Below are 144,179 nucleotides of genomic sequence, written 5' to 3'. Positions count from 1 at the left end.
AAGTTCATCAGGGGGTAAGAGGCATACTTCACTTACCATATCAGACTTAAAGCCTGAATCTCCCCCTGCTTCGCTACTTCCATCTGAGGTCGCTCCCCCTTCATCGATGCTGGGTTCTGATGTACTTTGTCCTTCGTAGCTTGCCATTAATGCAATCCCCGCATATTCTTGAATCTCGGACTCAGATGAGGAAGTGTCGTCCCAAGTGGCTTTTAGGTTCTTGTGTTTCTTGGGTGTCTTCATTTTGTCCTTCTTTAGTTCTGGGCAATCCTCTCTTAAGTGTCCTTCCTTTTGACACTGGTAGCAGCGCACTTTTCTTCTATTTCTTGGATTCTTTTTATTCTACATTTCTTTAAATTTATTAGCTCTAAAAAACCTTTTAAAGTTTCTTACCATGTACGCTTCCTGATCATCCTCTGAGTCTGACTCGGGTTCATCCCTTTTGGTTGCGTTTAGTGCAATCATCTGGCTTGATTCCTTTGTACCTGCACACATGGTTTCATGCAATTCAAGAGTGGAGAACAGTTCTTCTAAAGTACTTACCTCCAGATCTTTCGAAATGTAGTAGGCATCGACGATTGATGTCCAATCTGATGTTCTGGGAAACGCGTTGAGTGCGTAGCGTATTGTTTCCCGATTTGTTATCATTTCTCCGAGATTCTCGAGACCAGTAATCAGTTCTTTTACCTTTGCGTGTAGACTAGCTACCTTCTCACCTTTCTCCAGTCGGATGTTCATTAGCTTGTTCCGGAGGATGTCTCTTTTAGCGAGCTTCGCTTCGGAGGTGCCTTCGTGGAGTTCCAAGAACTTCTTCCAGAGTTCTTTGGCAGATGAATAGCTTCCGATGCAGTTGACCTCTTGAGGTGGCAACACGCTCAGCAGGTGATATTCCGCACGGCTGTTTGCTACAGACTCATTCTGCTCCTTCTTTGTCCAGTGGCTCTCTTCTTTTTCTTCTCCATCTTGATTCATCGGAGCTACAAAACCATATTTCATAATAAACCGAATTTCAAAATCAGTTCTTAGGAATACCTCCATACGTCGCTTCCAGTCTGCGAAGTCCCCCTCGAATTTTGGTGGAACGATGCTTGGTCCAACCATCTTGTTGCTTCGATCGACGGTAAGCCCTCCTGAAGCGCCTTGCTCTGATACCACTTGTTGGTCCCTTTGGAGGCCGGCAAGAGGGGAGGGGTGAATTGCCCTACAAAATAAAACTCGAACCTTTCTCGGATTTCAACTATATCATAAATACTTGTAATAAAAAGTAGAGACTAAGTAAAGAAGTCATACACCAGAGATTTACTTGGTTTGCAATCAGAGGATTGCTAATCCAAGGAAAGTAAGCGCACTATAATCTCCTCTGGGCGGAGAAGTCTCTTTACAACGTTGACAGCACAAATGAAAAGAACACAACTGAAAGCACAGAAAGAATTGATTACAAGTGAGTTGTTCTGAATGTGCAGACCAGTACTCTATTTATAGTACTGGTCCGGGCGCCTGAAAGGAGTTCCGAGCACCCTGGGGGGGATAAAATTCTATCCCCAAAGATCAGATCGCGTTTGACGCGATCCTAGTCAAAATCCAGGTCCGGGCGCCCCGGAGGGCTCCGGGCGCCCCGGACTGCTCCGGGCGCCCCGGGCCCGAAGTCAACAACGTTGACTTTTTCACCTCCGGTTCAGCTCGTCTCGGTCCGGGTCTTGTTCGCTCTGGCTCCGCTAGCTTGGGTGATCTCGGCATCTGGAATAGGGCTCACCCGAACCCAAGTTCCGGCCTTCTCCTCGAGCAGCCTTCCTTCCCGGTTTCTCGTCCCTCGAACGTCGCGCACGTTCTTCTCGTCCACCGGTGTACTCTTCCGCGGTCACCTCGTCCCTCGGACGCACCGAGCCCATCGGCTCTCTTTCCGTGCCGTCCTTCTCGCTAGCCGCGTCTTCCGCTCAACTTCCTGTATTCCTAAGCTCATGCACACTTAGACACAAGGGTTAAACAAACGCAGGACCTAACTTAGCTTGTTTGATCACATCAAAACACCTTGGGGTTCCAACAGTATCCACACAAACAAGTAGGTGGAGAAAAACCACACAAAAGGTGTGCTAGCACCTTTGGATGGTTCGGCCAAGAGATGAGAGGGAGAGCAAAATTGGAGCAAGGAAGAAGATGAAGGAATGAATGAGATTAATTCACAAAATGAAACTCATCTACCCATTCATGTGGTCGGCCACATTAAGAGGGTGTGTAACTCCCATGGAATGCCAAGAGTCACAACTTTTGGTAACTCCCATGAGGTGGCATCCCACTTAAGCAACCATGATGATGTGGAGCATCATCATTGGCCCACTCAATGCCAACTCACCAATGAGGTGGCATAAAGTCAAGTCAAACTTAACTCTTCATCTTCCTCTCAAGTCAAGTCAAACTTGACTTAATCTCTCTCATGGTTGATCTAATCCAATCATTTAATTCAAGCCAATTTAATATAATGAATCTAATTCATTTAATTAAATTGATTCAATGAGTCATAATCCAAATTAGACTAATTAAACACATGAATCAACTTGAGTCTAACTCAATTATCCTAATTAGGATTACTCTTAATCCAATTTGATTCATCAAATGAATCTAATCCTCTTGGTTCATCATATGAACCTAATCTCCATCTAATTGTCCTTAGTGTGTGACCCTATAGGTTCTTGTAACGTTGGCAATGCCCCTAAACCCATTTAGGAGCATAAGTAATGAGCGGTATCTAGCAACACATCATTACTACCCAATGTTACAAGAATGTTGAGATCCAACATCACCTTGTGACTACTAATTGTGACTCCTCACAATATATGACAAGTGTCCTTCTATCCTAGACATCTAGATTGATCAATGTGAGGCATAGACCGTGTTATCCTCTGATCAATCTAAATTCTGAACTCCAAGTAGACTCACTAAATCAAATGAGCTCAATCTCTCATATTGACTCATTTGGGCATGGCCATGCACTTCGTGGTCTCACTCTATCAAGAATACCAATGTCTCTCCCGTCATATAGGAGGGATAGATCTCATCTACATCACTCACATCCCTCCGCATAATTTGTTACATACCCAGTAATCGCCTTTATAGTCCACCCAGTTACGGGTGACGTTTGACGAAACTAAAGTACATAACTCCTTATGTAGGGATGCGTGGTGACTTCAGGTCTAAGGACTAGTAGTCATACTAATAGCCACATGAGAAAGAATATGACACTCATATAATGATCCATGATACTTTCTCATGGCGGGTCATTCCGTATACATTATCCAATGCATACCCATGTGTCAACTTGATATCTCTATATCCATGACTTGTGAGATCAAGTCATCGAGTTGACCTACATGCTAGTATTATTGCATTAACATTGTCCCTGAATGTTAATACTCGACTAGGAATGATTAAGAGTAGTGTTCCCTATATCATCTGACTGTCGATTCAACCAATCGATTGATATAGGTAAGAACCTTCTACTCAAGGACGTTATTATACTTAGTTTATTTGGCACCAATACAAGTAAGTATAATAACCAAAAACCAAATGCCTTTATTTATATAGAATATGATACAACAAGTCCAAAAAATACAATCATCAAATGATTGGCTCTAGGGCTCTAGCTAACAGTTAGACAGTGGTGAAGTCTTAGCTGGAGATTAGGCAATGGTGAAGTCCTAACTGGAGGTTAGGTAGTGGAAAAGTTCTAACTGGAGGTTAGGCATTGAGAAAATCCTAACTGGAGTTTAGGCATCTGGGAAAGTCCTAACTGGAGGTTAGACAAGAGTGAAAATCCAAGTAGGTCAGTGTTGACCAGACTTGGTGGTGAAAGTCCTGATAAGTGAGATAAGGTAATTGGAAAGTCCTAGTATAGCTAGGCAAAAGGAAAGTCCTGGTAAGGAGCCAGGCAATTGGAAAGTCCAAGTTTGATCTTGGCAAAAGGAAAGTCCTGGTGAGGAGCCAAGCAATTAGAAAGTCCAAGTGTGATCTTGGCAAAGGTTGTAAGTCCAAGCATGTAGTCTTTGTAAGGTAAGTCCTAGTGTGACTTGGCGAGGAGAACCCAACAACTAGGATGAGGCCGATGGAAGCGCTAGAAGGCAAGGCGTGAAGGATGGGGAGATATCCGAGGGACACAAGGCTGATGGAGGAGGCTAGAAGGCTAGTTCGAGGTTGGTCGGGAGTAGCCAAATGCTAGGCGTGAAAACCCAATAGGTCACGATTGACCGAGAGTTGGGTTTGGGAAGCTGGACTTGAGTTTGAGTCAAGTCCAGGGTGTTCAATCGATCGGGCGATCGATTGAACAGGCTCCAATCGATCAGTCGATCGATTGGAGTGTGCTACTAGTGTCGGATGACTCTAATCGATCGACCGATCGATTGAGAGCATTACTCGCAAGCACAGAAGCTTTCCCAATCGATCGAGCAATCGATTGGGATCTACCAATCGATCGGTCGATCGATTGGGGAGGAGAAGCTCTCACGCGGACGCAAGAGCACAGAATGGGTTTGAATCGATCGATTCATGTGGTCCCAATCGATCGGTCGATAGATTGGGAAGTGACCGTTAAGTAGGAAATGCGCAATGGACGGCTGGGATTGTGCAGATGTGATGTGGCAATCGATTGGGACTAATTTGGATCGATTGGGAGCACTGTATAAAGCCTGGGCGGAGCGTTTTCTTCGCCAGAGCTTTGCGTTCTTCCTGCGACTTTTCGTGCGATCTTCACCGAGCTTCTTCCGATCTTCACCGCCAGTTCTTGAAGGCTCTTGGGGTGCATCTCCAAGGTTCAAGAGGCAACCTACATCAGCAAGATCAAGTAAGGAGAGGTTTTAATTTATACCCTTGTGTATTTTCTTCTTGTTTGAGTGATTCTTGTTATGAGGTGTTTGTGTAAGGCTTCTCCGCCTTCGGCTGCGACCGAGGAGTGTTTCATAGTGGAGGTGTGTTCTCGGTGTGTGGATCCTTGGATTAGTCACCTCTTCTTGAGGTGGATACCAAGTAAATCCTTGAGTTAGCGTTGGTTGTGTTTGTATTTGTATTCCGCTGCATATTATCAAGACGAAGCAACCGACGAAGCGACGAAACGCTATTCACCCCCCCCCTCTAGCGGGCACAACGGTCCCAACAATTGGTATCAGAGCGAGGTCGCTCTTCTACAGACTAACCGTCAAGAGAGCTAGAAGCTAGAGGAAGAAGATGGACTTGGGAGGTCCACTTGGATGGGACATCTGGATTCCTCCACCATACGACAAGGAAGACTTCGCCTTTTGGAGGAATCGACTGGAGACATGGTTCCAAATGGATTGGAACCAATGGGTTGTCTTGAGTGACCCATTTGAAGCTCCTATGGACAAGAAGGGTAAATGCCTCCGACCTCGGCATTGGACCGAAGAGCAACGAGAGCAATCGGAGGCGGACAAGGAGGTAACGAGAATTTTGCATAATTTACTACCTTCTAATATTTTGTTGAGTGTAGGTGAAACCACAAATGCAAGTGATCTTTGGAAAAGAATCATTGCCTATCATGAAGACCCTACACAAGTCTAAGGAGTGGAAGTGCTCAAGGAGAAGGACTCATTGGTCTAAGTAGAGAAGGACCAATCCAATATTAACACGAGGTCAACATCCAAAGAAGAGGAGGAAGAAAAGATGCAATCCGATGTTGACGAGAGGTCAACATTCGAGGAGGAAAAGGAAGAGGAGGAAGAAAAAGAGAAGGAAGAGGTGGAAGAGGAGAGATCTTCCACATCCTCAAGAGATGAAGAAGTGGAATAGTCCACATCCTCAAGTGAAGTGGAAGAAATAGAAGATGATGTCATCTCTATATTGCAAGAAAAATCAAATGGAGGATCAAACATCAACCCTACAAGCAAAGGTATAAAGATTTCAATTATTAAAGATAAAAATCATATCATTTGCTTTGAGTGTAGGGAGCATACAAGAGCAAATGCCCTAAATTAGCTAAGAAGAAGGGCCAAATAGCAACAAAAGGCAAAGAAAAGCTCAAGGAGACAATCCCCACAACAAAGAGAAGCAAGGAACACATTGTGTGTTTCTTGTGCAACCAAAATGGGCATTATCAAAGTCAATGTCCAAAGAGAAAGAAGTCGGTTAAAGTCAAAGGAGGAAGCACAAATCAAGAGGGAGCTTCTAAGAGCAAGCCCAATGTAACTTTTAATAGTGCAATTCCTTTGAGTCATGATAAAATGCATGTTAGAAATAATTCTTATCATTTTAATGCAAATTATCATGAAAATAAAAAGCATGATAGCTTTAAGGGAAAATACATACCTCCTCAGGCTAGATCTACCATACCTAAGGTTAGGAAGGTAGATAACTACTTAGGCAACAATTCTAAGGATTTTAGATATAAGCCTAAGGCTAGCAATGCTCATAGAAGTCAAGAAAAATCCAAATCTATGGATTTAATGGCGGAGAACAAAATCTTGAGGTCAAGACTTGATAACTTAGAAAGGACCCTAGCAAGAATGGAAAATATTCTTAAGGGTCAAAATGAGCAAACTCTAGGGAGAACTAGGCAAGAGTCATCTAATGGCTATAAAGGTTTGGGATACAAACCTAAAGCCAAGAAGGATGTGACTTCCTTTCATAGGGTTCCATATAGTTATGGGACCAACCCTAGGATTAGAGGTTAAGTCAAGGATACTAAGGAAGGAATCCCTAAAGGTCTTTTGGCAAGACCAATGTGACTAAGACTTCTAAGAAGTCTAACAAAGTCACAAAGAATATCATAAGGGAGACCATCCCTAGAGTTGACCTAGAAAGGTGACTAAGGCTCCAAAAAGGCCAAACAAAGTCACAAATAAGGTTACAAGGGGAGTTAGCCCTAGGAGTGACCTAGTAGAAGTGACCAAGGCTTCTAAGAAGCCTAGGAAGATCCTTAGGAAGGTATCTAGGGAAGTTATCCCTAGTGAGTACCTAGAGCATCCAAGGAGCACCAATAAGTTTTGGGTTCCTAGAAGCATATTCTCTACACCCTAGATGAGTTTAGAAAGTGTCAACTCCAATAGGAAGGGTAGTTAACCCAACATTGTTAAAGTTGACACTTGAGAGCATTTTCAAGGTTATTGTTAACCTTTGAAAATAAAAAGGATTGTAGGGTTACTCTTTGAAAGAGTAATATATGTGCCAAAATTTGAAAAGTTGAACTTAATCTAACTTGGCACACTTAAGAAAAGTATAAGAAAAATTAAGTTAGAATTTTGATACTTTCTTAAGGAATTAAGAGAAAATCCATGCTTTAATCAAATGTGATTAAAGCCTTGAAGAACAAAAATGTGTCAAAATTTGAGAAGTTAAATCTAATTTAAATTGACACATTTATAAAAGGATAAGAAATGTCAAGTTGGGGTTTTGGTATTTTCTTAGAAGGCTAAAGGCGAATCTAAGCCTTAATTTGATTTCATTTACTCTTTGAAAAAGATAAAATGTGTCATACTTTGAGGAATTTGTTTAATTTAAAATGACACAAATTTAGAAAGGGAAAAATAAATGTCAAAATTGTGTTCGACACACTCTTGATGAAATTGGGCAATCAAGGATTTAATTTTAAGGTTTAGCTAAGAATTAATGATACTTCAATAGATTATCTAGGTATATTTTGTCTATGCTAAAATGCCATGATTGTTTGTCCATCATATGTCATAACATCATATTTATTTTTGCATTCATGATTATTATGAAAAATACAAAAATATCATGTCATGTCATACATACATCATATAGCTATAGCATGCTTTTCTTTTGAAAATTGCTTATTTTGATGTATGTCATTGATAATCATGCATTATGTTAATTTCCTTGTAATTAAGGACAAAATGCATTTATTAAGAATGGTAAATATCCCAACAAGTGGGATTATACCAAATGACATCCTAGGTGGATGATCATAAGTCTCTTAATGCCTAGATAGATATGCATGATCCCTTAGTTTAGGGCAAAACCAAATATACATTTCACAAAGAATCATAAGGTGACTTGTATGTGTTTTAGTACACATTAGATACAAGTGAGATGTTAGGATGGTGAACAAAACTCAAGATGTTGATTTAGTACATCTTGTTGAGTTTTAGGATCATCAAAACACATAATTATGTGTTTTCCAATCATTGGGAAAGCTAATGTACAAGTCATGTGCATTGGGTCCAAAGAACATGGTTGGATATTGGTTTTGAAAATCTTTTAAAATACTTTTGGAAAACCTTGGTGAAGACTATCTTTTGATAGTGATCATCATTGAATAGTTAGACACAAATTTGAAGAAAACACTAAAGTTTTTACAAGTTTTTAAATTTGTGTCAATCTTGGAAAATAAGAAGTATTTTCATAGAAAACTATTTTTCCTTGATAAAGTATACCATAAATAATGTCTACATGAATTTTCATTATTTTTAGAATTTTATAGAATTTTTTGGGAGTTTTTGAATTTCGCTGAAATTGAATTTTAGGATATCAAAAACCCAATCGATCAGCCGATCGATTGGGATGGATTCGATCGATCAGCTGATCGATTGGGAAGTCATTTCCCGTGAACATAAGGGTATTGAATCGATCAGTCAATCGATTAACCCAAGCTAGATCGATCAGTGGATCGATTCAGAGGGTATTTCTGCGAGCAGTAGTTTGCGGAATCGATCAATGGATCGATTGAAGTGATTTCAATCGATTGAGTCCCAACTTCAATCGATTAGGAAGTCTGATTTTGGCTTGAAAAGTCTGATCCAACACTTCAAGTCACTTTGAGTCCCAATAATCATTCCAACCCCCTTGGAATATATTTGTAGATATTTAGGGGGAGTTTTCATGATGAAAACAAGTATGGATTGGTTAAGAGAAACTAAAGTGAAGTTTAGGATAAGGTTTAGTTTCAATTCTGAATTTTGGAACCTTAAAACTTCAAGTTTTGATTTTCAAGGGTTATTAACCATTCCTAACCCTTTGGCATACACTTGTATCCATTTAGGAGGAGTTTTCATGTTGAAAGCAAGTATGAATTGGTTAAGATAGACTTAGGTGGAGTTTAGGTTGAGGTTTAGCTTCTTTATTGAATTTTGAACCTCAAAACTTTGAGTTTTAGTTTTCCTAATTATTTAGGAACCCCAAGTCATTGTTGGTGCAATGATAGAAATTTGACCGTGTTTTTAGGGGGAGTTACTCTTTGAAAACATAAAAATCTTATCAAAGACCTTAGAAGGGGGTTAAACCTTCGTGATGAATTAATACTCAGGGTCGAGTATTGGGGAGCAATGGAAGATTGGTTATCTTCATTGTTAGGATGATAAATGCTCTCAGCTGAGCATTGTGAAGAAGATTATTGCTCAAGGGAGGAGCATTGGGTTAATGAAGGGGATCTGACCTTCATTGGTAAAGTGAAAATTACTCTCGGATGAGCATTGTGAAGACGATTATTGCTCAAGGGGGAGCATTGAATACAATGAATGGGAGCTTCATTGGGAAGTAGATGCATGCTCTAGGATGAGCATTGTGAAGTGAAGTAGAGCTCAAGGGGGAGCTTTGGAGACAATGAAGAATATGAGATCTTCATTGTGGGGTTGTTAACAACATGTGAGGTTGTAAACAATGAAGAGTTAACTCTTATGGAGAAGAGTTTATTCTCTGATTTGATGTGTGGCAAAGGAGGAGAATGAAAGGTTAAGTTAGGCCTTCATCCCAAGCAGAGGGAGTTTGCCCTCTAGGAATGGGAGAGAATGAAGGAAACTTTCATTCATGCCTTGTCATGAAAGGGTTAAGGCTATGAGATTTTGCCTTGTGATAAAAAAAGGGTTAAGGCTATGGGATTTAGTCTTGTGATAAAGAAGAGGTTAAGGCTATGGGATTTAGCCTTGGTGTAAAGAAGAGGTAAGGCTATGGGATCTAGCCTTAGTGTAAAGAAGAAGTTAAGGCTATGAGATTTAGCCTAACTTAGTGGTATTGTCAAACATCAAAAAGGGGGAGATTGTTGGGGCAATTTTCCTAGGTCATGTTTGACCAGTTTGACTAAGCTTGAGTTGAGTCAAGCTTGAGTCGAGAATTGAGTTTTGATGTTTGACAATGTATGGAGATTGCTGGAGCAATCGTCCGATTGTGGAGATGGTCAAGGGATATATTGACCAGGTTGATGAAAAGACAAGTCAAGTGGGTCAGTGTTGACCGGAGACTTGACCGGGTAAATCCTAACTGGAGTTTAGGCATCTGGGAAAGTCCTAACTGGAGGTTAGGCAAGAGAGAAGTCAAGTAGGTCAAGGTTGACAGGAGACTTGACTGGGTAAGTCCTAACTGGAGGTTAGACAGTGGTGAAGTCCTAGCTGGAGATTAGGCAATGGTGAAGTCCTAACTGGAGGTTAGGCAGTGGAGAAGTTCTAACTGGAGGTTAGGCATTGAGAAAATCCTAACTGGAGTTTAGGCATCTGGGAAAGTCCTAACTGGAGGTTAGGCAAGAGTGAAAATCCAAGTAGGTCAGTGTTGACCAGACTTGGTGGTGAAAGTCCTGATAAGTGAGATAAGGCAATTGGAAAGTCCTAGTATAGCTAGGCAAAAGGAAAGTCCTGGTAAGGAGCCAGGAAATTTGAAAGTCCAAGTGTGATCTTGGCAAAAAGAAAGTCCTGGTGAGAAGTCAGGCAATTAGAAAGTCCAAGTGTGATCTTGGCAAAGGTTGTAAGTCCAAGCATGTAGTCTTGGCAAGGTAAGTCCTAGTGTGACTTGGCGAGGAGAACCCGACAACTAGGATGAGACCGATGGAAGCTCCATAAGGCAAGGCTGAAGGATGGGGAGATATCCGAGGGACGCAAGGCTAATGGAGGAGGCTAGAAGGCTAGTTCGAGGTTGGTCAGGAGTAGCCAAATTCTAGGTGTGCAAACCCAATAGGTCACGGTTGACTGAGAGTTGGGTTTGGGAAGATGGACTTGAGTTTGAGTCAAGTCCAGGGTGTTCAATCGATCGGGCGATCGATTGAACAGGCTCCAATCGATCAGCCGATCGATTGGAGTGTGCTGTGAGTGTCGGATGACTCCAATCAATCGGTCGATCGATTGGAAGCATTACTCACAAGCACAGAAGCTTTTCCAATAGATCGGGTGATCGATTGGGATCTACTAATCGATCGGTCGATCGATTAGGGAGGAGAAGCTCTCGCGCGGACGCGAGAGCACAGAATGAGTTTGAATCGATCGACCGATCGATTCAGATGGCCCCAATCGATCAGTCGATCGATTGGGAAGTGACCGTTGAGAAGGAAACGAGCAATGGACGGCTGGGATTGTGCAGATGTGATGTGGCAATAGATTGAGACTAATTTGGATCAATTGGGAGCACTATATAAAGCCTGGGCGGAGCGTTTTCTTCACCAGAGCTTTGCGTTCTTCCTGCGACTTTTCGTGCGATCTTCACCGAGCTTCTTCCGATCTTCACCGTCAGTTCTTGAAGGCTCTTGGGGTGCATCTCCAAGGTTCAAGAGGCAACCTACATCAGCAAGATCAAGCAAGGAGAGGTTTTATTTTATACCCTTGTGTATTTTCTTCTTGTTTGAGTGATTCTTGTTTGTGAGGTGTTTGTGTAAGGCTTCTCCGCCTTCGGCTGCGATCGAGAAGGAGTGTTTCATAGTGGAGGTGTGTGCTCGGTGTGTGGATCCTTGGATTAGTCACCTCTTCTTGAGGTAGATACCAAGTAAATCCTTGAGTTAGTATTGGTTGTGTTTGTATTAGTATTTGGCTGCATATTATCAAGACGAAGCAACCGACGAAGCGACGAAATATTATTCACCCCCCCTCTAGCGGCCACAATGGTCCTAACATCAAACATATACAGAATTAAACTTAACTCAGTTGACCATATCAAAATTAACTCAGATACTTACAAATTCACCATCCAAATTCAACGGATATTTGAGGAACATAAGATTTTGGCTGAGTATAATTGTTGCATTTTGGACAGAGAGAATAAGAGTTTGGATTTTCAAGTGGATGAGCGTACTCAATAACAACTAGATCAAACAAATGCCCCTTTTTAATACTTCACAATGCTCAAGTTAACATGAACCATTTAACCTTTTAATCCCATTAAAGTTATCTTCATGGCTTAAAAATAATTTTAGTTTATTTTTAAAAATAGATTTTAGTCTTATATATTTAATAATACTTGTTTTTGAAAAACTTTTGACCCTTATCAAATTTTAAAGAAAAATGCTCTTCAAACCTAAGGATTTTCAATAAACTTATTATTAATATGTAATATTTATTTAAAATTAAGATTAAAAATTGACATTTTACCAAAAGACGTAGGTAGAATTACGTATTTACCAAAAGATATATTATGGTTTTATAATTATCAAAAGGCACATTAGTAAATATGAAAGTCCTTTTATACCCCTCCCGCTAACATTAATTTTTGCTACCCCATTTTCCAAGGCATCTGAAGTACATTTAAATTGTTTAGATTTAAAAATTTCATTGATGGTTCGGATGCTGATGTCGTCAACATCTTTCTCCCTCCCTCTCTCAATGTGTGCAAGCCTTGCACTTTTCTAACTCTCTGATTGCGAAAAATTCACACATTTTTAGTTGCGAGACCGTCCCCCCAACGAAAGAGTACGTAAGTATTTTCGTGTGTCCGTCAAGTGATATCAAGTGTTTTCGGTGAAAATCCACATTGGTCCCGTCTCTGCATGAACTTTAGGATTTCTACCAATACTCTCCTTTCATAATGGCGGAAGGAAGTGGGATGGGTATTTCATCCTCTGCTGTTAAACTATCCGCAAAGGTATCACCTTTGAAACCATCGGATTTGCAAAGCCTGAACTAGTTTAGACAGAAACTATATTGGAACGGTGTGTTAGGTGACTTTAACAGTTTTTCCTGAAAAATCCACAAAGAAAGGAAGGCATCATGAATATGTTATTTTACATGATCAGCACGTAGCCATGATCAAACAGTCCCCCTTTGGTATTTTCTTGGACATACAAGATATGCAGCATATCCGTGGTATATTGATCAATATATTTTAAAATTGGGATTCATCTTCTCAAACATTTAGATTCTCTGGTACAACTTATAGTTGTGAATTTTAAGCACGAAGTAGTAGTTTATTAAAATAAAATAGTTTGAAAATCTTAATATTTATTTATGTTGGTTCGCTGATAGCCCCGGTTATTGATAAATAATGGCAACTGAGAGAAGCAAAAGAAATGTCAAATTGGGAATTTGGCATTTTCCTATGGAATTAAGGGAAATTTAAACCTTAATCCAAATTGTTACTCTTAGAAAGAGTAAAATGTGCCAAATAAAATTTGAGCATTTAATTTTTAATTTCAATTGGCACAAATAGGAAAGGGTAAAAGACATGCCAAGTTGGGTTGTGGCATTTCTTCAATAGGCAATCTAGGATTAGAATTTAAAGACTTAGTTAAGGGATTAAGGATACTTAGATAGTTTGTCTAGGTATATTTTATATATGCTAAAATGTCATGATTGATTTCTTATCACATATCATGACATCATGTGTTGCATTCATTTTTAGTATGAAAAACACAAAAATATCATGTCATGCATACATACATCATGTAGCTATAGCATTTTTTTCTTTTGAAAATTGCTTATTTTGATGTATGCCATGTAACATCATGCATTATGTTAATTTCCTTGTAATTAAGGACAAAAGGCATTTATCATGAATGGTAAATATCTCAACAAGTGGGATGACACCAAGTGACATCCTAGGTGGATGATCACAAGTTTCATAATGCCTAGATAGTTATGCATGATCCCTTAGTTTAGGGCAAAACCAAATATACATCTCACAAAGAACCATAAGATGACTTGTATGTGTTTTAGTATACATTAGATACAAGTGAGATGTTAGGATGGTGAACAAAACTCAAGATGTTGATTTAGTGCATCTTGTTGAGTTTTAGGTTCATCAAAATACATAGTTATGTGTTTTCCAATCATTGGGAAAGCTAATGTACAAGTCATGTGCATTGGGCCCAAAGAACATGGTTGGATATTAGTTTTTAAAATGTTTTTGAAAACCTTGGTGAAGACTATCTTTTGATAGTATTTATCATTAAAAATTTAGACACAAACTAGGAGAAAACATTAAAGTTTTCAAGAGTTTTCAAATTTATGTCACTCTTTGAAAATAGGAAGTATTTTCATAAAAAACTATTTTTCCTTGATAGAGCATACCCTAAAGAGTATCTACATGAATTTTCACGATTTTTGTAATTTTGTATAATTTTTGGGGAGTTTCTGAATTTCGCTGAAACTAAATTTCAGAAAATCAGAAACCCAATCGATCAGCCGATCGATTAGGATGGTTTTAATCGATCAGTCTATCGATTCGGAAGCCAATTCCCATGAACAGAGGGTCAGTGGATCGATCAACCGATCGATTGACCCAGGCTGGATCGATCAACCGATCGATTCAGAGGGAATTTCTGCAAGCAGAAACTTGCGGAATCGATCAATGGATCGATTGAAGTAGCTTCAATCGATTGAGTCCCAACTTTGATCGATTGGGAAGTCTGATTATGGTTGAAAAAGCCTAATTTCAGCACATTAAGCCACTTCAAGTTCCAATAACCATTCCAAATCCCTTGGAATACACTTGTATACATTTAGGGGGAGTTTTCATGATGAAAGCAAGTATGGATTGGTTACGGTAGACTTAGGTGAAGTTTAGGTTGGGGTTTAGTTTCATTATTGAATTTTGAATCTCAAAACTTCAAGTTTTGTTTTTCCTAACTGTTTAGGAACTCCAAGTTATTGTTGGTGCAATGACAGAAGTTTGACCATGTCTTTAAGGGGAGCTACTCCTTGAATGCATGAAAATTTACTTTCAAGGACCTTGAAAGGGGGTTAAACCTTCATGATGGATAATACTCAGGGTCGAGTATTGGAGAACAATGGAAGATTGGTTATCTTCATTGCTAGGATGATAAATGCTCTCGGATGAGTATTGTGGAGTAGGTTACTACTCAAGGGGGATCATTGGATTAATGAAGGGGATCAAACCTTCATTGGTAAAGTGGAAAATGCTCTCGGATAAGCATTGTGAAGAAGATTACTGCTCAAGGGGGAGCATTGAATACAATGAATGGGAGTTTCATTGGAAAGTTGATGCATGCTCTAGGATGAGCATTGCGAAGTGAAGTAGAGCTCAAGGGGGAGTTTAGGCGGCAGTGAAGAATATGAGATCTTCATTGTGGGGTTGTTAACAATATTTGAGATTGTAAACAATGTAGAGTTAACTCTTATGGAGAAGAGTTTGTTTTTAATTTTTGATGTGTGATAAAGGGGGAGAATGGAAGGTTGAGTTAGGCCTTCATCCCAGACAGGGGGAGTTTGCCCTCTAGAAAAGGGAGAGAATGAAGGAAACCTTCATTCATGCCTTGTCATGAAAGGATTAAGGCTATGGGATTTAGCCTTGTGATAAAGAAGATGTTAAGGCTATGAGATTTAGCCTTGGTATAAAGAAGAGGTTAAGGCTATGAGATTTAGCCTTGTGGTAAAGAAGAGGTTAAGGGTATGAGATTTAGCCTTGGTATAAAGAAGAGGTTAAGGCTATGAGATTTAGCCTAACTTAGAGGTATTGTCAAACATCAGAAAGGGGGAGATTGTTGGGGTAATTTCCCTAGGTCAAGTTTGACCAGTTTGACTAAGCTTGAGTTGAGTCAAGTTTGAGTCAGAATTTGAGTTTTGATGTTTGACCATATAAGGAGATTGCTGGAGCAACCGTCCGGTTATGGAGGTGGTCAAAGGGTTGACCAGGTTGATGAGAATACAAGTCAAGTAGGTCAAGGTTGACAGGAGACTTGACTGGGAAAGTCCTAACTGGATGTTAGGCATTTGGAAAGTCCTAGTGAGGAGCTAGGTAGGAGAAAGTCCTGGTGAGAAGCCAAGCAACGGGAAACTCCTAGTGAGGAGCCAGGCAATGGGAAAGTCCTAGTGAGGAGCTAGGCAAGAGAAAGTCCTGGCGAGGAGCCAGGCAATTGGAAAGGTCTGGGGAGGAGCCAAGCAGTTGGAAAGTCCAAGTGTGATCTTGGTAAAGGAGAAAGTCCTGGTGAGGAGCCAGGCAATTGGAAAGTCCAAGTGTGATCTTGACAAAGGGTGTAAGTCCAAGCATGTGGTCTTGGCAAGGTAAGTCCTGGTATGACTTGGCAAGGAAGACCCAACAACTAGGATGAGGCTGAAGGAAGCTCCTGAAGGCAAGGCGTGAAGGATGGAGAGATATCCGAGGGACGCGAGGCTGATAGAGGAGGCTAGAAGGCTAGTTCGAGGTTGGTCGGGTGTGGCCAAATGCTAGACATGGAGACCCAACAAGTCACGGTTGACCGGGAGTGGGTTGGAGACTTTGGACTAGAGATTGAGTCAAGTCCAAGATGGTCAATCGATTGGGAAATCGATTGAACCAGTGTCCAATCGATTGGAGTGTGCTGCGAATGAAGAAATGGCCCAATCGATTGGTCGATCGATTGGGAGCATGAGTCGCGAGCACAGAGGCCTTCCCAATCGATCGGGTAATCGATTGGGAATATCCAATCGATTGGTCGATTGATTGGAGATTGGAGTTCTCACGCGATCGCGAGAACATAGAAAGCATCTGAATCGATTGGTGGATCAATTCAAAATGTCCCAATCGATTGGCCGATCGATTGGGATTCGACCGCTGCGCATGATGCAGGTGATGGACAGCTGGGATTGTGCGAAGCTGACGTGGTAATCGATTGAGGTTGATTTCAATCGATTGGGAGCACAGGATATAGCCGTTGCGGAGCGGTTTTCTCCGTAGAACTTTGCGTTCTTCTCCTGCGATCTTCAGCGATTTTCACGCGAGCTTCTTCCGATCTTCACCGCCAGTTCTTGAAGGCGCTTGGGTGCATTCCCAAGGTTCAAGAGGCAATAACAAGCAACAAATAAGCAAGAAGAAGGGTGTATTTCATTTATATCTTATATTTTCTTCTTGTGTGGGTTGTGTTGTTGTGTGTGAGTTTGTACGAGGCTTCTCTGCCTCCGAATGCGACCGAAAAGGAGGTTTTCATTAGTGGAGATAGCGTGTCGTGTGTGGATCCTTGGATTAGTCACCTCTTCTTAAGGTGGATACCAAGTAAATCCTAGGTGTTAGCATTGTGAGTGTTTGTCTTCGAGTATTCTGCTGCACAACAACAAGACGAAGCAAACCAACGCAAGCGCGACGAAACGCTATTCACCCCCCCCTCTAGCGGGCACATCGGTCCCAGCAATTTGTTTATGTATGACTTTGTATATTTGTAGTCATCAATAAAATCCTCAAGCAAGTTTGGCTTGCAACAAGTGATAAAGACAGATAAAGAAGATGAAGAGTTTAGGTATATTTGTATACCTTTGTGCAGTAATAATGTACATTTCCACTTATTGATGGTGGATAACAAATCAATGATGTTCAATCATTACAATTCTCTAGCAAGTGGAAGTAAATCCAAATATGATTTTGAAGCAACGGTGAGCTTCCAATATTCATGTGTATGCTAGAAATGTAGTATAATTGCTAGTTGATGTAAAATTTTAATGTCCTGTTCAATCTTATAGGTATCAGATTTAAAACAATATAGTTGTGAGTACCTTTCTCCTATTGATCCAAAGTTTGAAAGGCATCATCCCTTCGGCCAATGGATGTCTCTCATAATAGAATGTCCACAACAAGAAGTTAGTTAAGTCGAGATCAAACAGTGTGAATAGAAAATATTGATATAAAATATCGAACATTAAATTGCTGATGTTATTTACAGCATTGACTATGGCTTCTTTATGATGCAATACATTCGATGTCTTTTATACGATTTGAAGATGAACTTCAAAAAAAGAGACATGAAAAAATTAGAATTGATGTAATTGTATTAATCTTGAGGGACAGGTTCTGTAAAACATCGGATTAATTATCCATAGTGTTGTAAGTAAAAAGTTGGGTAGGGAATGTAAATGTATAATTATGTACTGTTGTTAGTTTTATATCTTTATATGTAGTATTTGTTGTTGAATACAATGGTATGTATGATATAAGATGTTTAAACTAAATTGTCACAGGAATAACAATACTATTACTTAGTGAATTAAAAATCACAATATCCAAATTGTCATGATGGTGTAGATCAGTGAAAAGAGACATAACTTCACACCATATCTCTCTTATGAAAACTAAAAACTTGGGAACCGTTGGGATTTTTCAGAAATCCAAATAGGCTAGGTCCAACACTGGTTTCATGTCTACAAGTTCGGCTTGGAACTATCCTCGTAAATTAAAATTCAACAAGGTATGTAGTGTTCATTGAATGGAAATCCATAAGATTCACATGTTCCGTGCCAATTAGCACAGAGCAAGAACTTCATTTGTGGTGGTTAGAACTAAGATTTAGCATCATATCTAGCTTCTCCCCTCTCAAACCTTCCTAGGGAATGTGAAATTAAAGAAATCCAAGTGATGTAGGTCCATCAGTGGGTTTCGGTCAAAACCTACTGATGAACCTAAACTTCTCAGATTGAACTCATTTCAAGTGTTCTAAGTTTCTAGTCTTGCAAGGACTTCAATGGTGCTATGCATTACTTATTTAAAGCTCTCTATAGGTGATCGAGCGTTACGAAAATTTTCAACCTGATTGTAGGCCTGCTATTATCTTATATCAGGCCCACGTTGGGCCTGATATGGTATTATATCAAGCCCAATGTGGGCCTGATTCGATGGCACCTCGCCCGCTTTATTCACTCGATCACAATCTAATTTTTTGATCCCGATATCTAAAATCTGAGACACTATCTCCGTTCTATAAACTAAAAACTTGCTACGGATTGTGATTTGTGAATTAGTTTAGAATTTAAAATAGTCTAGGTTGAACACTTGATTTGAAGTCTACAACAAGTTATTGGAAATTTCTAATTGTATTGTAATTTAGCTTAAATATCTAAGTAATTTTTGACTTAAAAATAAATTGGTGGTACGTGTTATTGCCGGATATTAAAATTCGACAGGGTTTGTGTTGTTCATTGAATGAAAATTCATAAGATTCACATGTTCTGTGCCAACTGGCATTGAGCAAGAACTTCATTTATGGTGGTTAGAACCAATATTTGACACCATATCTAGCTTCTCTCCTCTCAAACCTTCTTAGGGAACGTGAAATTAAAGAAATCCAAGTGTCGTAGGCTTATCAGTGGGTTTCGGTCACAACCCACTGATGGACCTAGAATTCTCCGATTGAACTCATTTCAAGCGTTTTGAGTTCCTAGTTTTGCAAGGACTCCAACGGTGTTATGCATTACTTATTTAAAGCTCTCTATAGGTGATCAAACATTACAAAAATTTTCAATCTGATTGTGGGCCTGATGTGAGAAATATCAGGCCCAATATGAGCTTGATATTATCTTATATCAAGCCCACGTTGGGCCTGATATGTTATCATATTAGGCCCAACGTGGTCCCGATTGGTTGGTGTTGGAGTGTATACTGAAAGCCTAAGCTTTGTAAACATTCATTATGAATAAAGAATCACATTTGGTCAAATTGTCTACATTTAGTTGTAATTGTTCAATTAATTTATACTGTAGATAACATAGTATGTGGTGCCACATGCAGAAGATGATGTTATCAGTACCTTATAAATTATAAACAGTAGCTCACGACCAAAATGGAAAGGAACAAACCATTAGAAGGTCGTAGTGTAATTAGGTATCAGTTTATCTTGACTGTATAATTACACTAGTACACTTAGAGTGTATTGAGTAGGACCATTTGAGGTCGTTTCTTTTATACTGATTTTATAAAGAAACAAAGACCTCGGTTATTATGGAAGTGTGTGCTCTTAATCCTGATATAATAACAAGCACATATATTTGATATTTATTTCTTTAAGTTATCAATGGGTGAGATTTAGTTCGATGAATCAATAAGCCCGATAAGTTGGGAAATTGTATCACTTATAGTGTGTGTTGTTGATTATAGAAGGAAACTGTGTCCTAGAGATACTAGGTTGATAATGTCCTCAAGAGGAGCTCATAAGGATTGTCATGTTAAACCCTGCAGGTGGACTTAGTCCGACATGACGATAAGGTTGAGTGGTACTACTCTTGGACTAAGATATTAATTAAATGAGTTGTCAGTAACTCACTTAATTAGTGGACATTCGATATCTTAAACACAGGGAGACTAACACACTCATAATAAGAAGGAACCCAAAAATGTAATTTGGGATTGGTGCGGTAGTTCAATAATAGTTCTCTAGTGGAATGAATTATTATTGATAAAATTAAGTTGTGTGTTCGGGGCGAACACGGGATGCTTAATTTTATCGGGAGACCAAAACCAATTCCTCCTCTCGGTCCCTATCGTAGCCTCTTATTTATAGAGTACTATACCCACCTATACCCACCTTCTATACCCACCAATAGGGGGCCGGCCAAGCTAGCTTGGGAACCAAGCTAGGGCCGGCCTAGGTATAAATTGGGGTGGCCAGCCCTAGCTTGAACCCAAGCTAGAGGGGCCGGCCAAATTAAATTAAAAAGGAATTTTAATTTTAATTTTTATTATATGGAAGATATAATTTATTAAAGAGAATTAAAATTAAAATATCTCTCTTGTAAAAGATCTACAAAAGATTAAAGAAAGAGATTAAATCTCTTTCCTTATTTGTAGATTGGTGAGATATTTTATTTTCTCTTTAAAAAATTATTCACATGTTGTTAAATTAAAATTATAGAAATTTCCTTTTATCAACCATGAAGAGATTTTTGAAGAGAAATTTTAATTTTAAAATTTCCGGAAATAAATTAGGAAGTTTTAATTGTTGATTGAAACTTGTCCAATTTGTTCTTCATGATGTGGCCGGCCACTTGAATTTAATTGGGGAAATTTTATTTTATTTTTCTCAATTAAATCATGTCAAGGAAATTAAGGAAATTTTATTGTAATTAAATTTCCTAATTTGCCTAGGCCAAGGAATATAAAAGAAGGGGTGAGGGTGCATTCATGAGATACAACCTCTATTGTTTCTCTCCCTCTTTTGTTCCTTGGTGTGGTCGGCCATCCTTTCCCTCTCTTCCTCTTGTGGTGGCCGAACCCCTCTCTTTCCTTGGAGCTGTTGTGGTGGCCGGATACCACTTGGAGAAGAAGAAGAAGAAGGAGAGGAAGCGAACATCTCTTGGAGCTTGGTTAGTGTTTTGATTTTCTTCCTTGGTGAAGCTTCTTTCTTTGTGGCCGAACCTAGCTAGGAGGAGAAGAAGGTGGTTGGTGGTTTCTCATCTCGGAAGATCGTTGCCCACACAACGTCCGAGGTTAGAAGTGGAATACGATAGAAGATCAAGAGGTCTTTCTAGAAGGTATAACTAGTAGTTTTTCCTTTTCCGCATCATACTAGTTATTTATGGAAATAATACCAAATACAAGAGGCTTACGTTCTAGTATTTCGAATATGTTTTTCGATGTTGTGTTCTTTTGTTTTATTTATCCTTGTGATTTTATTGTTCTTTTCGGTTAACCTAAAGTTATTTTAGGAAATTAAATATTAGCTTTCTATAAAAGGTTTTGTCAAGTCGGTGGTGGTTGCTCCCATATCCAAGAAGGTCATGTGCCTCGCCATGTCAGTACTGGGAACCAATTATGGAAATTAATATTTAATGGAATTAATAACTTAAGGCGATTTGGGTCGAACGTGTTAAGTTCCGCAGGAGACCCAAGTCAAAACCTAAAAGAACGAATAGATTAAGTTTTGGATCAAACGTGTTAAGTTCCGCAGGCGATCCAAAATTTAATTTAAAAGAACACATGGTAGCTAGGAAAAGGTTCAGACCTTTGTACAAAATTTTTGTACAGTGGAATCTCTAGGTTTTCCGAGTAGCAACCAACAATTGGTATCAGAGCTAGGGTTTTGCCTCTGTGTATTTGGTATTAGTTTAATTATGCACATGTCATACATAATTTAGGCAGGATAATAGTAGGATGTGCTAACTTTGTGGATGCAGGATCCAACTATTATGGCTTTTAGTTATTATGTGTGTGATTGGACCCTTGGACATGTCAAGGGCATTTATATGTGTGTGCATGATTGTATTATAAAATACTGAGCTGTATTTAGTTTTATTAGGATTTTATTTTGATCTAGATACATGTACATTCCTTTTATGGAATATAGGATCAAAAATGTAAAATTCTATTTATGTCGCGGATCGAATCTTGCAAAGCGTGGAACCTTCTAAGGACCAGAGGCGCAGCGGAACTAGGAGCAAGATGGATGCAACAGCTAGACCCGGTAGCGGTGGCCAAATATGGCAGCAGCTTGGGATGACAACACACGGAAGACAACTAGAGATAAAAGCCATAATAGTTGAAAATTAGATTTTCTATTTATTGCTTTTATATTGTCGTGCATGTTGGTTTACATATTTAGTAGGCTAGCATAGTTAAAATTCCTCATTTATAAATAACTAAGTGGGAGAGGGATTTTTAAGTAAATCCCATGGTCTCCATTACTGGTTTGTAAGTGATGCAAACAAGCTTGCGCATTGGCTCTGAGTGCCTTCCTCCATAACGGATGAGCTTGTTTGTGGATCACTAGAATAGACTTCCATTTTTGGATGACTATAGGAAGTTAATTAAGAGCGTGTGATCTTCCCCAACGGAAGAGGCATAATCTTATTAATGGACTTAGTGTCAAGTAATGGTATACACTTAGACACATTTAATAGTATCCTCCCCAACGGAGTCACTACTATCACTTGTGTGACCAAAGGGAAACCAACTATTGATTTGTCATAAAACTAGATTGGCAATATAATAAAGTTAATAAACCCCTCTTACAAATGTTTGAATTTGTATACGTCCACACTAACGTGGCATACAAGATTCATGGTGTTTGAGGTAATTTTATTTGTCAAAAAGTTATATTGACAAGATAGTCAATGGGTAAAACCCTCCTCTTACAAATGATGAATTTGTATACGTCCACACTAACGTGGCATGCAAAATTCACGGTGTTTGAGGTGTTGGTGAATTTAAATAATATTGTTTGAGGAATCAATGTTATTTTAAATTCAAAGAGTTTTGACCAAATATTTGATCAAAGATAGATCAACTATTCGTCATAAAGTAAAGTTGACGAGATAATAAAATTAATGAATAAAATCTCCTCTTCGATTTTGTATACACAAAATTCATGGAGATTTTAAGGAGTTGATCTTGACCAAATATTTTTGTGATTCTTAGGATGTTTGTCAATCCCTAGTAGTCATACTATAGAAAAAGACTTAGTAGTCCCAATTGTAAATAGGACTTGGACATTAAGGTAGACTGTCTTCTTAGAACTAAGAACAATTTAGGTGTATTTAATTCATTAGTTGAAACATGTCTAGTGGTGTTATCTACCAGAACCTGGAGTGTAGATACAAGATGCCATTAATCATGTCTGCAATTCATTGCAGGGTTCCAGGAAACCCGACAACTAAATGAAAGGTAAATCACCGTCCACATGGGCACTACTGTAAAAGTGGTAGCTGTTGCAGTGGGAGATGTTTATCTTTTGATAAGAATAAAATATGGATTTTAAGTAATTGTCTTTACGTACCAAGTTTAGAAAGAACCTGATTTCAGTTTCTAAACTATTATAGATATTGTGTCTATTTTGATAACAAAGTTGTTATCAAGAAAAATAGGGAAGTTATCTATTCTGGTATGATGGTTGACAATTTATAATCCAATAACTCCCACGATGCAACAAATGGAAATTAGTAACACATCTTCTAATTTTAAGAGAAAGCAACCTTTAGAAATGAACCAATTATATCTTTGGCATCTAAAGCTAGGTTACACTTGAGTAGGATTCATTGGTAGCTGATGAACTTTTGGGTTCATTAGTAGTGGAAATCTTTCCAACCTGCGAGTCTTACTTGGAAGGAAAATAACCAAGAAGCTTTTAAGTCCAAGGGGTATGGAGTCAAAGATATGTTGAAAACGGTTCATTCTGATTTGTGTGATCCTATGACTATCCAGACAAGAGGTAGTATTGAATATTTTGTCTATTTTATAGACAACTATTCAAGATACAAATAAATTTACTTAATGTACCGCAAGACTAAGTACTTTGATTAGTTCAAAGAGTACAAGGTTGATGCGGAGAAATGTTAAAGTAAAAAGTCACTATGGAATATCGTAGTGGCAAGTACCTCTTGAGAGATTTTAGGAGTCACTTATCAGTAGTTGGATTTCAATCCCAACTAACTGCATCTGGTACACCCCAATAGAATGGTGTAGTAGAAAGAAGGTAAAGGACTCTTATGGAATAATTAGATAGATGATGAGTTATTCAGAAAATTACCAAATTTGTTTTAAGGATAAACTCTGAAAACGAAAGTGAACATAGTACCTTCCAAGTCAGAACTCTCTACTCATATAGAATTGCTGAATAGGTGAAAACCTATTTTGAAGCATATTCGGATTCGGGAAATCCAGCACATATGTTATAGAGAGACAATGATAAGTTGGATAGGAGTTCACTTGTTTGTAAGTTATCCTATATAAACAAAAGTAGGTTTATAGTCTTAAAAATTAGAAGGTCATTGTTAGCATCAATGACTGATTTTTAGAAAAGGACTATATAATGAACCACGTGCTCATAAGTAAATTTGTTCTTAAGGAAATAATAAAGGACATGTCTAACCTAGTACCAACTGTACAAGATGAGATACCACAAGAAAACTGCAACACGTATCACAAATGATACACAATTGTAGAAAGTGTCTTGTCGTAGTGGGAGGGTTGTTAGGCAACCTAAATAGGTTCATGTTTTGGGAGAGGTTTTGGATTCGATCCCTGGAGGACATGAACCTGATCTCCGGTCATATGATAAAGTACTACAAGATAAAGATACAAGCATCTTGGCAAAGAGTAATGAATAACAGAATTAGAATATATGTATTCTAATAAAATCTGGAAGCTTGTAGAACCACCAAATGGTGTAAAAGCCTTTGGGTGTAAAAAGGTCAATAATAGGAAAAGAGGGATAGAAAGGAAGGTAGTAATTTTCAAAGCAAGGCTTGATGAAAAAGGAAACTTTTTCACTGGTAGCCATGCTTAAGTCTATCCGGATTCTTTTATCTATTTGGCAAGTGGATGTCAAGACATCATTCCTTAATGGAAGTCTTGATGAAAGCATCCATATAAAGCAACCAGAAGGGTTCATTGCAAAGGGCTAAGAGCATCTTGTGTGCAGGCTCAATCAGTCTATGGACTGAGGCAAAGCTTCAAGGTCTTGGAACATCCGGTTTATCAAAGTAATCCAAACCTATGGATTTATTGAGTAAACGGATAAGTTTTGTGTATACAAAAGGTGTGATGGAAACGTGGTGGTATTTCTTGTACCATACGTAGATAACATTTTTGGTAGTTGGAAACAATATCAAAATGTTGTCAGAAGTTAGGGTATGGTTGTCCAAATAATTCGATATAAAGGACTTGGGAGAATGTATATATTTTTGAGATCAAAGTAATAAGGGATCAAAAGAAAAAAAAATATATTTTACTTATCCCAAGCTTGATACGTCGGAAAATCCTTGCTCGTTTTAAGCATGCAAAAACTCCTCGACAGGTTTCTTACCTTTTAAGCATGGAGTGTCTTTATCTAAAGAGATGTCTCCGATGACATCAAAGGAGATTGAGGACATGTAGGCAGTTCTTTATGCTTCGGCAGTTAGACAACCTAATGTATGCTATGCACGAGATCAGAAATCTGTTTTGCCAAGGGCATAGTTAGCAGATATCAAAGTAACCCTAGACAAGGACATTGGACTGCAGTAAAGCATATATTAAAGTACCTTAGAGGCGCTAGAGATTATATGCTAGCTTACAAGGCGGTTAATTTGGTCACACGGATTTTGACTTCCAATCGGATAAGGATAATAATAAGTCAACCTCGGGGTTTTGTGTTTACTTTAGGAGGTAAAGTCATAACTATGGAAAAGTGATAAGCATAGGTGTTTTTCTGGACTCCACCATAGAAGCTTAGTATATGGCAAGCCTCTGAGGTAGCCATAAAAGCTGAATGACTCAATAACCTCAAGATAGACTTAGATATGATTTCTGGTTTGTCCAAAGATTATTACAATTTATTGTAATAATGTTGGTGCAGTAGCAAACTCAAAGAAACCATAAGTCTATAAGGCAAGTAAACACAATAGAGCGCAAGTACCACCCAATACGAGAAATCGTATAAACGAGGAGAAGTTGTTGCCGCCTAGATTGCATCAGGTAATGACCTATAGATCCTTTCACTAAGGCCCTTAAGGCAAGAGCTTTTGATGGGCATGTTGAAGGGTTGAGAATCAGATGTATGGCAGCAGATATGGCAGCTTAGTCTTTTAGTATAAGTGGGAGATTGTTGGAGTGTATACTGAAAGCCTAAGCTTTGTAAACATTCATTATGAATAAAGAATCACATTTGGTCAAATTGTCTACATTTAGTTGTAATTGTTCAATTAATTTATACTGTAGATAACATAGTATGTGGTGCCACATGCAGAAGATGATGTTATCAGTACCTTATAAATTATAAACAGTAACTCACGACCAAAATGGAAAGGAACAAACCATTAGAAAGTCGTAGTATAATTAGGTATCAGTTTATCTTGACTGTATAATTACACTAGTACACTTAGAGTGTATTGAGTAGGACCATTTGAGGTCGTTTCTTTTATACTGATTTTATAAAGAAACAAAGACCTCGGTTATTATGGAAGTGTGTGCTCTTAATCCTGATATAATAACAAGCACATATATTTGATATTTATTTCTTTAAGTTATCAATGGGTGAGATTTAGTTCGATGAATCAATAAGCCCGATAAGTTGGGAAATTGTATCACTTATAGTGTGTGTTGTTGATTATAGAAGGAAACTGTGTCCTAGAGATACTAGGTTGATAATGTCCCCAAGAGGAGCTCATAAGGATTGTCATGTTAAACCCTGCAGGTGGACTTAGTCCTACATGACGATAAGGTTGAGTGGTACTACTCTTGGACTAAGATATTAATTAAATGAGTTGTCAGTAACTCACTTAATTAGTGGACATTCGATATCTTAAACACAGGGAGACTAACACACTCATAATAAGAAGGAGCCCAAAAATATAATTTGGGATTGGTGCGGTAGTTCAATAATAGTTCTATAGTGGAATGAATTATTATTGATAAAATTAAGTTGTGTGTTCGGAGCGAACACGGGATGCTTAATTTTATCGGGAGACCAAAACCAATTCCTCCTCTCGGTCCCTATCGTAGCCTCTTATTTATAGAGTACTATACTCATCTATACCCACCTTCTATACCCACCAATAGAGGGCCGACCAAGCTAGCTTGGGAACCAAGCTAGGGTCGGCCTAGGTATAAATTGGGGTGGCCAGCCCTAGCTTGAACCCAAGCTAGAGGGGCCGGCCAAATTAAATTAAAAAGGAATTTTAATTTTAATTTTTATTATGTGGAAGATATAATTTATTAAAGAGAATTAAAATTAAAATATCTCTCTTGTAAAAGATCTACAAAAAATTAAAGAAAGAGGTTAAATCTCTTTCCTTATTTGTAGATTGGTGAGATATTTTATTTTCTCTTTAAAAAATTATTCACATGTTGTTAAATTAAAATTATAGAAATTTCCTTTTATCAACCATGAAGAGATTTTTGAAGAGAAATTTTAATTTTAAAATTTCCGGAAACAAATTGGAAGTTTTAATTGTTGATTGAAACTTGTCCAATTTGTTCTTCATGATGTGGCTGGCCACTTGAATTTAATTGGGGAAATTTTATTTTATTTTTCTCAATTAAATCATGTCAAGGAAATTAAGGAAATTTTATTGTAATTAAATTTCCTAATTTGCCTAGGCCAAGGAATATAAAAGAAGGGGTGAGGGTGCCTTCATGAGATACAACCTCTATTGTTTCTCTCCCTCTTTTGTTCCTTGGTGTGGCCGGCCATCCTTTCCCTCTCTTCCTCTTGTGGTGGCCGAACCCCTCTCTTTCCTTGGAGCTCTTGTGGTGGCCGGATACTACTTGGAGAAGAAGAAGAAGAAGAAGGAGAGGAAGCGAGCATCTCTTGGAGCTTTGTTAGTGTTTTGATTTTCTTCCTTGGTGAAGCTTCTTTCTTTGTGGCCGAACCTAGCTAGGAGGAGAAGAAGGTTGTTGGTGGTTTCTCATCTCGGAAGATCGTTGCCCACACAACGTCCGAGGTTAGAAGAGGAATACGATAGAAGATCAAGAGGTCTTTCTAGAAGGTATAACTAGTAGTTTTTCCTTTCCCGCATCATACTAGTTATTTATGGAAATAATACCAAATACAAGAGGCTTACGTTCTAGTATTTCGAATATGTTTTTCGATGTTGTGTTCTTTTGTTTTATTTATCCTTGTGATTTGATTGTTCTTTTCGGTTAACCTAAAGTTATTTTAGGAAATTAAATATTAGCTTTCTATAAAAGGTTTTGTCTAGTCGGTGGTGGTTGCTCCCATATCCAAGAAGGTCATGTGCCTCGCCACGTCAGTACTGGGAACCAATTATGGAAATTAATATTTAATGGAATTAATAACTTAAGGCGATTTGGGTCGAACGTGTTAAGTTCCGCAGGAGACCCAAGTCAAAACCTAAAAGAACGAATAGATTAAGTTTTGGATCAAACGTGTTAAGTTCCGCAGGCGATCCAAAATTTAATTTAAAAGAACACATGGTAGCTAGGAAAAGGTTCAGACCTTTGTACAAAATTTTTGTACAGTGAAATCTCTAGGTTTTCCGAGTAGCAACCAACAGTTGGCACCTCGTCCGCTTTGTTCAACCAATCACAATCCAATTTTTTGATCTCGATATCTAAAACCTAAGACTATGTCTCCGTTCTATAAATTAAAATCTTGCTACGGATTGTGATTTGTGAATTAGTTTAGAATTTCAAATGGGCTAGGTTGAACACTTGATTTGAAGTCTACAACAAGTTATTGGAAATTTCTAATTGTATTGTAATTTAGCTTAAATATCTAAGTAATTTTTGACTTAAAAATCAATTGGTTATAGGTGTTATCCCCGGATATTAAAATTCGACAGGGTTTGTGTTGTTCATTGAATGAAAATTCATAAGATTCACATGTTTCGTGTCAACAAGCACAGAGCAAGAACTTCATTTGTAGTGGTTAGAACCAATATTTGACACCATATCTAATTTCTCTCCTCTCAAACCTTCTTAAGGAACGTGAAATTAAAGAAATCCAATTGTCGTAGGCTTATAAGTAGGTTTCGGTCAAACCCCACTAATGGACATAGAATTCTCCGATTGAACCCATTTCAAGTGTTCTGAGTTTCTAGTCTTGCAAGGACTTTAACGGTGCTATGAATTACTTATTTAAAGTTCTCTATAGATGATCGAGCGTTACAAAAAATTTTAGCCTGATTGTCGGCCTGATATGGGACAATATCAGGCCTAACGTGGGTCTGATTGGTTAGCACCTCGCCCGCTTAGTTCAACCTATCACAATCCAATTTTTGATCCTGATATCTAAAACCTGAGACTATATCTCCATTCTATAAACTAAAAACTTGCTATAGACTCTAATTTATGATTTAGTTTAGAATTTCAAATAGGCTAAGTCGAACAATATATATGGGATAATTTAAATTGGTGATTGTTATTTTTATAAATTAAAATGCGACAAGGTGTTAGTCATTACAAGAATAGAATATTACACTTATTTGAAATTATAAATATACAATTTATAATTTAAAGTTTTTGTCAGTCATTATTGTATGGCCAAGCCTAAATCTATAAGCTCTCATTTCAACTTGTATAAAGTTCGTTGATCACTGAAACATCAAACTCTCTATATAGTGCATCATAAAAAAAGCACAATCTAACCTATAAGAAAACAATATTAAACTTGTAAGAGTCTATTTTGAGGTAAAGATGATGGAACATAAACAAATTCTTAAGATTTATTTTGTGTCAGGCCATTTACTTGAATCAATTTAAACTCTCTCCCAGAGATAGGTGCTAAATCACGATGCCATATGTGTGTGTGTATATATATATATATACTTACAGATTTATCAAAAATAGCAGTGTAATTTTCTGTGACGTCGAAAGAGTTATAATGAATTATATGACCTTCCTCCAGGTTTATGACCATTAGATGCCAATGATCTACTTCATTATTTAGTGGACGGAAAATATATCTAATTGGCTTGTCGTCATCAGTTTTAGCACTCTATTTTAATGTGTCCACGTGCATCATTCCAAACATTCCCTATGTAAACAAGATAATTTTTTAGTTTACTACATCTGTTATATATAAAAATAAGATTAGGTGCTCAAATACTTACTTGAAATGCAACCCCACAAAATATGGATGGGTAGTATGGTGAGTTAGAGGTTTTGCTTCATTAGCTAGAATAGTCCAATAAGCATTTATGCAATCCCCATTGGTGTATTGAGTCCAATCAAATATTGTCATAAAAGATTGCATATCTAAAGAGAAAGTATCATTAGACCATATTGGAAGCACCGTAACCCTACATAATCAGTCAAAAAAATAAAATAAATAAGTTAGCACTATTAATTATTATTCAACTCCAATCATCATCACTGGTTTACATGATTATATAATTACACTACCAACTACCTTACTTTAACTGACTCAGCTTCAATATTGTATCTACTATCACACCATCTTTATTCTTCTTAAAAAATATCTTCGCTTACTGAAAAATTCAAATTCTAATATGTCAATAAGGATTACAGAGTAACGAATTGCCTAAAATCGACCCTACCTTTAATATTTTGGTCTTGAACTTTTTAAGTTCACCATATTTTATTTCTATATTTGATGAACATGTGTCTTCAGTCTTTGATGGGGCAGGAGCTTCTGGTTCTACATCCTTAACAATCTGTTTGTCTTTTTCTTACACTCAACTATTTATTTTCTCTGAGTTCTCTTTCTTTTGGGGCCTAGTCCAAAATTAGTTAGTAGTCTTAGCGGATTAGGTCCTATGCCCTCTTTATCTATGGTAGGGGATGTTCGTGGCTCTTTTGAGACCTTGCTTTGTAGGATTTTTTTGGAGATCTTTGATTCTATTTTTAGCATCGGCTATGATTTTATCTTTTACAATCAAAATTCTATTGTCCACAAGAACATTGCTAGTGTCAGCAATTTTGCAACTCCTATCCTGCAAGTCACAAAGGTGACTTATTTGAAGATCTTTTTCTTTAAGCATACTCTCCATTTCAGCAATTAAAATATCATTTTTTGTTAAGAGACTATTCTTTTCATCTATAACTATTGCTATTAGCATCCTCTAAACTTTTAATAGCACTCTATAATTGTTGCTTTAAATTTATAATTTGTTCTCCCTTTTCCTTGCACTGACTATAGTCTACCATCTCTGGCCAATGTAGTATACCTTCTTGCCCTTGTTGTGAAGATCCTTGGCCAACCAACTCAAGGGCTTGAGTTGGAGGAGCCCAATTTGGTAGTAAATCCAACTCTGACTCTTCCGGAATTAATTCTACAATAATTTTATCTACAATCACATGGTCTATCAACTTTTTGATTGTGTCAACATGATAGTTAGGTCAACTCCACTATAAGATTCTAGGAAATTGTTCAGGATGGCCTGGATCAATGATGTTGATGTGCTCGCACACCCATACCTACAATATGATTATAAAATTAAATAATATTCATAACAAATATCATGAGATAATTATAATCTAACGTACCACCAAAATATTTGAAAATCCCTTGAGCAAGAGGTCCTTGGGCATTGAATCAACAACAAGTGGTTTTGGTCTCAATGTAAGCTCCAAGTCAATGGCTTCTAATTGAAGAGCCATGAAACTGTATACCGCATTGCACCAGTTAAACCTAGCTAAGTTGTCAAAATTATCTACACAATCAATTAGGAATAGCACAGGTATTCTAAGAATGCTGCTACTACCATAAAACAAAACAATTGCAAAAAAAATACAGGATATACAGCTGACAGTACATCTTGTCATTTGATTTTAACTTCCATATAAATTTCTCCAAATGTTTGAAAGAACAATCAAACTCTTGGAAAAACTCCATGTACAGTTGGCTAGAGGCCGCATTTAAATCAAGAAGAACTATCTCTCCATTGTTGGGTAGGCCTAGAATCAGTGCAACATCTATCTTGGTAAAATTCAATTTTTTCCATGGAAGATGAAATTGTGTTCCTCCTGATCCCAATTATCAAACATATTCTGTACCTGAGCTTTTACAAAGGAACTAATAGGGAGGTCAAGGATCCATGAAAAGAGTGTCCCTCGAATCATCTGTTCTTGTTCTATAGACGATTGAACAGAAGAAATAAATTTTCTGAAATGGCAAATGGTACTTTTCTAGTTTATTCTTTTAGTTCTTCCTCTGTTGACATAACTTGGATAACTGAGTCGAGCAGCACTTCCACTTATCGACGCTCCTTTTGTAGCCATTCTGAACTTGGCAACCATAAATCAACAATCACACACAGAAAAAAAAAAAACTTTTAGATTCCGTAATAACTACTGTGCTCTTATTCTAACAATACCCTTAACAATAATACAAACCCTAGGTGAAACCATTGTAGATATTACTATTGAATACGCAACGGATCTAAGTACAAAACCAATGGTCGGATGTCGGTGATGCTAGAGGCACATCTCGAATGGAGCTACGTGCGTTGCCTTCGAGAAGACGACTGCGGTCGAGGCAAGAGAGTGGGAGATTGCGTTATGATTCAAACGTTAGCCTAATATCCCCTAATAACAAGCCCAACGTTGGAAATTCATTTATTTTAATTGGTTAACTTTTTAGTTATTTATTTTCTATTTAATCTCTATCATTTATTATATATATTAATTTTTTTATAGTATTTTATATTTTATTTATTTATACTATATATTGCTTTATATATATATATATATATATTAAAATGTATTTTATATTTTATAGATATATTTAATTTCATTATATGATTTATTTTAATCTATATACTATATTTTATGTTCTTTAAATTTATTTTTAATATTAATATATATATTAGGAATTTATTTTACCTATCAGGCCAACGTTGGCCTGATATTCTGATATATCAGGCCCAACGTGGGCCTGAGATGTTTCAGTATGTTCGATTACCTCTAGGGATAATTAAATCGGTAATGTATAGCACCGTTGGAGTCCTTGGAATACTAGAAACTCACAAGACTTGAAATGACTGCAATCAGATATGTGTAGGTCCATTAGTGAATTTTGGTCAAAATCCACTGATGGTCCTATGATACTTGGATTTCTCTAAAATCACCTTCCTTATAAAGGTTTGATCTTGTAGAAGCTATATATGGTGTCAAAACTTAGTTTTAACCAATATAAATGAAGCTCTTGCTTCGTGCAGTTGGCACGGAACATGTGCACCTATTGGATTTCTTTAATTGAACATCATTAAATTTACAACAACACCAAGCACCACCTTTTTATTTTTGAGTGACAACTTAGTTTGAGGTTAAAGCTATATTACACTACTATTAGCAATTTTCAATCACATGTTGTAGCCTTAAACCCCACTGTTGGACCTAGTCTACTAGAATTTTTATACTTTTTCGCATTCCGTAGTGAGTTTATAGTTTATAGAAGGAAGAGATGGTGTCAAGTTTTAAATTTACGGAGCAAAAATTTAGAAATGATCGGCTGAACAAAGCGACCAAGGTCCCAACCTATCAACCCAATGTTGGGCCTAATATTCTAGCATATCAGGCCCAACGTGGGCTTGAGATGTTTTGGTGCATTCAATCACCTCTAGAGATCTTTAAATCAGTAATATATAGCACCGTTAGTCCTTAGAATACTAGAAATTCACAAGATTTGAAATGGCCGCAATCAGAGATGTGTAGGTCCATCAGTGGGTTTTGGTCAAAACCCACTGATGGCCCTATGATATTTGGATTTCTCTAAAATCACCTTTTGTATGAAGGTTTGATCTTGTAAAAGCTATATATAGTGTCAAAACTTAATTTTAACCAATACAAATAAATCTCTTGCTTTGTGCCAGTTGGCACGGAACATGTGCACCTATTGGATTTTTTTAAATAAACATCATTAAATTTACAACAACACCAAGCACCATCGTTTTATTTTTTAGTGACAACTTAGTTAGAGGTTAAATCTATATTACACTACTATTAGCAATTTCCAATTGCACATCATAGCCTTAAAACTCACTGCTGAACCTAGTCTACTAGAATTTCTATGCTTTTTCATAATCTGTAGTGAGTTTATAATTTATAGAAGGGAGAGATGGTGTTAAGTTTTAGATTTACGGAGCAAAAACTTAGAAGTGATCAGCTGAACAAAGCGGTCAAGGTCCCAACCTATCAGCCCAATGTTGGGCTTGATATTCTAGCATATCAGGCCCAACGTTGGCCTGATATATTAGCATATGGGCCCACAATGGCTGAGAAGTTTCGTAATGTTTGATCACCTCTAGGTATCTTTAAATCAGTAATGGATAGCACCATTGGAATACTTGGAATACTAGAAATTCACAAGACTTGAAATGACCACAATTAGAGATGTGTAGGTCCATCAGTTGGTTTTGGTCAAAACCCACTGATAGCCCTATAGTACTTGGATTTCTCTAAAATCACCTTCCCTATGAAGGTTTGAGCTTGTAAAAGCTATATATGGTGTCAAAACTTAGTTTTAACCAATATAAATGAAGCTCTTGCTCTGTGCCAATTGGCACGAAACATGTGCACCTGAATTGTATTCTATGAATAGCAACTGCTGTCATATTATAATTTTCAAGTACAACAACACTCATTTTGTATAAGTCATAACTTAATTAGAGTTGAAAACAAATTTATAAGTCTTTAAAATTACCAACTCAACCTATTGAGTTTAAATGCATAGTTAGACTGAACCTATTATTTTTCTAAATATTCATAACTGCTAGCAAGTTTTTATTTTACAAAATGGAGATATGGTGTGAAGTATTAATTCTGCCTTCCTAGGATTGGTTTACACTTCTAATATCATAGATATCACTATATTAAAAAATGAATACTACAAACAATGATGTAACAGTAACATTTTTTGCGTAACTATTTTTCTTACAGTACTATAGATGCACTACATACAAAATATAAGGATCACTCTTCCTACTTACAAAATATTTAAATAAAGCATAATATTCCTGTATACATATATAGGTAAGTCAAGAACCAGGGGATGACGACATTCTACAAGTCCTTCGATTATGGCCCAGTTGTTTGCATTGACTACATTTGATTTTTACCTTCCCATTATATTTTGAATCGATCCGTGCCTTCTTTCACCTACCCGGCTGCACAAGGCTATGGGGGCATAGAACTATAATGTTGTTTACACCCCTAAGCCAAAATTTCTTGTTTCAACATGGGTAAATACGATTCATGTATGTCACATTCCAATTTTGTGAATGAAAAAAATACTCACAATATAGGAGTGTATCCATGTTCCGGTGAACGATGACAACAATAGCATGTAAGCAAGGCAGTCTTAAAATTTGAAACTCCTCACAATTTTAATATTTTCTTTCCAAATCAACAATGAATAAAACACCTCATGTCTCTACTTCCATTTCAGATTAAGAGTAGGGGTGGACTTTATATCGTCTAGATTTCTCTCTCCTTGAATTGATTTCTTTGGTAGCATGAGGTGTCAAAGCAACATAGCATTTAGAGACTTCCTTCCTATTATTAAAGAACCATTGAGCTACCTTTCTTCTGGTATTATTAATTAACATGTTTATGGAAAGTTCACGTGTATGCTTGAATAAAGTATTTAAACTCTCTACACAATTGGTGGTTAGCATTGTGTACCTTCTCCCGCTAAAGTGTGCATTAGCCCATATTTTAGAGTCAATGGTCTAAAGCCACTTATCGGCATCTAGATATTTTTCAAGCATGGACTATATTATGAGATCATATTGGAGTGTTGTATTCGCACGTGCTGCTACCCAAAACAAGCCTAACGCTGACCTGCTACCAGTATCTGTTACCATATTACAAGATATGTGGTGGCAACAGAAAGTATGACGGGTGGTTGGGTAGACTTTCCTAACTACTGATATAATGCCGCAATATCTATTTGATAGTGTGCTCATTAACTGTGCATCAACAACAAAGAATCTCTTCGTATGATCCAAAAATCACTCCCAGACAAACCCCACATTCAACTTCAACAATTCCAAAGGCTGCTTGGAGGACATTGTCATTAACATCAATCGATGTAGCCATCAACAACACAGCTGGATACTTCCCTCTTAGATGTGTGACATCAATTCCGATCAATTTGTGAAGATAAGACCTGAATACTCTTCGACAAGCTCCAAAATCTCAAAAACAGCGCTGGAACTAATTATCACCATTCCTTTATAGTGTCACATAGGTTTCCGGGTCCCTGACTCTTAACTCACGCAGATATAGTAGAAAATTTCTATAATCTTGGTCATAATCTCTAACAACCTTCTTCATCGATTTCTCCCGAGCTATGTACACTTTTCTATATGATATGGTTACTCCAAACCTTGCTTTTATATATGATATAATCATACTTGGTTTATACTGTTCATTTACAACAAATTGCTCTTCAACAAAACACGCTATAAGGAGGAAGAGCATGCTTGATGATCAGCACTTTCCTTGATGGTGTCACATTAGTGCTCCTTTACATATTTCGTAACAGTGAACTCTATATCCCCCGGGCAACTACTCTCTATGTACATGGTTGATTGAAGCAAACGACTTTTATTTATTTTTCTGGGTGTTAACTGGGTTATATCTCATATGTTTAACCATGACATATTTTACAAGTACATCTTGAACTCTCGTCGAGACGGAAAAATATGTCCAATACAAAATTCATGCTCATCTGTGTTAGAGTGTATACTAAAAGTCTAACCTTTTGTAAACATTTAATTTTGAAATAAAGAATCATATTGGTCAAATGTCTACATTTATATGCTAAGTGTAGTTGTTCAATTAATTTATATTGTAGATAACATGGTGTGTGGTGTCATACACAGAAGATCATGTTATCAATTCCTTATAAATTATAAACAGTAGCTCACGACTAAGATGGAAAGGAACAAACCATTAGAATAGTCATAGTGTAATTTGATATTAGTTTATCTTAATTATAAAATTACACTAGTACACTCTGAGTATATTGAGCAGGACCATTAAAGGTAAGTTCTTTTTATACTGACTGAATAAAAGAACAAGACCTTTGTTATTATGGAAGTGTATGCTCTTAATCCTGATATAATAACAAACACATATATCTAGTATTTATTTCTTTGACTTATCAATAAGTGAGATTTAGTTCGATAAATCAAGAGGCCCGATAAGTTGGGAAATGATATTATTTATAGTGTGTGTTGTTGATTATATAAGGAAACTGTATCCTAGTAATCTAGGTTGATGATGTCCCCAAGAGGAGCTCATAAGGATTGTCATGTGAACCCTGCAGGTGGACTTAGTCTGACATGATAATGAAGTTGAGTGGTACTACTCTTGGAGCTAGATATTAATTAAGTGAGTTGTCAGTAACTCATTTAATTAGTGGGCATTTTATATCTTAAACACAGGGAGACTAATACACTCATAATAAGGAGTCCAAAATGTAATTTGGGATTGGTGCGATAGTTCAATAATAATTCTTTAGTGGTATGAATTATTATTGATGAAATTCAATTGGGTGTTCAGGGCGAACACGGGAAGCTTAATTTCATCGGGAGATCAAAACTAATTCCTCCTCTCGGTCCCTATCGTAGCCTCTTGTTTATAAAATATTGTACCCACCCATACTCACATTCTTACCCATCCTTATATGGTCGGCCAAGCCAAGCTTGGAGCCCAAGCAAGGGCCAGCCAAGACATGACTTGGATGAGTTGAAGTGTGGTCGGCCCTAGCTTGAGTCCAAGCTTAGGTGGTCGGCCACATATAAAATAAAAGGGATTTTTTTAAAAAAAAAAATCTTATGTGAATATCATGGTTTTAAAAGAGAGTTTAAAATTTAAATCTTTTCTTTTATAGCTTTCTACACAAGATTAAGTGAAAGGTTTGATATCTTTCCTTATTTGTAGTTAAAAGGAAGATTTTAATTTTTGATAAAACTTTTCTTTTTTATAACCATCCTCATGATTGAAAAGAGAGTTTTAAAATTAAATCTTTCCCTTTATAGTTTCTACAAAAGATTAAGAAAATATTTGATATCTTTCCTTATTTGTAGATTGAGAGGAAGATTTTAATTTTAAAGATAACTTTCCTTTTGAAAATCATCCACATGTTTTAATAGAGAGATTTTAATTTATAAAATTTCCTTTTATAACCCACCATGAAGGAAAAATTAATAGAGAAATTTTTATTTTAAAAATTTTCGGAAACAAATAAGGAAGTTTTAATTTTGTGTTTAAAACTTTCCTTGCTTGGATGATTGAGAAGTGGCCAGCCACATTAAGTTTGAAAGGAAAATTTTTTATTAAACTTTCCTTTCATTGGCTAAGAGAATAAGGAAGTTTTTATAAAACTTTCCTTATTTGCTAAGACCAAGGAATATAAAAGAGAAAGTAGAGGTGCCTCACCTCATAACTTATGTTCTAGTTTTCCTCTCTTCTATTTCTTTGGTTGGTGGTCGACCCTTCTCATCCTCTCCCTCTCCTCCTTTTCTTCTTCATTGGTGGCCGGCGGCATCAACTCTCAAGGAGCTTGTTGGTGGCCGGATTTTTCTTGTAGAAGGAGAGAAAGGAGGTTTTGTTTCTAACATCCCTTGGAGTTTGGTGGTATGGCCAAACCTCATCTATTATTGGAATACTTGTGGTGGTTGAATCTCACAAGTAGAAGAAGGAAGCTTGGGTGGTTCTCGTCTTGGTAGATCGTCGCTCACACGACGTCTGAGATAAGAAGAGGAATACGGTAGAAGATCAAGATGTTGTTGCTTACAAAGAAAGGTATAACTAGTAATTATTTTTCACATAATACTAGTTTTCTTTGTATAGTTTTTGAAATACCAAACACAAGAGGCATATGATTCTAGGTTTCGAATTTGTGATTCGAGTTTGTGGTTTTTTTTATTTTTTGAATTTGTGATTCGATTGTTCTATTTGGTTAAATCTAGGGTTATATAAGGAAATTAAATATTAGATTTCTTTAAAAGACTTTGTCTAGGCGGTGGTAGATGATCTCATACCCAAGAAGGTCTAGTACCTCGCCATGCAGTACTGGAAGCTAATTTTAGAAATTAATATTTAATTAAATTTGTAACATAGGTGGATTTGGATCAATAATGTTAAGCATCGTTTGCGATCCAAGTCTAAACCACTAAGAACAGATAAGTTAAATTTGGAATCAATAATGTTAAGTTCCGTTTGTGATTCCTAATTTAATTTCTAAAGAACACAATAGGTTGTTAGTAAAGGTTCGAGACTTGTACAAAATTTTTGTACAAGGGAACTGGTATTATATTCCGCGTAGCAACCAACAATCTGTTGCCTCTTCAATTGACTTTTGGAGCAATCGAGAATTTAAAATATATAGATCATCAGCTATTGGGAACTCCTCCTCTAAGTCACTGTACTACTCTGGGGGAATTCCATATTGTATAATTTACATATCATCAGAGGGTGAATAGGCCCACCATAAAGGTCTATCTAGTCCGCAGCAAATGGCTCGCGGTAAGGATAACATCAAATCCGTTTATGGCTAGGGCTTTGCCAAAAAGCCCAAGAGGGTGCATAGGTCCACCATAAAGACCTATCTAGCATGTAGCAAACGGCTAAAAGTGGCTTCATGGGGCCTTGACCCATGACGCAGGAGGAGATGGATTGAGATGGATTGGAGTCACTGGAGACTCGCGGACACATGGGAACTTGAGAGACATGGACACAGGCTTCCGGTGGACACAGGACATTGACGATGCAGACACACAAGCAGTTGGATAGAGATAGCAGGCAGTGCTGGATGATACCTCAGCTTCAGTATCTGGTACTGAGGGTGAGCTTGTAGCCAGCATGTGCAGAGGAGATAAGGATAGATGGTACACGAGTGAGCACATGTACATGACCATGGTTCCCCTTCCAGATCTGATACTTCGTCAAATATGACATAAGGGGTTCTAGAATCATCTTTGTATGTTTGTGCATTTTGATGATATATATTTATCTTTTCATAAAAAAAAACAAGTAGGCTCAAAGTAATCATTAAGTGTTATACAAGGATTCAGAATCTCATCTTATGGAATACTTGCTTCTTCATTTAGATCAAATGTCAAATTACTACTTATATTTCTATTTGTGTTCTGCACACCACTATACTCAGAAGATGATGGAATATTTGTTTTGGATAATTCTCCTACATTAGCTCCATGTCTCATGCAAGAATTTGCATCATGCGTATTTCATATCTCAGAGAGAATTTCTTCAGTAATATGATTATCCTTGATAAAAAAAAATTATAAACTAATTTAGCAAAGTTACAACTACATAATCAAGTGTTGTTTTACACACTAATTTAGCAAAGACCAAATAACGATATATATGATGTATATATTAGATTTTCATAATTTATCTGTAGTTGTGACATAATCCGACTGATATGGACCTAGGGTTTGTAATTTTCTATAATTTCAAACACTAGAAAGGGTTGAGCGAGGGCATGGTATATATGGTGTAAAAGTAAAGTTTTAAACAAAGATCACGCAAGACCTGATATGATCCTATAGGGGATCGGTGGCCGACTTGAAGGGGGTTGGATAGACGGCACCCCCAAATACTCGCTTTCTACACTTGTTAGTTTGCGCAGCGGAAATACAAACTAATATGAATACAAAGAAAACTAAAGACAAGAAAGAAATCAAACCAAGCTACACGATCATTTAACGTGGTTTGGAGATTGCTTGCTCCTACTCCACGGCGTGTCCTTGAGATGGGCAATCTCTATCCGTCGGTGGATTAGTCCCCGACAAACTCCGACTAGCTCAAACCTCCTTGTGGGTGGAGAAACCTCACCACAAACTCACCAAGACCTCTTGGACACAAGGGAAACTCTTGAGCACTTGTAGACTGCTAATTAGACTTTAACTAAATCTAATTTCATTAGTCATAACCAAGCTCCCAAGGCTTGGTTATATAGGCCACGGGTTGGAAACCCCGCCTACCAGTCGACTGCTAAAACTAGCAGTCGATTGCCCTCTATAGAAAGTCGACCGTTACATCCTAACGGCTCGATACCAGTCGACTGCTAAAAGTAGCAGTCAACTGCTCCACAATGGCTGAGCGAATAGAAGTATTCTGTTCGCTCCCAGTCGACTGCTAAAACCATCAATTGACTGGTACCCGAGTACAATCACTCAGCACTCGGACCCTCACCCTTACGACTCATTTGACACTTCCTTCGCAGCCTTGACCTCTTGCCTTCAAGCCTACTTCCTTTGACTCTTGCCCCTCGGATGCATACAAGCCCGCGGCTTATCCCCAATGTCATCCTTCGTGTATGCCTCGAAGTCACTTCCCTCGGCCCTTGTCCTCGTTGCCTTGTCCACAGTCCCTCGGATGCTCCATACTTCACCGGACCCGAAGCCATCAACTTGAGTCACATGTGTATCCTGCAGTCCTACACAACTCAAGTACACATATCAAATACAAGGGTGAACCTAACTTAAATCCTTTGCCTAAACACCAAAGCATATGGTCGCACGGACCATTGGGATTGCTCCAACAATCTCCCCTTTTTGATGTTTGGCAATACGTTTAAGTTAGGGAAAACAGATAGCAAAACAATATGCTAAAAACAATAGACTTACGATGCCAAGGCTACACACTTGGACTTACTCCGCCGAATGAACTTACGTTGCCAAGGCTACACACTTGGACTTACACCGCCGAATCAATGCAACATGCATTGGAACCTATCCCAAGGCTCCCCCTACACCTATGCTTCCCATTGAGCTAGGATTTTACCACAGGGCTTTTTAAGAACCTATCGCAAGGTTCCCCTATACCTAAGCTCCCCAATAAGTTAGGATTTTATCACAGGGCTTTTTAAGACCCTATCGCAAGGCTCCCCCTACACCTATGCTCCCCATTGAGCTAGGAATTTTATCATAGGGCTTTTTAAGAACCTATTGCAAGGCTCCCCCTACGCAAAGGTACTTTCAGCTTTTCCCAACTAAATCGCACTTCTCCCCCTTTACCTAACATCCCAGAAGTTCTCCAACAATATCTCAATTGTTGAAAACTTGCCATCCAAATTGACCCTAAACTCGTGTATTCATCCCCCATGGATCTCATATAGGGGTGATCGCGGATCAGGTTGGTTCAGTTATTAGGATAAAAAATTATCCGACTTTAATAGATCAGATAATACAATATCAGGGCCTACATCTGATCCTATATCCGGTGGTTATTATGTATCAGATATCCGATGAGTTGTCGATTATTTGGATATCCGACCCTATATCCAATGAAATATAAAATATAAATATAAAACAATAAAAAAATAAAATATTTTAAAATGATAATAGACATTATTCATTATACGTTGTAGCAGCTAATCACCAATAGCTGCTACAACGTGTAGCAGCTTATCGGCGGTAACTACTACAACGTGTAGCAACTTATCGACAGTAGTTGCTACAAGTAGGGGTGATTATGGATCGGGTTAGTTCGGTTATTGGGATAAAAAATTATCCGACCCTACTAGATCGGATAATGTAATATCAGGATCCTACATCCGGCCCTATATCCGGTGGATTTATTTTTTTCGGTTCGGTTCGGGTCGGTATAAGTGGGTTGGTCGGTTTGGCGAGTTGACTACTCACCCCTAATCTCATACACCTAAATGAGTTGATCCGGTCACAAACCAATGCTAAAAATATTTTCAGACTGGCATCAATCGACTGTCCCTGTCGACTGCCCTTATCGAAACAACACACAAAACCATTCTGTGCCCAATTTTCACTGTTACCAGTCGACTGGTAACTGTACCAGTCGACTGGCACACTATTTTCTCCCTTTCAACATTTCTAACCTAACTTCAGAAATGCGCCAATAATTCCACAGACATCCAAAAATTCTCAAATTTTATAGAGAGGTCTGTTTTACCCATGTCTACTTGGGAAAAATACATTCAAAAATATATCTCTTACCAATCCCAAGATTGACACAAAACTCAAAACTAGTTAAATGGTTCAATTGAACCTTGACCTAAGTCCTAGTTTTGGTTTCCTTTTGATGTATTTGCCCATACTAACCCACAATGCATCCCTAGCATTGGTTTATATAGCATCTATACATCCAAAACCAATTATCATGCTATATGATCCCAATGTGATATTTCTAAGCATGAAACACAACCCATGTGTGCCAATTCCTTAGGTTTGAGACTCAAGTTCGTCTCCAAACCACTAGGCACATTCCATGACCCAACCTAGACTCCCAAGTAAAACTTGTTGGTGTAATATCCCTTGAGTCAAGGTTGACTTGGTTGACTAAGCTTGAGAAGCTCAACCTTGAGTCTTGATGTTTGAGTTTCGTTGTTAGACAATACATGGAGACTGACAAGACATGGAGATTGTAGGTGCAATCATTCATTTGAGAAGATTGTTGGTACAATTCTCCTCTGGTCAAGAAAGACCTAGTGAGTGAAGCTAGGCATAGGAGAAGTCCTGGTAAGTGAAGCCAGGTAAAAGACCTAGTGAGTGAAGCTATGCAGAGGAGAAGTCCTGGTGAGTGAAGCCAGGCAGTTGGAAAATCCTGGTGAGTGAAGCCAGGAAGTTGGAAAATCCTGGTGAGTGAAGCTAGGCAGAGGAGAAGTCCTGGTGAGTGAAGCCAGACAGTTGAAAAATCCTGGTGAGTGAAGTCAGGTGAAAGACCTAGTGAGTGAAGCTAGGCAGTATACAAATCCTAGTGAGTGAAGCTAGGTGAAGGCCCTGGTGAGTGAAGCTAGGCAGATGGAAAGACCTAGTGAGTGAAACCAAGCACGTGGAAATCCAGGTGGGTCAAGGTTGACCAGACACCTGGTATTGAGAAGTCCAAGTAGGTCAAAGGGTTGACCGGATATTTGGCACGAGGAGAAAAGTCCAAGTGGGTCAAAGGGATTGACTGGACACTTGGTGAGGAAGTCTTAACAGGTCAAGGGTGATCGGATGCTAGGTATGATGTCTCAACAGGTCATGGTGGACCAGATGTTGGGTTTTAGGGGCTTGGGACTTGATTAGGGCAAATCAAGTTGAATTAATCGATCAACCGATCGATTGAATCATTCTCAATCGATCGGTTGATCGATTGGGTGAGGTGCCGCGACAAAATCTCCTCCCAATCGATCAGTGGATCAATTGGGGAGAATCGTTGATTGCACAGAAGCACTCCCAATCGATCACCCGATCGATTGGGGCCTCCAATCGATCGGGCTATCGATTGGGAGGCTGGAAAATCACGAGAAGCTGTGAATCAATCGGGCAATTGATTCAGACAATTCCAGAGAGCACAGAGGCGCTCTAGATCGATCAGCTGATCGATCCAAAGCCTCCCCAATCGATTAAGAGTAATTTAATCGATTGGGATCCGACCGTTGGCACTGGATAAAGCCGTTGTGAGCGTCTTCTTCAGCACTTCTTCGCCCGATACTTCTCTGATCTACACAGTAACTTCTCCGAGCTCTCACTGTCAGTTCTTGAAGATTATTGGAGGCAAGTGCTTGTGCACGTCCAAGTCAAGAGGTGATCTACAACAAGAAGAAGAAGCTAGGGTCAGGGTATCCAGTGTAAATCTTGTAAGATTTCAATTGTATTTGCTTCCCTTTCTTTCTTCTTATACTGAGAGTGTTGTAGGGATTCTTCGCTTTCAGTAGTTACCGTAAAGCAGTGTTTTCATAGTGGAGAGTGCTCATGTGTGTAGATCTTTGGATTAGTCACCTCTTCTTAAGGTAGATACCAAGTAAATCTTTGTGTTAGTGTTGTATTTTTATTTCTTATATATTCCACTGCATATCATCACCAAGAAGCAAGCTACGACGAGCGCGACAAACTATTCACCCCCCTCTAGCTACTTTTCAGCCCTAACAAGTGGTATCAGAGCGAGGTCGCTCTTCACCAGAATCATCACCGGAAGGGGCAACAAGGCTAGAGGGTAAAGAAGTTGAAGTAAATTTCATCAAGCCAAAGATTTTATCAAGAGTTCAACTTCAAATGGAATTCAGAGATGGATTCGGATTCCACACAAGGGTGCCTCCACCATTCACTTCAACAAGCTTCGATCTTTGAAAATCAAGGATCGAAAATTTCTTGATGGTGGAGATAGAACAATGGTTTGCTCTAATGGAAGGCTTCGAAGATCCAAGAAATTCAAAAGACAAGATCCTCAAGAAGATCAAATAGAGCCAAGATCAAGTTCAAAGGAGCGAGGCAAATGATAAAGTGACCAAGTTATTGGTCAATTTATTGCCAAGCAATATTTTGGCTCAAATTGGAGAATTCAAGGATGTCAAGGAGCTTTGGAGCAAATTAGCAAAGGTTCATGAGATCCCCTCCACTGTACCAAATCAAGAAGAATCAAATGAGGGTGATTCATTGAATCAAGACCAAAAGGAAGAAGGAGAGGACTCGAAAGTTGAGAGATGCTCAACTTCCGAAGAAGAGGAACAAGAAGTTTCATCCTCTACAAAATGCAAAGAAAAAAATAAGGAGGGAGCATACTCCTTATTTCATGTAAATGAGGATGATGACGATGAAGTCTCGTCCCTCGGATGCATACAAGCCTGCGGCTTGTCCCCAATGTCATCCTTCGCGTATGCCTCGAAGTCACTTCCCTCGGCCCTTGTCCTCGCTGCCTTGTCCACGGTCCCTCGGATGCTCCATGCTTCACCAGACCTGAAGCCATCAACCAGAGTCAATGTGTATCCTACAGTCCTGCACAACTCAAGTACACATATCAAATACAAGGGTGAACCTAACTTAAACCCTTTGCCCAAACACCAAAACACATGGTCGCACAGACCATTGGGATTGCTCCAACAGATCCCATATCAGGCCATATTAGGCACAACATGGGCCTAATATCATCCTATATCAGATCCTCATTGAAGCATAAATTTCTGGTAACGTTGGACCACCACTCAAAGCCCTAAATAAGCAATAGATAGCACAATTTACCTTCTTACAACACCAGAAAGCAACAACACGTTCATTGGATGTAATCAAACAGGTTTAGGTCAAGTGGGTTTTGTTCTAAACATATTTATGGATCTAGGATAATTGGATTTATGCAAACTCCTAATCACTACGAAGGGTTAAGCGAGGAGAAGGTAGATATTGTAGGACCGTTGGGTCGGCTAGAAGGGGGGTTGACTAGCCCTGAATAAAACACAACTCTTTTTCTAACGATTAAGCTAACACTTGAAAAATAGATTAAGCAGAAAATAAAGCATAAAAATGAGGCACCGGATTTGACTTGGTTACAACCGGCGAGGTTGTTAATCCAAGGAAGATGGCTGCACTAAGAACTCCTTCAGGCGGAGAAGCCTCATTTACAGCAGTGTAGGCACAAAAAGAAAGAAGCTAATCAAAGCAGTGGAAGCACACAAGTGTTGTTACAATTTCTGAACTGATGAAAAGCTTCTGGACCAAGGCTATATTTATAGTCTTGGTCAGGGTGCCTGGAAGGAGTTCCGGACGCCCTGGGGGATAAAACTTTATCCCCAACGTTCAGATTACGTTTGACGCGATCTGGTCAGCAAAACAAGTCCGGGCGCCCGGAAGGGCTCCGGGCTCCCCGGGCTGCTCCGGCCGCCCCGGAGCCAAAAGTCAACAGTAGTTGACTTTTTCATCCGGGGCCTCTGCTCCGGTTCGGTTCGGCTCGGTCTGAGTCTTCTACTCTGGATCCGTTCGCTTAGGTGATCTCCGCCATCCGGAAAAGGGCTCACCCGAACCCAACTTCTGGTCTTCACGAGCGGGCTTCCCTCCAGCTTCTCGTCCCTCGGAATCGCCGCGTGTTTCCTTCTCGGCCACCGGCGTACTCATCCGCAGTCTTCGTTCCTTGGACGCACCGCATGTCGTCCTTCTCGCTAGCTGCGTCTCTTGCTCCCCGAGCAATCTTCCGCTCCGGCTTTCGTCCCTCGGAACCACTGTTGGTGCAATATCCCTCAGGTCAAGGTTGACCTGGGTAACCAAGCTGAGTCTTGGTTTGGGTTTAGATGTTTGACAATAAGATATTGATTGAAGAAAAGTCAAGTAGGTCAAGGTTGACTGGATACTTGACTGGGAAGTCCTAACTGGGATGTTAGGCAAAATGAAAGTCCTGGTGAGTGAAGCCAGGCAGAAGAAAAGTCCTGGTGAGTGAAGCCAGGCAGAAGGAAGTCCTAGTGAGTGAAGCTAGGCAGATGGAAATCCTGGTGAGTGAAGCCAGGTGAAAGTCCTAGTGAGTGAAGCTAGGCAGATGGAAATCCTGGTGAGTGAAGCCAGGTGAAAGTCCTAGTGAGTGAAGCTAGGCAGATGGAAAATCCTGGTGAGTGAAGCCAGGTGAAAGTCCTAGTGAGTGAAGCTAGGCAGAGTGAAAACCCTAGTGAGTGAAGCTAGGTGAAAGTCCTAGTGAGTGAAGCTAGGTGAAAGCCCTGGTGAGTGAAGCCAGGCAAGGGAAAATCCAGATGGATCAAGGATGATCGGACATCTGGTGCTGGGAAGTCCAAGTAGGTCAAAGGATTGACTGGATACTTGGCATGAAAGAAAAGTCCAAGTAGGTCAAAGGGATTGACCGGATACTTGGCACAGAGAAAAGTCCAAGTGGGTCAAAGGGATTGACCGGACACTTGGTAAGGGAGTCCTAGCAGGTCAAGGGAGTGACTAGATGCTAGGCATGACATACCAACAGGTCAAGGTTGACCGGATGTTGGTTTGGGAGGTTTAGGACTTGGTTTTGGACAAAAACCAAGTGCTGGATCGATCGCTGATCGACTCACAGATCGATCGGTGGATCGATCCGGACTGTCTGGATAGGGTCGGATCGATCCGTGGATCGATCAGAGGTCCCAATCGATCGCTGGATCGATTGGGACGCAGCGCGCGATAAGCGCCGGATCGATCCGTGGATCGATCCAGCGCTTTCGATAAGCGCCGGATCGATCCGTGGATCGATCCAAAGCCTCCCCGATCGATTGGGAACATTCGAATCGATCGGGATCCGACCGTTAGCGTCGTTTATAGCTGCAGGCGTTCGATGGCTGCGCAAGAACAGCACTTCATAGATTCATCTCAGATCTTCACCAGCTCCTCCACAACTCTTCTCAAGCTCGAGATCGCCAGTTCTTGAAGGATCTTGGAGGCTCTTCCAAGTCAAGAGGCGGATCAAAGCAAGAAGAAGAAACTAGGGTTAGGGTTTGTGCACTCATTGTAAGCTTGTAAGCTTGTATTTCTTTACTACCCTTTCTTCTTCTTGTATTGAGTCTTGTAGGGCTTCTCCGCCTTTGGTAGTTACCATAAAGGAGAGTTTTATTAGTGGAGGGTGTGTGTGTAGGTGTGGATCCTTGGACTAGTCACCTCTTGTGAGGTGGATACCAAGTAAACCAACCTTGTTAGCGTTGTGTGATTTGTTTCTGTATTTTCCGCTGCGTATCTTTGAAGAAACAAGCAACGCCGAACGCAACGAGCACGCGAAGAGCTATTCACCCCCCCCCCCTCTAGCTACTTTTGGTCCTAACAAGTGGTATCAGAGCGAGGCCGCTCTTCACCGGAATCATCGCCGGAAGGGTCAAGCATAACAACAAAAGCTAGAGGGTGAAGAAGTTAGAGCAAATTCATCAAAGTCAAAGAATTCAAGAAGCTCAACTTCAAGATGCAATTCCAAGATGGACTTGGATTTGATACAAGGGTGGCTCCACCATACACTTCTACGAGTTTCGATTCTTGGAAATCAAGAATCGAAAATTTTCTTATGATGGAGATAGAGCAATGGTTTGCTCTAATGGAAGGCTTCAAAGCTCCAACAAACTCCAAGGGCAAGCTTCTAAAGAAAAGCAGATGGAGCTCAGAGCAAATTCAAAGGGGCGAGGCAAATGACAAAGTGACCAAGCTTCTGGTCAACTTATTGCCTAGCCACATCTTGGCTCGAGTTGGAGAGTTCGAAGATGCCAAGGAGCTTTGGAGCAAATTGGCCAAGCTTCATGAAGAGATCCCCTCCACTGTACAAGATCATGAAGAATCCAAAGAGGGTGACTCTTTGGAGCAAGACCAAGAGGAGGACCCCGAGGTTGAGAGATACTCAACCTCCGAAGAAGAGGAAATCCAAGAAGCTTCATCCTCAAGGGAATGCACCGAAGGGAACAAGGAGGGAGCATACTCCTTGTTTCACATTCAAGATGATGAAGCCTCCACCTCTAGGATTGAGGGGGAGCAATCCTTGGTGACACCGGATCAAGAAGAAGAAGAAGCTTCTACATCCGGGTCAAGAGATCAAGAGGAGGAAGAAGCTTCTACCTCCACAAGTCAAGAAAAATCAAATGGAGGAGAATCAAGGTCCGATCAAGAGGAAGCTTCTACCTCCGGATCCAAAGAAAAAGATGTCACCCCTACAAGCAAAGGTATAAATATTTCAATTAATAATAAAAATCATATAATATGTTTTGAGTGTAGGGAACATGGGCACTATAAGAGCAAGTGTCCCAACTTGGCCAAGAAGAAGGGCCAAGTGGCACAAAAGGGCAAGGAGAAGCCCAAGGTGACCACCCCCGGGACAAAGAAGAGCAAGGAGCACATTGTGTGCTTCTTGTGTCAACAAAAGGGGCATTATCGAAGTCAATGCCCCAAGGGGAAGAAAGTGGTCAAGGCTCAAGGAGGCACTAGTCAAGGGGGAGCCTCCAAGGTAAAGAAGAAGGTAACATTTGTTGAGCCTATTCCTTTGCAAAATGGTAAAAAGCATGATAGTTCTAACTTTTATCATTTTAATGCGATTTACCATAAGAATAGGAAGCATGAGGGCTTTAAGGAAAAGCATGTGGCCCTACATGCCAAAACTACTATCCCTAAGGCTAGGAATGTAGGTAAAAACCTAGGCGATAACTCTAAGGATGTAAGATACAAGCCTAGAAACAAAAATGCTCATGGATCAAATGAAAAACCAAAAACTAAGGACTTAGTGATAGAAAATCAAGTCTTGAGATCAAGGCTTGATAAAATGGAAAAGACCCTAAAAAGGATGGAAAATATCCTATTAGGGCAAAATGAGCATAACCTAGGTTTAGGGGTACAAAAGTCATCCAATGGCCATAGAGGTTTGGGATACAAACCAAAGGCTAAGAAGGATGTGCCCTCTTACCATAGAGTTCCATATAGTTATGGAACAAACCCTAGGTCTAGTGGTCAAGCCAAGAATACTAGGGAAGTCATCCCTAAGAGTATTTTTGCAACAATGTGACTAAGACTTCTAAGAAGTCTAAGAAAGTCACAAACAAGGTCACAAGGGAGGCTATCCCTAGAGTTGACCTAGAAAATGTGACCAAGGCTTCTAAGAAGCCCAACAAGGTCACTAGGAAGTTATCCCTAGTGAGTACCTAGAGCATCCAAGGAGCACCAATAGGTGTTGGGTTCCTAGGAGCATCTTCTCTACCCCATAGATGGGTTAGAGAGTGTCAACTCCGATTAGAAGGGTAGTTAACCCAACTTTGAGGAAATTGACACTCAAGGAGCATTTTCAAGGTTTAGTTAACCTTTGAAAATGAAATGGACCTATTATTTACTCCTTGAAAGAGTAAAATGTGCCTAATGGTGGAAGATTTAATTTTAATCTTAAATGGAACATATTGGAAAATTAATAAGAACTATCAAGTTGGGTTTTTGGTATGTTCTTAGGCAATTTAAGGCAATCCGGGCCTTAAATTTAAAAGTGCTGCTCTTGAGGAAAAATGAAATATGCCAACATTTGAGGACATGTTCATTTTAATTGGCATAAATTAATGAAAGGGAATAAGAAATGCAAACTTAGGCTTTGGCATTTTCTTGAAGCACTTTGGGCAAGCTAGGGTTTAAGTCTTAGGATTAGCTAAGATTAACGATACTTAGATAGGTAATCTAGGTATATTTTATTTATGCTAAACCTTGCCATGATTGTTTGCTCATAATATGCCATGACATCATATTTTATCTTATTTGTATTTTGCATTCATGACTTATCATGAAAAATACAAAAATACCATGTCATGCCATACATACATCATGTAGTTATAGGAATCTTTCTTTTGAAAGCTATTTTATTTTGATGTATGTCATAACATTATCATGCATTATATTTATTTCCTTAAAAATTAAGGACATATGACATTAGTTAAACAAGTGGCATTTGTTTACAACAAGTGGAATAAACAAGTGACATTTGTTTAACAAGTAAATCAACAAGTAACATCCTTTGTGGATGTCTACCTCTCAAAATGCCTAGATAGATATGCATGATCCCTAGAATAGGGCAAAACCAAAATCTTACATCTCACAAAGACCTATAAGATGACTTGTATGTGTTTCAGTGCACATTAGATACAAGTGAGATGTTAGGATGATGAACAAAACTCAAGATGTTGATTTAGTGCATTCTTTTGAGTTTTAAGTTCATCAAAACACATAGTTATGTGTTTTCCCATCATTGGGAAAGCTAATGTACAAGTCATGTGCATTATGCCCAAGGAACATGATGGGATATTGGTTTTGAAAATGTTTTTAAATGTTTTTGGAAAACCTTGGTGAAGGCTATCTTTTGATAGTAATCATCATTGAATAGTTAGACACAAACTTGAAGAAAAACACTAAAGTTTTTGCAAGTTTTCAAGTTTGTGTCAATCTTTGAAAATATGATGTATTTTCATAGAAAGCTATTTTTCCATGATTAAGTATGCCCTAAATAATGTCTACACGAAATTTCATAATTTTTGGATTTTGTAGAATTTTCTAGGGTTTCTGGAGTGAAAAGGAATTTCAGCAACTATCGAGCTCGATCGATCCATGGATCGATTGAGTTCTGAATCGATCCATGGATCGATTCAAACGGCAATTCCAGCGAGAGCTCTTGGATCGATCAGCCGATCGATCAGGAGTCTGAATCGATCCGTGGATCGATTCGAAAAGTTCAATCGATTGGAACCCAACTCCAATCGATCCAAGTTGCTTATTTTGGCTGGAGGCCTGATTTCAGCATCTTTGAACCTCCTTGAGTCTAGGTAACCATTCCAAACCCCTTAAATACATTTGTATACATACAAAGGGTGTTTTCATGTTGAAAACAAGGATGGATTGGTTAACGAAGACTAAGTAGAAGTTTAGGTTGAGGTTGTTTCAAATTTTGAATATTTGAACCTCAAAACTTCCAAATTTGGGTTTCCTAATGTTTTAGGGATTCCAAGTCATTGTTGGTGCAATGACAGAAGTTACCACCATGTCTTTAGGGGGAGGGACTCTTTAAAGACATGAAAATTATTTTTCATGAACCTTGGAAGGTGGTTAACCTTCTGTTGTAAACTTGCTCAAGGTTGAGCATTTACACTTGAAATGGGGAGAAATGGGGAGTGGATATCCTCATTATTTCAAGTGGACACTCAAGTAGTAGATAATGCTCAAGGTTGGGTAGTTGTCTACATTGAGGGAGAAGTTAAGGATAAATGAAGGGTATGGGACCTTCATTATCGTGTTGATCACAACGAGTGATGTTGTGAACAACGATGAGCAACTCTTCAGGGGGAGAGTCTTCAACAAATGGATTTGTTGAAGTGTGCCCAGAATTGGAGCATAGGTCGATGTGTGTCCAACGATGGGTTGATGTGTGCCAATAGGGGGAGAATGTATGGTTAAGCTTAGTCCTTCATTACCTATGGGAAGGTCATAGGGGGAGAATGAAAGGACTCATGAAAGGGAGTAAGTTAGGCTTTCATTACCTAGAGGGAGTTTGCCCTCTTAGGGGGAGAATGAAGAGCTTAATTTATGCTTTCATTACCTAGTGGCATGAAGAAGGAGGCTATGGGATTAGCCTAACTTACATATGGGATTGTAAGTGTTATTGTGGTATTGTCAAACATCAAAAAGGGGGAGATTGTTGGTGCAATATCCCTCAGGTCAAGGTTGACCTGGGTAACCAAGCTGAGTCTTGGTTTGGGTTTAGATGTTTGACAATAAGATATTGATTGAAGAAAAGTCAAGTAGGTCAAGGTTGACTGGATACTTGACTGGGAAGTCCTAACTGGGATGTTAGGCAAAATGAAAGTCCTGGTGAGTGAAGCCAGGCAGAAGAAAAGTCCTGGTGAGTGAAGCCAGGCAGAAGGAAGTCCTAGTGAGTGAAGCTAGGCAGAGTGAAAACCCTAGTGAGTGAAGCTAGGTGAAAGTCCTAGTGAGTGAAGCTAGGCAGATGGAAATCCTGGTGAGTGAAGCCAGGTGAAAGTCCTAGTGAGTGAAGCTAGGCAGATGGAAAATCCTGGTGAGTGAAGCCAGGTGAAAGTCCTAGTGAGTGAAGCTAGGCAGAGTGAAAACCCTAGTGAGTGAAGCTAGGTGAAAGTCCTAGTGAGTGAAGCTAGGTGAAAGCCCTGGTGAGTGAAGCCAGGCAAGGGAAAATCCAGATGGATCAAGGATGATCGGACATCTGGTGCTGGGAAGTCCAAGTAGGTCAAAGGATTGACTGGATACTTGGCATGAAAGAAAAGTCCAAGTAGGTCAAAGGGATTGACCGGATACTTGGCACAGAGAAAAGTCCAAGTGGGTCAAAGGATTGACCGACACTTGGTAAAGTCCTAGCAGGTTAAGGGAGTGACTAGATGCTAGGCATGACATACCAACAGTCAAGGTTGACCGGATGTTGGTTTGAGGTTTAGGACTTGGTTTCGGACAAAAACTACCGGATCGATCGATGGATCGATCCAGCTTCTGGATCGATCCACCGATCCATCCGACTGAAAGCTCGGATCGATCCGTGGATCGATCAGAGGTCCCAATCGATCGATGGATCGATTGGGACGCCGATAAGCGCCGGATCGATCCGTGGATCGATCCAGCGCTTTCAGAGCACTGAGGCGCTCGGATCGATCCGTGATCGATCCAAAGCCTCCCGATCGATTGGGAACATTCGAATCGATCGGGATCCGACCGTTAGCGTCGATAAAGGCCGCAGGCGCAAGAGCAAGAACTTCATAGATTCATCTCAGATCTTCACCAGCTCCTCCACAACTCTTCTCAAGCTCGAGATCGCCAGTTCTTGAAGGATCTTGGAGGCTCTTCCAAGTCAAGAGGCGGATCAAAGCAAGAAGAAGAAACTAGGGTTAGGGTTTGTGCACTCATTGTAAGCTTGTAAGCTTGTATTTCTTTACTACCCTTTCTTCTTCTTGTATTGAGTCTTGTAGGGCTTCTCCGCCTTTGGTAGTTACCATAAAGGAGAGTTTTATTAGTGGAGGGTGTGTGTGTAGGTGTGGATCCTTGGACTAGTCACCTCTTGTGAGGTGGATACCAAGTAAACCAACCTTGTTAGCGTTGTGTGATTTGTTTCTGTATTTTCCGCTGCGTATCTTTGAAGAAACAAGCAACGCCGAACGCAACGAGCACGCGAAGAGCTATTCACCCCCCCCCCCCCTCTAGCTACTTTTGGTCCTAACAACCACTGCACGCTTCCTTCTCATCCGCTAGTGTACTCTTCCGTAGCACCTCGCCCCTCGGACTGTCATCCTTCTCGCTAGCTGCATCTTCCGCTCGAGTACCTGTGCTCCTAAGCTCCTGCACACTTAGACACAAGGTTAGACACACACAAGACCTAACTTAGCTTGTTGATCACACCAAAATAACCTTGGGGTTCCAACAATCTCCCCCTTTTTGGTGTGATCAACCCAAGTTAAGCTAGGGCTAAAATAGACATAAAATAAAATTAAGTGAATTAACTTAATTTCCAATTTAAGTGCAAAAAGATAGAAAAGATAAAAAATTAAATCTATCTACCTCTACCTCCCCCTAGACTTATACTTTCCCTTCTCCCCTTTTGATCATAAAAAAAATGGGGTTCCAAAAAACAATCTAAGGGTTAAAGATTTAGTAAATTTGAAAAAAATATTTAAAAAAAATTCTAAGTTTTTTTTAAGAAATTTAGAAAAAAAATTTCTAAGTAATTTAAGCTGAGATTTCTAGTTTCAGGAAAAAATTTTTAACTTAGGAGAAAATGATTTTTCTAAGTAAAAAAAATCCTAAGTAACAAATTTTTTAAAAAAAAATCTAACTTAAATTTTTAAGAATTTTTAAGCACATTTTTCAAAAAAAAATGACTTAGACAAAAAAAAATTCTAAGTAAATTTCTAAATTGAAATAAAATGTTTTGAATAACTTTTTTAAAGCACTAATTAATTCTTGTATTAATGCTTCATTAGTAAGTTAATTAAACATTTATTTCAATATTTTGACTTCTAGGTCGTGGCGAGGCACTAAGCCTTCTTGGTTATTGGAGCAACAACCACTTCCTTGACAAAGCCTCATAAAGAAATTCTTTGTTTAATTTTCTCACTTAAAGCGCTAATTTTAATTTTAAAATTTAGTTTATGCATGATTTAGGAATCCAATATAGGTTCCAACCTACTAGATTAACTAAAAAATTTTGAGGGACATATTTTCTTGAAATATTCCTAATTTGTCCAGGGTGATATTTAAAGTACCAATTTAAATTATTAAATCTTCTAACATTGGTTTTAGATGAACATGCATGGTTTCTCAAGTTATCTACTTGAATTTTCAAATCATCATTTTCAAGTTTCAATTTTTCATTTGCTAGTTTTAATTTATCTAATTCTTCTAAGGGACAAGACTTAGCTAGAATTACTTTTAAATTTTTATTTTCACTTTCTAATTTGCAGTAATCTTTTGTTAAAAGTTTAACGAACTTAAACATTTTATCGGGAGGAAGAGATCGTACCTGACTTGACTTGTCGATCTCATTGTTCGTTTCTCCCCCTGAGCTGCTGCTTTCTTCCGACGTGTCTCCCCCTTCATCGATGCTCTCGATGCTCATTTCGGAAGAGCTTGAATCGCAGTCGTCGTCTTGATGACTCGCTATCAGTGCGAGTTCGGAGAATGCTTCGACTTCCGATTCGGACGACGTATCGTCCCACGTCGCTTTCAGGGTCTTTCGTTTCTAGATAGGCTTCTTACCCTTCTCCTTGTCTTTGTTCTTCAGCTTGGGGCAGTTGTCCTTGACGTGCCCTTCTTCATCGTAGTGGTAGCAGCGGATCGTCCTTTTCTTCTTCCCCTGCGGATGGTTAGTAGATCTAGATTTACAAAGTTTCTTGAATCTTCTTACCATCATTACCATTTCCTCGTCGTCGAGAGAAGATTCCGACTCAGGTTCGTCTCTCGAAGCTTTGAGGGCGACGTTGTTATTGGGCTCCTTCATTCCTGCACATCTTGACTCATGCACTTCAAATGTTAAAAAAAAATTCTTCTAATGAAATTTTTTCTAAGTCCTTCGAAATGTAAAAAAACATTTACTAGTGATGCCCATTTTGAATTTCTCAGAAATGAATTTAACGCGTACCTGAGCGAATCTTGGTTACTTACCTTTTCTCCGAGATTCGTGAGTCCGGTGATGATTTCTTTTATTCTGGAGTGCAGATGTGTGACTGTCTCGTCTTCTCCAAGTCGCAGGCTGGTGAGCTGATTGCGAAGCAGATTTCGTCTAGCGAGCTTGGCTTCGGACGTACCTTCATGCAGCTCGAGGAATTTCTCCCAAAGTTCCTTTGCGGAGTTATATTTACCGATCCTGTTGATTTCTTGAGGCGGAAGAACGCTCAGCAGATGGTATTCTGCTTTGCCGTTCGCCACGAAGTCGGCCTGCTCCCTTTTTGTCCATTGATTTATTTCCTTGTCCTCTGGAGCTTCAAAGCCAAGTTTCATTGTTAAAATTAATTCAATATCCGTTGTAAAAAAATACCTGCATTAGTTTTTTCCAGGTAGCGAAGTCCCCTTCGTATTTCGACGGGTGGATGCTTGGTCCGGCCATCTCGTTGCTTCGTTCGGCGGTTAGTCCTCCTGAAGCGTCTCGGCTCTGATACCACTTGTAGGACCGTTGGGTCAGCTAGAAGGGGGGGTTGACTAGCCCTGAATAAAACACAACCCTTTCTCGAACGATTAAGCTAACACTTGAAAAATAGATTAAGCAAAAAATAAAGCATAAAAACGAGGCACCGGATTTGACTTGGTTACAACCGGTGAGGTTGTTATTCCAAAGAAGATGGCTGCACTAAAAACTCCTTCAAGCAGAGAAGCCTCGTTTACAGCAGTGTAGGCACAAAAAAAAAGAAGCTAATCAAAGCAGTGGAAGCACACAAGTGTTGTTACAATTTCTGAACTGATGAAAAGCTCCTGGACCAAGGCTATATTTATAGCCTTGGTCGGGGCGCCTGGAAGGGGTTCCGGGCACCCTAGGGGGATAAAACTTTATTCCCAACGTTCAGATCGCGTTTGACGCGATCTGGTCAGCAAAATAGTTTCGGGCGCCCGGAAGGGTTCCGGGTGCCCCGGGCTGCTCCGGGTGCCCCGGGCTGCTCCGGGCGCCCCGGAGCCAAAAGTCAACAGCGGTTGACTTTTTCGTCCGGGGCCTCTGCTCCGGTTCGGTTCGGCTCGGTCCGGGTCTTCTACTCCGGATCCGTTCGCTTAGGTGATCTCCGCCATCCGGAAAAGGGCTCACCCGAACTCATCTTCCGGTCTTCACGAGCGGGCTTCCCTCCGGCTTCTCGTCCCTCGGAATCGTCGCGTGTTTCCTTCTCGTCCACCAGCGTACTCATCTGCAGTCTTCGTCCCTCGAACGCACCGCGTGCCGTCCTTCTCGCTAGCTGCGTCTCTTGCTCCCCAAGCAATCTTCCGCTCCGGCTTTCGTCCCTCGGAACCACCGCACGCTTCCTTCTCGTCCGTCGGTGTACTCTTCCGCAGCACCTCGTCCCTCGGACTGCCGTCCTTCTCGCTAGTTGCGTCTTCCGCTCGACTACCTGTGCTCCTAAGCTCTTGCACACTTAGACACAAGGTTAGACACACACAGGACCTAACTTAGCTTGTTGATCACACCAAAACAACCTTGGGGTTCCAACAGATATGATATCAAACCAAATTTTTTATCAATGAATACACTGGGTTTGATATGATTGCATATCAGGCCCAACATTCTGATACCTACCTTATCAATCTAACATGCGTGAGCAAGATCTAGCTGAAATCTAGCATCATAGTGGAGCACCTTGCAAATCGATTAAGTATTGGAGTACATTATATTACTGGTGTTGTTGAATATTTATTTCCCAGACATCGAATGAAACCATAAACACGATTTTTGTCATCACCTTTTGCTACCAAATTGTAATTTTTTTTTTTACATAACAACCCTATTTTACAGTAAAAAATTTATACATACATCGCTAAATCTTTAATTGTCTTCTTCTACTAATTTTCCTCTTGCTACAAATTTGTTCTTCAACGTTGCGATTCTTAACCACTGATGTCCTATGAACCCTTCTCTTGAAATCTTGCGATAATATCTCTAAACCCTAAATAGTCTTTTGCAATGCCGCTAAACAGCACGAGAAGGTATAACAAGCGGAGGAGGTTCATGATCGCTTCGTGTTTATAAGACCAAGAAGAGGATGGAGGGAGAGAGAGGGTGAGAGGACGTACATCTGAACCATAAAATAATTTTCAATTAAAAATGTGGCTTGGATACTTGAAAAATGATGATTGACAAGAGAAGATTGACGAGAGGAGTAAAAAAGAAAATTTATTTTTTATTTTATACTATTTGATATAAATAAAATTATGATACATCTTTTGATAAATATTAAAAGATGCCTACATCATTTGATAAATTGTCGAAAATAATTTTAAAAAAAATACATCATATGTAGTTTTTATTTATTTATTTATATCTCTTGGTTGAATGTATAAAGATAAATTTTATTGTATAAAAAATTAAATTAAAATGCAGTCTGCCTGCTCCAACAACGTCTCCTCCCTAATCGCCACCGCCCCAATCCAATCCCCCACCGCCGGTGCCACTCCAAGTAGCAGTTCCTCCTGGAGGCTCCTCTCGCCTCCTTTATCGGTGTTTTGCCCATGCTGCCGGCCAGTGACCAAGAGGCGTCTCCTCTTGGGAGCTTCGACCGTGGCACTTCCCCTTCTTCCTACCTCCCCCGCCGGCGCCAGATGCCCTTCCGATCCGGACGTGAGTGGTCAAATCTTTAATACCACCGTCCACAGATTGTTGTAATCGGTGCCCTCTTTTGTTTCAGGTCGCTTTGAAGAGGGTTCATCCACCGAGGCCGGATTGGTACGAGGAGTTCTACGCTAAGGCGATGGATCAAAGCATGCAAAGCTATGAATCTGAGGTATCACTTGAAACGAAATTGTGTAGTAGCAGAGTTCAATTAGCGTAGTTAGCTACCAAACTTACATTTTCGTGTGCTACAATAATGTCATCGAGTGTTTACTAAAGCAGGGTTATTGATCTTGAAGTATTTGTTGGATGTTGATGTATGGATAAATTTGGAAGGGAGCATATAACGCTGGAAATCAATTTTAAGTTAGCTAAAGCAACAATGGAGTTATTTCAGTTAACTTACCCAAAGATTAGCTTTGAGCCGATGAATTGGATAATAAGCAATTATAAGTGGGGCTCAATGTTGTGTATTCGTGAGCTTCTAGCTAATCATTTTGTTGCCTTTCTTGCTTGCGTCAAAAGGTTGCAGTATACAAGAAGAAGCTTTTTACTCAGTTGTCAGGAGAAGTTTGCAAAGTGTTAGAGCTTGGTGTCGGCACTGGTCCTAACTTCCGGTATTATGCTGGTGCTGCTGGTCGTTATATTGTTGGAGTAGATCCAAATAAACAGATGGAGAAATACGCAAGAGCATCAGCAGAAGCTGTTGGACTGCAATCAACAAGGTTCAGCTTTGTGAAAGGGGTATGATACTCTCTTGTTTGTTTTGGATATTTGAATAGCTATCTAATGACCCCAAAGGTTACTTATTGAGCTTTGCATTACTACAAGTATAAGAATTAAGAATTGGATGGAATTATGCTGCTAGTTCGTTGAAGTTTTTCATTCTTTTCTGCTTACGATATCATGTTGTATGTCTCAACTCCTAGACTTTATTTAGTTTAAGGGTGTAATTCTCCATGAAAATTATGGGTCACTTTCCTATGGCTGAACGATTGACTGAAGAAAAAGCGCCTGGGGAAATATTTCCCCAAATAAATTTAAGCATAAATTTATATTTTCAAATAACTTTTTAAATGTTGTTTAGCATTTATTTATTTTTAAAAATAAAACTTTCCTTCCTTTCTTTCTCTCCGAGGAATCGCACATTAGAAAATATCTTTGTCTATTCATTTCCTCAGATTTCCTTTTCCTAGTTCATTCCTTTCCAAGCCTTATCCCTTCCTGTTGGAATTGGCCCTAAGTCTTTTCTATTTTGTAGGTTGGGGAAGCCTTAAATGTGGAGGACAACACTATGGATGCTGTGATTGGTACTCTGGTATTATGTTCTGTTAGTGACGTTGCATTGACACTGAGAGGTATTTACTTACACACGCTAATCATTGATTTCTTCATTAACCGTACTTGAATGAAATAAGGTTGATTCTGCAGTTCTGCGATAGGTCTGTGCTTCATGTATTGTAACCCTGGAATTAGTCCTTTGACATGCTCGTTAAAGTTGCTTTCAACTCACTCCAATGGTTAACAGATTGAAATACTAGGGTATTGTTGACCAGCAAAAGGGTTTTGAAGAAAATTCCCATTTCAAGGACTGGTCTTGCATATTGTTTGTGTTTAGCAATCTGCAAAAACCCTAGGTGAATCATGGAATCAGCTTCTTAATTACATGATCAAGTTCACAAGAGGTAGATGATAAATTTCCATGAAACATTTGAATACTATTGACCAGAAAAAGTATTTGAAGGAAATGTCTATTTCAATGACGGTTCCGTAGGTGAATCATGGAATCATAATCAACATGAAATGATCAAGTACATGAGAGTTTGTTTTTCCGTGATTGTTTCTTCTACAGAACGTAGATAATGAAGCGGCTGGCTCAATGGTTGCTAATATTTTTCTGAATCTCTTTCTTGCACGATTGTGTTAAATTCGATGGCACTTTTTGTTTTCTACCTATGGTACATAATTTTGAAATCCAGTTAGTAGACTGGTAACAAATATCATGATATTTGCAAAAGGTTTATAGTTTCATCGTTGGAGCTTGTTTAATGCTTTTGGCTCGAGTACTTCTCTACTTGATAGTAAGGCTGCATTATATGATAAACACTATAAAAAAACAACTCTATGCAGAAGTCAGAAGAGTATTGAAACCTGGTGGTCTTTACTTGTTCATTGAGCATGTTGCTGCACGAGGTACTTGTTCTTCAGATAGCTTCTAATTGTTTTTCTGTAATGAGTATGATCTTCATCATTGAACCGTGTTTGTCCCAACTGTCAACTATTTGGGGCTTATGCTTCCATTGAGCTTATTGCAAGAATCTATTGTCAATACCTAATTAAATGATATTTTATTATATTAACTAATATTTTCTTTGATATCCTCTACTTATTTCTTCCATTGTGTGGTTTCACGCAGATGACTCTTTTCTTTGCTCCGTGCCAAACATTCTTGAGCCTTAGATTATATTTGGCTCCAAACATCATTTCTTAAGCTTTCCGAATATGTTATTTTTGTGTTGTTTCGTACAGATGGTTCTTTTCTTCGCTTGTATTTGGCTTAAAACATAAAGAAGATTGAAGTAATTCTTGAGCTTTTAAAACGCGATTGAAGCACCCGCATAAGTAACTGCTGTTTTTTTGCAGATGGTTCCTTTCTTCGCTTTGCGCAAAATGTTCTTGATCCACTGGAACAGATTGTGGCCGATGGATGCCACTTGACAAGAGAAACAGGGAAGAGCATATCTGAAGCTGGCTTTTCGAGTGTTAACCTCCAAACTTGTTTCCTCTCATCTTTCTCCATCATAAGCCCACATGTATATGGTATAGTATGTAAATGAAGTAATTCTTCATTGGTGAAGTTTGATCCAAGTATCTTTCCTTGAAATAATGGCACATTAATAGTCCCAAAACAAGTATCCACTTCAACTTAAAGGAACAGTTATCCCAGAAAATGGTATTTTAAAATTTCTTGACCTACAAAAACTAGAGAGTATCAAGAAGGTATCCGAAGAAAGGTAAAAAAAAAACCCTGATACCTCATCCTTCACACATGCAATCTGGAGCTGGATATGTGTAAATAGACTGTTTAGGCTTCCTCGCTCTGATCTGTCCTTGTCTCGTCTTGTGACCTGACTCGACCGCCTGTTGAAAGCAGCAATAGATCAGTGTTAGTACATAGACCTTGTTGAGTATTAACATCCCGACAACTAAAACTAATAAATACATTTCAAATGTCAATTACAAGTTTGTATTAGGACTCTGGCAACATGATGAGTTTATATATAATCGAAGGAAATTATTAAAGCACGAGGACTCTAGCAACATGATGATTTTTCGTACAATCAAAGAAGATCATTAAAGCACAAGAAGAGTAGTACCCAATCCTTGTAGTACAACACGAGGGAGATGGTAAATGTAGTAATGCACTACTGATAAATTGTTCAAGCAACATGAAAAAGTCGTATGATCACAGACCTGTGTAAGACAGGTAAAACATTTTTGAGATACCAATCTGCGGAAGCATGAACAGATGCAGTCTTCACTCTTGTAGCACGAATGCTAGTAGCATAATACTCTCTGGTGCTCCAAGAGTATTCTTTTGGCAATCCTCTAGCTACTGAGATGTCATCTATTAGTGTATCAATAAAATGGTCGATGTCAAATATCTCCTCAAATGAGCTGCAAAAGCAAAAAAAAAAAAAAACATTAATTTTGTTCTTTGTTCAAGTCCTAAACTTTCTAAACATATGATGAAGAAAAATAAGGCTGTTTCTCCAAGACTTACCTAGTATATTGGCAAACAAGATTAACTTCAAGGTATGGAATAATAAGGGTAGCATTCAAAATTTTAGCAACAGCAACTGCATCACAGATCTATAAAACAACCATGACGTTGAATTGGAAGTTTTTGGTTACATATGTAGAAAAATAAAAATAAAAAACAAAAACTATGAATCTTGCTTACTCCCATTCTTTGTTGGTTCAGCCCACCATCAAGAAAAACCTGAATAAATCCATTTGACGTCATAGGGAGTGCTAGAGAGTATAAAATTAAAATGTCAGCCAACAAAACCATCAAGATAAATCAATACACGGAAAAAGGAGACTTCTAAGTTGACTACATAGTCTCACTGTTGTAGAGCACTTACAGGAGGTACTCGAAGATTCAATACAAGGTTTCCATCCTTGTGGTGCTAAGGGAGCCCAAAGCTCAGACTTTTTGTCAATTGACTTGAAAAAATGGAAACAATGAAGATGAACATTGAAAAAGTTTTATATATATGATGATTAGTGTGTATATTTACTTACTTGTTTGTGTTGTAAGGCACCATTTAGAAGGGACAGATGACGAAGTTGTGGAGCATAGAGCATTCCACTCCTGCAAGAGAGTATCCTCTCAACTCATTTAGCAATTAAAATGATAATAATGCCCAATTTATATAACATCAACATTACAACGATGTATGGTGTCACTGAAGAAGCAAAAACACGTGGATGTACACTGTGACAACTAGGTGTTATCAACAAACTGAAGCTTCATGCATTTTCAAAAGAATCAAGTATTTGAACAGTCTTGAGTACCTTGTAAATTTCTGAATAACAAACTCACTCTCATCACTCTAATACACTTTCCTTAGCATGGAGTACTTAAGCTAAAGATTGACCAATAAATAAATTTAGTCTAGCAAATTCTTCAGCTAAAGATTGGGCCATGGTTTACAGTGCATACACTATGCATTCAAAATTCCATAATTTGATAGATTTTAACAGCAATTTAGTATAAAATGACGTCCATCCCGTTGATTCCGGCTCCATCTAAAATGAAATTCTCCATGAATTTAATGGTCATCGAGTGCTTTGAAAAAATTGGGTAATCAATCCATTCATGATAACCTCGAAGCGCAAGAATTCGGTAGGCCAATCAAAGACATGGATCATATCGAGTCATCAACAATCCCACGTTACCATAGTTTTCGTAATTAGAAAAACCAAAAAAATGACAACTTTCGACGCGAAATTTCACCAAATCTAAAATTCGGAAGCCATTTCATACGAATTAAAGTCGAAGAGAAGAGAGCTCACAGAGAAGATGGAAGGAAAGGCGCGACGAAGCGGACTGAAGAGTGCGGGGAAGAAGGCCGGGAGGAGGAGCGTCAGCGAACCCGCCAGCAGTCCACTCCTCTGTAGTGGCCGGTAACGGTAGCGCCACCACCGCAGCAGCATTAGCACCTGAGATCGCAGATTGTGAGGGAAGAGTGGAGAGCGGACGATGCTGGGGTTCGCTGGATCCAGCTGCGGGGCGACCGGTTAAGGAAATCATATGATGAGGTACGCGTCCGTTTACTGCTAACGGAACGAGTGCGTTCGGGTAGAAATGTACATTCGCCGGTCACGATCTTGCCGGGGAGGGTTTACGACGGCCATCGCCGGAGAGCACCGTTGGAGATTGACGGACGGCAGCGGCATTGAGACTCGAATCTGTTTGAAAAAAATGATTAATCAAGTTGATTAACGTATAGTTCTATTAAATTTTTTTATAAATCATCAGCATAAATTTTTCTATAAATTTATCATAATTGAAATTCGAATCACAAATAATTAGATGATAATTTACTGTACCATAGCCCCGAGCCTCGAATCATAGAAGAGAAGACTGAAGAGACACCGCATCGATCGGGATCTTGCGGATCAAACTGTTCAAATCCGATCCGGTATGCCCCTACCCCTCAGCCAACGAGCAGTAGACAACGGGCAGTTCAATGGAAGTTGAGCTCGGAAGTTCAATTTCTCTTCCATCACCACGATTAGGCCGAATGGTTCAATTTGTGTTGCCCGACCGGTTCCGTTTTATCTCACTGAGAAAGTCGGGACATCACTTGAAACAGGAATCTTGCATTGACTTCTCCGTCCGCTCCGCCGACGCTGCCGTCGTCATCTACTATTTTACATTAATCATCACGCGTTACGTAATATGAATGTACATATTATATAAAATAAATATTTATTGTCGGATAATTAAACAGTATTATTTAATATTAATACTAACATAATTTATTCTATAACCATTATAATCTAAAATAAAATAAAAATTAAATTATTAATCATACGTCAAGTTATGCAATAGAATATATATTATATCATCTAAGAACCGATGAGATACAGAAATAAATAGATTCAATTATAATTTTTCTCGAAGAATCAATCAATTGATTGATATGACTGTATAATTATACAAAAGAGTCAAAAATAGATAGATGGATTGATATGTTGTGATATAAAAATAAGAAAGTTATATAAAAATTGAAGAGGGAGAGGGAAGAAGAGAATGATGAAAATCGATGAGAATTGAGACAGTGAGAAAAAGTGATGTAGATTGCCAAACTTAGATTATACGTCTATGATTTTGTTGAATATAGTGATATATGTTTAATCCCACATTAGAAAGAATGAAGATATTTGATAGACTTATTAAAAGATGTGCATCAAGTATTTTGTATTTGATTGGTGACCTTGGTGACCAAGTGGAAGATATTTTTATATATATCAAATATGGACACTTGGGCGTGGGCACATAGATAAAATTAATTAAAATTTGGAATTAAGGCCTTTTAATTTTGAATTTTACGTTACTTTTTTCTTGGTGAACGCTCATTCATGAATAGATTTCTCCACAATCTTTCCCAAAGGTTGTATTGTTCATAGGGGTATAATCGAGTCGAACCGAACTCTTGGATGTTTGAGTTTGGCTCGTTTATAGTCGAGCCGAGCTCGAGCTTTATTTAACGAATATATTCATGGCTCACGAGCTTATTCGAGCTTTTATCGAGTCTAAACGAGCTTAATAAATATAAATTATAAATTTAAATATTCATTAAAAATTAAATTATATATTTAAAAAATATATATAATATTCTTGTTAAAATTTATAATTTTATTCTAATAAATAAATTTAATATATTTGTCTATGTTTTTCATAAATAGAATGTAAAATCTATAAATTCAATATCAAAACTATTATTTTTTTATTTAAAAGTTGATTTATGAGCTTAACGAACATGTTCACGAGCTAATGAGTCGAATATTGTGAAGCTTGAGCTTGGTTTGTTTATCTTAATGAGTCTCATTAAACGAGTTCAAACGAGCTTTTATTGAATCGAGCTTTGAATAGCTCAGGAGCGGTTTAGCTCATTTACACTCCTAATTGTTCGCTATATATACATCTTTAACATTTTCTCCAATTATCACTTGTTTTTATTTCTCTAAATTGTCTTGGGAGAATCTATAGGTTTGCTGTCTATAGCGGCAGGGCATCCAGATTGTCACCCAGACACTCGCAGTTCGAGCCCCCAACTATGACGAATTAGTAGGAATTTTTCCTTCAAATCGGGCACGCAACTAAAAGATGTTAGGCCCCAGAGGGAGCCCAATATCGGTAAGTCTACTGCGACAACATGATGAGGTTTGATGGGAATACTGTGAGGAAAAAGGCCCCGGAGGGAGCCCATTTATGGGAAAAGGCCCCAGAGGGAGCCCATTTACGGGAAAAGGCCCCAAAGTGAGCCCATTTATAGGAAAAGGCCCAGAGGGAGCCCATTTATGTGACAAGATCCCAGAGGGAGCCCAATATCAGTTTCCATAATATGTTATGAATAAGTTAGGTTCAGGATAAGCTAAATTCAGATCCATGTTATGCTATGAAAACGTTAAGTCCATAATATGTTATAAAAATGTTAAGTTCATGATATGTTATGTTCATGCCCACGATTAAGTCTATTCATGCTTATGTTCATGCTCATGATTATGGTTGTTAATATGCACACTCATGTTTATTCTCTCTTGCTTATATCAGTGTCTATGCTTACGTTCATAGTATGCTAGTAGAGAGACCCCAAGTTACCTTGTATGTGATTCCCCTTAGTACACTAGATTATATTCGTTAATTAATACATAATATTATTTCGAATATGCTGAGTCTCTCAACTCACAGATTATACTTTTTTCAGATAATGAGACAAATGAGACAGGAGGCATTGACCAGTGAGCCAGCTCGGAACAAAGGCAGTACAACCCGAAGACCATCCAGATTAAATTCTGTATTTTTTATGTTTATCTTTGAACCGTCTATGTAATTTGAACTAAGAACCCTTTATGGAAGTAAGAATAGGTGGCGTCCACAAGTTATATTTTATTATGTGTAAAAAAAAACTAGGAGCGTTACAGTTGTATTGTTCATAGGGGTGTAATCGAGCCGAACCGAACTCTTGGATGTTTGAGTTTGGCTCGTTTATAATCGAGGCAAGCTCGAGCTTTATTTAACGAATATATTCATGACTCACGAGCTTATTCGAGTTTTTATCGAGCCTAAACGAGTTTAATAAATATAAATTATAAATTTAAATATTCATTAAAAACTAAATTATATATTTTTAAAAAATTATAATATTCTTGTTAAATTTTATAATTTTATTATAATAAATAAATTTAATATATTTGTCTATGTTTTTAATGTAAAATCTATAAATTCAATATCAAAACTATTATTTTTTTATTTAAAAGTTGATTTATGAGCTTAACGAACATGTTCACGAGCTCACGAGCCGAATATTGTGAAGCTTGAGCTTGGTTTGTTTATCTTAACAAGCCTCATTAAACGAGCTTTTATCGAATCGAGTTTCGAATAACTCACGAATGGTTTAGCTCATTTACACCCCTAATTGTTCACTATATATACATCTTTAACATCTTCTCCAGTTATCACTTGTTTTTATTTCTCTAAATTGTCTTAAGAGAATCTATAGGTTTGCTGTCTATAGCGACAGGACATCCAGGTTGTCATCCAGACACTCGCAGTTCGAGCCCCCAACTATGACGAATTTGTATGAATTTTTTCTTCAAATCGGGCACGCAACTAAAAGATGTTCGGCTCCTGGAATGCCCACTGCGAGCTCTTTTCGATTTACCCTGATGGCCGATGGAAAATTTCCGTGGGATCAGACCAGTCACCCCAGGCTTGACGTTACCCAGCCTGATTAATCATTTTTTTTTATTTGCAAGAATTTTGCACGTAACTAAAGGATGCTAGGCTCCTAGGCTGCCTGTTACGAGCGCTTCCCGATTTACCCTGATGGGCGGTGGGAAATTTTCGTGAGGTCGGATCAATCACCCCAGGCTTGACATTACCCAACCTGATTAATTATTTTTATTTTGTTTTGAGTATCCCGAAGAAAATTTGTTATTAAATCCAATAGTAACATAGTAAAGGTAAAATTTCTTTAAGAAAAATGATTCATGCTCAAACAAAGTCCTATCCTCGTTCTGCTTCTAACATATTTTAGAATGATAAATAGTAAAAATTATTAATAAAGGTTAAAATTATTTTCACTATGAAAAGGTGAAAATAAATATATTAACGTAACTTAATTATAAATTTTACTGGATTAATTAAGAGTTAGTTTTTAAAGATCTAAATTTTTAATTAAATAATAAAATAATTGGTAACAATGACGGCAGCAACTTCGGAGCCCGTCACCGTATCGACATAATTTGTAATCAAAAACTTATTTTACATGATTAATAAATCATAAACAGACACAAATGCCATAATATTAGTAAACATATGCTATTCTATTAATTTTGATGGCATAAAACCTATTCAAAGCGAAAATAATTATATTAGATGTTTATTCACCATCCTATATCACGTCAAATCTTGCTCATTTCTTTAATATACAGAAATATATATATTACAGTGTATCATTAGGTTTGTACTTACACACCAAGATTTTTCTTTTTCTTTTTCTTTTCTTTATCGCGAAGGCATACTTTAATTGGCTCAAAACCTGTTTGTTATTCAATGGGTTAAGGACTGGTGGTGGTGTCGTTAATGGGCTTCATATCCAGTTTCTTGATGATCTCGTTGGCGATGATCTCGTTGGCTTGATCAGTCGGATGGTACTCGTCCCAGAACACGTACTCGCTTCGATCTCTGCACAGGGTCGACAAGGGCGTGCAAGTCAATGTCGGTCGGATCCGGCCCAGCGTACAACACGGTGCGTGCGAGTTGTTAAACCCTGCATCGATCAAAAACCGTTACCGTCCTAATGCTTAAACATTTACATATAGACAGAGAGAACTTCATGAACCGGTGGGTCACAAGAACCGTATAAGTAGGGTCGATCGATCAGGCTCTGGAAGGCATCGTAGGCGTCCCCAAACTTAAAAGTGGCATTAGGGAGACTGTTGGACAAATCGTCCAAGAGATTGGCAGACGCTTTGTTGAAATTTTGTGCGAGCTTGTTGGTCGACTCTTGACAACTTCCGGTGGATGTCATGAACCGTTGTAAAGGGATGCAACCCATCGGCCCGAGCCCAAAGAAGGTCAGTTGTCGAGCACCCAACGAATGCAAAAGCTATAGATGATAAGACATTCAATACAAACCAAACTACTATTAGAGTTAAGTCTAGTTTCAGAACTAAACATAAGGGAGGAGTAGTAGTTGCCTTGAGTTGAGCCTCAAGTGTAGTCATGAGATAGTCGATGAAGGTGTTGTCGTTGTAATTCCGCGAGTCTGCGTAGAACGGGATGAAGTAGTTGTTGATGAAGTCGTTGCTTCCCAGCGCCACCACATAGCGCGATCGGTTGAAGAAATGATCGGCCGCCTCGGTACCGATCTTTCGCCTTATCAACTCCTGCGTCCCTTGAAATAGCTCGATCTGCTTGTAGAGCGAAAACCTTTGTATCTACATGCATCACTATGTGATCAAGGTCATTGTAGATATAGCACTAGTCTGAATTGAATGAACCAATAAATATTCGGCTTACAAAATGTGATGATGTCTCATTCAAGATTCCACCACCTCCTGATGCATAATTCACGCCGCTGGTCAGTATCGTGTCCTCATCCAACGATGGGTCGAGGAAGGCCGGAGGTCGAGGAAGTCCCAGCTTATCACCTAAAGTTTGTAGAAATCCAAATAGTACGGAGTAGTGTTGATTCTAGGATTAGACGAAGAGATCCATACCGATGATATCGGCGACCGTTCTTCCATTGGTGAACCGTCCGTTTGGCATTCCACTTCCCAAGTCGATCCCATACCATGGCAAGGCTGCCCGGGCCAAGCTCTTGGTGAGGTACTCATTGTTGCCCACATCTGACAAGGAGTCTCCGAAGATGAACTGCACGACTGCGCAGGAGCATTGTCGATTTGCGACTCCGAAAACAAGCGCCAAAACAATGGCGAAATTGGACAACTTGAATTTCCTTCCCTCCATGCCGTTGGATCAGTATCGACGATACTAGTCCAATTTAAAGAGGAAGGGAGAAGTGAGTTAAAGAGTGGGTTCATTGTGGTTGAGAATTAGAAACCTTTTGATGTCAATAAGATAAAACATTAGTGGATCTACTTCCAACTACCACTTACGAGTTAGCAATTTAGGGTTGATTTTGATGGTTAGGTTGTTGGGGAGTTGGGCTAATTTCTCATCCCATCTAGTGTTGTCGTAGTTTAGATTTTTTTTTTCTTTTAATAAAAATGTCGATTTTGACTTCTTTAATTTGATCTAATTAGAAAAGGGAATGTATAATTAAGGTCACTCACTATCTAGCATCTCATTTTTTTTATTAATATCCAACTTTCTTATCTTTGCAAGTTTATTTTTTTTCAGATTTAGATTTAATTAGATAAACAATTTTATTTATTTGATCCCACATTAATTAATTCATTATATATCTAACTTTATCTTTTAAGTAAAAAATTCACCTTTGCCTTTCAATTTTTTTTGCATCATAACAAAAATCACCTGACCTGTCCCTTTAGTCGAAGGGTTCATGTCTCATTTAAAAGCCTTTTGTTTGTGACACAAAGCTAGCTAGATCTCATGCAACCCTCTACATGGAACTCAATCATCGATCGATAACGATGATGTTGAGTACGACACGGAGAATCTCAAGACTAACGATAGCGCGAAGGTCCCCTCTGGCCCTATAGGCACACCATAGAAGATACTCATGGAGCTCTTCTTGTAGTGTAGGACCATATATATTATACATGCATGTAACATGAGAGGCATATGTATAGCACCACCACTACTCCCAACTAGCCTTCCCCACCATGCACAAAGGGGAATATTAATGATTTGATACTCCACAATTGCACTTCTCCATCCATTTGCACTCCCTCCATTCAATGAGGAAGAGAGAGAGAGACTCGCTGTCTCTGAACATATGCTAAGATGGAACCTGTCTCGTTTCCTCATCCATCGAAAATCATCCTCTTTTTGACTTACTCAATGGACACAAATTAATTAAGAGATATGTAATAAGAATTTTTCCTCCAAATAAAGATTTTCTCTTGTACTAAAAAGGGTTTATTAATTTGTATTACCTTTGATATATAGCTAGGCACCCATTAAAATGCCATTGAGAGGATCGGACTCCTTCGAAGTGCTATATGAGATATATATATTCCTCTAGCAATAGTCTTTTGCTATGAATGAATAATTCTTCTTCTTTATTAATTTTTGTTTTGATTTCTTTAAAAGAAAATTATACACACACACACAAAGAAGAGGCACCTATCAATAATATCTCCTAGTGGTGGTATAAGTATTTGTTATAAGGTGGGAGAAGGCACACAAAAAAAAATAGTGTTGGCGCAAGGGAAAGATGCTCCAATAATGTAGCTTTTAAAAAGAAAAATGGCAGATCCAAAGTAACATGCATTGTCCCTTGTTTAGGGTTTAACTCCCTTGTTATTCATTTTCTTTTTCACCATGATCATGAAATTATAACTAATGAAATTAAAGCGAGATCGATTGATCGAGTACATGACGATCAAGCAATGTGTCATCTTGAAGAAATGAAGAGCGTGATTGTAATATCTCGTAACACTATTCTTAGCCAAAGAATTCATTGAAATGATTGAATTGAAAAGGACCGGGGAATATTTGTCTAAAATCTTTGTGTAATTAATTAGTTTATTAGTTATTGTTATCAACTGTGCAAAGGTCTTCTTCTTCTTGGTTGAGATGACCAATTAGTTGACTTCCTGATACAAGATCTGAGAAATTCAAATTTTCGAATGATTTCGTCGAAGACTCAAGGGGACAACCATGAATGTTACAAGGTCTATTTAACTTTGCTCCGAAGGTCTAGGGTTTGTGAATTTCATCAGACCATGTACATTTCTCCGAGGATATTTAGAAAGGATACTTCTCGAAATAATCTCAATCTCAAATATCCTCTATGGGATGAAGATATTATGATTTCTCTCTCTTTGCTTTTTTTATTTAATGATAAAATTTGAGATATTTAAGTCTAAGATATTTAATAGGTGAGCCCCATAAATATTTGATTTGTGGTATATTTGATTGTGAGATTTGAAATATAAGGAGTGAAATATTTAATTAATGATGTATATATGAAGACTACAAATATGTGGAAGAAATATTCGGTCTTATTGTTAATGATGCGGTGATGAGGAGGGGCTCCACCCCGCAGAAGATTGCTTCCACGGTGGAGGTCAAAGTCAAGGCGGTCAACTGTCCTCGGCTCATCGGGCGAAGCATGCCCCGACCGGGGGAGAAGGTCCCGATCTCGCGTTCAAGACGAGGGAGGAGTCAAACAACCAATGCTCAATAGAGACGATGTGCAGAAGTTGAACAGAGCAACCTCCCCGCTCGGCGAGGCAGCAGGGCTAGCATTGGCAGAGTTTAATTTCGGTCGAGCGGTGACCTTAAATTCTTGTCTCCATCAACCGTCGAGTGGCGCCCTTAAACTCTTGTCTCCATCAACGGTCGAGCGGTGACCTTAAACTCTTGTCTCCATCGACGACCGAGCGATGACTTTAAACTTGAGTCGTCATCAACAGTCGAGCGACGACCTTAAACTCGGGACCACCTCAACGGTCAAGGGACGATCGTATAAACCCCAGTGTTCGCCTAATCTTCCTCAACGGTCGAGCGACGACCTTAAACCCTTGGCTCAGTGAGAGGGCAAGCGTCGATGAATAGCTGACTGTGAACCCATGCTACTCAAAAGCTCGAAGTCTGCAAAGTATAGTGAGTGTTCGACACTATTCTTCGAAATACTCCTAGGGTCGATCGGAAGTTCGTAGAGTTATAATGGAACTTCGAATACAAAAGGGATCGGTCAGCTGTACGGACTAATCATGGACGATCAGAGTGACGAGGCCACGAGTTTTTGCAATGCTCAAAAGATGAGTTGAAAAAACATACAAGGAGATAAAGCTTGTCCGAACGAACAAGCATTCATTAAAACTTCAAAAAAATTACAAGAGCTCTCGGCCTCACTCAAGGTAATCCAGGACGTCATCAGACAAGGACGCAGTAAGCTTTCCGCGACTTATGATGTTACTGGTCAGAGCTGCCGACAGGTAACCTCCCTCTCTGAGCTAGTCGATCGCCCCGTCAATGGCCAGATCAAAAAGGCGTAGAGGACGATCGGCGACCTTCTCGTTGAAAGCATCCGAGCGGATGTAATTCTTCTTCATAGCCTCAAAGCGGTTGGGCTCGACATCCTGATAAGTTGTCAAGACCGCTCGGGAGGCCTCCAGCTCATCCTTAGCAGTGGCCAGTTCATTGTTTTTGGCCGCGAGTTGGCCTCGAAGAGAAGCTTCTTTGGCTGACAAGCTGTTCCGCTCAGCGATCAGAAAGTTCTCAACTTCCTTGAGTTTTTGGGCGGGGAGCCCGAGCCTCCTTATTCTTCAATTCGAGGTCTTTGATGGCATGATTCTTCCTCGCATTGACCAACTTGATCTTATTGTCGAAGGTGACGACTTGCTTATTGAGCCGAGCCAGTAGAGTGGTCTACCTTGAACTCTTGTCATGTTCAGCCTCAGTAGCTTGGTGCTCTTCTCCAGAGCGGCCCGTAGTTTTATCACCTCGGCATTCGTCTGCTCTTGAGCGGCGGAGGATTGGCAGCTCGACACCTTCGTCTTCTTCACTTCCTCCTCCAAAAATGCAAGCCTTTGGCACATTGCCAGGCTCTCCACCCAATACTGCAAACAACAAAGTGAATATAAGCGCCGATCGAAAATAAACTATGAAAATGCAAAACTTACCACAGTAGACATCTGGGTGTGGCTATCCGCGAATGCTCCCGGAGGCATCATAGCTGCATGGGCCTGGACATCAACTCATATTTGGGCGAGCGACCCTTTGATGATGATTTGATGCTCAGAAGCTCGGGACTCTGCGCTAGATTCGCGCCACTCCTCGGTCAACAGATGCTACATCGCCGTTATATGGTGTTGGCTGCTTGGGGCCGATTGTGTAGAGGTTGCTCGCCTGGACGGCCGTGACGAAGATGTCGGACGGATGCCCGACTTCTTGGCCTTCGATTTTAGTGGCAAGAAAGCCACTGGCGGCGCATAGACTGTTCCCTGTGGCAAACTGGACATGGAGGGAGTCTGATCTGAAGACTCAGGAGTGGCGGACTCTTGGACAGGAGCGGGGGTCGATGTCTCGACCCGTTTGGCAGACCGCACCCCTGAAGTGGCAGAGCGAGACGAAGGCTCCGCTCGGCGCCTCTTGCACCTGATCAGTGACTCGGCTGAGGAAGTTGTGACTGAAGCCCCCTCAACTTGAATGACCGGATGTCGTTCGGAAGAAGGTTGCGAGCCACTGGTTGCTCCACCACTTGCCAAGATGGGAGCCGCTTCGCTCTCGTCTTATGACTCTTCTTGAGATTCGACCGGCTGAAGGCCTCGACTCTCCAATTCTTCCACGGCAGCCTCATTGATCGCGGCATCCACAAGCTTTGCCTTGCCGACCAGACATGTGCGTAGCATGACTTCAGTTACAAAAGAGGAATAAAACTCAGTTGGAATCAAAGGAAGGAGTAAAGAGGTTGCATACCTAGGCTGAACGGAAGCTGAGTGCGAATCAGACTCAAGTCGAAGATATAGAGGACACCCTCCAACAATAGCTTGTGGATGTCATACTTCTGATCGGCCAACATCGAAGCTGCGTTGAGGTAGTACGATCTGCTCTTGTACTTCTTTAATGGAGGATGAGTCATCACATCGAGCTGCCAGAAGGTTGGGAAGTTTGGCCACTCGGGAAAGCACACAAAAAAGAAGTACACCTTTCAGTTGTAGGTCCCTTGGTGACCGGCAAGAGGGGAGGGGTGAATTGCCCTGCAAAAATAAACTCAACCCTTTCTCGGCTTATAGCTTAATTAAGAACACTTGTAATAAAAGTTAAGAGACTAATTAAATGGACAAAGACACAAGGAGAATTACTTGGTTTGAAATCAGAAGATTGCTAATTTGAGAAAAATGAAGCGCACTTGAAGATCTCCTTTGGGCGGAGTAGCCTCTTCAACGTTAACAGCTCACACACAATAGTACAACAGAAAGAAAGAAATTGCAAGTTATTATTTGAACTACAAAAATCAAAACTATATTTATAACACTATTTTGGGCGCCTGAAAGGATTCCGGGCGCCTGAAGTGGGATAGAATTATATCCCCGATGCGTCGATCAACGGACATGTCAAATTTGATAAGATTCAGGTTCTAGGCGCCTGGAAGGGCTCCGAGCGCCCGGACCCATAAAAGTCAACATGGTTGACTTTTTCGGTCCGGACCCTCTGCTCCTATTCTACTTGTCTCGGTCCGGGTCTTCCACTCCAATTCCGCTCGCTTGGGTGATCTCAGCCATCCGGAATAGGGCTCACCCGAACCTAATTTCCGACCTTCTCCTCGAGCAGTCTTCCTCCCTCGCTTCTCGCCCCTCGAATGTCGCTTACGTTATTCACGTCCACCGGTGTATTCTTCCGCGACACCTTGTCCCTTGGACGCACCGAGCCCATCGACTCTCTCCCATGTCGTCCTTCTCGCTAGCCACGTCTTTCGCTCGACTTCTTGTGCTCCTAAACTCCTGCACACTTAGACACAGGGGTTAAACCAAACATGACCTAACTTAACTTGCTTGATCACATCAAAATAACTTTGGGGTTCCAACAATCTCCCCCTTTTTGATGCGAGCAACCCAAGTTAAACTAGGGTAAATAGATGAAGTTAAAATAAAAATAAATTTTACAATACATCACAAAAAGTAGGAAAATTTAGTGTTAAGCTACCTTCCCTAGACTTAATCTTTTTTGTCTCCCCTTTGATCACATAAAAAATAGGGTACAATAAAAATCTAAGGGTGACTTTTATAAAACTCAAAATTTTTAAAAAGATTTTTAACTAAAAAAAATTCTAAGTGAAATCTGATTTTGGAAATAATGAAAATAATTTTGATAGCGCTAACAATGTAATAATTTCATAAACATTTTCTAAAAAAAATTCAAGAATTAATTTTTAACAAAAACAATTTAAATGAATTTTACAATTTAAAGACCAATTTCTAAGTGAAATTTGAAAAAAAAAAATTAAGTGAAGTTTGCAATTTTAAAAATTTTAACAAATGTTAATCCTTTGATAAATATTGAAAGCATTTAATTTAATTAACTATTTCATGTTTATCAGTTTATCAATTAAATATTCAATTAAGAAATTGACTTTCAGGCTGTGGCGAGACACTAGGTCTTCTTGGTTATTGGATCATCAACCACTTCTAGACAAAGCCTTTTAATAAATTTAAATGTTTAATTTTCTACCTAAAAGCCCTAAGTCTAATTTCACTCTTTAATTTAAACAAGCTTTTGGTTCCTTCTTACAAGGTTAATCAGGTATTTTCTAGGGATATAAGATTTTGTTACTTTTCTGACCTGACCTTTGTGAAATCTATAGTACCAGTTTAATCCTCTATAGTTTCTAAGAATAGAAATATTTGAACGTGCAGTATTTTTCAAGTTTTCTATTTCTTCTTCTAATTTAACATTTTCAAGTTTTACTTTTTCAAAATCTTCTATCAGACATGATTTTACTAAAATTCTTTTTATTTCTAAGTTTTAAAATTTTAATTTATCATTTTTATTTTTTAACTTGTACATAGATTTTGCCATAGATTTAATACCAAAATAGAGTTGATGAGGGGATAAGAGACATACCTCACTTACCCTATCAAACTTGAAGACTAACTCTCCCCCTGCTTCGCTACATTCATCTGAAGTCGCTCCCCCTTCATCGATACTGGCTTCTGAGGTTCTTTGCTTTTCATGGCCTGCCATCAGTGCTAGTCCGACATATTCTTTTATTTCTGATTCTGATGATGAGGGTCGTCTCAAGTAGCAGTTAGAGTCTTGTGCTTGTTCTGCTTGGGCATCTTGCCTTTTTCCTTTTTGAGTTCTGGGCTGCCCTCTTTTAAGTGTCCTTCCTTTTGACACTGGTAGCATCGAATCATTTTTCTATTTCTTTGATTTTTCCTGTTCTACATTTCTTTAAATTTGTTAGATCTAAAGAATTTTCTAAAATTTCTTACCATGTAAGATTCTTGATCTTCTACTGAGTCTGACTCAGATTCATCCTTCTTGGTTACTTTTAGTGCCATAATCTGGCCTATTTCTTTTGTTGTTCCTGCATATCTGGTTTCATATAATTCTAGAGTAGAAAAGTGTTCCTCTAGGGTACTTACCTCTAGGTCCTTTGAGATGTAATAGGTGTCGATTATCGAGGACCATTCTGAAGTCCTGGGAAAGACATTGAGTGCGTAGCATATCGAGCCCTGGTTGGTTACCGTTTCACCGAGGTTTTCGAGTCTGGTGATTAGTTCTTTGACCTTCACGTGTAGATTGACTACCTTCTCACCTTTTTCCAGATGGATATTCGTCAGGTTGTTCCGAAGTATGTCTCATCTTGTGAGCTTGGTTTCGGATATGCCTTCATGGAGTTTCAAGAATTTTTCCCAGAGTTCTTTAGCAGACGAGTAGTTCCTGATGCGATTGACTTCTTGAGGCGACAACACGCTCAGCAAGTGATATTCCGCTCGATTATTTGCTACGGAATCATTTTGTTCTTTTTCGTCCAAAGACTCTCTTCCTTCTCTCCGTTTTGATTCGTAGGAGATACAAAGTCATATTTGATTATTAAACGAATCTCAATGTCAATTTTTAGAAATATCTCCATTCAGCATTTCCAATGTGCAAAGTTTCCCTCGAATTTTGGTGGAACGATGCTTAGTCCGGCTATTGGTTCATTTGCTTCGGTCGACGGTTAGTCCTTCTGAAGCGTCCTTGCTCTAATACAACTTTTAGGTCCCTGAGTGGTTGGCAAGAGGGGAGGGGTGAATTGCCCTGCAAAAATAAACTCAACCCTTTCTCGACTTATAACTTAATTAATGTTCCTGTCCGAGACGGAGAGTTGGATGTTGGGGATGTGGTGCTCCTGTTGACTGGGTGGAGACTCTGAAGGCGTAGGTCTCCTGTTGACGTGGACCTGCAAGAACAATGTCGAGCCAGGGAGGGGTTCCCCGGCGATGGCCCTCCAACGCTCAAGTAAGATCTCCGACAGAAAGAAGTAGGGCAAAGAGGAAACGAGAACTGTAGCTACAGTAAAGAAGTGAGCATACCTCCGTCGAAGTCTGGGGGGGTCCTTATATAGGGCTCCCCATGGGCACGTACACGCTTCTCGAGGTGTGCACGCTCCTCAAAGCATACCTGAAATGGACGTATTAGAAAAGCATGACTGACGTCCTACCTTAATAGCACGAGCATATCTCTCATGTGATAGTGGAAGTTTCCACCGTACGATTCTCTATCTGACCATGCCGTTAACCATGCCTCTTGTCGATGGCACTGGCTCCTAGGAAGATATCGCCACTTGCTCCCTCTGTCCTTTACCGGGTCGAGCGGAGGAACCGCTCAGCTAACACCTTCCCCGGGTTGAGCGGAGGAACCGCTCGGCTAACGCCCTCCAGGCGACACAAAGGTAGGACAGATTTGGATGCCCGCTCGGCCAGTGATTTGATGTCCGAATCCACCATATCGAGCGAGTGAGCCTTAACTGCAGGGTTGATGTCATGTCTACTGTTAGCCAAGCGGGATAGATGTTCGGCCTTCGTCTCTTCCCGCTTTACCCTATGAACGTCAGAAACTCGGCGTTAGACCGAGCTGTCGAGATGTCGGGTCGGTTATTCCTCCTGCTGATCAGGAAGGTAATTCGCCCCGGTCGGATGTCTGCCGATCGAGTGTTGACAACTTTGACCTCGTGCCGGGCGGCCCCCTCTTACCACCGGATCAATTAAGAACACTTGTAATAAAAGTTAAGAGACTAATTAAACAGACAAAGACACAAGGAGAATTACTTGGTTTGCAATCAGAAGATTGCTAATCCAAGGAAAATGAAGCGCACTTGAAGATCTCATTCGAGCGGAGTAGCCTCTTACAACATTAACAGCTCACACACAATAGTAGAATAGAAAGAAAGGAATTACAAGTTATTATCTGAACTATAGAAATCAGAGGCTATATTTATAGCACTATTTCTGGCCCCTGGAAGGGTTTCGGGAACTTGGAATGGGATAGAATTCTATCCCCGACGTGTCGGTCAACGGGCACATCGAATCTGATAAGATTGAGGTTTCGGGCGCCCGAACCCATAAAAGTCAACATGGTTGACTTTTTTGGTCCGGGCCCTTTGCTCCGGTTCTGCTCACCTTGGTCTGGGCCCTCTGCTCCAGTTCTACTCGCCTCGCTTGGGTGATCTCGGTCATCCGGAATAGAGCTCACCCAAACTCAATTTTCGGCCTTCTCCTCGGGCAGCCTTCCTCCCCGACTTCTCATCCCTCGAACGTCGTGTACATTTTTCTCATCCACCGGTGTATTCTTCCGCGGCACCTCGTCCCTCAGACACACCAAGCCCGTCGGCTCTCTCCCATGCCATCCTTCTCACTAGCCGCATCTTCCGCTCGACTCCCTGAGCTTCTAAGCTCCTGCACACTTAGACATAAGGGTTAAATCAAACAGGACCTAACTTAACTTGTTTGATCACATCAAAACAACCTTGGGATTCCAACACCAGTGTTTGTTGGAGGTCGACATTTTATCAAAGAAAACCAAGCTCACTCGGGCTTGGAAAAGAAAAGTCCTTGGCTTGGACGACTTGGGATAATAAAAGTAACGAAAGAGCCGGAGAGTAAGGGGAATGTCGTGCAGGCAAAAAGGAACCAACACCCCACACAACAGCCGAAAAGAGTTCGACACTAGTTGATGAATGGAGACTCAGAAATATTTACTCACGGCGAAAAAAAAGGGGTGGATGGAAAACCGTAGACCGACATTAAAATGGTCCCTAAAGAAGCAAATACAGCCGGTTGGTGGAGAATTTAGCCGATCTGAAGGTGAAGGAAGAACAACTTCGTATTCGGGAGGAAGCTCAAAAGCGGCTTTCAAACTCTCAGCGTCCCGACGTCAAACCAGGACTCGGTAGAGGTGTACCAAAGCCCAGGGATGCCGGTGGGAGGCTGTGAGGAACTCGCCATCGCAAAAACAAGGGATAAGAAGGGAAAGAAGGCTGCTGGAATATCGCCAGAACACTAAGAGACGTCGAAAAACTAGTAGACGAGGAGATACAGAGGCTGGAAGATGAGAAAGCAAGGGGCGATGGGAAGGAAGCTTACTGAAAGAGGTCGTCAGAGGAACAGTAGGGGAGAAATGTCGCCAGAGTACGGAGGAGTAAAGGCTGAAGAGCACGAAGATGAAGATACGAAGGAAGAAGCGGCAACACGCACTGGATTATAAACTCTGAGGTCGGCTGACCGAAATCGTCCAATCTAGGTCGCAGAAACCCAGGCCGAGATCTGACCATTGAATTTAAACCGCCAAACGTCACATCACCAACGGATATCCGTCTATCATGTCAGGCGTGCGGCGGCAGTAGGCATGATACGTAGCGCCTCACCACGGGGTCGACATTTAACGAGGGCATGGGAGCGTGCTTAGTCTTAATGCGAAGAGATTTGCACGATTTCTCAGAAATCTGGGTAACATAAGCTAGGATCGCACTCGCCCAAGACAGCCCAAGAGAAGATTTTACAAGTATAGATGTTCCTTGTGTCGATCGGATTGAAGGAGCATACCTATGACCAAACGACAAACTTCAACAGGCCGACCGACAGTGAGCGATCGCATCCTGATCAGAAACCAAGTAATGTCGATGGCTGATCGGATAGAGAACTGCTCAGACAATTGTTCAGTCAGTCGGACTTGCAGCCTCCTTCGACTAGACTTGCGGGGGAGGCATGTGATGCGGTGATGAAGAGGGGCCCCGCCCCGTGGAAGATAACTGCCACGATGGAGGTTAAAGTCAAGGCGGTCAACTGTCCTCGGCCGATTGGGCGAAGCATGCCCTGACAGGAGGAGAAGGCCCTGATCCCACGTTCAACAGGATGGAGGAGTCAAACGACTGACGCTCAATAGAGATGATGTGCATAAGCCAAACCGAGCAACTTCTCCGCTCGGCGAGGCAGCAGAGCTAGCATTGGCAGAGTTTAATTTCGACCGAGCAGCTACCCCGCTTGGCCGACCAGCAAGACTCAACATTGGTAAAGCGAATTTCGGCCGAGCGGACGAGCCATAAGCACAGTGGAATGGCGGTCGAGTGGACACACGCACGGGAGTAGCGAGGTTTTGGCCGACCGGACGGGGTACTAGAGCGGCGGAATTCCGATCGAGCGACCAACCCGCTCGGCCTAGCAGTACACTCTCTCTAATATCCATCGATATCCTTTTGGGAGTTGGTGCCGCCGACACCGGGCATGGATAGTCAAAAGATCGTATGGCGGAAGCTTCCACTGTCACTTTATATATATGCTCGGCCCATTGCGGTACTGTGTCAGGGACACTTTACTGACAAGTTTTTTCTAGAAAACTTTGAAAAACGTGCTTGTCTTGGAAAGCGTGCACATGCGTTACAGGAGCTCTATATAATGGGGGGGTCCAAGTATCGACGGAGGTCCAAGCGGAGTCTACGTGTTGTCAGCGGGAGCGCAACATCCCAGCATTCCATCCCATCGACTTTCGGACAAGATCATATTTGGTGGTGATGAGGAGGGGCCGCATCCCGCGGAAGATAGCTGCCACGGTGGAGGTCAAGGTCAAGGCGGTCAACTGTCCTCGGGCGATCGGGCGAAGCATGCCCCGACCGGGGGAGAATGCCCCGATCCTATGTTCAGCATGAGGGAGGAGTCAAATGACTGATGCTCAATAGAGACGATGTGAAGAAGTCGAACCAAGCAGGTTCCCCGCTCGGCGAGGCAACAAGTCTAGCATTGGCAGGGTTTAACTTCAGCCGAGCAGCTACCCCGCTCGACCGACCAGCAAGACTCGACATTAGCAAAGCAGAATTTTGGCCGAGCAGACGTGCCATAAGCACAGTGGAATGGCGGTCGAGTGGACACACACATGAGAGTAGTGAGGTTCTGGCTGACCGGATGAGGCACCAGAGCGGCGAAATTTCGGTCGAGCGGTCAACCCACTCAACCTAGTAGTACACTCTCTCTGATATCCATCGACATCCTTATGGAAGTTGGTGCCACCAACACCGGGCATGGACAGCCAGAGGATCATATGGCAGAAGCTTCCACTGTAACTTCAGAGATATGCTCGGCCCATTGTGGTATTGTGTCAGGGGCACTTTAATGATAAGTCTTTTCAAGAAACTTTGAGAAACGTGCTTGCTTTGGGAAGCGTGTACGCCCGCTATAAGAGCTCTATATAAAAGGGGGGTCCAAGTATCGGTGGAAGTATGCAATATTCACTGTTTGTGTTATAGTCTTCTTGTTGCTCCGCCTTATACCTCATCGACAGTGACTGACTTGAGCGTCGGAGGGATAACATCGGGGACCCCTTCCCTGGCTCGACACTGACGTAGTTTGTTTTGTAGGTCCGAGCGGAGTCTACGTGCGGTCAGCGGGAGCGCCACATCCCCAACATTCAATCCCATCAACTTTCGGACAAGATTAGTTAATACTATAATGGGTGTCCCACGATATATATATAGAGAGATATGAGTCCCATCTCAACAAGTCAACTTCAGACCAGGCATTATTATGTCCAACCATACATAAATAACTGTTAGATCACTATTATGATAACATTCTTCAAATCAGATATATATAAAAAAAATTCTCTTTAACTAGTGATGCAAGTCTAGCTAAACCCAATGGTCACCCTATCTTAGCCTTGTACATTGGCCAACGCCCTCTACCCAATCAAGGCCCTACCAAGCCCCGACCTCTTCTACTCGAAGTGGTCTATAGACAACTAGGAATCTTTGTCGAACGGGTTCTCTTTAACTTCAACCTCTGACATCGATCCCAATGAGGTTGACTACCTAAAAAGCGATATCGGACTAATGATCGATCAGATAACACTAGATGTATAATGATACGGTATATAATAGTAGGATCCGATAAGGTCAGACAGTCAGCAGTCAAGGGGACGTAACAGTCAAAAGTCAAAGGGGTGTGACAGTCAGCAATCAGGAGGACGTGACAATCAGTAGTTATGAAAAGAAGAAGTGGAACATGGCAGTCAACAGTTAGCGCTCCATAAAGGTATGATTTTTTTCTCACGCAAAAAAAACTTCATTGTTTCTTATTTCCTTTCACTTCTCACGCATGTACAAGAGCTTCGCACCTTAGTCGGTCGTTGACTTGACCGTCAAACTACGATTAGCAAGACATCGAGAGTGGACCCATCGGAGAATCGATACCACCACAGTTACGGAGGAAGAAAGAAAGGAGGATCCTGAGTGAATGAAGAAGGATACATCTACTAGATTTTATATTGCATCAAAACAATTAATTCTTATAAAAAAAACCTACACTTTCTATCCATCCCACAAGCATATCATTATAATTAGAGTTTGTGGATGATACTTTATCCAAAGCTACTCCTACAATTATAGGATATAAAAGGTAGTCAAGTTCAAAGAACTTTGGAAGACCCAAAAAAAAAGTAATAGATATATACATGTGACAAAAGTAACACAAGGTGGCCATATTTCTTTGGCTACCCATTCCAAACCTAAACTTTAATTCATTGATCACAATTAACTACTAATTAATCACATTTGATCACTAATTGAGTGGGGAGGTCGGCGAGCAAGGCATTCAGATATGGGCACGCATATATTAAGTGGGAGGCCAAAAGGGCAAAGTGCCCGGATCAAGAGAAAGGTGACATATATGATTTTAATTTATTTTATTTATAAAATTTCTGTTTTTTTTTTTAAAATATTATTAATTAATGATATATTCGTCCATTGTTATTTGTTATTCTATAAATACCAGCCATGAAGGGGAGAGGAAGATCACACCGACAAGGGGCCTTGAGGAGCTTGAAATAAAGCTGCAAGTGGCCATGGCTTCCCACAACCCTAATGAGATCCATGACATCTCTGTGGTCACCTCTCAAACCCCCATCAGTACTCCTCCCCACAAACACCTTCTCCCTCCCTTCCTTGCAAGAAAGGTGCCTTAATTATAGTTCATCATTTTGTTAATTTGTTTTCGTTCATGGATCAAGTAAACTCAACGTCGGGGCAATTGTTTTCAGGTGGTTTCTGAGATGATTGCCACTTTCTTACTGGTGTTTGTCACCTGTGGCGCTGCTGCCCTCAGCGGCAGCAACCCACGCCTGGTCTCCCAGCTCGGGGCCTCGGTCACCGGCGGACTGATCGTAACCGTCATGATCTACGCCGTCGGACACATCTCCGGCGCTCACATGAACCCTGCCGTCACCTTGGCCTTCGCCGTCTCCAGGCATTTCCCATGGATACAAGTATGCTCATCATCACTTAATATATTTATACTTTTTTTCCTATAATTATTTAAATAAAAAACACATGGAGTAAAGTGAATTATTAGTAAATTCTATATCCAACCGCCATTTAATTCAATGAAGGCTAATTGTTCCATATATATGTAAATAATTCATGGTTCGATTAATAGAATTTTTAGTCAATAATATCTACTTCTAATTGTGCTATCCAAACATAGAAATTTTAATAAATCTTTCATCCTTTAACTAGTACATTTGGATCCAAGCCAAAACTAATCTAAATTCCCCGTTGTGTAGGTTCCCTTCTACATGGTCGCGCAAATCTCCGGTGCGATGATTGCATCCTTCGTCCTCCGAGAGTTGTTGCACCCGATAACGAATTTGGGGACGACAACGCCAAGCGATACGGCATCAAAGGCCTTGGTTATGGAAATTGTTGTGACCTTTTGTATGATGTTTGTGACTTCGGCGGTAGCAACCGATACCAAAGCTGTGAGCCCTTATCGTATAATTTTCTTTATTTATAATTACTATTTTTATTGATAATTTTCCACTAATCGATGGTTTTGCATTCATACATTTGCAGATTGGAGAGTTGGCCGGTTTAGCCGTCGGTTCTTCAGTGTGCATAACATCCATTTTAGCTGGGTAATTAAAATCAACATATTAATTTAATTTAATTTAATTTAATTGTAGGCTTCTGATTTATTTGGTTAGCAACATTTTCTAAATTTAATTTTTTCCAAACACACACACACACAAAAGAGAGAGATTAGTTATTAATTAACTAACCAAGGTTGATTAGAGGCCACGAGGGTTCTTAAGGTGGAGTCGAGTTGTGCAGGCCGGTCTCAGGCGGTTCGATGAACCCAGCACGGACGCTCGGACCAGCAGTGGCGAGCAGGAAGTACGACTCGATTTGGGTTTACATAATTGGGCCGGTCTTGGGTACCTTAATGGGCTCTATGACCTATAACTTCATAAGGCTGAATGAGAAGCCCAGCTCGGCCCAAATCGACGGCAGCAGCTCGCACAAACACAGACTGCCCTCCTTGAAGCTTCGCAGGCTGCAGAGCCAGGAAATGGCCAACAATAATTACTGCGATAATATTTAATCATTTTGAAGGAAGGGAGGAAGATTTTTACTACAACTAAATATATTTTGTACCTCCCCAACGTTGTAAGCCACGCAGCAATGTAACCTCTTCTTATTATTTTCCGATGGAAAAATAAATATTTTTCCCTCTATTTATAAACAACCTTAATATTTTAGTGTTTGAGTAGATTGGAAGTGTTCTTGTTTGCCTCGGACTTTGGCTTCCATTGAAAACGTAGTGAAGTAAGTACGCTGTTGGGAGGCAGTGCACACTGTGAATTTAATGGATTAAATGCATAGCATGAGTTCTAATTTCATTTTTTAAATTTGATAATTAAATAAAATTATCATTGTGTGACTGACCTTCGCATCTAGCTAGATTTGCATTAACAATTGATATTCCACTAGTGGAGCAAGTACTATTTTTAATTAATTATATTAAGCATACTAGTGGAATTAACTGGCCAAATATATATAATTAACAGTAGTGAGCACTGCCTCATTAACCAAATTGCATTGGAATCATAGTTTGCGAGAAACGAGAAGAAGCTTAAGGTCTAAGGGTTTGACCCAATTTTTAACTTGAACCGCACGGTTGGGCCGGGTTAATTTGGGGGGGTGCGACCCAAGGTCAGGGAAGAAGAGACAAAGTGGGTTCAAACCGAGATGGCTCATGTTGGGAAATGTCAAATTAGGGTTCAAAGAATATAGGAGATGAATTGTTGACTTAAACTCTCCTCCCATCAATTAAGTTCATGGTTCTCAATTGGTTGGGTTTTGAGGGAACATGGTTAGCAAATCTTGGTCATGGGAATTGGTCAAGCATCTCATTTTTTTTAAAATAAATAAATAATGAAGTACTACTATATATAAGGAAGAGCTTAATTAATGAGGGGAAATTTTTTATCATTAATTAATTTAACTTTTTTTATTATTTTTTTACAAAATTACCTTACTTCAATTGTTTCTCAAGTAACATATATTCACTTCTACCAATGTGGCTTTGTCTCAAATTTTGCCTCATGTTGAAATATAATGAGGAAGAAATATAGAGAGAGAAAAATTTTCCAATCATGGTTAGTATCATTGCAAATGGAAAACCTTTAATTAAACTCAATTGTTTTATTTAATGGGACCTTGCTTTTGGAAGAATCCATTATAGATATCAAAATATATGCTTAAAGACACCTTTACGAAGCACTTGTTTTAACCTTTCACTTTATATCTTTGTCTTGAAGACATCTACCATTATTTTAAAAAAAAAAACCATAAACAGGTAAAGAATTAATAATATATCACAGTGCATGGTATGCATAATATATATTCAAATTTTCTCTTTTTTATTCAAACTTCATATTTTCCTAAGATGAAAACAAAAAAATTAATTAGGAACTAAATAAGAGTTAGGAGTTGTCTAACCCTAAAGGTTATAATTTAATCATTTTAAACCACTGAAGAAAAGGGTATAAATCAGAAGAATTTGTAGACTCTTGGGATTGAATATGAGAATATATGAAGCTTCTATTCTATTATATTCTATTGGATAAAGTGTCAAACTCTTCTCGCACCATGCAGTATATTTAATCACTCACCTCGATCCCATCATTCTCTTCAACCTTCACCTTCACTTTTATATACAATTCATGCCCTGATGCAGTATGAACTGCACGACCTAAGTCACATATATAATAATTATAATTACTAGTCTTTTTGGAGATGCCACTTGATTATATATATCAAACAATTTGACTGTTCTAATCTGGCATGCAGCTCCCCTCGACACTAGTGTTATATATTTTGTTTATAAGAAGGGGTGTTGAAGCCCTGAGAGGGAACCCTAATCCAAGAAGCGCGTGTAGGTCGCCCTATTACTTGTTAATCTGTGTCTGAAGAAGCAAGTTATAAGGTGAAGAGCACTCTAGCTAGGTTTAGGGTTTTGATATAGTTCAGTTGATCATATTGCATGACGGTGGCGATGGATGAGAGAAGAAGTAGTGCTGCTGTGGATGAGGTGGAGACGAAGGGGTCGTCGTCGGACGAGGTGATTCTGCCGGGGTTTAGGTTCCACCCGACCGACGAGGAGCTCGTGAGCTTCTACTTGAAGAGGAAGGTGCAGCAGAAGCCTCTCTCCATCGAGCTCATCAGGCAGCTCGACATCTACAAGTATGATCCATGGGATCTTCCAAGTAAGAAGTTTTTCTCTCTTTTTTTTTCAAAAGAATTAAGTTAACATATTAATTTTTGTCTTTAATTAATTAATTAAATCCTGCAGAGCTTGCAACAACCGGAGAGAAAGAATGGTACTTCTACTGCCCGAGAGATAGAAAGTACAGGAACAGCACAAGGCCAAACAGAGTGACTGGGGCTGGATTTTGGAAGGCCACAGGCACAGATAGACCCATCTACTCCTCTGACCAAAACAAGTGCATCGGCCTCAAGAAGTCCCTCGTCTTCTACAGAGGTCGGGCCGCCAAAGGCGTCAAGACTGACTGGATGATGCATGAGTTCAGACTCCCAGCTACTTCCTCTCTAGTCTCTCTTCATCACCATCACTCGCCCACCTCCCTCTTCAAGGTCTCTTGTACCTCTCTCGATCATAAGAACCATATCCTCCCAAATGTAAGCAATTTAATTTAATAACTAATTAATTAATTATATTGTTTTTAATAGGAGTAGGTGAAAACGACAATTAATTAAGCTTAATTTAAATTTGCAGGATTCATGGGCCATCTGTAGGATCTTCAAGAAGACCAACTCGGTGGCGCAGAGAGCTGTCTCCCACTCCAACTGGGTCTCCTCTGAAGCAATGACGACGACTCCGCCGGAATTCCACCGCCTCCTACCCCTTCCAAACTCCACCCACGGCCATCACCACGCTGTCGTCCCCTTCGTCTCCGACCACATCATGACCCAGCCTCCAACACCCTCACACTTGATCAGTTGCACCAACGTCCACAATGCCATGATCAATCCTCATCACCTCCCTCCGTTAGATAACGCGCCCAGCTTCAAGCCATGCCCCAGCAGTACAAGCTTCTCCTTCTTCTCTCCGCTCATCGACAACATGCAGGTCAACGTGCAGCCTCCGGTTGCTGCTGCCGCTGCTAAATGCACGGCCATGGATGTGACCTCGATGCTGCTCGACTTGGGCAACAGCGTAGACTTTGGGCTGCAGAACAACAATAGTGATCAGTATCATCTGCAGCCATTGGAGGCTTCCAGTAGCGGGCTCAGCTTCGCCTTGCCTCCAATGTTTAACAGCGAGGAGTGGAAGCCATTAAGCTTGCCTTGCAGTAACAATAACAACAGAAGCAGTAATAGCTCTTCAGCTTATATTTAGTTAACCTCGTGAGTCTTTGCAGCTAATTAAGTATGTTGTCTTGGAGAGATCATGAGGGTGGTTTAGGTGTATTATTGTGCTGTATATTTTTGAAGAAGAGTAGCTTTAGTGGTGATTGTTCACCTCAAGGCTGGCTAACTAATCTTGTGTGTTAATTGCTATTCGATGCAGCTTTTATGGCCTCAACAAGCCTTGGGTTGAAACTTAGGCCCAACACAAAGATCATTGTTCCTTTTTTTATTTTTTTTTAATAATTAGACGTTAATTTTTATTTTATTTTTAATTTGATCCGAATTATCATGACTGAATAAGTCAAAATTGACTAATTTAGTGTATCCCTAATTTGCTCCATCCACGTGGAAATTGCCCATTTCATGGTCGGTCCGAAAAACATATTAATTGGGCCACCACCGCTGCTCCAACAATTAAAGCGTTATATGATTGAGGAAAATTTTCAGCTTGCCTTCTAAACATTACACATTCTTTAAAATGCCCTTGAGGATTTAAATTGTACGTACTTCCAAATACCAAACTTAATAGAGGGTAAGATTCAAAAAATTTGGAAAATATTTTAATAATTTTAAAACTATAGTGGATAATTTAAAAGAATTATTCTACCGTTTCAGTCGAAATGAACGTTGGCCCCCAATCATACTGCACAGGTTGCTGATGTGACACGTGGGATACGTCTCGCTCTTACGTGGACACCGGGATCGTAGATTGCTGTCCGATCTCTCTCCATCACGGCCGTCCACGATCGCACTTGTCTTGATTGCCGACGTACACGTAGAATTGCCAAAGAGAACTGCGTTGGTTGGAGGACACGTGGCTAGGTTGCCGAGTTCCTAAACCTACCGGTTCGACGACGCCGTCCAGGTGTGCATATTGGCGTGCCGTAAACGTAGCAGCGATCGCGCGCTTCTGCCTTCTTCGTTCCTTTTTTAAGTCGCTTGCCATTTGTTTCGGCGTCGCTCAAAACCCTAGGAATAGAGAAGGAACGCAAATTACGACGGCGGCGATCTCCATGGCTGGGGGAGCCATGGTCGAAGAGGAGGAGCAAGTGAAAGAAGCGGCACCGGCCGACAGGGAGGTGAAGAGCCCTTCGATGCCGTTGGTCCATAGCCAGGTGCGGCGGATACGGGAGGAGGATCTCCGGATCGGAGCCGTTGCCGGCGAGAGGTTGAGTGAGAGGGTCATGCGGTTCCACATCGCCCTCCACCACTCGTCCGTCTCCGCAGATGCGGCCTTGTGTTTTCGTGCCGCGGCACTTCCGGCCTCTCCGCTTCGCAACAGCATGACGGCCCTCGGATCGGCTTGATTTGGTTCGATTTCTTGCTATTCTGTTACGATTTTTGTTCATCGTTGCGCTCCTACTTTAGATTAGTCTTCGGCTCTTATTTTCCCCTTTGTAAATTGTTCGTATGCCATTGGTTTTACCAACTACAATATTATTATCGACTCGCGCTTTCTCGTCTCAAATCCATGGAAATCTGAGTTGATCGCAGCTTTCCTACTTTAGATTCGCCTATTTTCTCCTTTATCAATTGTTCAGGGAGTTTTCTTGGGGGAATTTTTTTTTTTTGCCATCGATTTTTTGTTCCCTTCTATTCTTTACAGGAGTTCACCAGTCATTCAAAATTACTGCTGTTTTGTACTCGGATTAATAAATTTAGTTGTGTTTTTCTAGATTTCTATCCTCTAAGTTAGCATCTCCTTTAAATTTGCAGGTCACTTTTGTCCGGCGCCAGGAAATTGGACAAATTTTGGAAATAATAGTGTTTCTTCTTCTCTTTTTTCCCCCTCCCTTGTCATCAATCATGTTCTTGTACAATGCCTCCGTAGGATTTTGACATCATATTAATGATAATCCCCTATGGATTTGAAATCATATCGTCTACTTTCTCAGTGCATATGGCGTGCCGGTGCTAATTCTCTACTTTTATATTCGTTTGCTATGTGCTTGTGATGTGCACTTGATCTGCAAGTTACAAAAGTCGCAACCGTCAACTCAACTGATTCTGCAACCACCGAATGAAAAGCGTTCCAGTGGCTTTACAGTGGGGCCACTCCGTGGGGCCCACGTCCTCCTCTTGTACTCATGCGACGCTGACGTTTCGTCCTCATGAACAAATCTCTATCGTTGATTTTCTCCCTTATCTTTAGTGTTTAGACAAGGAAACAGTCTCTTTCTCAAACCTGCTGCTGATTCGAATAAACTGGCAACCCAAACACATGCAAGGTTCCTCTCCTTCCTTACTCGAATGCTATTATCGTTTTCTGCTTCATTACGATCATAAATGCGTGTCTTCTATAATAAGTTTTGAATTTAACAGGAGTCGGCATTTACCCTGGTCGCCGAACTTGCTGGTCAAAAGACGAGATAAGGCAGAATGCTTAAGGCCAAGTGATACAGATTGTGGAGTGTGGACTGTGGCATTTAACAACACTGTCAAGGACAGAAAACACGTTCGTGGTTAGAGCTCCAGGTCAGATAAGCAATATAATATCACAACATATTCAAGTAGAACCTTGTAGTTACATGCATTACTAATTTTTTTTACGCAGATGTCGGTTGGTTGTCTCCGGAGATAACAACTCGAGCCAGACCATGTGAAAGAAAATAACAAGAAAATGAAATTACTGCTGCTTGCTACTTCCTAGCTCAAATTCTCATAACTGAGGTACGTGCGTACACTATCTATATTCATCTACGTAGCCATAGATGTAGACTTGCATATAATATTTATATATATGTATATGTAACTGACTGAGGTATCGTGAATCAGGAACGGAGCAGGCTCCGGATGATCTCAGCCTCGGCGCTGTTGGTGTCGACGGTCTCCATGAGCGCGGAGAGTCGGTCGCTGAGGTCGTCCACCTCCCTGTTCAGGCTCCGGATGTAGTTGCAGGTCTCCTTGAGTAACTTGGCTGCCGACGCCTGCGCAAGAGCACAACTCAAGGTTAGTCGTCAACGCGGTGTTTTTTTTTTTCGGTTTATTAGATCTTTAGTCTGTAAATTGACGTTTAGGTGTTCGTTCTTTTGCTTACCCGGCCGGCGCCTCGTCGGCGGGTCTCCGGGAGGAGAGATTGAAGCTTGGAGATGAGCTCATTAATCTCCTCCTCTGAGACTACTCTGTTTCTCCTGCTCGACATCTTTAGTCTACTCTAGTAGTACAACGAGTAAGCGACACCGAGAGAAGGAAGAAGGGAAAGTGGTGGTGTGGGTGGCGAGATGGAGAGAGACCAAAGGGTGGGATAGAGGGAGGACTTTATAGGGGATGGAACGGAATGAGCTGAGCAAGGCGAAGTGGAGACGAGCAAGGGAAGATGGAAAGTGTAGGCCCCGATGTCCCCTCCCTCTCCCTCACCTGGCACCACCTCCCAACCCAGCTTCTTAGCCAGAGCACCCCCACAAGCAGCTTATGTGGTAAGTGGATAGAGATTTGTCCAACTTCAGAGTTGACTGGGACGTAAATTTTTACATCCCGTATAATTTATCCCTTCATCCATATATCTTCTGAGTTTTCTTGATTTACTACATTTAATCCCAGGACCGACTGAAGAGCTGTCCCCACACAACTCCCTTCTCGTCACGTGTCGCCCCACAGTAGCCCATCCTTGTCTCTTTCTACTTCTCTGGAGTCCAAGTTTAACACTGACACTCGTTTTAAAAATCGCCTAACACTCGTCCCAAAAGATGCCTTGTCCTTTGTCTTATGATTCTGAGACTTGCTAATGTCCATCTAACACCGACTCTTAAGGTCCTTAAACTTAGAATAACTCGGACAGGATTTAGCGTCATTAGGATGATAAATGAGTTGAGTCGAGTTGAACTTTAAGGTATTTAAATTTGTTTGATAAGATAATCGAGTTAAGATTAAAATGAATCAAGTTTTTGAAATGATTGTTCAAATTTAGCTTAGTTTATTTTTTACGAGATTGAGTTTGTTTGAAGTTTACTTAAGCTTAATTCGTTTAGATGTTATCGAATACTCAATTCAAGCTTGGCTTGAGCTTAGTTCGAGCTTGATTCGTTTTGATGTTATCAAACTCTCAATTTAAACTTGTTTGATTGTTTAAAAATTTTTAATTGTTTGATTGGTTATTAAATTTGATAATTTAAATTAATTAATTTATTTTATTTTATTATTTATTTAACATATTGAAAAAAAATTTATTAATGAATATGGTTCGTGGACATTGTTCACAAATGTTAATGAGCTAAACACATATGTGTTTAAGTTTATTTGTTTAGTTTAACGAGCTGTTCAAGCTTATTTGTTTAATTAATCTTGTATATATTGAATGAACATAAAGAAATTCTTACCAAATCGAATATCAAATTTGTTCATGAATGCTTGATTTATTTACATTTCTCGACGTTATTTACCAAATGTATGCAAATCTTGCTAATTTCCGTGCTACGGTGATGGCGACTCGGTCGACGGTTCGTGGGCCATTGGCCCATTAAGGATATCATGTGATCCGGTTCCCTAAAAAACAGGGCTGTTCTTTCATCTCTTGTCTTATCCATCCGATACAAGCTTAGGTAAAATATCATTTGCAGCATTTTTTTTTTTAAGTTCAGGTAAAATCTCAAAAGTCACCTTTACCCGTTCAAAGTTCCCCTATTTTGTGCTCAAAATTACTTGATAGCCAGAACACTAACCTAAAAGCAGACCTCAACCTGACACTATCAGGAATCTCAAATTTTTGCAATTCGGATCACATAATCTAACACTCTCAAGAGTTCATATGTACATGCTTGTAGAACTTGATAAGTTGAAGGCCACCAAGTAAATTTTTTTTTGCTCAAAATTATATGATGATTTACACAAAGGTAAGATAAGTATTTCTGGCCTCCTTTCCCTTTTATGAATTTAAAGAGGCTGGTGCCTGAAATGGTAATAGTCAAAAATAGTTGCGTGCAATGGGAAGTTTACCTTCAAATTTAGAATTGAAATTATATTTAATCGTTATATATATATATATATATATATAACGCTGCTACACAAGTCACTACTAGCTCCTCTCGCCGAACACATCACCCAACAGATCCACATGATGAGCTTTAAGTAGCCTATGACATATGAAGTCTCTGGACAGCAGACGCACTGAGAGTGTCGTCTGAGCTTGGTCATGCGTTTAGTGTGTGGGGTCGATTTGTGTCGTCTAATTTATTATTGGGTATGCACAATGACATATTCTGAAATTCCACTTGTTTGTTATTTTTCTCATTTTTTGTCATAAAAAGACATTCAGTATCTCGCTACGTTGAGATGAATTAATTGATGGACGTGATGGAACTGAATGGGGGAGGACAGGGTTGCATGGGACGCGTCCCGAACACGTGAGCATGTCTGACGGGGGAGCCGCCTACCCGTGGGGAGTACTTTTCGCATTCGGTTCCATGCCCCCGCGGGAGTGACGAAGGGGTAAATTTCTGTGCTCGAGGAGCGTGGGTGAGGAAGCAGAAAAGGTGGGGTTTAATTGTGTGAATGATGCGTCATGTAACTGCCATGGTCGGTGGTTTCGATTGGGTAAGTCACTTATTGGGTAAATAGGGTAGGTAGTATTAGTCGGATAGTTTTAACGAGATCGATCTTATGATCATCTGATTAATTTTTTTTAGAGAGGCAAGCACAGTCGAAGGTGATTTATTATTTATAAAAAGTGAAACTTTAAACTAAAAATTTGGAATGATTAATCTTGTCATCTGACCTTTTTTTTTTAATTTTTTGAAAAAATACCCTTGCCGCGCATCTTCAAACAATAATATAGGCAGAAAACTCAGGTGCTTATCGTATCTGAGGACTTTCTGTGAAATGTGAAGAGTATTTTGTGTGCATTATGTGCATTTATTTATTTTTATACATACATTTGTTCTTTATAGCAAGTGTATTCTTCTGTTTTTTTTGTGTGTGTGTGTATAATGTGTATTGTTTTCATGGAGTTTCATATGATTCCACAAGTAGTTTGTCCACGATAGGCAGATGTTCTTGAACATAGGCTTCCCAAATGTTTTGTCCTTGATATGTATTATACGTTTTTTTTCACGTCAAACTTTAGTACTCTTTAAATTAACAAACTTTAATCAAAGTTTCTTATAAATTTTATTAATCATTTTCATGCTGAAATTTGCAGCGATCAATATCTGAAAAAGCTATTAAATCCCTTTTTCATATATGCAATGAGAATGCAGTGGATTCAACAAGTACAATGGTATGCAGTGTTTCAGTTTCCTTTTCAGATCACTGAGATACATGTATTAACCGGTTGATGCTTGTTTCCTCAGCCAATTAAAGTTGATGTCAGAAACCCGAACAGAAGAGGAAAATCAAGCATCACTTGAAGGCCTTTACCAATGACCATCATCTTCAAATCCTGTTTCATCTGAAAAGCTCTTGAAAAAAAAGAGACGGGGAAAAAAAAGGTAGAAAACCTTTGGGGAGGAAGAGGAAAGAGAAAAGACTCAGATCTAGCTAACACTTTAATAGTGGACTGATAAGTAAGAAAGGAGCAGAAAGTGTCAAATAACTTTTGACCACACCATTAGACCTGGAAAATAGAGTTCGCGACTTGCACACACAATTTAAAATCACTGTATTGCAAAATCTTTCTCAACGGACCACTGCAAGATCTGATGGTCCACTTGCTGTCCAGAACTGATAGTGCTATACTGCTTCATCAAACTTGGGAGAAATTGTTGCTGTGTTGCTTAGATAACTGAGCCCTAACCTTCACGTCATCTTTTATAATGTTCAACTGAGTTCGATGCCTGAGAATTGTCGAATATGAAACTTGAAGGTCTCCTGTATTGCTTATAGTTTGGTCTAGCTAGGTGAAATAATGATGGTTTGTGTCCAATTGGTTTGATCGATTAACTTGGTTGTCTAATTCCAGCCATTTTGATCCAAAAAGTAGTATATATTATACTCAAGTGCTCCTTTAATTGTGTCAGTATTGAGAATGACAAGGTTGTGAATTGACAAACGAAGAAGAGGAAAACTAATAAAGAAGGGAACCCCCTAGATCGATTAGTGATATGGTAAATAAGGTGGGCCTCGGGTTGGGGTTGAAGTCAAGAAGGCCGATTAACGTAGCAGTCAAAGTCAAGAAGAAGTCAACATTCGGAGTTAGCAGAGTCATTTGGTCGATTGAGTAGTCTAGCTGATCCGATCGCTGGGTCGATTGGACGCCGAGTCCCTTAGGATCTACGAAATCTCGAGCTGTATCAGTGACATTTAGATATGATTCAGATATCTCCGTCAAGTGCTCTGGCTGATTAGACCAGAGGTTCGATTGGACATGTTGGACACTTGACCCCACCAGATCAGACTCTTTACACAAGTGTGAAGGTCGAGGATTGACCGAGTCCTTAAGAGTAACACTCATCCTTTATTCGACTCGATCATGCCTACAAATAAGAGTCGATCGGACTACAAAGGTGAATCGATCTGCCGACCAATCTATCCATTAAGCATATAGGTGGCCCACATACTCAATGACTTAATATTCTTTCTTGACATTTTGTATAACAATTGTTAGAGAATCAATGAAAAATTTGCTGTGCAGTTTATGTGAGGTGCTTCTACACTACGAAACACAAAAATGATGGGTCCATTTTTAATAAGTTGTCAAAATGACAAAAGGACTTGTCCATTTTTGGCAATGCCTTGAGATTCATGTAGAGAGTAAAATTAACATTATAACGAGGGTCTCCATCTACATGCACACATACGTTACATTATGCGACGCAACCTAAGGCACCTAGATTCCATTATTCTCCACTACTGTTCATTGCATTTTCTTTCGGACACCTGTTTGACTTGAGCATCAGAGTGTCTGCGTTGGGGACCTTTCCCTGGCCCGGTTGCTGACCTTCTTTTCCTCTACTTTTTGTTTTTGACACGCAGGATCACACAACATCTTCTATTTCTAGCACGGAGTCTTTTCACATTCAATTTCAGAGCCACACGCCCAGTGTTTTATCTTTTACGATTTCAGACATGATCAAATTTGGTGTCATCTGTGAGAATTTTAGCCTGAATCTAAAATGCGGAGATAGAAGAGATTGAACGACTTATTACAGTTACTTTATCGCAAGAAGACTTAGAGTTGTTAATAGACGTTCGAGCGTAGAGATTGGTACAACAACAACAGGAAACAGTCGGGTGTCCATTGCTAAATGACCTGGCTACATCAATGACGAGCCCTTATACCAAGCGAGGGACTCGAGTGGAAGGGTCGACTGGGTTCCCCCCGGCTCCTCCTCCTATAGTGGAAACTATCTGCAATCTTATCAGGCTTGAGGGCATGCTTGTATGACATAAATATGTATCTTGTTGAGTATCTGTGCTCAATGAAAATGCAAGCAAACTCCACTCAAAAGGCCCATATATTCCAGACTCTCGTGCCGTTCGATCGAATTATAAGTGAATTTACCCTCATACCTAAGTTCTAGACTTGAGCGTCGTTCAACTGAATTATAATCGAGCTTGATCTTGCGCCTATGTCCCAGACTCTCGCGCCATTCGATCGAGTTATAAGCGAGCTCGCTCTTGCGCCTAAGTTCCAAACTCTCGCGTCATTCGGCTGAGTTATAAGTGAGCTTATTCTCGCACCTTAGTTCTAGACTCTCGTATCGTTCGATCGAATTATAAGTGAGTTTTCTCTCATGCCTAAGTCTCAGACTCTCGGATCATTCGGTCGAGTTATAAGCGAACTTGCTCTCACACCTAAGTCCCAAACTTTCACGTCATTTGGCCGAGTTATAAGCGAACTTGCTCTCACGCCTAAGTCTTGGATTCTCGAGCCTTAGTGCTGAGCTATGAGCGGGGTTTCCCCGAGTCCATGATTTTCCATCTATGTGTTTGAAGTTTTTCACACAGTCGAAGTGTTGCTGCCATGAATTGACAGTAATTCAAGTACTAACCAGAATTTAAGTAAGTGAAGTGACACTACTCTAAGGAAAAAAAAACATAACATAAGACTAAGGAAAAAAGCTTCAAAGGCAATCAGAGAATGAGAAAAATATATATAGGTAAAGCAACATAAGTCTTTAAGTTTTTACAATCATAAGGGGATGAAAACCCGTCAGGGGAGGTCGGGAAATGCATCATTTGGAATGCCCTCCAAGATCTTCTGATGTCGAATGAAATTCCTAGGAATCTTGACGGTTAAGTAGCCCCTTCCCTAAGCTGCTTTACATCTATCTATGTGCCGTAACTCAATATCTTGAAAGTCTGATTGACCAACATCACGTTGAAGTCCTTGGAGTGCTGATACTCTACTCTGAAGGCCTTGAGCTGATCAGACTCCTCGGCCTTATAGTTTTTTAGCTCGGTCTTGGAAGCTTCCAACTTGGCCTTTAAGGCCTCTAGCTCAGTGTTCTTTGAATCTAGGGCTTATTGTTTCTCTTCAAATTGGAGGTCCTTGACCGATAGTTCAGGCGTCTTGCCGGCTAGCTCGGAGGTGAAAGTGGCCTCTGATTCCTCTAGCTTCCTAGCGAGGACCTGAGCTTCAATATTTTTGAGATCCAAATCGGCTATAGCTCAGAGCTTCCAAGTGTTCTCCGATCGGAGGCGAGCCTCAGAAGAGTATAGTTGCTTTTTGAGCCACTCAATCTAGACCACTTGGTTGTGCCCCTTATCTCTCTCCTCTATAAGAGCCAGCTTGGCTCTTAACAGTAGTTCGCCCTTCAGTTGGGCTACGTCACCTTTGAGTCACTCAACAAAACTTTGAGAAGTATCGACTCCTCTTGTCAAGCCCTCTAGGGTTTGGTGCTCATGGCTCTGTTTTGCTATTTTTTGGCATCTAGACAAGCCAGCCACCCAGAACTAGAAAAGTAGGGAGGAATTAAAGAAAGGCACATGAGAAAAATGAATGTATAACGTTGAAGAAAGTTTATCCCGGTGACATCCTGAGAGAATTGATTGGCTAGCTCCTCTAGAGAGTACTCGGCCTAAGTCTAGGCTAGTAAGCCTTGTATATTGTATATTGATAATGTGATTGGGGCAAGTGGTTCTGAAGGGTCTTGTGAAGGCAGCCTTAGACTTGGGTTTAGGCTATCCGCTCGACCCTTGTGCAACGGACTTGGACTTTGACTGGGGAGTGGAGGGTTTTTGGACGTGAGCTGCGTAGGTTCGGTCGGAGGTGGTGGCAAAAAGGAGATGGGCCGCGTGGGAATAACTCCTGTTGGCAACTCAAGGATATATGGCGTCCGCTTGGACAAGACTGGAGATGGAAGGTTGACTCCGAGCGCTAGATGAATGGAGGAAGAGCTCTCTCCCCACTCGGACGATGGACATGGGCCGGTGGTATAGAGGAGACTTGTTCAGTGGGGGTAGCTGATCTACGACTCTTGCGTCGTTAACATAAAATCAGAGGTTCCCTTGAGGTGGTGGACTCGGAGGGAACTTCCATGGGCAGCAGAGAAGGTAGGGGGACATTTCCTCTGTATTTTCAGCCACGTCAGTCCCCATGACTTGGCTGGCTCCCTCTTCCCTAGTCGGCCTCTCAGTCAAGCTGATCGACGTAAGCTCCTCCTCGATCGACTCCTCAGTGGATCCAATCAACATAAGCTCGTGGCTTTCCAGTTTGGCCTCGCCACGAGCATCCATTTCCTTGTCATCTAGCTTGGTAGAGTTGCCGAGGCACACCTTTCACATTGTTTTGGCTACAAAACAGGAAAAGAAATCAATTATATATAATATTAAAAGGAAGTTGAATTTCTCACAAAAATTGTCTAGCAGTCAGACTCAGATGGGACTTAGCCTGAAGATATATAGAACGTCCTCCAACAACAGCTTGTGAATATTGAACTTTAGACTGACTAGTTGATTGGAGGCATTGAGGTAGGTCGGCTCCCATCGAAATGCCCCTAGCTCGGGGATCTGGGGTAATTCCATTTGCCACCCAGTCGAGAGAGTTACTGGAGGGACCGATCGGAGATAAAAGTAATGCGACTTCCAACCTTTGTTGGAAGTGGATATCTTGTCAAAAAAATAGTGTCCACTTGGGCTTGGAATATGAAGACACCCTGCTCAAATTCTTTTGGATAATAAAAGTAATGGAAGACTCGAGGGTATAATGGGATTCTGTACAAACAGAACAAAATAATGACCCCGCACAATAGCCAAATAGAGTTAGGGGTTAGTTGTTGGAGGAGAATATGGAAATAGGTACAAACTTTAGTGAAGAACGAGTTTAAGGGAAAATGAAGGATGACTAAAAATAGTCCTTAAAGAAGGTCAAGTAGCCGACCGAGGGAGATTCGGATGATTATGGTCTATTGGGATTACGCTGTGGTGAGTGCGGGGAAGATGGTAAGTAAGACGCATCTGGTCCACTCTTCCGCCATTGAAATCCAAAGGGATGGAAGTGTACTAGAGCCCATGGACGGTAGCAAAAGGAGCGGTAGTCATGAGAAAGAAGAAAAATGAACCGAAGAAAGGATGAAAAAGAACTTATGAGGAAGACAGGGAATTTGAACAATAATCGGCGATAGCAAAAGAAGATGAGGAAGGAGAGGAGATAGACGAAGGGACAAATGCGAAAATGATAGAGTTGTGTCAAAGAATGTATACCTTAAAAACCCTAGTGGTTGTCTCACACAGCCGTCCGATCATAAGGGCAAAGGAGAGAGGATTAATTCGGAGTGTCAAAATTTAAATCGACAAAGGTCAAGTCAAATCTCAACAGTCGTTTGTTCCATCAGATATTGTGTCCACAGAAGTATGCCACGTGGTTGAGAGATACAAGCCGTATTTATTAGGGATGGGCGGCGGATAAGCACTATTATGATAAAAGACTTGCTCATCATACTAAGCATTAATGCAAGTGGCATCCCCAATTTTCAAGGCACCAGTGTGACGTAATCTCAATATCGAGCGGTAAAACCTGGATCGAGTGTCCGAGCGACAAACAAAAAGCACAAGAAAGACCAGTGTCTAGTTAGTCGGGCTTATAGCATCCTTCTATTGGGACACTTCGAAGTTAGAGGGGTTACTTCTAGTGCTTTGTCAATGATGATGTGCAACAGACACACTTAATACAAGGCTTCCCAATGCTAACAAGATGGATTACTTAGTATTGACCTCAAATGAGGTGACTAATTCAAGGATCCGAACCTCTCTCACACATCCACTATCAAATACACTCCTTTTCAGAAATAATCTGGAGACAGAGAAGCCTCATACAAGCTCTCATTACAGAAATACAAGAAGAAGAAAAAAAGAAACTAATATAATAATAAATCTTACAAGACTTACAATATGAAACTCTAGCTTGATTCTTCTTGTTTGGGAATACCTCTTGACCTTGGAAGTGCAGTAACACTTGTCTCCAAGAAGCCTCAAGAATCGACGGTGATGTCTGCGTGAGCTCGGTGAAGAAGATCGGAGAGGAGTTCGGTTGAACAGTACACACAAAACCTTTTATCGAGCACACAACGACTAGTTTTAACCTTAAACAATTACTCTAATCGCTAAGTGTTCTTAATTGATTAGCCGAGTCAATTAAGAGTCTTTCTATTCACGCGATAACATACCGTAAGCGATTAAGAACCGACGGTGATGTCTGCATGAGCTCGGTGAAGAAGATCGGAGAGGAGTTTGGTTGAACAGTACACACAAAACCTTTTATCGGGCACACAACGACTAGTTTTAACCTTAAACGATTACTCTAATCGCTAAGTGTTCTTAATCAATTAGCGGAGTCGATTAAGAGTCTTTCTATTCGCGCGAGAACAGACCGTAAGTGATTAAGCTTCCCTGCTTAATCGCTTACCGCAGCTTCTGTTTCACACAGAGGACTTCTTAAGCGATTGCCCTAATCGATTAAGATGCACCTAATCAATTAGCCTAATTGATTACGCACCTCTCTGTGCACTCGCAAAGATGAGCTTAAGCGATTATCCTAATCGCTTAAGCTATGATAATCAATTAGCTCAATCGATTACCAAACCCTAACTTCGAAAACAAAGTCTAGGATTCCCTTACCCATCATCCGGTCAATCGTGACCTGTTGAGACTTCTCATTGCCTATCATCTGGTCAACCTTGATAGCTCCTCCTTAAACATGCTCTAAGTTTCTATTATTTCACCAACAATGACTTAGAAATCCTAAAATTTTAGGAAACCCGCAATTTGAAGTTTTGAGGTCTAAAATTCAATAATGAGACTAAACATCATCCTAAACTTCAACTTAGTCTCCTTTAATCGATCCAATCTTGTTTTCATCAAGAAACTACCCTAAATGATCATAAATAAATTTCTTAGGGTTTAGGATGGTTAGCATGACTAAATATGACTTAATGGACTAAAGAAGCATTCTTAATCTATTGGTGTCAGCAATCAGATGATTATAGCCTCTCTTAATCAATTAAAGTTGAGATTTAATCGATTACCGAGGTTTAATCGATTGCTCTAATCGATTAGACATCTTAATCGATCGCATTGATCGATTCCACAACATTCTATGTCACGGAAATAGCCTTAATCTATCACATGATCAATTCCGCGACATTTTGTGTTGCAGAAAGTGGTCATAATCGATTCACCAATCGATTCACGCCTATGAATCGATTGCCTAATTGATTTGGATTTCTGACCTTTCTGATTTTGATTTCAGGCCAATTTCAGAATTCCACAAATAATTCTATGAAATTTCAAAAATTGTGAAAATTCATGTTGATATTATTTATGTTATACTCTATCAAGTAAAAATTATTTTGTACGAAAATATATCCCTTTTTCAAAGATTGACACAAAATTGAAAACTTCAATGTTTCTTTCAGGTTTGTGTTTAACTTTCCAATGGTGATTACTATCAACAAATAGTCTTTACTAAGGTTTTCTAAAATCATTTTGAAATGATTTTCCAAACCAAAATTTCCAACCATGCTCTTTGGGCTAAATGCACATGACTTGTACATTTGCTTTCCCTATGACTGGATAACACATAACTATGTGTTTTGATGAACCTAAACCTCAAAAGAATGTACTAAATCAACATCTTAACTTTTGTTCATCCTCCTAACATCTCGCATGTATCTAATGTGTATTAAAATGCATATAAGTCAAGTTCTAGTCTTTGTGAGGTGTAAACTTTAGTTTTGCCCTAATCTAAGGGATCATGCATATCTATCTAAGCATTGTAGAATTTGACAATTGGATGTCACTTGTTGATTAATGTCATTATCCTTAATTACAAGGAATTAAAATAATGCACGATGAACTATGACATACATCAAAATAAGTATTTTTCAAAAGAAAAATTACTATAGCTACATGATATATGTATGACATGACATGATATTTTATTTTTAATTTTCATAACAAAATAAATGTAAAATATGATATCATGGCATATGATGAACAAATAATCATAGCAATTTTGCATAAATAATATTTCTAGATTATCTATCTAGGTATCTCTAAGTATTTACTAAATGAAAATTAATCCTAGATTGCCCTCATCTTCCTAAGAAAATGTCTAAATCCCAACTTGATATTTCTTTTGCTTTTCCTATTTGTACCAATTTTAATTAAGTCCAATTCTTTAAATTTTGACATATTTTACTCTTTCAAAGAGTAAGTACTTAATCATTCTCATTTTCAAGGAGTGCAACTACCTTGAAAATGTCCTCCAAGTGTCAACTTCTTCAAGGTTGGGTTAACTACCCTTTCAATTGGAGTTGACACTCTCTAGACCCATCTAGGGTGTAGAGAATACACTCCTAGGAACCCAAAATTGATTGGTGTTCCTTGGGTGTTCTAGGTACTCACTAGAGATAACTTCCTTAGTTACCTTTCTAATGACCTTCCTAGGCTTCTTAGAAGTCTTTGTCATACTTGACTCCTCTAGGTCAATTATAGAGGTAGCTTCCCTTGTGACCTTCTTAGTGACTTTTTTAGGCTTCTTAGAAGCCTTAATCACGTTGGTCTTCTCAACGTTAACTCTAGGGATGACCTCCCTTGTAACCTTGGCTTCCATTTGACCTAGGTTTAGTTCCATAACTATATGGAACCCTATCATACGAAGCCACATTATTCTTGGCTTTAGGTTTATAACTCAAACCTCTATGGTTATTGAATGACTCTTGCCTATCTAAACCTAGGTTATACTCATTTTGCCCTTTAAAGATATTTTCCAATTAGGCCCTCCGAACATCGGGTCCTCCAGACCTATTTAGACTTAATCGCTCATCATCGGATCGACTGTCAGGGCTTCCAATTGACTTGATATTGGCTCCTCCAGATCTACTGAGTCCACTTTCCAGATGTCAGGTCCACTTGGCCCATCTTGACTTTCTACCGATTTCATGATTTGCTGAGACTTCCCTTGCCTAGTATCGGATCCAACTGGCCTACTAGGACTTTTCGAGTTGAGCATCCTGTATACTGGATTAATTTATCAGATAATAATAAGACTTAACTTGTAACTTTTGACAATATCAAAATATAGATTCGATTATGGTACTCCTTGTATCAATAATTTTATATTATTTTATAACATAAATAATATATATGATATGTTTAGGAGATGATTATCAAAAGATATTTTGAATTTCTACTCCGATTTAGATTTGTCAACTTAGCTAAGAAAAATCGAAGGAGACACGTAAATTAGTGCATCGGTTCAATTAGGGGTCAAACTCAAAATAAGATATCTCGTTTTCAAGGTAAATTATATGTAAAGATGTTACTCTTTTTAATCAAGAATTCACATTGCAACAAACTATAATTATAAATTGTTAGATTCTATATATCTAGATAAAGATAATTGAAGAAGATTTCATTATTTTTAAACAATTATGTTTGATGAAATAAAAAAATATGATAAAAATTGATGTAATAAAAGATATGGTAAATATAATTGGAAAATGCGTACATGTAGGTCTTTCAATTCAAATAGCTTGCGGACATGATTTAATAGTTAATGCATAGGAGTTTGTATAATAGAGAAAAATGTTGATGATTAAAAAGATTCTCTCATATATTCATTATATGTAGTTTCCTAATTTACAGTTTATATTGATTGTAGGACCGGTTGACAGAGACATTGGGACGAATATTTCACCTATTGGACAAGTTGGTCAAGCCTAATGGGTTGGTTGGCTAACGAGGACATATAAGGTGATTATGATTGGTTAATCAAGTCGAGTGAGGTAGTTGATTCAGGTAGAAGGTTCGAGTTGAGTGATCTAAGCAAGCTGATTGAATCATGTTAATTAATTAGTTTGGGAGAGTCAATTGAATGCGAAGTTACCACCGGAGCCAGTTTGTTGAGTATTTGGTTGGGCTAGTTAATTTGCCAATTAGACTTGTCATACTTGATACACTATTGACTAACTTTGAAGAATTATTCTTTCGTGCGTTATAAAAATAAAACTTTATATATATTTAAATAATAAAAATAATATTTTTTAATATATATATATATATTAAACAATGTTTTCTATAAGATATTTTCCTTTTTTTAAGCAAATAATTGAATGAAATATATAAACATTTAATGATATCTGTATCATTATATTCAAAATCTTTTAAATGGATTTATTTTTTAAAATGCACAAGGATTTCATGTGAGATATATATAATCAGATGGACCAATTACGGTTTCATGTGAGATATATATAATCATATCAGCTAGTGTATCAATAGTGATTAGATTATGTTGAATATTATTAGGAGTGGTATGTATTTATGCTATTAATATTTTAAATTTAGCTCTTTTTTGATATTGAAATATGATTAATTTTTTTATACAGCTTTATAAAAAATTAGCTGTGTACATGATAAAAAAATTTAAGGAACGATAATGTGTCTGTGATATGGAGACATATAAATCAAGAAATAAAAGAATTTTATTTTCATGAATTTTTTATAAGTAATATGAATATTATTAATATTGAATAATATTTTTTTATACTAATATTTTTGATATCATTATAGAAAAATATATATATACCTATGATCTAGAAGATGAGGTGGACTTGAATATGGAACAATTACTTTCAAAAGTTGTACAAGGACTAAATCTACAAGCGGATAAGAAAAGAAATAAGGTCGTCATATATACCAGATGATATTTGGGTTGCATGACAAAACATTTGGATTGCAAAAAATTGGCAACGAAAGTTAGCGATTATGTAAAATAATAGAAATGCTAAGGTTGGTGGCAGGAGCATGAAATCTTCAAAGCATACCGATGAATCTCAATCTAGGGTTGAGCATGCAATAGAATTGATGAATTTACAATAGTGTTACAATAATTGGTCTTAGTAAACTTATTTTAACCTTTTAAATATTTTATCTCTCACAGGAAAAAACTTTACAAAAACCTAGTACACGTTGGGATGTATTTGGTAAAACTCACAAAAAAAAGATGACACATTTATGCATTCGAAATCAAAGACCATATAGACATAAGAATATACATTTTTTTACCACCCAAATTTAAAAATTATTAGCTTTCTTAATTGTTTATTAGATAATACTAATATTTTTTTAATTGGATGATATGACTAATCGATTTGCACATGTATCTCAACTTATTGTAGAGAGGGGAAATTCATATTTTATTAGATGAAGTTATAAATGACATATATTATTATGTTGTTAATGGAAGTAAAAAGAACTCCATCTACGGTCTTGGCTCTCATACACGAATTGCATATGATCGTGAGATGGCTCCTAAGGCCAAGGGTCGATCCAATACTATATCCAATGGTATGCAAGAGTTATGCCTAGAATATCAAATATTGAAGGATCGGGTCGCAACAGTAGAGGCGTCGATAGATGATCAAAGTCATATCTATAGTAGAGTAGTTTGAGTGATCGATAGATGATCGGGTCAAGTTGGCAATAGAGTAGTCTGAGCAATCGATGGATGATTGAGTCAAGGCGACAGTTGAGCGACAAGTGCGATAATTTTTTTTATTACTATTCACTAATGAGTCATTCTGCTTTTCTAAAATCACATCGTTTCGATTCGCAAGAGACTCGAGACTCAAACCCTCCTAATAAGTAGAAATTCATAGATGTGATTCAACTTCGTTTTTGTATTTAACTGAGTAATTAAACATTAACATTTGTTTGGAATAATAATGAAATGGTACTTCATAATCTGCATTTAGTTTTGATTTATATTGAGCATTTTATAACTACTTGCCTGAAATAAAATGTGTTGATCTTCAACTTCGTTTACAACTGTATTTATGATGTTAGTTTTAATGTTTTTTAAAAAAATTATATGATTATTTTTGATAGTATATACAATCTAGACACTATTGTGGTACTATATCCTGTTTATTAATTCTATTTTTTATTTGTGCATTATTCTAAAAATCTATTGTATTATGCTTGATGCATAATTGACTTAAGCACTTAATGTTACGTTTGGTTGGGTGTAATGTAATCTTGCTTGTAATGTAATTAAATTTGTAATGTAATTAAATTTGTAATATAATGTAATGTAATATAATCTTGTTTACATTACTACGTTTGGTAATGTAATGTATGTAATCTTTGATTACAAGGATTATTACATTCTTTTGTTTGATGTCCATTATTTTTTATAAAGAATGTAATTCATATTATTATAAAATGACAAAAATATCCTGTGACCTCTACTGATGGCCGTCACACCTCTACTGAGAGCTTGCGGCAATCAACCGTCGTCACCGATTGCCGATGGTGGCTCGCCTCCTCCGTCGATAGCCGCCATCGGCAATCGGCGACGGCGACGATCGCTGACGGCGGCCGACGGTGGTCGCCGACGACGATCGTCGGCGGCGGCGGGCGGTGGTCGGCGGCGGTGGCGGCCGGCGATGGCGACGGCGAACGGTGGTCGCCACCGGCGGCGAGCGGTGGTCGGCGGCGGCCGGCGGTGATCACCAGCGGCTGGCAACGACCGGCAGGCGAGGTCGACGACGGTGGGCAGCAACAACAGATGACAGTGGATGGTGGCCACGGTGGACTAGGGGTATATTCGATATTTAAATTTTGGTTAAACAGTGACCTCGTAATGTAATCCGATTACATAGTATTTGCTTTATAATCCAGATTACAAAACTTCACTACCTTTTGTAATTCAGATTAAATTACATTACAAGTTTAAAATTAAACCAAATAAAATAATTAATCTTGTAATGTAATCTTGATTATATTATAAGGCAGATTACACCTTACCCAACCTAGCTTAAGTGTGTTATATGATCATAATATGATTTAATACAATATTTTAGAATTAAAGTATGTATTCTGATACATTTTATTGTTTATGCATCATTCTGACCTGTGCTTATTTTATTTAATAATAGATTATATTCTACATGATGCAGGGTTTAACGATGAATATTGATATTGTGCGTTTGCGCATGTTGATATTCATAAATATTTAGATTAGAGATTTGATGTTGACATTTATATTATGGATACCATTTATATGGTACACTTCACTTTATGCATTATGCATAGTATGTGATATTTGTTTATTGGTTGTGAATTTTGAATATTGGTTGTGAATTTTGGATATTTTACTATAAAAATTATAGCAAATAATGACGGGATCCCGATTGAATATAATTCAGTCGGTAAATACTGACGGATTTTAATTCAGTCAGCAATCACTGACTGAAACAACTTCAGTCGTTGATTACCGACTGAATAACTATTTTCGTTGGTAAACACCGACAGATTTAAAATATCAGTCGGAAAGTACCGTCTGAATTTGTTTCAGTCGAAAAATCGACATTTGGGTCAACAGGTTTAGAAGTTTCGGGTTAATGGGTTTAGCGCATTATCGACGGAATGAATTTTTCGTCGGAAATTACCGACGGAATACTGATTCCGTCAAAAAATACCGACAGAAAATTCATTCCGTCGGAAACTACCGACGGAAAATTGATTTCGTCGGTAATTTCCTTAGGTTAACGATTTTTTGAGTTAATGGGTTTGGGTCAATAGGTTACCAACGGAATTACCGTCGGTATATCTCGACGGACACTTTATTCCGTCGGTAGATCCCGACAGAATATTTATTCTGTCGATAATTACCTTTGGTTAACGGGTTTTGGAGTTAACGGGTTTGGGTGAATAGGTTACCGACGGAATATGAATTCCGTCGGTAATCCCGACTAGAATTAGGGCATGCAGCCTCCCTTTCCTCTCCGTGCGAACTTTGCTCTCTCGACGATTTTCTTGGCTTTCTCTCTCGGCGATCTCCTCTTCGCGTCCAACAGCCTCCTCGGGCCCGTTCTCCATGATCGGCAACCGGTGACTCAGATATGCTCCTCTTCTCCCTCATCTCTTCCATTTCACACACACGACGACCGTCGCGGTCTGCTCGCGGCCGGCAGCCCGCCCCAGGCGACTTCTAGTGGTAGGCCAGCCGTCGCAGGCGCCTGTTCGCGGCAAGTCGGTCGCCATAGGAGCCTGCTTGCGGCAGGTCGGCCACCGCAGGCGCTTGCTTATGGCAGGTCGGCCGCCGCAAGCGCTTGCTCGCTGCAGGCCGACTACCGTAGGCGCCTGCTCACAGTAGGTTGGCCTCCGCAGGTGCTTGCTTGCGGCAGGCCAGCCGCCGCAAGCCCACCGCCGCAGGGGCCTGCTCGCGGCTGGCCGCAGGGGCTTGCTCGCGGCTGGCCGCACGGGCTTGCTCGCGGCTGGCCGCAGGGGCCTGCTCGCGGCTGGCCGCAGGGGCCTGCTCGCGGCTGGCCACAGGGGTCTGCTCGCGGCTGGTTGCAGGGGCCTGCTCGCGACTCAAAACCATGGTTGAGCGAGTCAAGTTTTTTATCTTGAATATCCTATGAAGAGAAGAAGATCTAGTGAATGGTTATATGTTTGTCGAATGAAGCCTCGTTCGACTATAGAAATATCGAACACCATCACTGCTCAAAACCATGATGCATTTCAGAATGACGAAGCAGAAAGACATTCAGTTGATTCACAACTCGAATCTACATCATAATTACTTATAGATGTTAATGTCACTTACGAGGAGATAGATGATGGAGAGATATCCAGTAGTAAAGATCTTGTTGAACTAACAGAGTCTAGCGACGATGACTTAGAAACTGTTAATATTGAGTAGAAATGCTTCAAGAGTCTAGCATTGATTAAATTTTAGCATTATTGTTCATCCAGTAAGTTGTGCTTCAATCATGTTTTGTTGCTTAATTATCATTTAGTAAACTTTATTACGATGTGCTGTAATGTTATTTTGTAGATAATATATATCATCGTAGACCATCCAGTACCACTCTGTGGATCTACAATGCTTAGGGTGGTTGGAGAGTTGTATGTATTTTTATATTATTAGTAGTTCAAGTTTTTTATTTATAATATATATCTTATATCTTAATATTTTTTGTATTCAGGTTTACTCATGATGGTCATCAAGTAGCAACATATATTAGCAGGAAATTTAAAGAAAGAGTCTGCATTTCTCGTACTATATGGAGACATGTAGACCAGGAGACAAAATTTTTTTATTATAATGAATTTGTGGTAAGTAAATTGAATATGTACAATATATTTATCCTTTATTATATTAAATTTTCAATTTTTAATTACAGAAAAAATATACGTGGGAGGATGGACACAAAGTAGAATTTGCAGCGACGTGGAATATTTATTGTGCCAAATTGTACAAAGACCTCTTATATTATATGAGAAAGGATGGCACAAGGTCAGCTTATGTATTTGAGGAGATCTGGGGTGCATGGACGACCACTTGGTCTGCAGATAGATGGTAGATAAAGGCTCTAAAAGCTCGAGAAAATAGGAATACAGAGCCAGATGACCCGAGTATCGGATCCGCTCGGCATACATCAAGATCCCGATCCATTGTTGAGCACACTATGAATTTGGTGAGTGTAATTTAAAGTTATATAAATCAAATTTTTATATGTAGGAACAAAGTTGCATAATTTTGGCCCAACTTATTTGTATATGTAGGAACATTCTTTAAAAAGACAACCCACTTGCTTGGAGATCTTTATCAAGACTCACCAGAGAAAGGATGACACGTATGTTGATGCTCGATCCAAGAACATTGGGGTTTGAATTATTAACTTTATTATATTTAATCATTAATAATGATTAATTATCTTTAGTAATTGTGTACGACATATAAATCGTATATTTTTTTCTACACAGGAGGAAATGACAAGTAAGGTGAGTCAGACATCTCAGCCACCAGTAGAGGGAGGGGAGTCACAAGATCTATCCACCCAGCAAATAAATAATATTTATTATGATGTTGTGGGTGGAAGGACAAAGAACTCCTCCCTCTACGGCCTTGGCTCCCAGGCTAAGGTGTTATTTGATCATTTGAGGACTCCTAGGGGTCGTGCTAGTTCATCTTCTTCTTCTTCTTCTGAGGTAGAGTCATTAAGAAAAGAAAATCAAGAATTGAAAACTCAAATGACTACGATGGATCAGAGGTGGGAGGAGAGGTGGGCTACTTAGGAGCAGACATTAGCTCAGATGCGAGTAGTCATTGTTAGATGGGACCAGTCATAGCAGCCTCAGTCACACCATGATATTGAGTCACAGGAGATTCGAGACCCATCAGACCCTGCTGATGATTAGATTTTCTGAGGTATGTTCAACTATAACTTGATTTTTAAAATTTATCATTCATTAAGTAAAATATATTTGTTCTATTTGGATATTATTAGATATTTATCTTAAATTGTATTACATTTTTTTTCAGGAGTCCGTATTGATACATTCACCGTCACTATCATTGTATATCCAAAATATAATCCAGGTATTTTTTTTACATGTAAAATTAGTTATATATTATAATTTTTGAGTTATATATATTATATTTGTATCGATTCGTTCTAATCATGACCCCTTGTATTTGACTTTCACAGGATTATATTTAGATATATGTAGGAGATGTATCATGGTAAGTATTTTGAATATGATGTACTTGCCTTTTACTTGTCATTCACTTTGGATAGTATGATTGTGAGTATGTTGTGTATTTGGATATTTATGCTTGTGTTTTGTACTGAATTTTAGACATTTGGACAATTATGATTGTGTTTCATATTGAATTTGGGATATTTTGATTGTTTGTATGTTATGAGTATGTTGTAGGAATTGTGATTTATGTGCGGGTTGTGTTGCCATCGTTTGTGATTATTTTTATTAATATGAAAATTATATATAGGATAAGATCTAAATAAGAGAGGTGTTGTTGAAATTTTAGCAGACATTATCGATGGAATCATGATTTCCATCGGTAATTTTTGACGGAAAGCATGATTCCGTCGGTAAAATATCAAATCTGTATAGTCGTGTATCAATAAATTTCCGACGGAATATTGTTTTCCGTCGGTAATTTGGATTACCGATGGTATAACGAAGGAATTTGTGACATCGGAAGTTATTGCGTCGGGAACGAAATTTACAGACGGAAATGATATTCAGTCGGTAGGGGTGTAAATGAACCAAGCCGCTCGTGAGCTATTCGAAGCTCGATTTGATAAAAGCTCGTTTGAGCTCGTTTAATGAGGCTCGTTAAGATAAACAAACCAAGCTCAAGCTTCGCAATATTCGGCTCGTTAGCTCGTGAAGACATTCGTTAAGCTCATTAAGCAACTTTTAAATAAAAATAATAATAGTTTTGATATTGAATTTATAAATTTTATACTCTACTTATGAAAAATATAAACAAATATATTAAATTTATTTATTAGAATAAAATTATAAATTTTAATAATATTATTATAATTTTCTCTAAATATATAATTTAGTTTTTAATAATATTTAAATTTATGATTTATATTTATTAAGCTCGTTTAGGCTCGATAAAAGCTTGAATAAGCTCGTGAGCCATGAATATATTCGTTAAATAAAGCTCGAGCTCGGTTCGATTATAAACGAGTCAAGCTCAAACATTCAAGAGTCCGGCTCGGCTCGGCTCGACTCGATTACATCCCTATCAGTCGGTATTCGCTGATGAAATATAAATTTCCGTCGGTAATGTTTACACTACAAGAAAACAGGGCTTCAGAGACGAAAAATTCCGTCTCTGAAAGTCATTTTTCCGTCTCTAAAGAATATTTGAGACGGAATATTCCGTTTCAAATATCCGTTAGTGAAACCCCCGTAGCTAAATTTGAAACGGACATATTCCGTCTCAAATATCAAAAACAAATTAAAAAATTGTTTGTAAATCTGTTTTTATTTGACCAAATGAAAATAATTGAAAATATAAATTCTGTTTTTAATTTTGTTTTAAATCCATTATTAGTCTGTGTCAAATTACATAAAAAATATAATTTTGATTTGTTTATAAATTCATTTATAATTCGGTTTATAATTCTGTCTCAAAATTTGTTTTAAACCCATCATTAATTTAAAATTTTATTTTTAAATTAAATTTATCACTAAATTTATATTATTATTTAAATTTATCATCTACGTGAAACTTTTAACAAGCACACATTTCAAACAAATTTATAATTTTTAAAACAATTAATTTCTAATACAAAAGTATCATAAAATTAATATTGAAATAAGTAAATATTCACATCATCTAAATACATTTAACCATTAATCAAAGATAAAGTAATTTAATCTTTATTTCGCTTAAATGATTTGTATATCCCGCCTCTTGAATCATTTTACAAACCATCTCTTTTAGATTTTCTTCTCTTTGTCTACCTTCCTCGATAAGTTGTTCTTCCTCTGTCTATTTTCTTTGATAATGAGTTCCAATTTATTATTGCTTTCAGTAATTTCTTCCTCCATCCTCTTGCTAATAGCACGCATGTCTTCAATTTTTTGAGATAATTCATTGTTGTTCTCATGAGAGCACATTTCATTGGAACTTCCATTGCATGATCTTCTAAAATGTTGATTGCGTCCAAATCCGTACACCCTCCTCTTACATGGATCACCCACCACATCACACCATGATTTGAAATTGAATGAAGGTCGAGTAGACTGATCATCAACATTTTGTCTCTCTTTATATTGTTCCTGTCCATATTACAAGGGCTTATATTAGTTTAACAAATATAAAAACCAACAAGTAAGAATTAGTATAAGCTAATAGAAAATTAATGAATAACTAATTATGTTGACTTAACAACCGATTTGTTATCCACAAACTCTCCAGTACCTTACTTTCTTTTATGCATTCGTTCAAAAACCTCAAATTCATCCACATCTCGTCCCAAATCTTTTTTCTACAATCATATATAAATTGGAATAAAATATAAAATAAATGAGATACATTGAATTTATATGTAAATGTCAAATATTTAATAAATTTATCAGATGTGTAAATTATTGGAATAAACATGTTAGAAAAGAGGTTTACCATTCTCTCACGGTGTGCTACAAAAGAAATTGAACTCCCAGTATGTTTGATAGTAGACCCATCCTTCGCTGTCATTTTATTCTTCCGTACAATTTCACATTTGATCTTGTGATCTGGTTTATTCCAATGAATTTTAACCAAGTCATTCCATATATTAGCTTCCATCCAATCAGGTCCTCTACCTATCATATCTAATATGTCTGGTTTCCTTCCTAAATCTTCTTGTGCAGATGATAATGTTGCTTTCTTAGCCAAATGAATGGATGCCCTGTATCTCTCACTTGAATTTTCATTCCATACCTTTTTCATTTCTCTGTCGGTAAAATTATCCCAATTATATCTCAACTGCATCAAAACAAATAAATAATCAAGATTATATATAATATCATATGTGAATAAATAATCAATGGCTGCTCTAACTACACCAGATATAGTCCAAGCTCGCATATTAGAACATACAAATAAATAATTAAATAAATTAAATCAATAAAAAGAACCCAGCTATCCAAGGTTGTCTAAGCTAAAGGAAATCATCTCGGCACACATGCAACCAAAATGACTCAAATGGCACATATGCAATTGACTAATCATTTATACATATACCATCAATAAACTCAAAACCGAACTTTGACCTGACATATAGTTAAAATATGGGTTTAAGAGGTTGTGTAACTTTCTTTGGGTCTTAAACACATGATACATGAACTCATTAGGCAGAGTTGTATAATTAACATAAGAATTTTTTTTCAAAGTAAATCTTCTCATTAATTCTATCACTTTGCCAAAAAAAAAAATATCCAATTAAAAAATATATTACTTACCTTAAAATTTTCCCAAAGTAAATCTTTAATATCACTAGGTACCTTTTTCCACGTTGGCCATACTCCTTTAATCACTCCTTTGATATCATTTGTAATTTCACGAGGAACTTCATTTTCGACAAATCTAAAGATAACAAAATTATGAATATTATAACAAAAAAATTAATTTAATACAAAAATATCAAAACTTAATAAATTTTAAAGGTCATATGACTTACTTATTCATAACCACATTTATTTTAGTCCGTCCATCAATATTGGTTGGAATTTGAGACCCTTGATTAGGTCCTCTTCGTCAAATGAACTATCTTCTTCGCAGCTTGCATCATTAATCACGTTATCATCTGAAATTTATCTTCCCACCTCATCCTATGACAAATAAATAAGAAATTTTAGTTCAATGTTTAACCATGGATATTAACCTTACCATTGTGATTTTCAAATAAATAAGAAAATTTACATTTAAATCAATTTCGTCAAGGTGCTAATGCAATACAAGAGCTTAAATTTTAGCTAATTGAGCAGTATTGAAGTAGCAATACAAGAGCTTAAATTTTAGCTAATTGAGCAGCAATACAAAAGCTTAAATTTTAGTTAATTGAGCAGCATTGAAGTAGCAATACAAGAGCTTAAATTTTAGCTAATTGAGCAGCAATACAAGAGCTTAAAATTTAGCTAATTGAGCAGCATTGAAGTAGCAATACAAGAGCTTAACTTTTAGCTAATTGAGAAGCATTGAAGTAGTAATACAAGAGTTTAAATTTTAGCTAATTGAGCAGCATTGAAGTAGTAATACAAGAGCTTAAATTTTAGCTAATTGAGCAGCAATACAAGAGCTTAAATTAGTACAAAAAAGTTTGACTACAATTGTAGTTCAGCTTTTTTTATGTCAGGTGCACCCCTGCCATACACATCACAAAGTTCTCCATGAAGGGTCTTCATAGGCACCTACTTTACCGTTGCTATCCATACCAATATAATAAGGAATATTGCCTAAGATGCTTCCTTAAAAAGGATTATCTAAGAGCTTTGTTCCTGAAACAAGCACATTAGCCAATATTAGTTTCATTAGTGATCAAAACGTAACTGCTATATTATATAAGTATTCAATTTTCAAATTAGTATACTTGATGCCCTATATACTAATGCTCATATCTGTTAAGTGGGATGTTTTAAAATTGTATTGTTCTTGATTTTAAGGATAACCTGTTCCATAGTACAGCAATGTTCTGGTAGCTCATCCATTTGGCTTCAACGTGTCAGAAAACCCATTACAATAACTTCTTTAACCTAGTAGCTCTAGCAATGTTAATTAAGATTAAATCATAGACCAATTATATTTTATGTCAGCCACCGCACGATTAGGTCACACGAATGACCTCGATCGCATGAGTAGGACGTAACTGGTGTTGCGCGTTCTAGAACAGAGAAGAAGGCTGGAAAAGAAGATTAGGATTACCTGAGCTTAAGCTTGTTCGGTGGATCGTGGAAAGAATGCCGGAGAAGAAGATCGCGTGCGCCTTAAGCCGGAAGGTTGCGCAACTTAGAGTCGTGCGTGATTTGGAGCTAGAGAAGAAGATCTCTTGCCCCTTAAGTCAGAGCCCTTAGAGCTGTGCTTGATTTGGGACCGGAGAAGAAGATCACGTGCAAGCCGAAGAAGAAATCGCGTGCGTGCAGCCTGAGAAGAAATCGCGTGTGCGCCGACGAAGAAGAAATCGTGCGCCGACGAAGAGAAATCGCGTGTGCGCCGACGAAGAAGAAATCGTGCGCCGACGAAGAGAAATCGCGTGTGCGGGATTTGGGAGAGAAACGTGAAGGGTTTAGGGCTTATTTATTATTTAAAAGAAAAATATATTTATAATTACTTAATAATCTATTTCTCATATTTTATATTTATAAACAGATTTATTTTCTGTTTAAAACAACTATAAACTGATTTACAAACAAAAAAAAAAATCTCATATCAAATTTCGTTGATAATTCGTATTTATTTTTGTTTATAAAAATTAATTTATAAATTTTGTTTCTAATTTATTTTAAAATCTGTTTTAATTTTTTTTATATATTATTTTTTTTAAAGTTAAACAAAATAATAATTCTGTAGTAAATCCGTTTATAATTTATTAAAATTTAAAACAGATTTTATTTCCGTTTTAAAATTCTGTTTCAGATACCCTATTTTCTTGTAGTGTTAACGATAGAAAACTGCCCCGTCAATAGATAGGAGACGGAAGATAACGGAATTTATCGATTGAATCATGATTTCCGTTGGTAATTTACCGACGGAAAGCACGATTCCATCGGTAATTCCCGACTGAATAATGTTTTTCGTAGGTAAATTACCGACGAAAATCACGATTCAATCGATAAATTCCGTTATCTTCCGTCTCCTATCTGTCGACGGGACAATTTTCTGTCGTTAAACATTACCGACAGAAATTTATATTTTGTCAGCGAATACCGACTAAATATCATTTCCGTCGGTAAATTTCATTCCCGACGCAATAACTTCCAATGTCACAAATTCCTTCGTTATTCCGTCGGTAATCCAAATTACTGACAGAATTGTGACGGAAAATTCAGTCGGTATTTACTGTAATTTTTGTAGTGTTTGTTAATTGGTTGTAAAATTTTTGATACGGTGTTGGTTAAGTTTGGATATTTTTGATGTAAACAAGATAAAAATAAAGAAAATAAATGGAGTTCTGTTGAAATTTTTAGGAAATTAGTGATCAGAATTTAATTTCGGTCGCTAATATTTGAACATAAAATTATATTTTGATTTCTAATTTAAATTTATTTAGCGATCAAAATTTAATTTCGGTTGTTATTTGATGAAACGGATAATTTTCTGTTCATAAATTTGTCACCGAAATATCATACGGTCGCTAAATATTAGAGACCAATACTTAATTTGGTCGCTAAATTTAGCGACCGAAATTTAATTCAATCGCTAAAACTTATTACGACAAAAAATTCAATGATATTTTGTTTCTATCACTAATCGGTCGCTAAATCCATTTAGCGACCAAATATTTAGTCGCTAAAGTTGGATATTTTTGTAATGAATGACAAAAACGATATGTTCAAGGCGAGGCGAGGCGAGGCGAGAAAATAACTCATCGACACCAACCTCATCAGTGTTGTTAGGATCGGCCACCAGCACCACCAGCAGTGACAGCGACGTGCCTAAGAACATAGATCTGGAAAGAATAGTGCGTCACAATACTGGGGAGTATAGTTTGCAAAATCACGATCCGGATCGTAGGATCGTACGATTCTACGATCCGGAAACCCAAAATCGATCCAGGATCGTGCAGAATCGAGTTTTGCAGTAGAATCGCAGCAGGATCGGTAGGATCGGAACAGAATCGGTAGGATCGGAGCAGGATCGGTAGAAGCTTTGAGAGGTCATAACTTTTGACTCGGATTGAACCATGGAGCCTATAATATATCAAATCAAAGCTCGTTCAAAGATCTTTAATAAATTTCAAAGTTTATCCTTAACCACCCTATTTCAAAGCCAAAAAATATCATTTAAATCATTTTCAGATGTCTAGGAGATTTTATCTTTTTTTTTTAATTATCTTTTTTTCATCTTATTAGGGGTTTAAATTATTTAAACATATGTTTAACTATTTTTAGTTAGTTTTTTATCAATAATATTCTGTCATTTATTTTCCTCAAAATAATGGGTGTTTGGATGCCTATTATCTAGTATTGTGTGGCATCAACCAGTCTTTAGAAGATTATTTCCGGCGTTCATATTTGAATCAAAGGATTCAATAGCTTCTATTATATACGTTAGGTGGCCTGTAAATTGAATTATCTTATAAACTAAGAAAATATTTATTATCAATGTGTTATTATTATTGTATTAATAGAAATTTTATATTTTTATCATTTTATGATATGAAAATATAAATATTATTACTATAAGAGAATAATAGTTGAATTATAAATTAATTTAAATTTGTACATGTAGTAATATAATTTGAGGTGTTAGTGTAAATGATTGTATATATATACAAAATTAGTTATTTACTTATATGTAAATGAGATTTTTAGGTATTTTTTCTAATTATTAATCATGTATAATAAGATTTTAAGGGTTTTTGGTAGGATCGTACGATTCTACGATCCGATCCTGACCGATCCGATCCTGACCCTAAATCGATCCTGCGTAGGATCGCGATTCTAAAAACTATGCTGGGGACGCAGCGATGAGGCGATGGAGAGATGTTCAAAGTAGGGTTGATTGAGGGATGCTTCAAAGCTAATTTCTCTAGTCTCTTTAAATAGGTATAATTTAGTAGTCCTGTCCACGGGTTAGGATCTGTAACTCATCCGTCAAATTTTTTTAAAAAAACAATGTTGGTGCCTAGTCTCAAACTTCGGTATACTGGATTTTAATATCATGCGTTATAATTAAAAATAAAACTTTATTTATATCTAAATAATAAAAAGTAATATATTTTTAAAAAAATATATTTAACAATGTTTTCTGTAAGATTTTTTTTATTTTTTTCCAGTAAATAATTGAATGAAATATATAAGCATTTAATGGTATCTATATCATTATCATAGCCATTCAAAAAATTTAAATAAATTTGTTTTTTATAATGCATAAGGACTTCTATATTATTTTAGATAATTTTTCATATAACACATCGTTGGCTTTGTAATAAAGCCACAGATAAAAATGATACATTCCAGAGGAAGTCAGAAAATACCTCATCAGTATAGGCCTTATTATTATTATAAGATTGACAACCAGCACCACCAGCTACGGCGTACCTAAGAACAAAGATCTGGAAAGAATAACGTGCCACAACATCGGCGATGCGATGATGAGGTGGCGGAGAGATGCTTCAAAGTACAGTTGATTGAGAGATGTTTCTAAGCTTTTTCTCTAGTCTTTTTAAATAGAGATAATTCAGTAGTCTTACCACGGGCCAGATCCGATTAGGACCTGTAACTCGCCCATCAAAATTTTTTTAAGATGAAGTTAATACAAATGTTGGTGCCTAGTCTTGAAATTCAATATATCGAATTTTTAATATTATGCGTTATAAAAATAAAACCTTATTTATATCTAAAAATAAAAATAATCTATTTTTAAAAAATATATTAAACAATATTTTAGATATTTTTTATTTTTTTCAGCAAATAATTGAATGATATCCTAGCCTGGTTCAAAAACTTTAGATAATTTTTCATATGGATTGACCCGTTGAGAGGTTGTTTCCTCTTCAATAAAGTCACCAAACAAAATGATACGTCCAAAGTCAGGCCAGAAAATATATCATTTGTTGAAATAATCGGTGTAACTCTAACTTTTAATATTTAGGTAAAAGTTTAAGTTTTAATATTTAGATAAAGATTTAATTTAGATTTATTATTGTATTTTATATGTACTTATGAGTATGCAGGATATAAGTACAATAAAAAAAATCTAAGTGTGATCTTGACAATGGTGAAAGTCTAAGTGGAGTTTTGACGGTGTAAGTCCAAGTGTAACTTGGCAAGGTTGAAATCCTCGAGCAAGAAGTTCTTGGCAATGGAAGACCCGACAATAAGAACAAGGCTAAAAAAAGCTCTTGAAGGCAAAGCATGAAGGATGGGAAAACATCTGAGGGATGCAAAGCTGATGGAGGATATTAGAAGGCAAGGACGAGATTGTGCGGATGAGGACGAATGCATGAGAGAATGTATTCAAGTAAACCCTAGGTTTAGGATTTACCAGTCGACTGGTTTATGTACCAGTCGACTGGTGGTTGGACTGGGAGAGAATAGAACGCTTCTGTTCTCTCAATCAAAGTGGACCAGTCGACTGGTATAGAGCTGTTGAGTTGTAATGGTCGAATTCCACAGAAGACCAATCGACTAGTGATGTGACCAGTCGACTGGTAACGACAGGAACAACTTTGTTGTTCTCCCCGAGGTCTATTTAATAGAACTCGGGGGTGGCTGACCTTGGTGACGAAATAGGCTTGGTCAAAGTCTATTAGAAGTCTCCCAAGTGCTTTAGCAATCCAAGGTGTGCTCAAGTGTTCTTAAGCAAGATTGTAGTGAGGTTTCTTCATCCACAAGGAGATTGTGCTAGCCGGAGGTTTTCTGGGGATTAATCCATTGAAGGATAATGGGGATCGTATGTTGGTCCCCTAGTGGCTGGCTAGAGGGGGTGAATAACACTACACAAAAAAATCAAATAAAAACCTTTCTCAAACTTTACAACTTTATTAAACTAAGACTTACAGACAAAGTAATTAACAAACTGATTAGAAAGAAAGAAGAAATACAGAGAGATTACTTAGTTTGCAATCAGATGATTGCTAATACAAGGCAGTTAAAGCTCACTATCAAAATCTTCTTCAGATGGAGAAGTCTTTTATAACGTTGACAGCTCACACAGTAGTAGAGCAGACAAAGGAATTGATTACAAGTGATTGTTCTAAATTACTAAGATCAGGGTTGTATTTATACCCCTAATCAGGACGACTGGAAAGGAATCAAATTTTATCCCCGTCACAACGGATCACACCATGTTGTGTTTTGATCAAGTTTCTGGTCTAGGCGGCTAGAAGGGTTTTGGGCACCCGAACCGGGTCAACATAGCCCCCCTTGGGTGAGGCGGCCAAGGGCGCCAGGTGATCCGGGAGCCCGGACCCAAAAGTCAACCTCTAGTTGACTTTTTAATCTGGGTCTTCCGCTCCGATTCCGTTCGCTTGGATCTGGGTATTCCACTCCGGCTCAGCTTGCTTGGGTGATTTCGGTCATCCGGAATAGGACTCACCCAAACTCATTTTTCGATCTTCTCGAGCAACCTTTCACTCCGGTTTCTCGTCCCTCGGAAACGCCGCGCGTCTCTTTCTCGTCTGCCAGCGTACTCTTCCACAGTACCTTGTCCCTCGGACGCATTGAGTCCGTCGACTCTCTCCTGTGCCGTCCTTCTCACTAGCTGTATCTTTTGCTCGACTTCCTGTGCTCCTAAGTTTCTGCACACTTAGACACAAAGATTAAACACAACATGACTTGACTTAGTTGATCACATCAAAATTACCACGGGGTACTTATATAGTCTACCTTACGGACACGCCATGAAGTAAAAGTAAATTATCTTCGAACCACGTTATATGAACATATGAAGTTTGGTGTTCTTTCTTATCTATTAGGGTTTAGCTTCCGTACTCATATTTATTTATATTTTCGTTGCACTAACAGATACGTAGAAAATGATAATTTAGATGAGTAGCTATTTACCCGCTCTAGTCAATGTCAAAGATCTCAACATCATCAACATTAACATCGACCTCATCAGTGCCGTAAAATTAACAATCAACATTGTCAACAATGACGTGCCTAAGAATATAAGGATGATTCTCCTTCCTTTGGACCCGTCGAATTTTTTTTAGATGATGTTAAAAAAAATGTTGATGCCTAGTTTAAATTTTTATATACCAAATTTTTGATATCCTATGTTATAAAAAAAAAAGTTTTTTTATATCTAAATAATGAAATAATATATTTTTTAGAAATATATTAAATAATGTTTATTTTTTATATTTGTTTCAGCAAATAATTGAATGAAATATATAATCATTTAATGGTATCAATATCGTTATCATAGCATGATTCAAAAACTTTTAAATTGATTTGTTTTTTAAAATTACATTATTTTAAATAATTTTTCATATCAGAGGTCTAATTATCGGTTTGAGAGGCCGTTTTCTCTACAATAATACAAAAACGATACATTTCGGGGAGGCCAGAAACTACTTTATCAGCATTGGCCTCATCAGTGTTCTAGGATTAACAGCCCGCACAAGCGCCCCCACAATGTTGGGGGCATAGCGAGGAGGAGGCGACCAATGGAGAGATGCTTCAAAGTAAGATTGATTGGAAAAAAAATAGATTCGTTACTTCAACTGTCCTACTAGAGTCGGCCATATGAATATAGAGAAAGATAAATTTAGATATATAAACGGGAGATGTATGGTGGGATGAATTTCATTTCGTAAGTTCCTACAAATTTTGAAAGTAAAATTGATTAAGAGATGTTTCAAAATTGATTTTGTTAGTCTTTATAAATAGGGATAATTCAATAGTCCTATTCATGGGACGAGTCCGGTTAAGACTCGTAATTCATCTGTTGAAAGTTTTTTTAAGATTGTTGTTAAAAAAAATATATGGATGCTTGGTCTCGAATTGGTTTACGTAAGATGCTAGAAAATACTTTATCAGCATTGAGAACACGGCGATGAGATGGCGTAGAGATAATTAAATTAGGGTTGGTTGAGAGATGCTTAAAGTTGATTTCTCTAGTCTCTTTAAATAGGGATAATTCAGTAGTCATGCCAACGGGTCGAGTCCGATTAGGACCCATAATCTGTCCATCGAAATTTTTTAAGTTATAAAAATAAAACTTTATTTATATCTAGATAATAAAATAATATGTTTTTTAAAATATATTAAACAATGTTTTCTGCAAGATATTTTTCATATTTTTTCATCAAATAATTGAATAAAATATATAAGCATTTAATGGTCTATTGATATCTACATCAGTATCATAGCATGATTATATTTTTTTTTAAATAGATTTGTTGTTTAAAATGAATTCTATATTATTTTAGATAATTTTCCAAGTGATTATTTGAGACAAATTACTTCTCCCACCCCTAACACCACACCCTGTATTCCTTTTTAAATGACTTTCATACCTTTTCTTCTTTAAACTCCCTTACTTATATTGTTTTCTCAATTTTATTTAATTGTAAAAATTAGTATTAAAATTATAAAAAATTATGAAAATTACATAATTTAGAATTATGTATAATTTGTGATAGTCATAGCCCAAAACGACCCAATCTGATTGGATTTGTGTTGTAATTCATATTGCGGCCTGCGCTGTCATTTGTGTTGTGTGTGCTGTATATTTGATACGCGACCTGCGCGTCGTGCCTTTTTTTATTTATTCTTGTTGTAAATTAGTTTAGATTCGAATGTAACTCGAGTTTCAAAATTGTAATGTACAAAATTGGAGCCGTGGAAGGTCCACTCGAGACGGAGTTACGAGGAGGGCGCGAGCAACACAAGGTGGTCAAGTGAAGGAACTTGAGAAGCTGTTGACCCTAGGTTGACCATCCGATCTTCTCATTGGCTTGAGAAGATCATAATAGGGTCATGGCTAATCACAAATTAATTTAATTAATTACTTGTGTATATGTGATGCATGATTAAGTAATTAATTAGTGTCTAACGATTAGATTAGATCTAAGTCATGCACATGATGCACCCCACGATTAGATTAGATCTAAATTGAGTATATGATACGCATCATCGTTTAGATTAGATCTAAATCACGTCAACTCTAATGCCTACCGTGCCGTGATACCTATCACTACCTCGATCACATGTGTTGTTGAATCTGCCAAAGCAGAGCAACACATATTATCCTGGTAGGGTACGGAGGGGCAATCTTGGTCCCACTTATCAACGCATGGGCGAGTACAAACTCAATTAGATTGAGTATTCCTAGTTAACTCGGTTGGATCGAGTACAACTATAGGCATTCTTCCAACAGTTGGAAAGATAGGACATAAATCACACTACAACAAATATCACTTTCCGCAGCGCATCATCAATGGCATGCGATTAAAGCACGCCGTTAATAATAGTTTTTACGGCGCGCTAAAATATGTGTGCTGCGGATAGTATAATGTTTATACAAACCACAGCGTACAAAAAAAATATGCTGTCAATAAACTTTTCTACGACATGCAGAATGCGCTATTAAAATTTAATATTGACGGCGTACAAAACACGCTGTTAATACTTATTAATATTATTAACGACGACATGTTAAAAAAGCACGTTATTAATACCACATGTTTAAATGTTAATACTTAATCTCACCGTGGCTTTTTTCACTCACCAACAAACCCTTAATCCCCAAATCTCATCACCTTCTCCCTCTCCCTCTTTTGCTTCTTGTCAATCCACCGCCCCCTCCCTCTCGCTCCTCCGCTTCACTAGCCTCCACTCCTCCTCATCCTCTTCTCTCCTCCTCATCAAGCCTCTGTTCATTTTCTCTGCAAGATCCTCGCCTCTCCAACCCTTTCTTCATCGATCGCGCCCTCGACGACACTGGCGTCTGCGTATCCTCGCAGGATGCGGAGGTCGTGCTTAAGATCTCTTCCTCCCAGTCGGGTGCCGCCTTCGCCCTATCTCGACCATCCAAAAGTTGGCGTTTGAGAGAGGAGGAAGGGGAAAGAGATTCATCCTTGCGGCGTGAGGATGTAGTACCTTCTGTCACATCCTTCCTGTTCAATCTGGCTTAGATCGCCGACGCATCTTACAATTTCGTTCACCAGATGGCGGTTCGGCCTTCCGGCGCTGTTGAATCTCTTTTTTACACACAGATGGTAATGATTTCTTCCCTTCGATTCAGATTCATCACTCTTCCAATGCGATAAGGGTCGAACCCTTTTTTTCAACTTTAGTTGTTGATTTATCGAGGTTTTCTTATTGTTATCAATCGTCGATCTTTGGGAAACTTCTAGATTTTATTAGGTTGGGGAAACATTTATGGATCAGTATTACAATTACCTCTGTAATTCTCCGGAGTTAGTTCATCGGTTTTACTAGGAAAGGAGCAGACTTGGTCATCCTAATGGCCATGGCAATGTTACCTGCCCATCGATTAAATTTCAGGTTTATATGAGACAAACTCTTGATCATCTTGTTGGCTTGTGCAGTGATCTTTCTTTTACACCGAAGCTTCCCAAAATAAAGATTCACCTTGTATGGATGAAATGAGTGATAAAATGAACAGAAACACGGAGAAAGCTGGAGAAAGCTCAGCTTGGAAGGAAGAAGAACCAGATAATGTGATTGATGTAACTGCCGATAGCTTTCCACCTCCGCTGGTTAAATCAGAGACTAAAACTGATCACTAGCAGAATCTCAAAAAGTCTTATGCTTCAGTAGTAAGTGTTGATCTTGAATAGATGCATGTAATTTGTTAGTTCTACTCATGTTCATTAAAACTGTAAAAGAGTAGAATGACTTGATGTATACAGGTCAAAGTTATGAAGGATATTACTTCAAAATCTTCTCTAGCATGGTGTTCTGCTTCACATCATCCAGCTTCTTGTGGCCCTATTTCTGGATCGATTGGTTTTGAAAGTGAAAAAATCTAGAAGGCACAGTATACTAACTTCACATCAAGTTTTTTACAACGCTCTGCAGTTTGATTGCATAAACATTTAAACTTATTCTACTACTTACAGATGATGCTTATTCATTATATTTGAATTATTTACCATTTGATGCAACACCTGCTCAAGTTGAAGAAGAGTTCAAGAGGTTTGGTCTTATAAAGCCTGGTGCAATGCAAGTCAAACGCTATAAGGTTGCTTTTATTCTCTCTCTTTTTTCCATTCACTGGTTTGCAAATTGCTTCTTCATTGCTTTCATTTGAGTAATCCTCACAATTTTATGGTTATGCATTTTCATCAAAATGACAGTTACAAAATTCTTGCTTTGGTTTCGTGGAGTTTAAGTTCTCGGATGTTGTTCAGCGGGCAATAGAGGTAAACTTCACATACCTCATTTCAATTACATTTATGGATTAATATGAATCAAAGGCTATTCAATTGGGTTTACTCCTTTTAAAATGATGATCAAGGATATCAATTTGTTGCACAATTGACTGGTATACTTAAATGTTTTGTTCTGATGTGTTTAGTTGGTTAGATGGATCTATTTGTGGTTGTGACCTAAGATGTGTTTTGTTCCTAAAGAGGTCATAAGTTAAAGGGAAAGAAAAGAGAAGTAAAAAAAAAACTAAGAAAATTATTAGATACGCTTCCGATACCTATTAAATCCTAAATCTTTATATGAATAAAATACTCACCAAATTATTATATATTCTTTAAATATCAGCAAACATTCAGGTTATGCCTCGTGACCCATCATACAATTTTTTTTTATTATCTTCCTTTGGTAGTAGAAACCTGTGTTATTAAATTTTGCAAGGTTTTGATAACTTAGAAGAGGAGCTCAAGACATTAGTAGATATGGGCTTTGAGGAGGTATTTTCCAATTGTGATAATTCTGTAGTCAAAGCCTTCTTAGACAATTAACTCTTACCATTGTAGTGTTGCTATTTGTTTGGTTGTAGAAAGTGTGTTACTTCTCAAATTTATGTTGCCATTGCTTCCACTATTATTCTTTTCAAAAAAAATTAATGAATTTTTTAATCGGTTGCAACTGCGCTTGAACTTTTTAATCTGTTGATGAAATTTGATTTTCATTATAGGCAAGGTCAATGATTTTGACAGATACATAGACCATGGATCACCTATGGACCAAATTGAAGTGCTGGACTTACAAGAATTGGAAGTCAGTGAAATGACGTCAACAGATCCAAACACAAAAGTGCATCACGTTATTCTTGGTGGATCATGTTGGAAAGTTTGGGTTGATAAAGTTTTGGTGGAAAAGATGGACCTAATTCGACCAAATGATGAAATGCAGTTTCTTGATGATGCAATAGGAAGCACGGTTGCATGATTATCGAAATTTATAGTATTGTGTGATTGATACATAATATACTAATTTGTGCGGATTGTAAGTTTAATTGTTGTTATGTAATAACTAGTTTGATAGAGATTTCGTATCTTGTTTAAGATCTTTAAATTTTTTTGGTATAAAGAAAAACTATGACGTTTGTTAATTTTGTGGATTTATTTGCACTAAATTTGTTATAAAATTTTGGTTTATTATTTTCATCAAATTAATATTTTTTTTAATATAGTTAAGACTATCAACAACATACATTTATAGCTATAGATTATTATCCTTAGCGCATAAACATGCTTTCCGCGGCGTGCTTTGCGCGCTGCGGATAATATTATCCGTAGCGCGCAAAGCACGCCGCGGAAAGTATTATCTGCAGCGTGCTTTGCGCACTGCGGATAATGTTATTCGCAGCGCGCAAAGCACGCTGTCAATAATTTAGGACTTTTAACAGCTTTTAATTGTGTAGCACGCAATGCGCGCTGCGGAAAGCGAATTTGCGTGCTGCGAAAAGCTATTTTTGTTGTAGTGTCACATTTATATTAATTCTTGGGCGTATTAGCCAAAGCTAACTCAAGTTTTAATATAACTGCGAATAATGATCCTATAAACAAGAGTTGCATAGAGATGTAATTGGTAAATCGTTACCTACCGATCATACTAAATCTTGGGCGTATTAGCCAAAGCTAACTCAAGGGTTAGTATGATGTGGATCTTGTCCCACATGAATTATAGAATTCAGTGGGAGTATCATTTAGTTAAAGGCCTAATTAAATGATTTAAAAGAATATGATAATTTATTTTCTGCATTTTTCTGTTGTAGATAACCATGACGTCGAATACGAATTCTTTCTCCCTGCGTTCTGTCCTTGAAAAGGACAAGCACAACGGAGCAAATTTCCTGGACTGGTACAGGAACTTGAGAATAGTTCTTACCCAGGAACGTAAACTGTACGTTCTGGAGCAGCTCATTCTGGAGGCTCCTCCTGCCAATGTCATGCGAGCAGACAAAGATGCTTACAAGAAGCATCAAGATGACGCATTAGATGTGTCCTGTCTAATGCTCGCGACCATGAACTCTGAGCTTCAGAAGCAACACGAGTTGATGGGCGCTTACGATATGGTTGAACATCTTCATCAACTGTATCAAGGACAAGCGCGACATGAGAGATTTGAGATCTCAAGGGTACTATTTCAGTGCAAGATGTCAGATGGGGCTCCCGTAGGCCTATATCTACTCAAAATGATTGGGTACATAGAAAACTTACAGAGATTGGGATTCCCTCTTGGCCAAGAGCTGACCACTGACCTGATCTTGCAATCCTTGCCGGATAGCTATAGTCAATTCGTTCTAAACTACAATATGAACGAAATTGACAAGCCACTGCCCGAGCTGCTTAGCATGTTAAGAACTGCTGAGCTGAACCTTAAGAAGGCTAAGCCCCACTCTGTTTTGATGGTTCAGAAACATAAGGGCAAGGGCAAGCCCAAAGGCAAAGGAAAGTCCCAAGCCAAGGGCTAAGGCAAGGCACTGAAGCCTAAAGGAGGGGTCGCCAAGGATGCTACCCGCTTCAACTACGGTCAGACCAGGCATTGGAATAGGAACTGCAAGGTGTACTTGGAAGATCTTAAGAAGAAGCGAAGTGAGACTTCCACTTCAGGTATATATGTTATAGAAGTTAATCTATCTATTTCTTCATCATGGGTATTAGATACCGGATGTGCTTCTCACATTTGTACTAATGTGCAGGCGTTGAGAAATAGCAGGGCATTGGCAAAGGGCGAGGTGGACCTACGCGTAGGCAATGGAGCACGGGTTGCTGCTGTTGCTGTAGGGACTTATTTTTTATCTCTGCCCTCTGGGCTTGTATTAGAGTTGAATGATTGTTGTTATGTGTCTGCATTAACTAAGAACATAATTTCAGTTTCTTGTTTGGACAAGAAAGGTTTCTCTTTTATTATTAAGGACAAATGTTGTTCTGTTTATTTAAAAGATATGTTCTATTGTAGTGCACCTCTGATGAACGGACTCTACATTCTAGACCTTGAAAGCCCTATCTATAACATAAATACCAAGAGATTCAAGTCAAATGACTTGAACCAAACCTATCTCTGGCACTGTCGCTTAGGTCATATAAATGACAAGCGCTTATCCCAGCTCCATAAGGATGGTTTGCTGGACTCATTTGATTTTGAATCTTATGAGACGTGCGAGTCATGCCTACTAGGCAAGATGACCAAGACTCCCTTTAGTGGGCACAGCGAAAGAGCGACTGATTTGTTAGGACTTATACATAGTGATGTATGTGGCCCTTTCAATGTCGATGCTAGAGGCGGTTATAGGTACTTCATCACATTTACTGATGACTTCAGTAGATATGGTTATGTGTACTTGATAACACATAAGTCAGAATCCTTTGAAAAGTTCAAAGAATTCAAGAATGAAGTACAGAACCAGCTTGGTTATTATACTTACTTGTATTGGTGCCAAATAAACTAAGTATGATAGCGTCCTTGAGTAGAAGGTTCTCACCTATATCAATCGGTTAATTGAACCGATAGTGAGATGATATAGGGAACACTACTCTTAATCATTCCTAGTCGAGTATTAACATTCAGGGACAATGTTAATGCGATGAGACTAGCATGTAGGTCAACTCGATGACTTGATCTCACAAGTCATGGATATAGAGATATCAAGTTGAGACATGGGTATGTATTGGAGAATGTATACTGAATGACCCGCCATGAGAAAGTATCATGGATCGTTATATGAGTGTCATATACTTTCTCATGTAGCTATTAGTATGACTACTAGTCCTTAGACCTGAAGTCACCATGGATCCCTACATAAGGAGTTATGTACTTTGGTTTCGTCAAACGTCACCCGTAACTGGGTGGACTATAAAGGTGATTACTGGGTATGTAACGAATTATGCAGAGGGATGTGAGTGATGTAGATGGAATCTATCCCTCCTATATGACGGGAGAGACATCGATATTCTTGATAGAGTGAGACCACGAAGTGTATGGGCATGCCCAAATGAGGCAATATGAGATATTGAGTTCATTTGATTTAGTGAGTCTACTTGGAGATCAAGATTTAGATTGGTCAGAGGATGACACAGTCTATGTCTCACATTGATCAATCTAAATGTCTAGGATAGAATGACACTTGTCATATATTGTGAGGAGTCACAATTAGTAGTCACAAGGTGATGTTGGATCTCAACATTCTTGTAACTTGGGTAGTAATGATGTGTTGCTAGATACCGCTTATTACTTATGCTCCTAAATGGGTTTAGGGGCATTGCCAACGTTACAAGAACCTATAGGGTCACACACTAAGGACAATTAGATGGAGATTAGGTTCATATGATGAACCAAGAGGATTAGATTCATTTGATGAATCAAATTGGATTAAGAGTAATCCTAATTGGCCTAATTGAGTTGGACTCAAGTTGATTCATGTGTTCAATGAGTCTAATTTAGATTATGACTCATTGAATCAATTTAATTAAATGAATTAGATTCATTATATTAAATTTGTTTGAATTAAATGGTTGGATTAGATCAACCATGAGAGAGATTAAGTCAAGTTTGACTTGACTTAAGAGGAAGAGGAAGAGTCAAATTTGACTTGACTTTATGCCACATCATTTGTGACTTGGCATTAAGTGGCCAATGATGATGTGCCACATCATCATGTTTAGCACATGTGTATGCCACCTAATGGGGGTTACAAATTCCCTTTCAATTTAATGTGGCCCTCCACATTTAATAAAAAAAGGAGTTACGCTCCATGAAGGTGGCCGACCACTTTTGATTGTGAATGAAATTCATTTTATTTAAGGCTCATTCACATCTTCTTCTTCCTAGAGCTCTCTCTTCTTGCTCTCCCTCTCCTCTCTTGGCCGAACACCCTAGGTGCTAGCACACCTTTGTTTGGTCCTCTCCACCTAATTTTGTTCGTGTGGATACTTCTAGAGGGTTGTCTACTTTGACAATCTTGAGATCCGGCAAACCGTTGGACTAGCGGGATAGCGAAGGGCATCGCATCGAGGGTAACACTCTTATCTAGTGTAGATCTAGACTTTAGAAACTCGTACTCGTATTTTTGTTTTATTTTCTTCGCACGGATCCGGTGGCGGCGGTTTCGGGGTTTCCGCGACGCGAAAAAGCGATTTTCGCGGTCCGAAAAATCCAACAGTAATAGCCTAATGGGTACACCACCAAACACATCAGGAGCAGAATTTGGAGGCAATATTGATTAAAATTTTTATTTTTATATATTTTCATATATTTTTTATGTATTATTATATGTACTCTTTATTTGAAAAAAATATGTATTCGTAAGTTATAAATATGTTTACTATTAATTGTTAATATTTTTGTTATATATATATATATATATATATATACCTAAAATCTACAACTAAAAAATAAATAAAAAATTACAAACATATAATAAAAAATTATTCAAAAAGAATAAAACTGATAAAAAAATAAAATTGATAAAAAATTTAAAAAAGGTTAGAAAAACAAAACCAATAAAAAAAGAAACAAAACTAAAAAACAAAAACAGAATGTGGACGAGGAAATTAAAAAAAAAAGTATAAGCGTTAATAATACGATGGGACCGGGGAGGGAGTCTCTCAGGGGTGGGAAAAACAGCTCCCTTATTTGAGAGTTCGTTGCCTCTCTAATAAAGTCACTGATAGAAATGATACGTTCTAGGGGAGGTCAGAAAATACCTCATAAGGAGTTCTATATTTGTTTAGATAATTTTTCAATTAGTAGCGGCTTGAGAGGTCATTTCTCTGCAATAAAGTACAAAAAATGATACATCTTAAGGCTAAAGTGGATAATATCATGTCATTATGGAGATATATGAATTTCCTTTCGACTCAACAAATGGTAACATAGTCATGGTCTAGGCCAAATGTCATGTGGGGTGGCCTCGAACGAAGTTGAGGGTCGACTCGAGGTAGTCAGGTTGCCATTATAGAGATATGTGAACATTCTTTGGACTCAACAAATGATATTATAGTTATGGTCTAGACTACATGCCATGTGGGGTTGCCTTGAACAATGTTGAGGGTGGGCCCGGGGTAGGTCAAGTTGACCGGATGCTTGCGGGAATGTCCCGAAGCAGTTCAGGGTGACTGGATGCTTATGGAAAGGCCTGGAGTAGGTCAGGGTGACTGGATACTCATGGGGATGCTCGAAGTAAGTCAAGATGACTGAATGCTCACGGGGAGGCCTGGAGTAGGTCAAGGTGACCAGATGCGGATGCTTACGGGGAGAACTAGAGAAAATCAAGGTCGCTGGATGCTCACGAGGAGACCCAGACCATGAGAGTAATTGTGGTCCTTCATTTGAGGGGAAGATTGTTGGGATTCAATCAAAGTCCACATTGGAAAGATTTGGTAAAGATCATGAGTTTAAAAGGATGTAGAATATTTTCATTGGTATGAGACTTTTTGGGGAGAGTCCAAGAGCAAAGCCATGAGGGCCTAGACCCAAAGTGGACAATATTATGTCATTGTGGAGATATATGAACATCCTTTAGGCACAACAGTAGTTTTTGTGGAGTAGGCACATCGCTGAACCACAGTAATTCTTCCTCCTCTTCTTCTTCTCCTTCTTCGTGTTTGCTCTTTTTGTGTGTTTTTACCTAGTTGCTCTACGCGATCTCTTTCTCTCTTCCTCTTCTTTCGCATTAGAGGTTGAGAGGTGTTACCCCCCTCTTTGTGTAACAAACGGTATCAGAGTCATGGTACAGATCAGATGTCATGTGGGGTGACCTTGAACGAAGTTGAGGGTGGGCTCGGGGTAGGTTAGGTTAATCAAATGCTTGCGAGAAGGCCCCAAAGCAGGTAAGAGTGACTGAATGCTTGCGGGGAGGCCTAGAGCAGGTTAGGGTAACCAAATACTTGAGGGGAGGTGAGTAGGTCAGGTTAACTGGATACTCGCGGGGAGACCCAAAGCAGGTCAAGGTGACCGAATACTCATGGGGAGGCCCGGAGCATGTCAAGGTGACCAGATGCGGATGCTTACGGGGAGTCCCAAGCAGGTTAGGGTGACCGGATGCTGATAGGGAGGCCCAAACCATGAGAGTAATTGTGGTCCTTCGTTTGAGGGAAGCATTGTTGGGATTCAATCAAAGTCCTACATTGGAAGATTTGATAAATATCATAAGTTTAAAAGAGTGTAGGATATCTCTATTGGCATGAGGCCTTTTGGAGATAGTTCAAGAGCAAAGTCATGAGGGGCTAGGCATAAAGTGGACAATATCATGTCATCGTGAAAATATATGAATATCCTTTGGACTCAACATTAGCATATATGAAAACCTAGAAAATATGAAATTTAATACCACTACTGATATTAAAAATTTCGATATGGTATTTGATCTTGACCGAAAACCGTAGAGACAGAAAGCTGGGGATGTGGATGCTACGTTGACTGGATGTAGACCACGTTCCGATCTGCAAGCACAAGAAATATAAATGTCGAGCCAGGGAAGGGGTCCTTGTCGTTGGCCTTTCGACGCTCAAGTCAGTCACTAGAAAAAGGAAAAATGGGGAGAAACAGTAGATACAGGCGTGAATAATGAATAACACGTACCTCCGCTGGTATACCGACCCCCTTTATATAATGCCCTAGTGGGCGACATGTGCGCTTTTCGAGGCATGGGTACATTCTCTTATTGGTCACAGACACGTTCTCCAATTGGTCTTGGACACATGGTCATAAATACGTTATCCAATTGGTCTTGGACACATGGTCATAGATACGCTATCCAATTGGTCGTGGACACGACCTTCGATTTGTCATTATACGATCTGTCTGTTGACCATGCCTCATGTTGGCGCCACTATCTCCCAAAAGGATATCCTGAGATAGGTCAGTGATCTCGCTGATCGGTCGAGCGAGATAGCCGCTCAATTCAATACCCCTCTGCTTGGCCAAGTACTTCTCCACTTGGCCAGACTCGACTACTCTTCTATGCGGTGACGAGTCTCAATAGTATGTTCTCGCCCGATCAGAATAATGCTACAGTCATCTCAATGCTCCTCTGCTCTGTGACAAACTTCTAATGATCTTGGCTGCACGGGCGCTTTGCTTGGCCCATCCCGTTGCCGGTTGGGCAAAACATGCCCAATCGCCCCATGAAGTAGAGCTTGGCTTGGATACCCTTTGATGGACCTGTTGACCCTCTGGCGTTGACCTCCTTGAGTTTGACCTCCACGTCCTCCTTTGACCCACACTTAGTGAGCCCCCTTTATCACTGCATCATAAGTCTTCCCCTCAAGTCTAGTCGAAGGAAGCTGCAAATCTGACTGACTGGACAAGTAGTGCCTTGGGTAACCTCCGCCAATCGAACACTCTCTGTGCTCTAGATGTTGGTCGGTTGATATCTACTAATCGCCATTCAGATGTAATGAGCGGCAAAGTTTAGTCGATGATTCGGTGATTTAACTCGCTGACCGACCATTCCTTTTTTGTCTTGAACTTATGATTGGATCACATTACTTCGCCGCACTGCTTCATATGTTGGCCTAGACGTGTAGTTGTCGCTCGGATCATACCTCTTAAGCTTGGTGTTGGATTGACCGCTCGGTTGTACCATAGTTTGATATTTGTGTCGATCGGGATGGTTAACACCAACACTTAGCAATTTTTTCCATTTCTCTAGACTTTCGCTTGGCCCATCCCTTTGTCGGTTAGGCAAAACATGCCCGATTGGCCCATGATGTAGAGCTCCACCGGAGCCTTTTTGATGTCGTAGCTTGCACACAAGGTTGAAGCGTAGTAGAGTAGCAGTAGCACAGATGGCGAGCAGAGAGTAGATTAGAAAAGTTAACATGGTTCAGACCTCGAGCTGTTCTTTTATAAGCCACGTTCGGTCGACTGAAAAGATGTTCGGTCGGTAGATCGATCTTTTTGGTCGACTGATCTCCCTATCAATCGACTAAACACCTGGATTTCCTTCTTCGCCAAGATCCGATCTTCACTGCATTAAGTGTATTAATTATTCGATTAACCGATCACCTTGTTTAGTTAATCAATCCTAAGTTTCGGTCAACCAATCATGCTGTGATACCATGTTTACAAGCTTGATCTATTTCTCCATTTTTGCTTGCTCGGTCGACCAAACCTTCGTTTGATCAACTGATAAAATACCCTGATTGGTCGAATGTACCTCCTGTTCAGTCGATCGAACCCTTGGTCAAATGAAGATTTTTGAGTGCTAGACGCGTGGTCATTGACAGAACCTGATTCTGATTTCTGAGTAAAAAGTTATGACCCTTTGAAATTCAAGAAGTCATATAATTCTACAACACAAAGTTAGTTTGATATAACAATAATATTTCTGCAAAACAAAGTTAGCACAGTGATAATACATTAGCAGTAATATGCATGAGTATAACAGTTAAGATTGTCTTGATCTCAACTTAGAAATCTCTGTTAGTTTCTTCAGTTGGATGAGCGACTTAGGGTTTGTCCCTTCACAGGACACGACCTTCCCGTCGCTCCACTCATTTGCCTACCTCAACCTACCTGCCAAATATCGGGTTCTCTAGACCTTTTTGGACTTTACTGTCTAGCCACGACTAGGGCTTTTCCGATTAAGCAAATAGTCTACACACTTAGTCAAATCATCATATCACAACAAGACTTAACTTGAACCTTTGATAACATCAAAACTCAGGTTTGATTCTGGTGCACCTTGCACCAACACGTATATTTATAAGTTGTGTCCAACTCGGTATTCTGGACCTCAGTGACAAAATCAGCTAAAGCCTGGCCTTGATCATTATGCTGGGCTGATATTGTATGTCAAACTCACACAGCTTGGTTTCCCATTTGATCAGCCGTCCGGATGCTTCTGGGTTGAGAAGGATTCTTCCCAAGGTGTTGTTGGTTATCACGATGATCGAATATGATAGGAAATATGGACGGAGTCTCTGAGCAGTGAGTACTAGCACGAAAGCTAATTTTTCAAGACTGGTATAGCGAGATTATGCATTTTTTAATATATGACTTTGGAAATATACAGATTATTGATCATGGCCATTTTACCTTACCAACGTCGAGCCAATAACATATTCGGTGGATGACAAGTAAATCCATAGCGGCTCGCCAGCGATGGGCTTGGCCAATACAGGCAAGAAGGTCAGGTACTCCTTGAGCACTTCTAGCACCTTGTTGCATTCCGCGTCCCATTGGAACTTAGTCGCTCAGCGCAAGATCTTGAAGAATAAATGACTCTAGTTGGACGATTTAGAGATGAATCTGGATAGTGTAGTAATCCATCCGGTTAACTGTTGAGCCTCCTTCAAGTGGCGGGGTGGGGGTATGTCTTGTAACACCTTCACCTTTCTCGAATTCACCTCGATTCCCCATTCGGTGACTATGTATCCGAGGAAACGGTCACTCCTTGCTCCGAACAAGCACTTGTTCGAGTTCAGCTTTATCCCATACGCCCTCAAAGTATGACAAGTTTCTTTGATGTCTGCACAAAGGTCAACAGCTTCGAGGGATTTTATTAATATGTTATCGACATATACCTCCCTATTGAGGCCAATCTATAGTCGGAACACCTTGTTCATGAGTCTCTGGTATGTGCCGCCGACATTCTTCAATCCGAATGGGCATGTCATTGTAGCAATAACTTCCGTCGGCAGTGATGAAGCTAATCTTCTCATGATCCTCTTGGGCGAGCGACACTTGGTGGTAACATTGATATGCATCGAGCATGCAGATCAGCTCGCAACTCGCTATGGAGTCCACCATCTGATCTTTCTTGGGCAGGGGATAGAAGTCCTTAGGGTAAGTCTTGTTCAAATCATGAAAGTCGATGCAAACTCATCATTTGTTATCCGGCTTAGATACTAGCACGACGTTGGCGAGCCAGTTGGAAAACTGAACCTCGCGGATGTGACCGGCTTCAAGCAGTTTTTCTATCTCTACCCGGATGATCTGATTCTACTCTGCACTGAAGTCCGTCTTCTTTTGTTTCACAGGCCAAATGTCTGGTCGGACGTGAAGCTCATGTTGTGCTACACTTGGCAAGATGCTTGGGAGCTCGTGGGTCGACCAGGCGAACACGTCGTGGTTTCACTTAAGGCAGGTGATCAACTTCACCTTCTTCTCCTCTGTCAGGTCGGCAGCTATGAAAGTGGTGGCCTCCGATCGGCTGGGATGAATATGGACTTTCTCCTTTTTCCTCGTAGACTAGCGCAAGAGGTTTTTCCCTGATAGCGTTTACTTCCAAGCACGGGGCCTTCCGTGCGGCTCTTGCTTTAGACTTGACTATCTCAACGTAACATCGTCGAGCGGCCAACTGAACGCCTTTAACTTCACCCATCTTGTTGTTCACCGAAAACTTAATCTTCTACTAGAAATTGGACACCACCGTTCGGAACTCGTTAAGGGCCAGTCGGCCCAATATAACATTGTAGGCGGACGGCATGTCTACCACAATGAAGTTTGTGGTCTTTGTCCTCTTGAGCGACTCCTCTCCGAGCGATATGGCCAGTCGAGCTTGGCTGATCGGCAATACTTCATTGCCCGTGAGCTCGTAGAGTGAGGTCATCATTGCTGCAATTCACTTCGATCAATTTGTAGCTGTTCAAACACCTTATTGAATATAATATTCACCGAGCTTTCTATATCAACAAAAGTTTGGTGAATAGTATAATTAGCTATTATCGCTCAGATGATCAGTGCATTATCATGAGAGATCTCCACTCCCTCCAGGTCTCGACGGTCGAAGCTGATCTCAGGTGCCTCAGCCTTTTCCTTACTACATCCGATAGCATGTATTTCTAGGCGTCGGGCGTGCGACTTCCTCGCTCGGTTCGAATCACTGCCAGTCGTCCCTCTGGTGATCATTCTGATCTTTCCCCGAGTGGGGTTGTTTCGGTTCTCCTCCTCCCGGGCCGAGGTTCTAGTCCGCTCAGTAGAAGCTCGGGGCGAGACTTGTGTTATTTCTCCTTTGAGGCTGATACTGATGTTGCTTAGATGCAGCTCGATTGTTATTTCATCGCCCCTCTGATCGGTGCCTCTTATGTCGATAGGGTGATGGTGACCGACATCGATATCCTCGAGGATCCGATCGGCTCACAATTGGTGTTAGATCATAACAATCACACATATTGTGCATTGTCAACTGATGGAACGAGCAAAACATTTGCGTCCATACCTTTCCCTTCATCGCCTTTGGGTGACTGGCTGATACATGCTGTACGGTTTGTGTTCGGGGCTCCTGGTGTTGCTGTACTCCTCCCAATCGGGGCCCCTTGGTGGTTGATGGCTGCTTGGTGCCACTCAGGCGCTCCTACGGGCTCGACCGACGCCTCCTTCCTTCTTGTTGCTTGTGCTCTTCTACATTTATGTACTCCGTGACCCTCCTGAGTAGGTGGTCAAAGTCCTATGGCGGCCTATGAATGAGTGAGCGGAAGAACTCTCCTTCGACGAGCCCTTAGGCGAAGGCGTTCACCAATATTTCTGAGGAGACCGATGGAATATCAATGGTCACCTGCTTGAAGCGCTTGATGTAGGTTCTCAGTGCCTCATTGGGCCCTTGTTTCAAGGAAAATAGGTTAATGTGTTGGATGCTACTCGGAAAACCTAATGGTTCCACTGTACAAAAATTTTGTATAAAGATCTGAACCTTTTCCTAGCTACCATGTGTTCTTTTAAATTAAACTTGGATCGCCTGCGGAACTTAACACGTTTGATCCAAATTTAATCTATTTGTTCTTTTATGTTTTGACTTGGATCTCCTGCGGAACTTAACACGTTCAATCCAAATCACCTAGGTTATTAATTCCATTAAATATTAATTTCCAAAATTGGTTTCCAGTACCGACGTGACGAGGCACATGGCCTTCTTGGATATGGGAGCAACCACCACCGACTAGACAAAACTTTTTAAGGAAAGCTAATATTTAATTTCCTAAAATAACTTTAAGTTAACCGAAAGAACAATCAAATCACAAGGAAAAGAAAAAACCAAAAGAACACAACATCGAAAACAAATTCGAAATACTAGAATCGTAAGCCTCTTGTATTTGGTATTATTTCCAAAAATAACTAGTATGATGCAGAAAGGAAAAATACTAGTTATACCTTTTAGAAAGACTTCTTGATCTTCTACCGTATTCCTCTTCTAACCTCGGACATTGTGTGGGCAACGATCTTCCGAGATGAGAAACCACCAATGCACCTTCTTCTCCTCCTTGCAAGGTTCGGCCAAGTCAATAGCTCCTCCAAGGATGAAGAGAAAACACCACCAATGCTCCAAGGGATAAAGCTTTCTCTCCTTCTTCTCCAAGCTTGAATCCGGCCACCACTTAATCTCTTAGAGGAAGAGAAGGTTCGGCCACAACAAGGGGAAGAGAGAACTTGAAGGGGCCGGCCACACCAAGGAAGAAGAGACGGAGAAGAATAATAAAAGTTGTGTGTCATGAAGGCACCCCAACCCCCTCTTTTATATTCCTTGGCTTTGGCAAATAAGGAAATTTAATTATAATAAAATTTCCTTAACTTTCCTTGACATGAATTAATTGAGAAAAATAAAATAAAATTTCCCAATTAACCTTGTAATGGTCGGCCACCTCATGGAGATCAAACAAGACAATTTTCAATCAACAATTAAAAATTCCTTATTTATCTTCGGAAATTTAAAAAAAATAAAATTTCCCTTTAAAATCGCTTCATGGTTGATAAAAAAAATTTTCTATAATTTTAATTTTTCAACATGTGAATAATTTACAAAGAGAAAAAAAATAAAATATCTTTCCTATCTACAAATAAGGAAAGAGATCTAATCTCTTTTTTTTAATCTTTTGTAGATCCTTTTAAAAGAGATATTTTAATTTTTAATCTCTCCAATAAATTATATCTTTCACATAAGAAAAAAATTAAAATTAAAATTCTTTTTAATTTAATGGGGGTTGGCCACCTAAGCTTGGGTTCAAGCTAGGGCCGGCCACCCATGAACCAAGGCTTGGTCGGCCCTAGCTTGAACCACAAGCTATCTTGGCCGGCCCCTATTGTTGGAATGTATACTGAAAGCCTAAGCTTTGTAAACATTTATTATGAATAAAGAATCACATTTGGTCTAATTGTCTACATTTGTTTGTAGTTGTTCATTTAATTTATATTGTAGATAACATAGTATGTGGTGTCACATACAGAAGATGATGTTATCAGTACCTTATAAATTATAAACAGTAGCTCACGACCAAAATGGAAAAGGAACAAACCATTAGAAGGTCGTAGTGTAATTAGGTATTAGTTTATCTTGACTATATAATTACACTAGTACACTCAGAGTGTATTGAGTAGGACCATTTGAGGTCGTTTCTTTTATACTGACTTTATAAAGGAACAAAGACCTCGGTTATTATGGAAGTGTGTGCTCTTAATCCTAATATAATAACAAGCACATATATTTGATATTTATTTCTTTAATTTATCAATGGGTGAGATTTAGTTCGATGAATCAATAAGCCCGATAAGTTGGGAAATGGTATCACTTATAGTGTGTGTTGTTGATTATAGAAGGAAACTGTGTCCTAGAGATACTAGGTTGATAATGTCCTCAAGAGGAGCTCATAAGGATTGTCATGTTAAACCCTGCAGGTGGACCTAGTCCGACATGACAATAAGGTTGAGTGGTACTACTCTTGGACTTAGATATTAATTAAATGAGTTGTCAGTAACTCACTAGTGGACATTCGATATCTTAAACACAGGGAGACTAACACACTCATAATAAGAAGGAGCCCAAAAATGTAATTTGGGATTGGTGCGGTAGTTCAATGATAGTTCTCTAGTGGAATGAATTATCATTGATAAAATTAAGTTGTGTGTTCGGGGCGAACACGGGATGCTTAATTTTATCTGGAGACCAAAACCAATTCCTCCTCTCGGTCCCTATCGTAGCCTCTTATTTATAGAGTTCTATACCCACCTATACCCACCAATAAGGGGCCGGCCAAGCTAGCTTGGGAACCAAGCTAGGGCCGGCCTAGGTATATTATTGGGTGGCCGGCCCTAGCTTGAACCCAAGCTAGTAGGGCCGGCCAAAATAAAATAAAAAAGAAATTTAATTTTAATTTTTATTATTATGTGAAAGATATAATTTAAAGAGAATTAAAATTAAAATATCTCTCTTGTAAAAAATTTACAAAAGATTAAAGAAAGAGATTAGATCTCTTTCCTTATTTGTAGATTGGAGAGATGTTTTATTTTCTCTTTAAAATTATTCACATGTTAATAAAATTAAAATTATAGATATTTCCTTTTATTAACCATGAAGAGATTTTAAAGAGAAATTTTATTTTTTAAAATTTCTGAAAACAAATTAGGAAGTTTTAATTGTTGATTAAAACTTGTCCTCTTTTGTTTTCCAATGATGTGGCCGACCACTTGAAATTGATTTGGGAAATTTTATTTTATTTCTCTCAATTAAATCAAGTCAAGGAAATTAAGGAAAATTTATTGTAATTAAATTTCCTAATTTGCCTAGGCCAAGGAATATAAAAGAAGGGGTAGGGGTGCCTTCATGGGACACAACCTCTATTGTTTTCTTTTTTTTTTTCTTGGCGTTGTGGCCGGCCATTACCCTCTCCCTCTTGGAGGAGAAGAAGGTGGTTGGTGGTTTCTCATCTTGGTAGATCGTTGCCCACACAACGTCCGAGGTTAGAAGAGGAATACGGTAGAAGATCAAGAGGTTTTTCTACAAGGTATAATTAGTAATTTTTATTTCCGCATCATGCTAGTTATTTATGGAAATAATACCAAATACAAGAGGTTTATGATCTAGTATTTCGAATATGTTTTTCGATGTTGTGTTCTTTTGTTTTCTTTCTTTTCCTTGTGATTTGATTGTTCTCTTTGGTTAACCTAAAGTTATTTTAGGAAATTAAATATTATCTTTCTATTAAAGGTTTTGTCTAGTCGGTGGTGGTTGCTCCCATATCCAAGAAGGTCATGTGCCTCGCCACGTCAGTACTGGGAACCTTTTATGGAAATTAGTATTTAATGGAATTAATAACTTAAGGAGACTTGGGTCGAACGTGTTAAGTTTCGCAGGAGATCCAAGTTAAAACCTAAAAGAACAAATAGATTAAGTTTTGGATCAAACATGTTAAGTTCCGCAGGCGATCCAAAATTTAATTTAAAAGAACACATGGTAGCTAGGAAAAAGGTTCAGACCTTTGTACAAAATTTTTGTACAGTGGAACCTTTAGGTTTTCCGAGTAGCAACCAACACCTATATCATGGGTACGAAGGTGGGTATAGGTGGGTATAGTACTCTATAAATAAGAGGCTACGATAGGGACCGAGAGGAGGAATTGGTTTTGGTCTCCCTATAAAATTAAGCATCCCGTGTTCGCCCCGAACACACAACTTAATTTTATCAATAATAATTCATTCCACTAGAGAACTATTATTGAACTACCGCACCAATCCCAAATTACATTTTTGGGCTCCTTCTTATTATGAGTGTGTTAGTCTCCCTGTGTTTAAGATGTCAAATGTCCACTAATTAAGTGAGTTACTGACAACTCATTTAATTAATATCTTCATCCAAGAATAGTACCACTCAACCTTATCATCATGTCGGACTAAGTCCACCTGCGGGGTTTAACATGACAATCTTTATGAGCTCATCTTGGGGACATTATCAACCTAGATTACTAGGACACAGTTTCCTTCTATAATCAACAACACACACTATAAGTGATATCATTTCTCAACTTATTGGGCTTATTGATTCATCAAACTAAATCTCACCCATTGATAAATTAAAGAAATAAATATCAAATATATGTGTTTGTTATTATATTAGGATTAAGAGCACACATTTCCATAATAACTGAGGTATTTGTTCCTTTATAAATTCAGTATAAACGAAACAACCTCAAATGGTCCTACTCAATACACTCTAAGTGTACTAGTGTAATTATATAGTCAAGATAAACTAAT

General features: G+C 39.0%; 7 protein-coding genes and 1 long non-coding RNA gene across 11 annotated transcripts; 4 read left to right on the top strand and 4 right to left on the bottom strand.

Annotated features, from left to right (window-relative positions):
- The first annotated feature begins 59,022 nt into the window (after positions 1-59,022).
- On the top strand, positions 59,023-62,151 carry LOC122033372 (methyltransferase-like protein 7A). 2 transcript variants are annotated; one of them, XM_042592380.1, is made up of 6 exons: positions 59,023-59,289; positions 59,357-59,452; positions 59,806-60,024; positions 60,542-60,638; positions 61,411-61,473; positions 61,924-62,151. In XM_042592380.1, the coding sequence occupies exons 1-6, from the start codon at positions 59,047-59,049 to the stop codon at positions 62,115-62,117; spliced, it is 912 nt and encodes a 303-aa protein (XP_042448314.1). In that variant the 5' UTR covers positions 59,023-59,046; the 3' UTR covers positions 62,118-62,151. The 2 variants fall into 2 exon arrangements, with proteins under 2 accessions (XP_042448314.1, XP_042448317.1); XM_042592383.1 differs by lacking the exon at positions 61,411-61,473.
- Positions 62,152-62,720: 569 nt separating this feature from the next.
- Positions 62,721-65,076, bottom strand: LOC122002899 (O-fucosyltransferase 31-like). Its single transcript, XM_042558288.1, has 8 exons — positions 65,004-65,076; positions 64,682-64,758; positions 64,334-64,572; positions 63,589-63,658; positions 63,429-63,510; positions 63,245-63,315; positions 63,065-63,153; positions 62,721-62,958 (listed from the first exon to the last, which is right to left on the bottom strand). Exons 1-8 carry the CDS (start codon positions 65,074-65,076, stop codon positions 62,721-62,723), a joined length of 939 nt encoding a protein of 312 aa, XP_042414222.1.
- A 3,899-nt stretch (positions 65,077-68,975) lies between these two features.
- On the bottom strand, positions 68,976-70,579 carry LOC122009881 (GDSL esterase/lipase At1g74460-like). Its single transcript, XM_042566191.1, has 5 exons — positions 70,303-70,579; positions 70,103-70,233; positions 69,781-70,020; positions 69,440-69,689; positions 68,976-69,350 (listed from the first exon to the last, which is right to left on the bottom strand). The coding sequence occupies exons 1-5, from the start codon at positions 70,550-70,552 to the stop codon at positions 69,139-69,141; spliced, it is 1,083 nt and encodes a 360-aa protein (XP_042422125.1). The 5' UTR covers positions 70,553-70,579; the 3' UTR covers positions 68,976-69,138.
- A 13,918-nt stretch (positions 70,580-84,497) lies between these two features.
- On the top strand, positions 84,498-86,253 carry LOC122033363 (aquaporin NIP2-2-like). The gene is made up of 5 exons (XM_042592369.1): positions 84,498-84,664; positions 84,749-84,973; positions 85,271-85,465; positions 85,560-85,621; positions 85,818-86,253. Exons 1-5 carry the CDS (start codon positions 84,554-84,556, stop codon positions 86,086-86,088), a joined length of 864 nt encoding a protein of 287 aa, XP_042448303.1. The 5' UTR covers positions 84,498-84,553; the 3' UTR covers positions 86,089-86,253.
- Positions 86,254-86,970: 717 nt separating this feature from the next.
- Positions 86,971-89,498, top strand: LOC122033355 (putative NAC domain-containing protein 94). The gene is made up of 3 exons (XM_042592362.1): positions 86,971-88,255; positions 88,342-88,688; positions 88,786-89,498. The coding sequence occupies exons 1-3, from the start codon at positions 88,033-88,035 to the stop codon at positions 89,407-89,409; spliced, it is 1,194 nt and encodes a 397-aa protein (XP_042448296.1). The 5' UTR covers positions 86,971-88,032; the 3' UTR covers positions 89,410-89,498.
- A 742-nt stretch (positions 89,499-90,240) lies between these two features.
- LOC122033346 lies at positions 90,241-96,284 on the top strand. The gene is made up of 7 exons (XR_006126507.1): positions 90,241-90,731; positions 91,137-91,648; positions 91,743-91,895; positions 91,975-92,090; positions 92,196-92,369; positions 95,554-95,631; positions 95,705-96,284. It is a non-coding gene; the product is annotated as an uncharacterized LOC122033346 (long non-coding RNA).
- LOC122033337 (transcription factor ILI5-like) lies at positions 91,902-92,762 on the bottom strand. Its single transcript, XM_042592348.1, has 2 exons — positions 92,458-92,762; positions 91,902-92,347 (listed from the first exon to the last, which is right to left on the bottom strand). Exons 1-2 carry the CDS (start codon positions 92,560-92,562, stop codon positions 92,192-92,194), a joined length of 261 nt encoding a protein of 86 aa, XP_042448282.1. The 5' UTR covers positions 92,563-92,762; the 3' UTR covers positions 91,902-92,191.
- A 17,633-nt stretch (positions 96,285-113,917) lies between the features above and the next one.
- Positions 113,918-117,391, bottom strand: LOC122033315. Of its 3 annotated transcripts, XM_042592338.1 has the most exons (6): positions 117,040-117,391; positions 115,799-115,949; positions 115,581-115,704; positions 114,760-115,104; positions 114,559-114,625; positions 113,918-114,416 (listed from the first exon to the last, which is right to left on the bottom strand). In XM_042592338.1, exons 2-5 carry the CDS (start codon positions 115,804-115,806, stop codon positions 114,560-114,562), a joined length of 543 nt encoding a protein of 180 aa, XP_042448272.1. In that variant the 5' UTR covers positions 115,807-115,949; positions 117,040-117,391; the 3' UTR covers positions 113,918-114,416; position 114,559. The 3 variants fall into 3 exon arrangements, with proteins under 3 accessions (XP_042448272.1, XP_042448259.1, XP_042448265.1); XM_042592325.1 differs by lacking the exon at positions 114,559-114,625; XM_042592331.1 differs by lacking the exon at positions 114,559-114,625 and having other exon boundaries at positions 115,623-115,704.
- Between the last annotated feature and the right edge of the window lie 26,788 nt (positions 117,392-144,179).

The sequence above is a fragment of the Zingiber officinale genome, chromosome 1A (genome assembly GCF_018446385.1).
Source record: "Zingiber officinale cultivar Zhangliang chromosome 1A, Zo_v1.1, whole genome shotgun sequence".
NCBI classification, from domain to species: Eukaryota; Viridiplantae; Streptophyta; class Magnoliopsida; order Zingiberales; family Zingiberaceae; genus Zingiber; species Zingiber officinale.
Note: the sequence above shows the minus strand (reverse complement) of the source record. Positions and strands in the feature narration are given on the sequence as shown.

What these genes read in the sequence shown, in the direction of transcription:
- LOC122033372 (XM_042592380.1), top strand. Translation starts at nt 59,047, where the DNA reads ATGCAGTCTGCCTGCTCCAACAACGTCTCCTCCCTAATCGCCACCGCC. An exon ending in GATGCCCTTCCGATCCGGAC is followed by an intron (nt 59,290 to 59,356) that starts GTGAGTGGTCAA and finishes CTTTTGTTTCAG; the next exon opens with GTCGCTTTGAAGAGGGTTCA. An exon ending in GGTTCAGCTTTGTGAAAGGG is followed by an intron (nt 60,025 to 60,541) that starts GTATGATACTCT and finishes TCTATTTTGTAG; the next exon opens with GTTGGGGAAGCCTTAAATGT.
- LOC122002899 (XM_042558288.1), bottom strand. Translation starts at nt 65,076, where the DNA reads ATGGAAGAGAAATTGAACTTCCGAGCTCAACTTCCATTGAACTGCCCG. An exon ending in TACTGCTCGTTGGCTGAGGG is followed by an intron (nt 64,759 to 65,003) that starts GTAGGGGCATAC and finishes TTTTTCAAACAG; the next exon opens with ATTCGAGTCTCAATGCCGCT. An exon ending in CTTGTTTGCCAATATACTAG is followed by an intron (nt 62,959 to 63,064) that starts GTAAGTCTTGGA and finishes TTGCTTTTGCAG; the next exon opens with CTCATTTGAGGAGATATTTG.
- LOC122009881 (XM_042566191.1), bottom strand. Translation starts at nt 70,552, where the DNA reads ATGGAGGGAAGGAAATTCAAGTTGTCCAATTTCGCCATTGTTTTGGCG. An exon ending in ATGAGACATCATCACATTTT is followed by an intron (nt 70,021 to 70,102) that starts GTAAGCCGAATA and finishes TGATGCATGTAG; the next exon opens with ATACAAAGGTTTTCGCTCTA. An exon ending in CGATCGACCCTACTTATACG is followed by an intron (nt 69,351 to 69,439) that starts GTTCTTGTGACC and finishes TGATCGATGCAG; the next exon opens with GGTTTAACAACTCGCACGCA.
- LOC122033363 (XM_042592369.1), top strand. Translation starts at nt 84,554, where the DNA reads ATGGCTTCCCACAACCCTAATGAGATCCATGACATCTCTGTGGTCACC. An exon ending in GGCATTTCCCATGGATACAA is followed by an intron (nt 84,974 to 85,270) that starts GTATGCTCATCA and finishes CCCGTTGTGTAG; the next exon opens with GTTCCCTTCTACATGGTCGC. An exon ending in TAGCAACCGATACCAAAGCT is followed by an intron (nt 85,466 to 85,559) that starts GTGAGCCCTTAT and finishes ATACATTTGCAG; the next exon opens with ATTGGAGAGTTGGCCGGTTT.
- LOC122033355 (XM_042592362.1), top strand. Translation starts at nt 88,033, where the DNA reads ATGACGGTGGCGATGGATGAGAGAAGAAGTAGTGCTGCTGTGGATGAG. An exon ending in TGATCCATGGGATCTTCCAA is followed by an intron (nt 88,256 to 88,341) that starts GTAAGAAGTTTT and finishes TAAATCCTGCAG; the next exon opens with AGCTTGCAACAACCGGAGAG. An exon ending in AGAACCATATCCTCCCAAAT is followed by an intron (nt 88,689 to 88,785) that starts GTAAGCAATTTA and finishes TTAAATTTGCAG; the next exon opens with GATTCATGGGCCATCTGTAG.
- LOC122033337 (XM_042592348.1), bottom strand. Translation starts at nt 92,562, where the DNA reads ATGTCGAGCAGGAGAAACAGAGTAGTCTCAGAGGAGGAGATTAATGAG. An exon ending in GCCGACGAGGCGCCGGCCGG is followed by an intron (nt 92,348 to 92,457) that starts GTAAGCAAAAGA and finishes GCTCTTGCGCAG; the next exon opens with GCGTCGGCAGCCAAGTTACT.
- LOC122033315 (XM_042592325.1), bottom strand. An exon ending in TACTTTGGGAAAATTTTAAG is followed by an intron (nt 115,105 to 115,580) that starts GTAAGTAATATA and finishes GTTTTGATGCAG; the next exon opens with TTGAGATATAATTGGGATAA. An exon ending in TAGCACACCGTGAGAGAATG is followed by an intron (nt 114,417 to 114,759) that starts GTAAACCTCTTT and finishes TAATATGGACAG; the next exon opens with GAACAATATAAAGAGAGACA.